At 45.0% G+C, this 142691-nt stretch overlaps 4 protein-coding genes, 2 long non-coding RNA genes and 1 pseudogene across 11 annotated transcripts in view; 3 read left to right on the forward strand and 4 right to left on the reverse strand.

Annotated features, from left to right (window-relative positions):
- The first annotated feature begins 20465 nt into the window (after positions 1-20465).
- On the forward strand, positions 20466-22729 carry LOC308579462 (disintegrin and metalloproteinase domain-containing protein 21 pseudogene; annotated as a pseudogene). Its single transcript has one exon. The product of its transcript is annotated as a disintegrin and metalloproteinase domain-containing protein 21 pseudogene (transcript).
- A 6108-nt stretch (positions 22730-28837) lies between these two features.
- Positions 28838-46232, reverse strand: LOC308579467 (coiled-coil domain-containing protein 27-like; the record flags this gene model as incomplete). Its single annotated transcript, XM_081213999.1, has 8 exons — positions 28838-29199; positions 29892-30287; positions 31668-31880; positions 32881-32958; positions 34617-34747; positions 39376-39571; positions 44783-45013; positions 46101-46232. The coding sequence occupies 7 exons, from the start codon at positions 46230-46232 to the stop codon at positions 29934-29936; spliced, it is 1335 nt and encodes a 444-aa protein (XP_081070125.1). The 3' UTR covers positions 28838-29199; positions 29892-29933.
- A 6675-nt stretch (positions 46233-52907) lies between these two features.
- LOC308579485 (uncharacterized protein) lies at positions 52908-102516 on the reverse strand. 2 transcript variants are annotated; one of them, XR_014004498.1, is made up of 7 exons: positions 102419-102516; positions 100706-101213; positions 100445-100526; positions 100078-100160; positions 98405-98531; positions 94796-96256; positions 52908-53282 (listed from the first exon to the last, which is right to left on the reverse strand). XR_014004498.1 is itself a non-coding variant. In XM_081214049.1 (6 exons), the coding sequence occupies exons 2-6, from the start codon at positions 101120-101122 to the stop codon at positions 95019-95021; spliced, it is 1947 nt and encodes a 648-aa protein (XP_081070175.1). In that variant the 5' UTR covers positions 101123-101213; positions 102419-102516; the 3' UTR covers positions 91944-95018. The 2 variants fall into 2 exon arrangements, 1 of the variants encoding a protein (XP_081070175.1); XM_081214049.1 differs by lacking the exon at positions 52908-53282 and having other exon boundaries at positions 91944-96256.
- On the forward strand, positions 83395-85583 carry LOC308579495. Its single transcript, XR_014004505.1, has 3 exons — positions 83395-83778; positions 84263-84379; positions 84961-85583. It is a non-coding gene; the product is annotated as an uncharacterized lncRNA (long non-coding RNA).
- A 4044-nt stretch (positions 102517-106560) lies between the features above and the next one.
- On the reverse strand, positions 106561-116681 carry LOC308579477 (uncharacterized protein). Of its 2 annotated transcripts, XM_081214024.1 has the most exons (6): positions 116073-116681; positions 114391-114883; positions 114113-114194; positions 113747-113829; positions 112681-112807; positions 106561-109335 (listed from the first exon to the last, which is right to left on the reverse strand). In XM_081214024.1, exons 2-6 carry the CDS (start codon positions 114790-114792, stop codon positions 107573-107575), a joined length of 2457 nt encoding a protein of 818 aa, XP_081070150.1. In that variant the 5' UTR covers positions 114793-114883; positions 116073-116681; the 3' UTR covers positions 106561-107572. The 2 variants fall into 2 exon arrangements, with proteins under 2 accessions (XP_081070150.1, XP_081070151.1); XM_081214025.1 differs by lacking the exons at positions 113747-113829; positions 114113-114194; positions 114391-114883 and having other exon boundaries at positions 116073-116664.
- On the reverse strand, positions 106561-129268 carry LOC308579494. Its single transcript, XR_014004504.1, has 2 exons — positions 129196-129268; positions 106561-106734 (listed from the first exon to the last, which is right to left on the reverse strand). It is a non-coding gene; the product is annotated as an uncharacterized lncRNA (long non-coding RNA).
- A 6373-nt stretch (positions 129269-135641) lies between these two features.
- Positions 135642-142691, forward strand: part of LOC308579481 (uncharacterized protein) — a 36530-nt gene continuing 29480 nt past the window's right edge. Inside the window, exons 1-6 of one of the 3 annotated variants that reach the window (XM_081214037.1) lie at positions 135642-136116; positions 137196-137703; positions 137900-137981; positions 138266-138348; positions 139540-139666; positions 142562-142691. The exon at positions 142562-142691 is cut by the window's right edge and continues 1302 nt beyond it. In XM_081214037.1, coding sequence (XP_081070163.1) covers positions 137287-137703; positions 137900-137981; positions 138266-138348; positions 139540-139666; positions 142562-142691 — 839 coding nt within the window. In that variant the 5' untranslated portion in view covers positions 135642-136116; positions 137196-137286. The remainder of the gene's footprint in view (positions 136117-137195; positions 137704-137899; positions 137982-138265; positions 138349-139539; positions 139667-142561) is intronic. The other 2 variants (XM_081214034.1, XM_081214036.1) reach the window with 2 other exon arrangements.

The following is a 142691-nucleotide window of genomic DNA, read 5'->3' on the forward strand; positions in this document are numbered from 1 at the left end:
TTGCGCAGCGGAAGCGTACTGGGCCCATAACCCTGTCGCGTATTCCATGCGGCGTTTTCAGCAAAGCACTAAGAGTTCCAGGTTTTTCAGTGCAGTCCTTTTTAATGTGAGTTATATACAGGCATTTACAAAAGAAACAGTCCATACAGAGTACTTACAAACGAATACTCTCCACCACAGCACCACCACACTACAGCCAATTACACTAATCACACTCCTGCTGAGTCACTCTGACCCAGCAGAGTATTGCATCATCCTGTTGAAGCCTGCAGACTTATCCAGTATCCTGCGAATCCCAACACTCCTCCTTAAGTCAAAGGCTTGAGACCCAATAATTCTCTTAAGTCTCGAAATTTAGGAGCATCCAAACATTTTGTATACAAATCTGCCACATTACATTTTGTGTTACAGTGCTGTACCTTTAACACATTTCTTTCCAAAGCATTTTTCACATTTCCGTATCTTATCGCAATATGTTTACTCTTGCTTTTAAAGTTCTGTTGGTTAGCAAGCTGTTGTGCAGCCATGTTGTCACTTAGCACAGTGATTGGCATTTCAGAAGGTATTCCAAGCTCTTTTATTAGGCAAGCAAACCACTCTATTTGTGATACACATTCGCTTATGGCTGAGTACTCTGCTTCACAAGTACTTGTGGCAACAAATGTTTGTTTCTGGGATTTCCACTGAACCAGGGCATTTCCAATATATATGGCATAGCCAGTGGTAGACTTTCAATTTTCTCTGTCCCTCCAGCTGGCATCAGCGTATGCATACACTTGCTGATCATATCCTGTATCCAGCACCAGTTTGTAATCTTTTGTGCCTTTCAGATACCTTAGGATTCTTTTAAGTGCTACCCAATCTCTCTGAGCCGGGTCTGCACTTCTTTGGCTTAACATGTGCACTGCCAATGTTATGTCGGGTCTTGTCCAACAACTTAAATATAACAGAGAACCCAACAGAGAATGAAACGCTGTTGCATTCTCACATTTTTGTCCTTCTGGTTCATGTTTGTACTGGGTAGTTATGGGAGTGTCAACCTCATTTGCCCTCTCCATTCCATATGTCTTCAGTAACTTTTCGGTTTTTTCCTTCTGACTCAGAGAGTAAACCCCCTCTTCATTTCTCTGAACCTCTACTCCTAAGTAATTTTGAATCTCTCCCAAATACTTCAGTTTGTATTTGTTACCTAGGCTGTTTATAAACCAAGACACTTGCTTTTGTGCAGTTGTTATTAGACAGATATCATCAACATACAAAAGTAAATAACAAACACTTCCTTGCACCATTGCTGAATATAAACAGGAATCAGCCAGGCTTTGTTTGAATCCCATCTTTTTCAAAGTTGTGTCTATGCATTCATGCCATAGACGTGCACTTTGGTGTAAACCATATAGTGCCCTTTGCAGTTTTAACACCATGCTGTCTTTTTCTAGCTCATAACCTGGTATTTGCTGTAAATATACCTCGGCGTCAATAGGAGCATTTAAATATGCTGAGGCAACATCAAAATGATTAACTTTTAACCCTCTCAGACTTGCCATTGCTAAAACTGATTTTACTGTTTCAGCCTTTGCTGTTGGGGCAAACACTTCATCATAATGTATCATTTTCCTCTGTGTAAAGCCCCGTGCAACCAACCTGGCTTTCCTCTGACAACTACCATCAGCCAGCTTTTTCACTTTAAAAACCCACTTACAGCTTATGGGCTTTTTACCTTCAGGCAATTCTGTAGGTACAAACACATTGTTGTTTAGCAGAGAGTTATACTCTGCCTGCATTGCCTTTAACCACGCCTCTTTCTCTAGAGTAGGTAACTCTTGCACTTCTTCAAAGTTTTCTGGCTCAGTTACACAAACCTGGTTTATGGTGGCTGGGAACCCATAACGGTCTGGAGGTTGACCTTTATTACTTCTTGCAGACCTCCTTGGTTCATTAATCTCACCCCCTGGGCTACCTTCAGGACTGCTTTTGGGGTGGATTGACTCTGGAGATTTACCTCCTCCTGTCCCTGTTGCACTTTCTTCTCTCCCCTGCTCCATGCTAGCAGCTAGTGCCCTTTTCCCACCTTTTCTTCGGTTTTTCACAGGTATGTCAACCCATGCCTTTGTCCCAAAGATTCTTAAATGTTGCAAACTGGGACTTTTGTTATAGAGAATTTTATAGGGTATGTCATCTAGTACCCTTGACCACAAGCGATTCCCAATATAATTCGCAGTCTTAATACTTTCAGCCCAGTACTTAATTGGAAGATTTGCATCTGCTAACAATGCTTTCATTTGTGTCTGCAAGACACCTCCCCTACGCTCTGCTACTCCGTTCTCCTGAGGCGTGGCCACATTGGTAAGCCTATGTTTAATCCCTTGGGAACACAACCAGTTTCTTAGGGAGCTTGCCATAAACTCCCCTCCCCTGTCTGATTGAATAGAGGACACCTTTTCACCAAGTTGCCTTTCTACCCTTCTTACCCAGAACTTCAAAGTTTGGGCAACGCCAGACTTTTGCTTTAATGGATAGACCCAGCCAAATCTAGAAAAATCATCCACTAGGATTAAACAATACTTGTTGTGGGAGACACTTGGTGGAAAAGGACCAGTTACATCAGCATGAATCAACTCCAGTGGTTTTTTGGTTTCTCTCTGGCTTGCTCTTGCTACTGGGCAAGCCCTGCTTTTAACCTCTTTGCAGATATTGCAGTCTAAGTAATTATCACAACTTTTAATGTTTTTCATCCCCCCACACAACTCCAGTGTTTTGTTTAGCACCTTATAGCTAGCATGAGCCAGACGCCTGTGCAGGAGATGAATACACATATCATGGGTCGGGACATTTTGCACATTCGCAACCTTAGATTCACACTGCAGTACATACATATTAGTTCTAAGGCTAGCATTTGCCAACACTGCCCCATTTTGCTTTATCTGGCACTGATCTCCCACAAAATTTACTTCAAAGCCTGCTTTTGCCAAATCAGGAATGCTCAGGAGATTGTTTTGCAAACTAGGCACACACAACACATTCCTGAATGTGTGTCCCAGCTGTGGGAACACAACCTCCCCCTCACAAACCACATTAGCTTTCTGGCCTGTAGCAAGACTTACATGTTTTTTGTTTGAAGCCCTAGCATCAGTTAATAGTCCTTTTCTTTTACAAAAGGTTTGAGAAGCTCCACTGTCCAGAACCCACTGCTCCTCACTTTCTGGACCATCTGCAGACACCCAAGCGGTAGATTCCCTCTGCTGCCACTTGTGCTTCCGCTGTTTTTGTTGTTTTCTCGGGCAGTCCCGCAGCAGATGTCCACTGGACTTGTAGCAAAAACACCTTTTTACTTTGTTGACCACCGGCTGGTCTGCAGCAGCTCCTCCTGGCTGTTTCTCCGGCTCCCGACACCTCTGCTCTTCCCGGCTGTTGTTCCCTCTGGGATGCTCCAACAGCTGGGCTGAGGTCATCTTTCGCTCTGCACGCCTGTCCTCCTCTGCATACAACGGTCCGGTCACGTATTCCAGAGTCAGCTTATCAGTCTCTACAGACTCGAGGGAGTTGACCAGCATATCATAGCTGTCATCAAGGGAACTCAGGACTATAAAGACTTTGTCCTCTTCCCCCACAGGCCTCCCTGTTAAGGCTAGCTCCTGGAAACAGCCTGTCAGGAATTTTAGGTGGTTTACCAGGGAGTCCCCCGGTTTCTTCCGACACCGGTACAGTCTCCTGGTCAGTGTTATCAGTGAGCCAGCTGTCTCTCGCACGTGGACAGCCTTGAGCGCATTCCACGCCTCACTTGCCGACACCTTATCAGCTACGTAGACTAGCTGGCTGTCGTCCACTCCAAGGATGATCGTAGCCAAAGCTTTCTCATCCTTTTCAAGCTGGGCCTCTGCTAGTGCCAGCTTTTCATCGTCATCCTCATCCTCCTCAGGGGGCTGCGGTGTAGTTTCCACCACCTTCCACAGGCCCTCACGCTTGAGGAAGTGTTGCATGCGGACCGACCAGGTGCTGTAGTTCGTGGCCGTCAGCTTCTCCAGCAACACGCCAGTTCTGGACTGCTCCATCCCTGCAGCTCACCTCCAGCACCCACGGCTAGATAACTGCCACCTGTACTCTTGCGCAGCGGAAGCGTACTGGGCCCATAACCCTGTCGCGTATTCCATGCGGCGTTTTCAGCAAAGCACTAAGAGTTCCAGGTTTTTCAGTGCAGTCCTTTTTAATGTGAGTTATATACAGGCATTTACAAAAGAAACAGTCCATACAGAGTACTTACAAACGAATACTCTCCACCACAGCACCACCACACTACAGCACAACCACCTCCCCCCCTGTTAAACAGGCTTTCCTTTTTAAAACAGGTGATAACCAATTACACTAATCACACTCCTGCTGAGTCACTCTGACCCAGCAGAGTATTGCATCATCCTGTTGAAGCCTGCAGACTTATCCAGTATCCTGTGAATCCCAACAGCCCTAGCTTGTTTAGCTTATATGTAAATCTGGCACTGGGCCAAGATGTCGCCCTCTCAGCGCATGGTACCAGCACAGCCTTTGAACTGGGCTGGTTTATGGCAGATTCTTATGGGGGAGAGGAGATCATTGTGGGTAGGTTTATGGCACACAGTGGTACCTCAGGTTAAGTACTTAATTCATTCTGGAGGGCCGTTCTTAACCTGCAACTGTTCTTAACCTGAAGCACCACTTTAGCTAATGGGGCCTCCCACTGCTGCCACGCCGCTGGAGCACAATTTCTGTTCTCATCCTGAAGCAAAGTTTTCACCTGAAGCACTATTATTGGGTTAGCAGAGTCTGTAACCTGAAGCGTCTGTAACCCGAGGTACCACTGTATATCCAGGCAGCTATACCAACTCAGAACAAACAATGCCATAACAAGAGCCCTGCAGGATCAGGCCCATGGCACATATAATCCTTCATCTTGTTCTCACAGTGGCTAACCGGATGCAGTGGCCAATCAGCATTTTAATGCGGATTTATCCTAATTTACATATTTTTGTATGCAACATGGGCTAATCTACACATTATTATTTTTCAAAGCACTTTCCCCTAATATAATGTACTTCGGGGTGTTTACCTGCAATCCTTACCCAGCTAGATGCAATTTTGTACACATCCCTGGGCTAGAGAACTGCATTGCAAAATTCGGAGATGTGTGAATTTCGAAGAATGGCCACGGTTCGATTCATGTATTGTTTAAAAACCTGAGAATTAGGGAGGTTAGCCTTGAAAAGTGAGCTGAATCAAATGACTCACCCATCACTGGCGGCATGCGGAAGCTCCTAGCTTTATTCCCCAGCTACCCCGGGTAGGGCTGGGAGAGATCCCAGCCCGAAAAATCCTGAAGAACTACTGCCAGTTTGTGTAGACATTATTGAAGTAAATGGACTAAGGGAGCCGGCGTACAGCTTCCAGGTGATGTGGCCAGCATGACTAAGCCACTTCTGGCGAACCAGAGCAGCGCACGGAAACGCCGTTTACCTTCCCGCCGGAGTGGTACCTATTTATCTACTTGCACTGGCATGCTTTCGAACTGCTAGGTTTGCAGGAGCAGGGACCGAGCAATGGGAGCTAACCCCGTCGTGGGGATTCGAACCACCGATCTTCTGATCGGCAAGTCCTAGGCTATGTGGTTTAACCCACAGCACCACCCGCATACCTCTGAGTCAGTAGAAGGCAGCTTTCTCTGTTGCTATGTATGCTTTCGCTTAACATCTAGGGTGGACATGAGCTTCTGAACGTCACCAAATCTTGTGAAAACAAATTCCATAAATTGGCTATTATGCATCGTGTGAAGAACTGCTTCTGTCTGCCTGCATATAACCAAGTGCCAATATATTTCCTGGCCTGTACAGGCAGTCACAGGAACTGCTGCGGATTGTACCTGCAACTGCACATTTCCAGGCGCAATGCTTGTTTGCACAAGTGTTTGCCCCAGGAAAACAGGCTGTGCTTTTCTGGAGAAAGAAAGAAAGAAAGAAGAAAAACCCAGATTGCATCAACCAGCCCTCGGTCTCTGCAGAAACAGCTCCCAAACCTCCAACAACAAGAAAAAACACTGTTTCTTTGAAGTTGGCCCTTTCTCCTTTCATCCCATCCCCTTCAGGGCAGGGGAAAAGAGAGAGAAAATTGAGCCTCTCCAGAAAAGAGACTGATTCTGCTTGAGCAATGAGCACAGCCACATCCCGTCAGATAACCACAGCCTTGGCAGCATGGTCGTGGCTGCGTTGTATCAAAAGCCTTCTCTCCCTCCTTGTGGCTGCTGAAGAATGACAGCCTCTGCTGCGTTGTTCAGAAATTAGAGTGGAGAAGATGTGTGGTCCTATTGCCGTTCACCACAAGCCTTGTCCCCTGAGGAAAGGCCCTGGGGTGGGGTGGGAAGAGCCTTGGCGCTCCCTGCGTTTGACCTCCTGCCCCAGTGATGTGTCACCTAGCGGCATGTTTGGGCTCAGCTCTGTGATACCTGATCCCGTTCCTAGAGCAATAATCCGCCAACGAATTTGGGATGTGGAACTGCAATGCCACCAGGTGAGCAAGATGACTAAACACCCAGGAGACTCTTGAGAGTCCCATGGACTGCAAGAAGACCAAACCGATCCATTCTGAAGGAAATCAGCCCTGAGTGCTCACTGGAAGGACAGATCGTGAAGCTGAGGCTCCAATGCTTTGGCCACCTCATGAGAAGAGAAGACTCCCTGGAAAAGACCCTGATGTTGGGAAAGATGGAGGGCACAGTGGAAGACAGGAGTGCCTGGCGTGCTCTGGTCCATGGGGTCATGAAGAGTCAGACACGACTAAACGACTAAACAACACATAAAAGATAGTGGGAGAGGATTTACCCCAGCAAATTATTTGTCAAAATTTTTTGTTGTTGTTGTTTAGTCGTTTAGTCGTGTCTGACTCTTCGTGACCCCATGGACCAGAGCACGCCAGGCACTCCTGTCTTCCACTGCCTCCCGCAGTTTGGTCAAACACAGTCCAACCATTTCGTCCTCTGTCGTCCCCTTCTCCTTGTGCCCTCCATCTTTCCCAACATCAGAGTCTTTTCCAGGGAGTCTTCCCTTCTCATGAGGTGGCCAAAGTACTGGAGCCTCAGCTTTAGGATCTGTCCTTCCAGTGAGCCCTCAGGGCTGAATTCCTTCAGAATGGATAGATTTGATCTTCTTGCAGTCCATGGGACTCTCAAGAGTCTCCTCCAGAACCATAATTCAAAAGCATCCATTCTTTGGCAATCAGCCTTCTTTAGGGTCCAGCTCTCACTTCCATATATCACTACTGGGAATACCATAGCTTTAACTAGACGGGCCTTTGTCGGCAAGGTGATGTCTAGGTTTGTCATTGCATTTGTCAAAATTACAAATACCTAAATACAGATGGTCATTTATCCTCGCTAGATTCAACATGCTGCCATCTGCAGGGCAGATTTGAGGGTAAACCATACGCAGAACGAATCTGCCCCTGTGGCTTGATGGAGGTAGAAACTGTGTCTCATGCCTTGTTGCGCTGCCGTTTCTACGGGGATATACGCTCGGTATTTATTACCCCTGCTATACAAAAATCCCCAAATGAGTCCGAACTTCAATGTCTAAAATGCCTGGTAGAGGACAAGGACCCTGAGATCACATTAAGGGTAGCCAAATTCTGTGTGATTGCCATAAAACTTAGGGAACAAGCTGTGCTGTCATAATGATTAAGACCTTAAATGGTAATTTTAGGTTTTATGTTAGTGACTAAGTTTTAATTTATATATTTTTTAACTGTTGCTATATCTGTATTGTCCCTGTTATACCTAACTGCAAATTCAAATGTATCCCTATCGTGTTTTATGACTTCCTTAATATTGTATGTGGGCTGGAGCTGGTCTGTGACTGAAATAATAAAATTCAAATTCTGATCCCGTTCTAAAGATCGTAAGGACGCAAGAATTGCCTCTCTGGATCAGACGGGAGGTGGTTGCAGGATTCCGCCGCCAGCAGAGAGCAAGATGCTTCCTGAAAGTAAGAAGGGCATGCTGGATCAGGCCGGCAGATGCTGCAATGGGAAACCCTGCAAGCAGGATTTGAACGCAGGAGCATCTCTCCCCTCTTGTGGTCTCCAGCAACTGGCTTTCACAAGCATTGCTTCCTCCATCTGTGGAGGCAGAGGATAGTCGTCATGGCTGGTAGATCACTCCATGGGAGCAAGCGCAACATTCCTTGATTTCCTAGAGTGGACATGCAAAGGGGATGTTTGGTCCAGCCAGTCGAGACTTCCTTGTTCCTCCCTGGGCTGGAGCATCCTTCCTTTTGCATGTGACTAGAGGTGGGTGTGACCTTACCTGTCCAGCTAACAACAACAAGAAGAAGAAGAAGAAGAAGAAGAAGAAGAAGAAGAAGAAGAGGAGGAGGAGTTTGGATTTGATATCCCGCCTCTCACTCCCTTTTAAGGAGTCTCAAAGCGGCTAACATTCTCCTTTCCCTTCCTCCCCCACAACAAACACTCTGTGAGGTTCGTGGGGCTGAGAGACTTCAGAGAAGTGTGACTGGCCCAAGGTCACCCAGCAGCTGCATGTGGAGGAGCGGAGACGCGAACCCGGTTCTCCAGATTACGAGACTACCGCTCTTAACCAGTACACCACACTGGCTCTCAAAAGGACAAGTCACACAGCCCTCATCCCTCTCTTTGACTTCCTCCGTCATTGGACCAGCATCTTTTTAGCTAGAGATGCTCTGTTGGCTTTCAGCCAAAAGAGGACAAAGGGACTGTCCACATATGAGATAGACTCACATGTATATATTTTGTAACTAAGTCTGCCTTCAGGGATCCAACAGTGAACTGACGATGTGAGTAAACTTCTTTTACATACTTTACACAAGATTGTGGTGTATTAATTCTTTTAAGAGGGATTTAAAGGGGACTTACCAGGAATCTAATATTGAGAGGCTTACACAAGCCTGCAACCAGCTATCCACTGTGCGTTTAAAAGGGGAATGTGAAACTCTGCTAAGTATAGGAACTTGCTAGCGCAAGTTAGGAAGGATATTAATAAGCAATATATCCTCTCCTGCCTCCCTGAACATTTCCACAGTTCCAAAGTTCAGGAGATTGTTGTTGCATTTATATATCACCTTTTCTTCCAAGGAGCTCAAGGCGGTGTAAATGGTGCTCCTCCTTCCCATTACACCCTCACAACAACCCTGCGAGGTAGGTTAAGAGTCTGCGACTGGCCCAAGGCCACCTGGTGAGCTTCAAGGTTGCCCAGGTCATAGTCCAGTGCTCTAACCATTACACCACGCTGCCTCCTGTGGCTGCACGCCCCACAGAGAGTCCGCAGCCACACTCCGAAGAAGAATCCAAAAATGCAGGCAACTGTATCAGCTATGGGGAATGCTTGGCCCTCCACATGTTACTGAACAACAGCTCCCAGCAGCCATGGCTAGAGATTTCACTTGAGGAGCCCACGATTATCAGCAAGCTCTGCTCTATAGGCTTGCCTGGGAGAGAGTCAAAGTTAAATTTCAGAGAGAGAGAGAGAGACAGAGAGAGAGAGAGAGAGAGAGAGAGAGAGAGAGAGAGAGAGAATATTTTAAGAGCATTTCTTGTGGTTCCTTTGGAATAACCACATAATAACTAGATGTATCCAAAGTTTCTTCACTAGCTGTAATTGTCTCAAGGACGGCGGACATTAGGGCCAAGCTACATTCTTTCTCAGAGCTCCCAGCCTAGTTTTCTTTTTGCAAAAGCAGCCTAATTTGGACGTGCAGAGGAGATGAGATGCTCTGCGTCCTCTGCTGCAGGTCCTGATCTCTCCCGCCTTGTCCCCGAACTCCCGGAGCTGCTATTAGCTGAGGATCAGAACATCTGGGGCAGGCCTAGGCAAATTCCAGTTCTCCAGATGTTTGGGACTACAATTCCCATCATCCCTAGCTAACAGGACCAGTGGTCAGGGGGAGATTATTTTTTCATCTGGTGCTGAGATGTCTTCAGAGCAATCCATTATAATCTATTGCTAACAGGGTGGTCCCACACACACACACACACACACACACACACACACACACACACGAACTTGTTAATCTGTCCGTACTTGGCTACCCTAACTTGGCAGACAGACAGAGAGAAGACCCGAAATGCAGGATAAAACTGTATCAGTACAGGTGAAATGCTTCTGGGAGATGATATATAATGAGATGAAAAAAATGTTGAAATATACATTCATAAAGAAACCAGAAGCATTTTTACTGGGCATTGTGGGGAGTGATATAAATATAAAGGAATGTAAGCTCTTTGTATATGCAATAACAGCAGCAAGAATATTACTGGCCCAAAAATGGAAGCAAGAAGAATTACCAACTATTGAAGAATGGAGGATGAAGTTAATGGACTATGCAGAACCAGATAAACTAACAGGAAGGATTCGAAACCGGCGGGACCATAAATTCACGGAAGACTGGAGTAAATTTACTGGCTACTTGAAAAGTATTTGTGAAGATCAGAGGACGTTTGCAGGTTTGCAAGAAGTTTTGTGAGGAGTATTATTGGAAGTATTGCAAAAATGGAGAAGGAGAAGGATGATTTGTTAAGAGATGTAAAAGCAATATATAGTTAAGAAACGCATAAGAAGTGGTTAAAACGGTGGATCATCAGAGGTGCTGAGGGAAGTCTCAAAAGATTGTATAAGTGATAAGTTTTGTGGTACATTTTATAATTTATATGTTAAAATCAATACATTTTTTTAAAAAAAAAAACCTGTATCAATACAGGACATAGCCTTTTACACTGAAATATGGGACAATCCTGTATTATACAGGACAGGTGGCAACCCTATGACTGTAGAGGCAGAGAACAGCCATTGGGGCTGGTAGCCTTGTCCTCCACAATTGGTTTACTCTGCTGTTGAAGCCACTCAAGTCGCTGTCCATCATTTCCCCCTGCCAAAGAGAGTTCTGTCGTTAAACTAGGCACTGCGTGAACTTTCTTTCACGTGCCCAGTGTGGAAATGTTGTGGAAAGTAGGAGAGGATATGTAGACTAAATATTATCTTTCCTTGGAAGCAAGTTGATGGATTTGTTAGAGTCATATAAGTGAACGATCTAGTCTGGCTTGTCTAGATTGGATTGTTCCTGGTAAATTTCCCCTTTAGTTCCCTCTTAAAAACAGTAATGACACAACAGTCTTCTTTAAGAGTAACGGTGCAGTTTACTTACACTCAGTTCACAGTCGTGTCCCAGAGACAGGCTTTATCTTGCGGTTACAGGTTGTTGTTGTTTAGTCGTTTAGTCGTGTCCGACTCTTCGTGACCCCATGGACCAGAGCACGCCAAGCACTCCTGTCTTCCACTGCCTCCCGCAGTTTAGTCAAACTCATGCTGGTAGCTTTGAGAACACTGTCCAACCATCTCGTCCTCTGTCGTCCCCTTCTCCTTGTGCCCTCCATCTTTCCCAACATCAGGGTCTTTTCCAGGCAGTCTTCTCTTCTCATGAGGTGGCCAAAGTATCGGAGCCTCAGCTTCAGGATCTGTCCTTCCAGTGAGCACTCAGGGCTGATTTCCTTCAGAATGGAGAGGTTTGATCTTCTTGCAGTCCATGGGACTCCCAAGAGTCTCCTCCAACACCATAATTCAAAAGCAAGGTACATTTGTAGATATGCGGAGTCTAAGCTAGGCCTCAGACTTTCTACCTTGCGGCTTCCATCCGCTGTAAGGATGAGTCATGTGCTGTTGGCTAAGAGCCAGCAGAAGAGTCCAAAAGGGCAAAAAGGAGGCAAAGAGGAAGATGGCTGTGTGACTGGCCCTTTTATAGGGTCTGCTAGGGTCCCACCCATCTACCTGGTCACACACAGGAGAAGGATGCTCCAGACCAGGTGTGACAGGAAGTCCTCCCTGTCCGGAGCAACATTCCCCTGTATGTCCACTCTAGGAAACAGGAAATGTTGTATTTGACTGCCACAGTGATGATACCTCCCACATCCTGAATCTTCCAACATCCGGCCTTGTGGAATGTCCACGAGTTCTTGCATTATGATGGGGAGAGGAGAACATTCTTTTCTCTATCCACCATGCTATTTATAGTTTTATTAGCTTTATTAAAGAGTCAGTGTGGTGTAGTGGTTAAGAACGGTAGATTCGTAATCTGGTGAACTGGGTTCGCTTCCCCGCTCCTCCACCTTCAGCTGCTGGGTCAACTTGGGCCAGTCACACTTCTCTGGAATCTCTCAGCTTCACTCACCTCACAGAGTGTTTGTTGTGGGGGAGAAAGGGAAAGGAGATTGTGAGCCGCTTTGAGACTCCTTAAGGGGAGTGAAGAGGGACACGGGTGGTACCGTGGGTTAAACCACAGAGCCTAGGACTTGCCGATCAGAAGGCCGGTGGTTCGAATCCCCACGACAGGGTGAGCTCCCATTGTTCGGTCCCAGCTTCTGCCAACTTAGCAGTTTGAAAGCACGTCGGAGTGCAAGTAGATAAATAGGTACTGCTCCAACGGGAAGGTAAACGGCGTTTCCGTGCACTGCTCTGGTTCGCCAGAAGTGGCTTAGTCATGCTGGCCATATGACCCGGAAGCTGTCTGCAGACAAATGCCGGCTCCCTTGGCCAATAAAGTGAGATGAGTGCCGCAACCCCAGAGTCGGTCACGACTGGACCTAATGGTCAGGGATCCCTTTACGTCTACCTTTAAGGGGAGTGAAAGGTGGGATATCAAGTCCAAACTCCTCCTCCTCCTCCTCCCCTTCTTCTTCTTCTTCTTCTTCTTCTTCTTCTTCTTCTTCTTCTTCTCCTTCTCTTACTTCTCATAATAAATTATGATGATGATGATGATGATTCCTATATATCTCCCACCAACAAAAGCCATTTGATGGGGCCGAAGCATAGCAGGTGCCCTACCCTATTGGGAATCCCACACGCGCCCGGCCCCCCGGCCCCAGCTTCCAAAATCCCAGCAGAGAAAGAAAGCATCTTCCTATTTGGGCAGTTTTAAAACAGCAGCAGCAACAGTGGAGAACTCAGGGGGGAGGAAACAAAACCATCTTTTTCTGCTGTCAGAGAGGGAGACCAGCTGACACCCTTCGGAAGAGAGTTTCAGAGCTCTGGGGCTACGACAAAAAAGGCCCTGCATCCCACGGCAACCAATCCATTTAAGAGTTGGAACCTGAAGTTGCCTGATCTGAAATTGTGTGTCAGGCGTGTAACCACAGCCCAGAGCAGCCATTATGAGTAAAAACAAAACAAAACCCACATGTGGAAACGGCCTCAGAAAAAGGGGTGGGGGGAACCACTGGTACCAATGTCGTCTTTTGTAAGACGTTGGTGACAACTGTGGCCCATCAATAAATGTGCCGTGGAATTAAACACAAGATGTCTTCAAGAGTCCTTCCAGAGCAGTCTAAGAGTTACCAGGGTAGTTCCAGTCGCCATTTTAGTCAATGCCTTCATTCTCTCTCCTGTTGATGTCAGTTGCCTCCGTCAAGCAAGACGAAGGTAATATGTTTCTTGAAGGAAGACCCGTGCCCTGAAAAGAACAGCAAATGTACATTCGGAAGCAAGGGACCACCAGCAATTGCTCCATCGTCCTGGCAAATTTGGTCCTCGCCCCTTTTCCTCTGCTTCCCTTAAGGCGAAATCACCCCAGATGGCTCTCTGAGCTTAACGGGAGAACATGATCCTGATGGCATCACAGAGCTTGTTCTCCTTCTATAATGAGGGGGCGCAACAGATGTCTCAGCTTTGTCCAACCCATTCAGGACTTGGGTTTCCATAGAAATGACAAGAGAGCACGTACTGGTGGGGGCACAAACCTTCTTCTTGCCATTTCTATGGAAACCGACCCATTCCAAGCGGGTCATTCTAGACATTTCGTTAGGTCTTGGCATGAAGGAGTTGCAAGGTTGACTGACGTTTGCCAAGCCCAGAATTTGGGAGCGGTTGAGGGCGGAGTGGGGGGGGGGTGTCATTTAGTCTGTTTACACCTGAACTCATCAGGTACTGACCACACACTTCCAAGCACCGTTGGAGTCTCATGCCAGTGTGGTGCAGTGGTTGGAGTCTTGGGCTAGGACCTGGGGGAAACCAGGGTTCGAATCCCCCCACTTGAGCCATGAAGCTCACTTGATGATCTGGGGGTGGGGGGTTCAGTCCCTGCCTCTCAGCCTAACCTACTTCACAGAGTTTATGTGGGGATTAAATGAGGAGGGGGAGAAGAATGGCAGGTGAAGTGGACGGGTTATCACAAAAAGGGCTAAAATGACCGGAAGAACCAGAAATCAGGAAGACCAAAATTTTAATTAGGGATGGGGAAAATTTCTAATTTAGCCTAAAAACCATTGTAAACAGCTAAAATCCACCTGGGCCTAGGGGGACGAGGCCCAGACTCACCAGCCCTAATGAAGAGGTTTAATATGCTGTAAACTGCTTTGAGATTTTTATTTAAATTGCAAAGCGGTATAGAAATAAATAAATAATCGTTAGTAGGGTTGGAATAACACTTGTAGTTTAATGGTGAATTTTGGACATAAAGGAGATGTAAAAGATTTGGATTATCATAAAAGATGCAGGAGGATATGATTAACAATAGGACCCACAAAGGGGAGGAGGGAAGTCCAGCAGAGAGATATGCGATTGTAAAACTTTAATCTGAAAAATCAAACAAATAAATTTATTTTTTAAATAAAACAAATAAATTTATTTTTTAATAAAAAAAATGAGGAGGGGGAGAACCATGTATGCCACCCTGAGCTCCTGGAAGAAAAAAGTGGGATATACAGTAAATGCAATACCTGTAAATTAATAATAATAATAATAATAATAATAATAATAATAATAATAATAATAATAGCGTCTCCCATTTCAACTGCACTGACCCCTTGGACCCACCCTCCCGCCTGCTTATTTTGCAGCATAGAAACTGTAGGGACCTTAGTTATGCTGCTTTTGAAAGAACCGTGAATATCGATCACATAAATAGGGGGGAAATTAGGAGAGGCTTGATGGGGAAAGGCGGCTCAGATGTGATTGACAACAATTATTTGGACAAGCCACAGGGAGAGAAGGAAGGGGAATAATGGAGCCTGGGCTAAGTAGAAGTCTCACTTTCCTCCGGGCACCAGCCACAGCGCTGCCTCCCTACTTCTGCGGGACAGGATCTCGCAAGCGTCTTCTTCTAACCGCCGCGCAACTTGCGCGACGGCGGACTCCTCTACCTTCCTTTCAGAGAGGCCAGCCAACGAAAGGGAAAATGCTGATCTTCCAAAGGGCAGAAAATGAGGCCAGCGTCGGCGTCCCTTGCTTTCGCCCGCCTCCCCCTCCGCTTGCAGCAGAAGCGCCTCGCTTACTAGAACGCGCCCCGCGGAGAGTTCCGCGCACAATGCGGAATCCGATTTTGAGCGGGCAGCTTCTGATTGGCTGGGGCGCGGGCGTTCCGCGGGGTGGCCGATCCTCACCAGATTACCCGATTTCTCATTGCGTTGAGGTTTGCGGACCGGGCTTGATCTGACCCACGGCTCAGCACCAGAAACTAGGATTTAACCCCTAATCCCAGAGAGCGCGCAGTGAATCTTGCCTAGTGTGAATCCTCAAGATTGAAAGCAGGACCGTGGAGCCCAACCTTGACAGTTTTGCCCTTCATGCATCTGCAATAAACCAGGATGCTCTGTGCCAAAGGATGCTCTGTCAATGACTACTAACCATGACTGATGGAGACTAATTTCTACTTCAAGCGTCAGAAACAGCAACACTTCTGAATACCACTTGTCCTCCCTGGAGAGGGATTGGACCTCGGACGTTCTGCTTGCAAGGCAGACACCCTGAGCTATGGCCCTTGTCCTCACACACTGCACAAGCACATTTACAATTACCTGGCTGGGTGTTTTTGCACATTTTTGGTTTTGTGAAAAACAAGGTGCATTAGTAGCTCTCTGTGTGCACGCTCTGTTGGTGTTTTATGGGTGCAATAGAATCGACAGATTAGAAAGCAATGACCCCCCCCCCCAAAAAGAGGAATGTCTGCTGGTATGAAAAGGAAAAGACAGAAGTTGGTCCCCATAAACAAATGCAAACATGTGCAGGTGTGGGCTGCAGTAAAAGGTAAAGGTAAAGGGACCCCTGACCATTGGGTCCAGTCATGGCTCACTCTGGGGTTGTGGTGCTCATCTCGCTTTACTGAAGAAGAAGAAGAAGAAGAAGAAGAAGAAGAAGAAGAAGAAGAAGAAGAGGAGGAGGAGTTTGGATTTGATATCCCGCCTTTCACTCCCTTTAAGGAGACTCAAAGCGGCTAACATTCTCCTTTCCCTTCCTCCCCCACAACAAACACTCTGTGAGGTGAGTGGGGCTGAGAGACTTCAGAGAAGTGTTACTGGCCCAAGGTCACCCAGCAGCTGCATGTGGAGGAGCGGAGACGCGAACCCAGTTCCGCAGATTACGAGACTACCGCTCTTAACCACTACACCACACTGGCTCTCCACTGGCCGAGGGAGCTGGCGTACATCTGGCCAGCATGACTAAGCCGCTTCTGGCAAACCAGAGCAGCGCACGGAAACGCCGTTTACCTTCCCGCCGGAGCGGTACCTATTTATCTACTTGCACTGGCATGCCTTAGAACTGCTAGGTTGGCAGGAGCAGGGACCGAGCAACGGGAGCTCACCCCGTCGAGGGGATTCAAACCGCCGACCTTCTGATCGGCAAGTCCTAGGCTCTGTGGTTTAACCCACAGTGCCACCCACGTCCCACAAAAGAGGAATGCCTCCTGGTATGAACAGGAAAAGACAGAAGTTGGTCCCCATACACAAATGCAAGCATGTGCAGGTTTGGTCTGCTGGACTCCCATCTAATTTCAAGGGATGGATGAATAGGCAAATGATGCACAAATGTGGGCAAGCCCTCAATCAACCTTCCCAAGTAGATGGGCTGGCTGAGGATGGAGGGAACTGCAGTGCAAAACACCATCTAAATAAAAAGAGCCAAGAGACTGAACTATAAACTGGAAAGTCCCCAGTTTGCCAGGCACCTTTGCTGCAAACTCACTAGGAGGCCTTAGTTGAGCCTCAGTCTTCCCATCTACAATATGGGGCTAATAATAATACCGGTCTGTCATACAGGGCCGTGTTAGGGGCTACACGATAATGTAGGCTAAATTGTTATAGGGGTACATGTCCCTTGGCTTTGTGGTCTAAACCACTGTGCTGCTTGGACTTGCCGATTGGAAGGTCGGCGGTTCGAAGCCCTGCGATGGGGTGAGCTCCTGTTGTTCAGTCCCAGCTCCTGCCCACCTAGCAGTTCGAAAGCACATCAAAGTGCAAGTAGATAAATAGGTACCACTCCAGCGGGAAGGTAAACGGCGTTTCCATGTGCTGCTCTGGCTTTGCCAGAAGCGGCTTAGTCATGCTGGCCACATGACCCAGAAAAACTGTTTGCGGATAAACGCCAGATCCCTTGGCCAGTAAAGCGAGATGAGCGCCGCAACCCCAGTGTCGTTTGCGACTGGACTTAACTTTCAGGGGTCCCTTTACCTTTATTAGGATGAGAGTCAGGGTCGTATGAAAGATTGTCTCCGATTTATTGCAATTTACATTTTATTTTGCAATTACAGCGTCCAAGATGAGCCTTCCCCCCTGCTATTCTGCATATACTTGCAGTGCACTGTCCATCTCCTTGGGGGTGTGTGCGCGCAAACAACAGTCCTTTGTGCCACAACTTCTATGGACTCCATTCTCCATTGTTTGCCGGCACTGGACAAAGCAGTCAATGGACTTGTCGGGAAAGGAAATGATGTGGTCAAGTGTCTCTTTATGTTTCTCACTTACAGAAAACATTTGCTTGGGCCACAGAAAAGGGATTCTCTTTGCTTTCCATCTCAAACAGTGCAGAACTGTCACGCTTTGCTGGGAACTGATGTGACTTCATTGCTTCAGCACTCCTCCCGGGATGCTTCTCAGCGAAACCACCACCACTGTGAATGAGCAGTGTGTGTGTGTGTGTGTGTGTGTGTGTGTGTGTGTGTGTGTGTGTGAAGCATCTGAATCCAAAAGAGCTGGGAGGGGGTTGCCTTGCCTTTTAATGCAAGCAGAGGAGACTGAACGCTGGGAGATTCAGGACAGACGAAAAGAAGCAAACCACTAAGCCCTATGGGAAAGACGGCTCTGATTCTATGGAATAATATAAATAAATGATAAAATCTGCCGGCACCTTCCTTTTGCTTCCCACCTCTGCTGCAGCCCTGCTGCAGCTCCAAGGCTTAAGGGGGCACCCGTGAATAACAATTGTCCCCCTTGCATCTCTCGAAGTCTCCCAAGAAAGCCAAGAAGCGATCGGAAGGCGCCAACTCCAACGTCTTTTCCATGTTTGAGCAGGCTCAGATCCAGGAGTTCAAGGAGGTACGTCAAGACAGCCCAAGAAGAAAGGCGGCGGCAGCGGCGGGGGGGGGGGGGGAATGGCCTTTTGGAGGAGAGTTGCACCCAAAATCTTCCTAAATCGTTCTGGTCTTGTTTGTTTTTTCAAAAAAATTATTGTTTCCAAATTTATATAACAATAAAAAAAAGAAAACATTACATTAAAAAGAAAACAGACAAACAAACATTTATCTTAACTGTTAGATATCCACTTTTGTACCATTGTTACATGACTTCCTCAAATCCCACTAGCTGAGTTTCCAGATTATTCATTGTCGCAGTTTTCCAACACTATTTTCCAATAATAATTACTTAGTCATTTAACATCTTTCTTCCTTTCCATATTGACTTCAATCCATAGTATTATGTAATTTAACATAGTTATCTCCTAGACCAATCAGTTACTCACAAGTAGTTCTACTTAGATTAACTTAACATATTTATTTAAATAGTCCTTAAATTTCTTTCATTCATTATGATACTCCTCCTCCTTCTGATCACGGATTCTTCCGGTTAGGTCAGCCAGCTCCAAAAATTCCATCATCTTCATCTGCCAGTCCTCCACTGTTGGTAAATCTTGTAGTTCCCAATTTTTAGCTAACAAAATTTTGTTAGCTTCCTAGATCATTCTGAGAAAGCAGTCCAGGCTGGCTGCGCACTGAGTCAAAGGGGCAGCTCCACATTCAAATCTCACTCTCCACAAACTCCCCTGAAGTGCCTTTGGCTTATCTCTCAGTCTCGGTTCCACACCTGTAATAAAAGCAGCACCTCTTTGCAGGCGTTCCTTTGCTAAACCAAATCAGCCGGCCGCAGGCAGCCTTGTGTCTTGAGGGCAGGCCAGGCCAATGCTTTTACTCATTTATTTTAAGCACAGAATTGCACGCCAAGTCCTGGGTGAGTCCACATTCTCAGAGACTAAAGGTTCTAGAAACCAATTAAAAGGGGCTTAAATGGGAAGCCCGGTCTCAGCCGTGGAACCTGTTCACAATACCAGAGCTTAAATGCTGGAATACAAGACTCCTGCCAATTTCAACGCATGGCAAAACACCAGCAGGTGGTGCATACTCTGAGCTAACTTTCTCTCCGTCCCCCCCCCCCTTTCTATTTTTGTTCGGTTCTGCAGAACAGATTTCTGGGTTTGCTCTGGGTGTGGGGAGGGGGAGGCATTGAAGTAAGGGGGACACACACCCAATCTGGTTCCCAATTTGCAGTGACCACATTCCCGCAGCATTTTGCAATTTTATTTTATTTTATTTTATTTACTTTATTTACTTTTATTTACTTTATTTATTTATTTATTTATTTATTTATTTATTTATTTACAGTGTGAATGTGGCCTAGGTTAGCCCTCTTGGCCAGGATTCCAGCAATAAGTGGGTCCTGATCCACATCGAGAATAGCAAACAGCTGCTCTCTGCCGTGTTCCGTGCTCTTCCAATGCCCACCTGCCTCAGCCGATGGAATGTCCACATTCAAAAAAGCATGAGTAACCGTTAGCCTGGTCATGGAATTTCCCACCACAGGAGAGGACATTTGAACCGGTATGGTGGTTCCTCCTCCCTCTTTATCGTCTCCTTTGTCATCTAGAAGTCTCTGGAAATACACTTTAGAAGATTAAATGAGAATTCCTGGGACTAGAGGAATATAATTAGTGGGGTATCTTCCTCTCTCTGCTGTCCACCCTTCCTCCTTTTGGTCCTTCTTATCACCCAGAAAGGTGACCACAACAGCTTCTGAGAAGAGAAACTTGTGGCGCCTAGGCCCTAAAGTTGTGGAGGCCTTTAGAGTCAAAGGTTTAAGGACGGCCCGTGTTTTGGTTACCCTAACTCCATTTGCATATGCCAGACAGCAGTGGGCGCGTCACCTTTTTAAACTCTCTCACAACCAAATGATGTTGATGACTGTCAAGAGAGAGATGGTGGCAGTGGCAGGAATTGCCTTGTGTTTTCTTGAGCACGCTGACAAGTCTAAAAAAGCCTCTTGAGAATTAATGATTGGTGGGGATGTTAAGTCAGAAAGCCCAGTCTATTCCTACAATCAAAAATTTCTCTCCTTGTACTTGAATTTCAATTTCTCTCCTCTCTACTCTAGGCTGTTTAAGGATCGTGAATAGTGGAAGCAAATCATGGCACGTGGCAGCGGTGGCCTCCACAAATGGTTGGTTCTGCAGTTGATGAATCCTGTTATTTTGCTGGGGTTCCTCCTTCCCACCAGCTCATTTCCTGCTCCTGAGTATACGTGGTATGAAGTGATCACCCCAAGGCAGTTGCTGCTTTTTGGAGGGAAAGCCAAGAAGGATGACCTTTCCTATATCCTCAATGTATCAGGAAAGGACTACGTCATTCACTTGAAGCCCAGGAAGGATGACTTCCTGGTCAAAAACCTCCCACTCTTCACATACAGTTCCCAGGGCAGACGGATCGAAAGTCATCCCTACATCCCTGTTGAATGCTACCACGAAGGGCATGTGGAGGGCGTAGCCAATTCGCTTGTGGTTCTTAAGACCTGCTCTGGTTTGACAGGATTCCTAAGTATCAGAGACAGAAATTATGGCATAGAGCCTTTCCACAATTCTTCAGCTTTTCAGCACCTTCTCTACCTGATCAACGAACCAAAGCCTTCTATGTGTGGAATGAGAGCTCCAGTTGCAAAGCGTCAGGCAGAAGAACTGAGGGCGGAAAGGGGGACCCGGCGTGACCCAAGGCACCCAAAATACATTGAGCTGTACATTGTTGTGGACGAGAAGCTGTTTCAGTTTGAAGGTGCCAATAAAACCAGGATGGCATACCTTATTTTGGACATAGTTAACTTAATGGGTGTGCACTTCCAGGTGCTGCACACAAGTATTGTCCTGATTGGACTGGAGATCTGGAACACAGGCAACCCTTTCGAGGTTACAAATAACGTTGGGTTGCTTCTGAATAATTTCAACAGCTGGAGAGTGAACGGTCTTGCGAAGTGGATGAAGCACGACACAGCCCTGTTGCTCACTCACCAGGAGTTCGAGCACACCCTCGGGAAGTCATACGGTAATGCCATCTGCAGGCCAAGCTATTCTGCAGGGGTTTTGAGCTACTTGCAGAAGAATCCAATTCTCTTTTCAAGGGCCATGTCCCATGAGTTGGGTCATCACATGGGGCTTGAACACGACGAATCCAACTGTGTTTGTGGAGGATACAAAACCTGTGTCATGCATTCGTACCAGGCAGAAACGAACGAGTTCAGCAACTGCAGCATTCACACTTATGCAGAACTTGTGCTGGTAGGGAACCTGGACTGCCTGGACAACAGGCCCCAAAAAATACCACCTATCAAGCATTGTGGCAATGGATTGTTGGATAAGGGAGAAGAATGTGACTGCGGCGGCACGCAGAGGTGCAGGCAGGATCTTTGCTGCAACGCTGACTGCACCTTGAAGCCAGGTGCACAGTGCTCTTCTGGGGCATGTTGTAAAAACTGTCACTTCCGTCCAAGCGGAGACCTTTGTCGAATTGAGATCAATGAGTGTGACCTTCCCGAGTACTGTAGTGGGACATCTGAGTGGTGCCCCAATGATGTGTACATGCAAGACGGGACGCCGTGTAGCAAACACGATTCCTATTGTTATGCCAAGCAGTGTTGGACTCACAACTACCTGTGCGCCAGGATCTTTGGCTATGGAGCCACAGCGGCTCCAGCATCCTGCTTTCAGTCTCGGAATACTGTGGGGGATAAGTATGGCAACTGTGGCAGGGAATGGACAGGAAGTACTTTTGTGAAATGCCAGCCTCAAGACGTAAAGTGCGGGAGAATTCAGTGTAGCAATGTCAGAGACGTACCTTCAATACCACACTATACCGTGACTCCCACTGAGTTGTCAGGCGCTGGTCCTGGCTGCTGGAGCGTGGCCTACCATGGCGGGACAGATTTTGTGGATCTCGGAATGGTGCCTGACGGCACTCCATGTGGCCCTGGGAAACTCTGCAAGAACCAGACGTGCATTTTCAGGAAGAAGGCAGTGTGTGATCCCAATAAACTGTGCAGTGACAGAGGTGTTTGCAACAACCGCAATAACTGCCACTGCAACAACGGCTGGGCCCCTCCAAACTGCACATTTTGGGGGTCCGGGGGAAGCATTGATGGTGGGTCTCCAAGGCAGAACTGGAACACAAAAGTCGTGAAACGAGCTTTTGAAACAGTGATCCCTCTAGGAGTCCTGGTTCTTGCCGCTATCACTTTCATTGTGCCAAGGCTGTGGAAGCTACCAGGATGGTTTAGGCAATTCACCAGCTCACAGGTTGAAGGGAATCTGCAAGGCAGCAGCCCAGATGTTGACAAAGTTGATTCCTGTCCCTCTTCCTAAGTAAAGGAAGGATTGAACTCTACAGATTCCAAAGAGTAATGCTTGTGGACATTTCAAGGCATCCTTGGACCTCCTGTTAAGACATTGACTGCCCTCCAAAGCATCTATAATAAAGCAGAGGTTGGTGGCAAGTGGACTCCAGTTCCCATCATCCCTGGCTGTTGACCATGCTGCGCCAGTGGCTGATGGGAACTGTAGTTCAGCCGTATGTCGGGGGCGGCGCACATGCTCCCTCATCCCAGAAATAAATTCCCCCTGTATATAGTCCTTATAATAGGAGCAATTGTAATACGGTCTTTGCTCTAATAAAATTTGCATTTTCCCCCAGTTGCAAAAGCCTTAAGAAGAATGCACTGAAAACAAGGTAATAATTTGCTGGCATTTTTATTACAGAGAATGCAGGGTAAGGAGATGTGAGGAAGTCCAGTTAGGTATACAAAAAAGTTATGAACAGTTGTGTTTTTTATTTTTTCTCTTTTCCTCTTTTTTCTTTTCTATATTGTTTGTTGGTATAATTGTATGCTTTCTCGTTTGTTATTTCTTTGGTGAAAGAATTTCGCGTGTTTGTTATGTGATTTTCTATTTTATGTTTGAAAATTGAATAAAATATTTAAAAAAAGAAGAAGAAGAATGCACTGAAATAGTTTAATGAAATCAAATGTTTCACTCCGTGCTGTGTAACCTAGCAGTAGTAAAACAGTTTGTCCTTGTTGGGTGACTAACTCAGAACTTCAAGGACCGTTAAGTGTCATTTCACTAGCATTTAGGAACAATTAACCATGGGTACAAACTTGGCTTTCCCTCCCTCACCCTTTTCATCCAGGGGGAAACAGCCAAGACCTAACATGAGAAGAGTCCTGCCAGTCAGGCCAATGAGCCATCAAGTCCAACCCCATCTTCTTACCGTGGCCAAAGAGAGGCATGTGGTCAACCCCCAAGCAGGAGCTGAGCACAAGATTCTTTTCTTGCAATTGGATGGCCAGGGCTGAGGGCAGTTTTGGGTCAAAGCGGCTGGAGGACACCACCTTGGCCAAAACGGAGCTTAGGCTGAGCAAATGATGGAAGAGAGGCACGCTTATATGGCTGCTCGAACTTGCCCAGGAGGGAGTCCCATTGCAGGGGTGGCACTTGCTTCCAAGTAAGTATGCAGAGATGTGCACAACTCGCAATGTATTCAAAGGGCCCCCTCGGTGTGTACAAGCGTACAGACACACACACACACACACTGGTGTGGTGTGTGTATGAGTCAGTGATAGCGCAGTAGTTAGAGAGCTGGACTAGGTCTGGGAGAGCTCACAGGGTGGCTCTTGGGCCAGTCACAGAATCTCTGCCTAACCTACCTCATAGGGTTGTTGCAAGGATAAAGTGGGGAGGAGTAGGAGGGAAGACAGCTGGAGCTCCTTGGGGGAAAGATGAGATACAAGAAGAAGAAGAAGAAGAAGAAGAAGAAGAAGAAGAAGAAGAAGAAGAGGAGTTTGGATTTGATATCCCACTTTATCACTACCTGAAGGAGTCTCAAAGCAGCTAACAATCTCCTTTCCCTTCCTCCCCCACAACAAACACTCTGTGAGGTGAGTGGGGCTGAGAGACTTCAGAGAAGTGTGACTGGCCCAAGGTCACCCAGCAGCTGCAGGTGGAGGAGCGGAGACACGAACGCGGTTCCCCAGATTACGAGTCTATCGCTCTTAACCACTACACCACACTAGCAATTGCCTCTTTCATTTTCACCAGAATTCTGACACCCAGAGGCTACATCCTGATAGTGGTTAATTTTCTCAATTCCCCCCCTCTCCACACCTACTTGAATTACGCTGAAGACCACAGATGGGGCCCTCTCTGTTTTGGAGCAAGGGCAGGGCAGAGATATAGAGTAATAATTGCATACCATCAAACACATTGTCCTCGTCAATGCCATGAGCTTTCTGGAGCCTCTTCCTCGCAAATGGATGTGGGTCTGCCACACCAATCACCTAACGAAGGGAGAAAGCTGTCAGCATCTCGCAAGCAGATAGCTGGACTATGGCGGTCCAATGCAGGCTATTTCAATACAGCTTAGTTCTCGAACGTTTTGGCTCCTGAACACCGCAAACCCGGAAGCGAGTGTTCCCGTTTGTGAACAATTTTTGGAAGCCGAATGTCCGACGGGGCTTCTGCAGCTTCAGATTGGCTGCAGGAGCTTCCTGCAGCCAATCAGAAGCCCCACTTTGGTTTCCAAACGTTCTGGAAGCCAAACAGATTCCGTTCGACTTCCGAGGTACGACTGTACCATGGAAAGCATAGTGGTCCATTTAGTTCAACATCCTCTGCTCACAGCAGCCAATCCGATGCCCACGGGAAGCCTGAGTGAAAGCAATACTCTCCGCACCTGTGAACAGGACTGGCTGATCTATTGATATACAGTGGTACCTTGGGTTAAGTACTTAATTCATTCCGGAGGTCCGTTCTTAAGCTGAAACTGTTCTTAACCTGAAGCACCACTTTAGCTAATGGGGCCTCCCGCTACCGCTGCCGCGCAATTTCTGTTCTCATCCTGAAGCAAAGTTCTTATCCTGAGGTACTATTTCTGGGTTAGCGGCGTCTGTAACCTGAAGCATATGTAACCTGAGGTACCACTGTATTGTCCCAAACCAGTTTAAAGTCCATATTGTGATAGCGGTTTCATAATTTTTGACCTGGCAAAATCATGAATTGCATGAATTACAAATCATTGGCGTGGGTGTGTGCACTATGCAAAAATCACAGTGAAGAAAAATGGGGCATTTGCTGGGGGGGGGGGGTTGAGTATCAATAATAATAATAATAATAATAATAATAATAATAATAATTTTTTATTTATACCCCGCCCTCCCCAGCCAAGGCCGGGCTCAGAGCGGCTTACAAGCAATAATAAAAACAAGATGAGTGATTACAACTTAAAAACAAAAATAAAATACAACATTAAAATAATGGAACATTAAAATATTAAAATGGAGCCTCATTGCAGGAGAAGGAAAAGAAAAAAGAAAAAGGGGGCGGAGGGAATCAAATTGGCTCCAATCCAAAGGCCAGGCGGAACAACTCTGTCTTACAGGCCCTGCGGAAAGAGATCAGATCCTGCAGGGCCCTGGTCTCATGAGACAGAGCGTTCCACCAAGTTGGGGCCAGTGCTGAAAAGGCCCTGGCTCTGGTTGAAGCCAATCTAACTTCCTTAGGGCCTGGGACCACTAGGGTGTTGTTATTTATGGACCTTGAGGCTCTCCGTGGGGCATACCAGGCGAGGCGGTCCCGTAGGTACGAGGGTCCTAGGCCGTGAAGGGCTTTAAAGGTCAAAAGCAGCACCTTAAATCTGACCCTGTACTCCACCGGGAGCCAGTGCAGCTTGAAAAGCACTGGATGAATATGCTCCCATGGCAGAGACGCTGTGAGGAGCCTCGCTGCAGCATTCTGTACCCGCTGGAGTTTCTGGGACAGCTTCAAGGGCAGCCCCGCGTAGAGCGAGTTACAGTAGTCAAGCCTGGAGATGACTGTTGCATGGATCACTGTGGCCAGGTCGGGGCGGGAAAGGTAAGGGAGTGTTTGGTTTGAAGTCCATTGCACCTGGAGCTATTTTGACATCAGTAGAAGGGTGTGTTCACAAGCCCCAGAAGATCCCTGAGCTGCTCTTACCTTCATGCGTGCAGGAAACTGCTGAGCAAAAGAGGAATAATTCCTTCCCCGACTTCCAGCTCCAATCACGAGAACAGTGACTTGGCGAGACATCTCGGTGTTGCTTTCCATCTGTGTCAAGGAAACAAAAACTTAGGACAAGCTTACGGCTGGGAAGTTCCTGCAAAGCTATGGCTTTATCTGGATTTGACTGCATCCCAGAATTTATTGCTGACAGCTTCAATGTACTTCCAGGGAATCATCATCATATTATTCATAGCCTGATGTATCTGAGGGGTGGTCTTAGGTTACACCCCTTCTGTGATGTATGTATGATTTTTCTGGGGGTGGTCTTGATCTACAGGGTGGCAATTTCAAAAGTCTTTATAAGGCCTTGCGCGCCATTTTTCTGGGTTCCTCCTCTCTCCTGCGGGTGAGAGGAGCACCCTGTTGCAACAGTTCAATAAAGATCAAGTTTACTAGCTGCTTTGCTTCTCAATATTCTCTGGTTGGCCTGTTATTCTCTCCTACCAATAGGGAACCTATGTAAGGACTCTATATGGGCTCTTGGATACCCCACAAGGGAAAAGGGCAATTTTTGTTTACAACAACCCAGAAGGGAATGCAGCCCTTGGGGTGAAAAGCCTCCGCACTCTTGAGTTTGTGTGTGTAGGAGAGACAGAATGAATGGATGGGCGCAGAAGAGAGAGGGGGTTGAATATCCACAAGGGAATATAGCCCTCAGCCCCAAAAATGTTGCTCCCCCTGTTCTAACGGGCACAAATTATCCCCAAATGAAGAGAGGCAACTAACACAAAAGCTGGACATTCCTGCACTAGCTGATTTGAAGTCTCCTGGTGATTTCATCAGGACGCTGAACACCTGAGATACACACTTTTGGGACCCACCCTCGATCATGCATTGCTTTTAACAGATTTTAATATTTTACCTTTGACATTGCAATAATGCAGTCCTGTGACCTTACGGGCAGGCAAGAAATGTTAGTTGTGCTTCCTGCATTGCAGGTGATTGGGTTAAGTGATCCTTCCAATTCTTTGATTCTATGAAATCTAAGAACCTTTTTTTTTTTTTTTTTACAAAGGCGGTCACAGAAGGGGTTCTAGGTTTCGTTTGTCCCCCGCCCTTCTCGTAAGGGTCTTACCATGGATCTTACTTAGGACCTGTGTGGTGATGAGGCAGAGCAGAGAAGCCAGGAGGCTCACTGGCATTTTCAGTTAAACCCCTCCTTTCTGGTTAGCTCGCATCTTGCCGGCTGCGGGCAGGATTAGCAGGACGGTGTTGGCGGCACGTCTGTGGGTCTGCAGGCAGGTATTGCTATGTCTCTGGGATCTGCAGGCAGGAAGCACCAGGCCCAGCGTCCAGGAACAGAGAAGGTCCGTTTCAGTTCAAATGATCTCGAAGGTTCTGCTTCCGGGATTCCAGGGGGCTTCCGATTGTGGGCCAGAGTTCCTCGTTCCGTCCTGCAGAGCGGCAGTTTTCAAGCAATGTTCGAGGAGATCCTGTGGGACAGGCTCCTGGTTCCGGTCTGCCTTAATGGAGGCAGCTCCCATGACAGCGGGAGATCGTTAGCGATCCTACTGACGCAGATCGAAACAACGCAAGGAAATCAGATCCTGCCATGCGTTGCAATAAATCCACCCTTTTTATGTGAAATTTTCATTTCACAGTTTAATGTTGTTGATATCTTGAACTCCAATTGCGGGTGTGTGTGTGTGTGTGTGCACCATAATCTTTTCAGGCCTCGGGGCCTCTTCATTTGGCCCTGGTCTATCGTCTATTCATATCAATTAGCCTATGAAAAGTATACGCAAATCTGTGCCCTCCCTTTCCTGGCAAATCCCTTTCCTCCTTTTGGGTGATGTGCAAGTGATCCCCTTAGCAGGGCACCTTGTTCACGTGGGGCAAAGGGGAGGCCCCAGGCAGGCTTGAGCTGATCGTGGACCCTAAAACAGGTGCAGGAAGACTTCCGGCTAACTGGATCTATTCCAGGGATGGGTAATCTCAGACCCAAGACACAGCGCCCCTCCTTCCCCAGGCCTCTCTGTATGGCCCTTGAGACTCTTTCTAGGCCATACCCAGGTCACACCAAATTTGTATCTGCCCCCAAATCCCAGGAGAAATTAAAACATCACTCATTTCCTAGGTCCCAGCTGTGCTAAACCTTTAAAGCAGTATTATATCATTTAAAACAATCACAGTTTCTCTCCCCAGGAATCCAAGGAAATGCAGTTTTTTAAAAAAGATATTTATTAAAATTTATTAATAATTTTATTATTTAATATAATTTATTTTCAAAACAACAAAGGAAATGTAGTTTGTTCAGAGGTGGGGACAGCCGTCTACATTAATGCTTGGATGCTGTGCGCCATTTTGATTCAAGGTGGCAGAACGAAACATCACTTTGGCGTGACTTTTCCCGTTTTCTGGGATAGGTTTGGCCACCTCTCGGGATACCATTGCCAACCTTGGGATGAAGGTTTCTAAGATGAGGCATGCATTGATGTTTGAACTCCAGGCGCCATTTGGAATTACCATAGCGTACTGAAACATTTTGGGTGTGACTTCACCCATTTTTTGGCTTGAGTTCATACCGCCTCCTGAGATATTGCCACCAAACTTTGCATGAGGGTTCCCAAGTGGGGTGGCAGTGGTTTTTGTTGATGTTTGGATCTGGGCACCAATTAAGAATCCGGAAGGCTGAAATGTGTGTTTCTTGTCACGGAATAGAGCAAATGTGCATTTATTTGTGCCTTACTGAACACAGATAATGACCTGGCCTCCTATTGATATTCCATCAATGTCAAGGGTGGGACCCAACGTTAGTCCTACTCAATAGCAGACTCACTGAAATTAATGGATATGACTAACAGATCCATTCGTTTCAGTGGGTCTGCTCCGATTAGGATTTAACTGGATACAACCCTATAAATATATCTCATCTGAACAGTTACTCCTGAGCAATTTTTACACTTGCGTCAGATTGATGCACAGTTAAAACTTACAGAATTTCTTGCCACAAGGTTATGCCATGAATGCAGACTGCTATATATTTTGGAAAGTTGCTTGTCTGTTCATTTAGCCACCTCTTAAGGTACTGTCACAAATTTGGCACGATGGTTCCTGAGATCAAGGAGCAAGTTTTCTTCCATGTCTGGATACAGCCAGACACCTTTGGAATCACAATGGAGGACTGAACCCTGCACTGATTTCAACCACTGATTTAAAAACTGCACTGATTTTTGTGTGTGTGTGTCTTAGAATTCCTGCACAACACGAGGTACGAGGCCCCTAGCAATAAAATTAAATAACGTGGTTTTGGAAGTAGTTGCTACTGCTGAGTCTTCAAGCTGTATTGTGACGATATGACATGACTGCTTCGGTGGTAATGCAAATTATGAGCAACTTCCACCACTAGTAGGAGCAGGTTTCTTGCAGATAAGAGGAAGCGGCAAGTGGGTCAGAGAGAAAAACGAAACATTACGTGCAATCATTTAATTTGAGTCAGGAAAAGGAATTATAAAAGATGACCAAGAATGGATCAAGCCCCAGTTAGGAAAGAATGTGAAGAGGAGAGACTTTAGCTTTCAAATCTCTATCTGCTGGAAGTCTTTTTCTTCGAGGTAGTGATTGGAGGGAGCGGTTCGGCGGCGCCCAGAGCTGGGACTTTCACCCCTTTCTGTTTCAGCAACTGGTAAAAGTCTAGACGCTCTGTTATTATTTTCTGGAAGACAGATCCACAGAGGAGCTTTCTGTTAGAAATGGAGGCAGCTATTCCATTCCCCCATCCCGCTTCTGCATTGCAGCCACAGTGACAATCTGACTTCCACATGGTTACTTTTACCTGTAAGGACTCTAAAACTTCATCGTCTGTGAGTTCGGCCTGGGGAAACTTGATGCCAGGGGTGCTGTAAGTTGCCTGGATGATTCTTCTCCGAAACCTTTCAAACTTTCAGTGAAAAGAAGGGCGGGGGAATGAAGTGGACAGTGCCTTAGTTCAAAAATTAGAGAATGTCATTCCTTAGAATCAAAGCTAATGCAGTGAGGCAGAGGTCTCTCCCAGGCAACCAGTCTACATTCGTCCTGATACACGTGCACAAAGATCCCGAGTAGGACCATTGCTTATTCTGATTTCTTTGGGAGAAGGTTGAACGACATTGCACCAAGCAGTCCTTATCGCTCACTTTCCAGTGGATATCCCTGTCACTTTCCTTACAGCAAAAGGTCTGGTTTCCCCCCGGAAGTGGGTTTATTGCACAAGAACACCAAATCCACCTGAGTTGCACAATCTGGATTTCCCAGCACGTGACTGAATCGCACCCCTGAAACAGGGACATTCTGGAAGCGGCCAGGATTCTCGGTTACTCATTTGCAAGAGCCATGTTTCATGCCATTTTCAAATTTTTGATTTGTTTCCATCTTTCAAAGAGCACTAGAAACTTCAATTCAGATTTTTATCCATTTAAAATAGCATGGCTTACCCCAAGGAACTCTGGGAAGCAGAAGAGGGGCAAATGGGGTACAGCCCCACAATAAGCAGCTCACACCCCCCACCCGCCTGCCTGCCTTCTTGCTTACATCCAGCCCTGTGGATGGCCCTGGCTGTCCAATTCCTTCTCCTTAGCCCTAGCGTTGCCCTTGTGTCGCAGAAAGGAGGATGCAGTCAAAACTAGATCTGGCTCTGCTTGCCACTGGCAGTGGCTGCAGCTGTCACTGGCTCTGGTGCCACGTCCTGCCTCCCCACCAGCTCCAATGGGCACCAACCACCAGACTCGGGGAGCTGCCGTTTTGCAGACCGACAGAATTCAGTTCTGTTCCTGAGGTACTAGGGAAAATACTTTGGGCCTGTGTGCAGACATAAACGTACATTCATAACATTACATGCGCATATGCATGTAAGCATGCAAGCATGCATTAAACAGAGAAGGTCATGGGTTCAATCCCTGGCAGGTTGCACTGGGCACAAAACTCCTGGAGAGCCTCTGCCAGTCAACATAAACCAGGGTTTCCCAAACTTGGGTCTCCAGCTGTTTTTGGACAACAGCTCCCATCATATCTAGCTAGCAGGACCAGTGGTCAGAGATGATGGGGACTGTAGTTCAAAAACAGCTGGAGATCCAAGTTTGGGAAGCTCTGGTGTAGACATAACTCAGCTAGATGGACCAACAGCCTTTGTTTTAACTGAGTTTAGTAGAATATTTTTGCACTGCTGTGGTGAAGGGTTGATAAGAAATGCAAATGGTAATAACGGTAATAACAAGGACATAATAGCAATAACAGGGGTGGTAGTAGTGGTTGAAGAAGCCCTGCGATCTGTGGAGAAGATTACCCTGGTACTGATGGTCACCAGAGTGACTCTGGTTTGCACCTCTGCCCGCTGCAAGATCTCCAGCTGCCTCTGCAGGTCGTTCTGCCGGCTCAGCTCGTTCCCAACATGGTGCTGATTCAGTAACAGCTCGGCCTGGAGCCGGTTGACGTTGCTCTGCAAGTCATCAATCATCTGGCTCTTGTCAGTTAGTTTAGATTCCACATCAGCGAGGTCCTGCGTGGCAGGAGAGGAGAAAGATAGAACTGGTAACTAAGAGTAAGGATGGAGGTTTTGATTTGGTCTGCTTTCTAATGGGAAACTACCTAATTTGCAGTTCCCGGACTAATAAACAAACCGAAACGCAGCTATCCTTTGAAAATCCACACTGCACCGAATTTTTCTCCAGCCAAACACTGTGTGCAACAATAATTGAAATGTGAGAGGAGAGTGCAAAATGGCTGCTGTGGGGGCACGGCATATCAGAAGATGGCTGCTGTCGTGGGACATCTTGGGCCAATCATTATCTCTCAGTCTAACCTACCTCAAAGGTAGGAAAAAAGTGGAGAGAGGGAGACACGTATACAGCACCTTGGGCTCCTGGGAGGACAAGTGGGATAGAAATGTAGTAATTCATAAAGCAAAAAACAAAACAGAATAATGGCTTGAATGTAAGAGAGGCTGAGGCTGTAGAAACAGGAATGGCGCACGAAAAGCTCAGTCTCTTTTGCAGGTGCCTTAGGAATTACAGGCAAGCACACTGGTGCCCATGGGCACCACATTGGAGACCCACAATTAGAACTTAGGAACCTGCTTTGTGGATTCAGTTTGCATTTAGTGGCAAAGCCACCTGATTTGCACTTTCTGCAACAAGAAATGAACTGAAGCACAGTCCAGCCACTGAAATTCACACTTCCCCAAATTTTCCAGTGCAGTTCCCCAGACAGGTAAGGTGTGGGGGGAAATACATACGCTAGGGTGCAGCGCACCTGCAAATGCATATATATGGGGAAATATAATTTTAAAATGCCTCAAATTAGAGGAAAATGCATGCAACAATGGACATATTAGGAGAAATTCAAACGGAAATGCTGAGGAAGTTCATGAGGACTCCCCGCCACCCCCGACACACACAAAAAATGCAAACTGATGTGGAAATGTGGAGAAGACCGGGAAAAATGAGAGAAACCCAAACTGAGATCTTCGCCCTCCCTACTGGCAGGGAGCAGCAACTCACCTGCCTGAGACTGTAATTCTCTCTCTCGATGGAGCCCATCATTTCTTCGTGCTTCCTCTCCTCTCTCAAGTTGCTAAACTAAAATAAAAAGGCAAGCATGAGAAAGGGCTCCCTTGAGTATGTTCACGGCTCGGCGGAAATCCCAGCTGGAAGGTACAGCCCGTAAGAAGACAGGAAGCAGCTTCCTGAGACTCAGCCAGAGCACAGCTGCCTTGATGACTGAAACTGCAGAATTCGCTCCCCCAGGAGGTAGCGATGGCTGCCAACCAATGATTTAGGGTTAGACCAATTCATGGAGAAGGCTGTCAATGGATCCTAGCCACAATGGCCATGCTCTGCCTCCGTAGTTGGGAGGCAGGAATGCTACTGGAACACCAGTTGCTGGAAACCACAGGAGGGAAGGAGTGCTCTTGTGGTTTTGGCCCCTGGGAGAACAGGATGCTGGACAAAATGGACCACCGGCCTGATGCAAGAGCAGGGCCCTTGGGACGTCCTTAGGTCTGCTCCCATCTGCCAGCAGCTCTGCAGGATCTCGGGCTGGGGACCTTTCCAGCACTGCCTGGAGATGCTGGGGATTGAACCCAGGAGAATTCTGCTTGCAAAGCGGATGCTCTACCACTAAGCCATGGCAACTTCCTCCAAGTGCCACGTGAACCTCCAGCCAGCCACAGACCTGCCATCTCACCATAAGGCCATGAAGATCTTAGCAGCAAACCTGCTAGAAACATGTAGAGGGAGCAATCCATTCTCTCAGCCCTCTCAGGGACCTAGGAAGTTCTCTTAGGCTGAGTCAGACTACTGGTCCAACTAGCTCAGGATTGGCTGCATGAATGCCAGTGGCTGTCCAGGGTTTCAGAGAGGAGGCTGTTCCAAATCCTTATCTGGAGATAGCGGGGATTGAACTGGATACCTTCTCTTTCTCCAGTTAATTTTTATCTATTTTTACAAATCCATAATGAATTAAACAACTTTAAAACAGTGGTACCTCGGGTTACAGATGCTTCAGGTTACAGACTCTGCTAACTCAGAAATAGTACCTCGGGTTAAGAACTTTGCTTCAGGATAAGAACAGAAATTGCGCAGCAGCAGTGGGAGGCCCCATGAGCTAAAGTGGTACCTCAGGTTAAGAACAGTTTCAGGTTAAGAACCGACCTCCAGAACGAATTAAGTTCATAACCCGAGGTATCACTGTACAACTTTTTAAAAAATAAATAAATAATGGCTTCCCAGATGTACCAATAATTAACCCTTATTGCTGCTTATATTTCATAATTATCTCTAATTCACAATTTCCCCCTTTTGTACTTGTCCATTCATTTGTCAATTCCTGCTTGTACATTAGTTAACATTTCCAATGTTATGAAGTGAGGATTGCTCATTCGTTTATCAATCCACATTAACCCATTAATTATTATTTCTGAAACAAAACCTTCATTTCCCTCCATCTGTGTATATAAAAAACTTAATCATTCCCACTCCGTACTTGTTTTCCATTCGATTCTTAATTTGTAACAAATTCACATCAAATTAATTTGAATTCCCTACATCTTTAAAAGTGTCCTGGAGTGGAGACCTTCCTTACAGAAAGCAGGTGCTCAACCACTGAGAAACGGCCCCCTCCTCACCATCTCATGCATTCAGCTATTTAAGAGCACGCCTTAAAAAATTTAAAGAATTCTCCGCCTTCCCCGCAATCCAAACCCAGCAGAACTGTGTAAACCCCCCAATCAACATACTTTTTTAGACATGGCTTCCAGCTGAGCTCCCCGCTCCCTCAGCTCCTTCTGCAATGATTCTCGTTCTGCGTGAGCTTTCCTGAGCTGGGATGCCTGAAAGGATAGCTGCCTTTGCACGGAAGATATCGCGCCTAGGGAGTCAAAAGAAAAGCCCGTGAATGTGATCGAGGCCACCCAGTATGGATCGCCAGAAACTCTCCACTAGCATGAACCCTCTGAATTAACAAGAGAAGGACCTGCAAACCAATGTTGCTGTTTTGTTTTTGCCTTCTTGCAGGCATGCTCTCGTCCAATGGACAACCAATCCCAATCCCAGGAAACTCCATTCCATTCCCTGTGCCCTGGTTTTCTTTTCTTTTTCCAATGGGCTACCATGCCCAATCCCAGGAAACTCCATTCCATTCCCCATTCCCTGGTTTCCTTTTCTTTTTCCAACCAACACTCAGCAATCCATGGTTGCTGGGCACGCTCAGCTCTCATTGGGCTCTTGAAGAGGTCACCCGCTTAGGATTCCAAAATGATTGTTTTGCACCCATCGGCTGGGTGAGGACTGCAGGGCCTGCTCCCTTCCAGGGCCTTTTCCAACTGGCCCAGGGGGCGTGGCCCAGGCCCTTTCTCCCAGCAATAAAGGGACTCCTGCTGCAGGGAAGCCTCGGACCATCAGCTGGGTGAGGACTGCAGGGCCTGCTCCCTTCCAGGGCCTTTTCCAACTGGCCCAGGGGGCGTGGCCCAGGCCCTTTCTCCCAGCTATAAAGGGACTCCTGCTGCAGGGAAGCCTCGGACCATCGGCTGGGTGAGGACTGCAGGGCCTGCTCCCTTCCAGGGCCTTTTCCAACTGGCCCAGGGGGCGTGGCCCAGGCCCTTTCTCCCAGCTATAAAGGGACTCCTGCTGCAGGGAAGCCTCGGACCATCGGCTGGGTGAGGACTGCAGGGCCTGCTCCCTTCCAGGGCCTTCTCCAACTGGCCCAGGGGGCGTGGCCCAGGCCCTTTCTCCCAGCTATAAAGGGACTCCTGCTGCAGGGAAGCCTCGGACCATCGGCTGGGTGAGGACTGCAGGGCCTGCTCCCTTCCAGGGCCTTCTCCAACTGGCCCAGGGGGCGTGGCCCAGGCCCTTATTTGGAACAAACTTTTGGGGAAGCTGGGAAGTGTTCTGCAATTGCTTCCCTGTTCCAATGTGTTTTAAAATGTCCTCAAGCAGTCGGTGGCAATTTAAATTTGTATTTCTTTTTTTCCTTTTTTCTCTTGTTGGGGGTGGGTGGGTGTTATGAATATTTGGTTGGGGATTAATTTTAGTATAATTGTTCTGTTTTTGTTTTCTGTTGTTTTATTGGTTCTGTATAGTTTGTGTTTTGTTTTTAAGGGGCGGGATCAGGGCTGCCTGGGAGTGAGGCCCCAGCCAACACGATGGCTGGGACAAGTTCCACAGGGGGGGAAGCACTGGGACATCCGATCTCAGTGATCATGGGCAGGAGGCGGAGTTACGCTAAGACCAGACCATGTCATTACCGAGGAGGCAGGTTTAGTCATTGTTTGAAGACTATCCCTGCCTCCAGGTCTGGCCTTGACCAGATGGATACTGGAATCAACAGGGGAAACCCACATAACCTGAAGGTGTTGCTGTGTAATGCCAGGTCAATGATGAATAAAACCACTGCCATCCACGACCTGATTGTGGATGGAGGATTTGACCTGGCTTGTGTGACAGAGACCTGGTTGAATGAGGCAGATGGGCCTGTCCTTGCTGCCGCTAGCCCACCAGGTTTCTCTTACGCACAGCAACCCAGGTCATGTGGGCGGGGAGGGGGGGTTGCAGTGATTTTTAGGAAGTCATTAGTTTGCATCAGGCGTCCTACTGGGAAGACCCAGTTTTCTGAGTGCATGTTCTGGAAGTTGGGCAATAGGGGCAGTACAGGACTCCTTTTGGTGTACCGACCTCCCCGCTGCACCAAGGATTCCCTGTCCGAGCTGCTTCAGGTCGTGGCGGATGTTCTCCTGGAGACACCTAGTTTGGTTGTCCTAGGGGATTTTAACATCCACGCCAACACGACCTTACAAGGGGCCGCTCGGGACTTCGTGGAAAGCATGGCCTCCATGGGGCTGTCCCTGAATAAGTTGGGCCCAACTCATAGTCATGGACATGCCTTAGACCTGGTATACACCTCTAGTGACGTAGGTGATCTGACACTAAGTAAAAGTGAAACCAAAAAAGTGCCATGGTCAGACCACTTCCTGGTGCAACTGGACTTCTCTGCGACCCTTCCCCTCTGCAGGGAGGTGGGACCAATTCGGATGGTCCGCCCCCGCCACTTAATGGATCCAAATGGTTTCCAGAGAGTGGTAGGGGATGCTTTATCCCATGTTGATGGCCTTTCAGCTGACTCCCTGGTGGCCCGCTGGAATGCGGAGTTAACCAGGGCTATCGACTGTCTGGCTCCGAAGCGCCCTCTCCGATTGCATGGAGCCCGGACAGCCCCGTGGTTTTCTTCGGAGCTGAGGGCGATGAAACAATCGCTGAGACGGCTAGAGCGTCGGTGGCAGAAAACTCACTCCGAATCTGACCGGACACAGGTTAGAGCTCAACGTCGAGCCTACCAAGTGGCGATAGCGACGGCGAAGAAGACTTTCTTCACCGCCTCTATTGCATCTGCAGAAAATAGTAGCAGGAGACTCTTTCAGGTGGTCCGCAATTTAACGGAACCACCTTTACCACCGGGGCCTTGTAAAGACCCCAAGATCTCCTGCAACGATTTTGCAAAGTTTTTTGCAGATAAAATCACTCATATTCGGAAGGAGCTAGACACCACCGTGGGAGCAGGGCCGGGGCGGGAGAGTGCTGGAGCTCTGTCTGGTCAAGTTGCATGGAATCAATTTCAATCCGTTACCCCCGAGGATGTGGACAGGCTGCTTGGACGCGTGAAACCAACCACCTGTCTCCTTGATCCTTGCCCATCCTGGCTAATAAAAGCAAGCCGGGAAGGGCTGGGCGATGGGCTCTGCGGGGTGGTGAATGCTTCCCTCTGTGAGGGAACATTCCCAGATCCGCTGAAAGAGGCGGTCATTAAACCGCTTCTTAAAAAACCATCTTTAGACCCGGCCAATATGGCCAATTATCGCCCAGTCTCAAATCTTCCATTCTTGGGCAAGGTGATTGAGCGTGTGGTTGCTGAACAACTCCAGGCACGCCTGGAGGATGCGGACCATTTGGATCCCTTCCAATCAGGGTTCAGGCCTCATCATGGGACTGAAACTGCCTTGGTCGCACTGGTTGATGATCTCCGGCGAGCTAGGGACAAAGGTGAGAGTTGTTTCCTAGTTCTGCTGGATCTCTCAGCGGCCTTTGATACAATCGACCATAACATCCTTCTGGACCGTCTAGAGGGGTTGGGAGCTGGGGGCACTGTTATACAGTGGTTTCGCTCCTTCCTCCTGGGCCGTGTCCAGAAAGTGGTGGTGGGGGATGAGTGTTCAGACCCTTGGGCCCTCACTTGTGGGGTGCCTCAGGGTTCCGTCCTCTCCCCCATGCTTTTTAACATCTATATGAAGCCGCTGGGAGAGATCATCAGGGGGTTTGGACTGGGTGTCCATCAATATGCAGATGATACCCAGCTCTACCTTTCTTTCAAATCAGAACCAGTGAAGGCGGTGAAGGTCCTGTGTGAGTGCCTGGAGGCGGTTGGAGGATGGATGGCGGCTAATGGATTGAAGTTGAATCCTGACAAGACAGAAGTACTGTTTTTGGGGGACAGGGGGCGGGCTGGTGTGGAGGACTCCCTGGTCCTGAATAGGGTAACTGTGCCCCTGAAGGACCAGGTGCGTAGCCTGGGAGTCATTTTGGACTCACAGCTGTCCATGGAGGCGCAGGTCAATTCTGTATCCGGGGCAGCTGTCTACCAACTCCACCTGGTACGCAGGCTGAGACCCTACCTGCCCGCGGACTGTCTGGCCAGAGTGTCGCATGCTCTAGTTATCTCCCGCTTGGACTACTGCAATGCGCTCTACGTGGGGCTACCTTTGAAGGTGACTCGGAAACTACAGCTAATCCAGAATGCGGCAGCTAGACTGGTGACTGGGGGCGGCCGCCGAGACCACATAACACCAGTCTTGAAAGACCTACATTGGCTCCCAGTACGTTTCCGAGCACAATTCAAAGTGCTGGTGTTGACCTTTAAAGCCCTAAACGGCTTCGGCCCAGTATACCTGAAGGAGCGTCTCCACCCCCATCGTTCTGCCCGGACACTGAGGTCCAGCGCCGAGGGCCTTCTGGCGGTTCCCTCATTACGAGAAGCGAAGCTACAGGGAACCAGGCAGAGGGCCTTTTCGGTGGTGGCGCCCGCCTTGTGGAATGCCCTCCCATTGGATGTCAAGGTGATGGACAACTACCTGACATTCAGAAGACATCTTAAGGCGGCCCTATTCAGGGACGCTTTTAATGTATGATATTTTAGTGTTTTTTGGTTTCTGTAGAAGCCGCCCAGAGTGGCTGGGGAAACCCAGCCAGATGGGCGGGGTACAAATTATTATTATTATTATTATTATTATTATTATTATTATTATTATTATTTCAACTAACCTCAGGGTTCCACTGAGCATGCTCACAACTCCCTCTTGTTTCTCAGTGGCCTCACCTTAGTTCCATTTCAATCAGTGCCTACAATGTGAGGTTGCCTCCAGAAGGGGTGACTCTTGGTTCCCCAAGGAAAATATTAGCCAACCCATTTCCATATATATATATATAACCATCTCAGCTTTCCAAAGTTACCTGTGGCCATGTCATAATCGAATTTCACTTTCTGCAGCTCGTCGTACAGCTTGTCGTTCATCCTCTGGAACTCGAGAAGCTTGCTAAAAAGGAGCTCCTCTTCCGATTCTTCCATATTCACTTCTTTGTAAGACCCACTTTCCACACGCATCTCTTCCTCGCCCTCCAAGCGTACCTTTTCCTGTATTTCAGAGTACTGTGCAGAGAGAGCGCAAAGAAAGACTGGGATGCCATAGTAAGGGCATGGGAGAAAGCCAATTTCGTTCGCGTTTTAACAGGAAACTACCCAATCCGTACTTCTCAAAGCAACACGTGAGCTGGAACACAATTAGCCTTTGAAATCTGCACTTCTCCAAATTTTGTACTGCAGCTCTCCAAGCAAGAAAAGCATGCAAAATATGCACACCCTAAGGAGAAGATTTGTATAGAAATGCATACCTTACTGAAAACAGCATTCAAAAATGCATTATAGTAGGGGAAACTGCATCTCCGCTCACAGGCAGAGGTACCTGGCCTCCCCCGAGGCAATTAAGCTGGATACTTGATGACCTCTCCGCTGCGTCTCCCGGCAGGCTAGGTCATAACTCCGGCGATTCTCCTTATCAATCAGACGTGGAGAACACACCCTCCGCTTCTGCTTTTCTCTCCCTCCCTGCATTCTCCCAGGGAGGGGAAATGAGAGACAGGAGTCCTTTCTACATGTTTTATTCCTGTCACTCAACAGTACATAGAAATGTGACTGCACCCTTCAGACTCCATTAGAAGAGTCACACTCCTCCCCTGTACTTTCAGCACAGGTCACATGACACTCTGAGCTAACACCCGGTGCTCAGTACAGAGAATAGGCTCCACCTTTTCTCCAGCAGTACAGTGAGAAACCACAACATCCTGTTTTGCATTCCAGCAATCTGGAGCTGGCTTTTGCCTTGGTGCTTTTTCCCAACATCCTCCCCCAAAAGCAACAATTGGCAAAACATGATCCAGAGAAGAGAACAAACAGTTGTTATACATATAACAGTCCCCTGTTGTTTCAGTTCCACCCTTGGAACTCCCCACCACTGGTTTCACCAGTGTACCTCTCTGGTTGTCTGGCTTCCAAGGAATGAGTGCTTCTGCATTACCTTGGCTTGCTACTCTCTGTTGTGTCTTTGTCTCTGACTTAGACACTGTTTTAACCTGCTTTGAGTTGTTAACAATAGCAACACATGCAACAGCTAAGTTAGCAAACTCTTTTGAGTACCTCTTTGGTGGTACACCCTTTGTGACTCTCTCAGACCTGCGTATGAGGTTCTGATCCTCTGTGCTCACTGGTTCAACCTCTGGACTCTGTTGAGAACCAGTAGCAATCAGTGGTTCTTCCTTCACCTGTGAAGGTCTATCCATTGTGTGAGATCTCCTCTCAATGACTGTTACAACTGAACTCTCTGAGCTATCAGTGTCATCGTCAGTACCACTGTAATCTGTGACATCAGAAAAATCATCATCATCATCATCTGAATTGCCACCTGTGGGAAATGTTTGTTCTACAACCCGCTCTTGCTTCGGAGCACTCTCTAGGAACTTTGTGAGAATCACTTGACCAGATTCAGACAAAATTACTCTGTAGAGACCCTTTTCATATCCCACAAAAATGCCTCTGGCATTCTTTACTCCACCTGGAGCTTCTGTTCTCACATGAGACCCGAAAACCTTAAAATAGGCAACAGAAGGTTTTCTATTGAACAACTTCTCAAAAGGAGAACATCCCAACTCTTTTGAGACCTTTCTCAGCCACACATGAAGATAGGACGCTAGCGATTCGGCCCAATATTCATGTGGCAAATGTGAACTCAGCAATTGCACATTCATCCCCTTTTGCAATTCTTTGTTCACCCTCACACAGACCCCCCTGTTCCACGCTTCTTGCGAGACTGCAACTTTGTGGTCTATTCCTTTTCCATCCAGGAACTTCTGAAACTTCTGTAACAGAAAAACTTGCTTGTCATCTGTGAAAAGACAATCAATGTTAGCATCATGCATACTTTTAACCTTGTCACAAAACTCCTGAAACTTTTCTAAAGTTTCTTGCGGTTTCTCCATCAAATAAACCCAAGAATAATTAGTGAAACAATCCACACACAATAGGTAATATTTTGCATTGCCCCTAGATGGTTCTAGAGGACCAATCACATCAGCATACACCCGCTGAAATGCTCTGTTGACCTTCGGCACCTTCCGGGCGCTCTTGGTCACACCTGCAAGAGAGATTACGTTAGAATCAGAAGAATTACATTTCATGTAATCACTTTGATCAAAAGTCAACAAATACAGTCCATCTTTCTCTTTGGCAGTAAGAAACAGTTCTCCATCTTTGTAGATCTTGCAGCTTTTAGCATCATAGGACAATTTCAGTCCTTTCTTTGCAATCTGCGAGACACTCAGCAGATTAAATTTCAGTTCTGGAACCAGGTAAACATCACTTATAGTCAAGTTCAGACTCTCAAGATACACAGTTCCAATTCCGGTCGCTTCCAACTCTTGACCGTTGGCCTGTTTCACAGTGAAGCTTTGCTTCTTCAACGTCGAAAATAGTCCTTGGTGCGGGCATAAACGCTTTGTACATCCCGTGTCGATTATGAACGCGTTCCCAACATCTGGCGTGGTTCCTTTCGCCATCATAGCCTTTGCAGGTTTCACCTGGTACTTGGTACAGCTTTTGCCTGACGCCTCAGGCTTTGTAGAGCTGCTCTTTGCTCCTTTTGACTGTCGCGGCTTCCTACAGTTTCGCTGTAGATGCCCAGTCTGTCCACAATTGTGGCATCGGACAGCACTCAATGCTACTCCATGCTCTCCAGTAGATTCAGCAGTGAGAAGATTCGAACTCTGTTCTACCCTCCCCCTGTCCTTCACTTCCAGTGCAGCAAGTCTGTCGTGTTCGTTCAGGACCACAGCACACACTCTTTCCGCGGTTAGCTGCGCGGCAGGTAGGGAACCAAGCTGACTGGCAACAACCTTGTAGGTGCGATTAAGGCTGTTTATCATCATGAAGCAAAACACTTCCTCCTGAAGACGGAAATTGCGTTCCACCATCTGTTGACGCAGAAACTTCATCTCTGTCAGGTGCGCTTGAACATCTCCATCAGGCGCAAGTCTCAGATTGGTTAACTTCTCAAAGTACAGCAACGCTGAAGAACCAGCATCTCTCTGATGCGTTGTACGCAGCGTGTCCCAAACCTCTTTCGCATTTTCTAAATGCTGGATATGCACCAACTGATCATCTGAGACACACAGAATTATAGCAGTCCTGGCCCTCACGTTCCGTGACTCCCAACCTCCGGTTGGTGCTGCAGGGATGGGGTTTTCAATTACATCAAAAAGCCTCTGATTCTGCAGCAGGGCCTTCATCTTTACAGACCAAGATGAATAATTGTCATTATTTAGGGGAGGTGGGCAAGGCAAAGCTCCCCCTTTCTTGGCATCCATCTTGAAGCTAAGCCTCTGGCTCACACTGCCAAACAAACTGTAAAATCCAACAGTTGTTTTTTCCTTTCTCTAGCAGGCAAAAACTGCAAGCTGTTTTCGCTCTTTGCACCTGGCAGCAAAACGCTGGCTGCTACGGAAAGTCCCTTTCCAAGAGCACGTAAAGCTTGTAGCCAAAACACTCCATGGCTTAGTTTCGCTTTCCCAGCCTCACAATGCAGCTGCGTAGCCAGTAACTTTCCACTCAAGAGTGCATTCAGGACTTCTTATCTTAAAACCACAGGAATTTGTGGAATGCAGGCTTCAGCTTCCAAGCTGCAGGCCTTTCCTTCCGGAGCTGTATTTTTCCAATGCAGCTCCCCCGTGAACCAGGGAATTAATCAACCTGCGTTCACACTTTTCACCCGAAATGCAGCATCATACCTTGATCTCCGTTGCTCGGAAAACACCTTCCTCTGGGTCTGTTCAGCCTCTGGCTTCTGTCAGACGCTTGCCTTCTCCCTTGGGGCAGAGGAGGACATTCCACCAGCCTCTCATGCAGATGTCCGATGAATCGCAACCATCCGAAGGCTGCCATATGCTAGTATCTCAGCTCACAGGCAGAGGTACCTGGCCTCCCCCGAGGCAATTAAGCTGGATACTTGATGACCTCTCCGCTGCGTCTCCCGGCAGGCTAGGTCATAACTCCGGCGATTCTCCTTATCAATCAGACGTGGAGAACACACCCTCCGCTTCTGCTTTTCTCTCCCTCCCTGCATTCTCCCAGGGAGGGGAAATGAGAGACAGGAGTCCTTTCTACATGTTTTATTCCTGTCACTCAACAGTACATAGAAATGTGACTGCACCCTTCAGACTCCATTAGAAGAGTCACACTCCTCCCCTGTACTTTCAGCACAGGTCACATGACACTCTGAGCTAACACCCGGTGCTCAGTACAGAGAATAGGCTCCACCTTTTCTCCAGCAGTACAGTGAGAAACCACAACATCCTGTTTTGCATTCCAGCAATCTGGAGCTGGCTTTTGCCTTGGTGCTTTTTCACAACATTCCCCCAAAAAGGGTATATTAGGAGAAATCTACACTAAAATACTGGTGAATTCTCATGAGAATTTAGGGGTTGTTGGGGTTTTTTTCCCTTCAAAAGTGCAAATTGCTGTAGAAATGTGCAGAACCAAATTTACAACTGGAAAATGAGGAAACTGGCCTCTGCTAGGTTCCTCTACTCAAACATTTCCCCTTCCTCCTCCATTTTCCCTGCCTGGATTAGACCTTTTACTCACCAACGAGGCAGAACTTTAGGGTACAGGTCCTGGGACCCCACAGAGTGAGCAGATGGGCCCCCGTTAAACGCAGCAGCAGGTCGGACCACATTTGGAAGTAAGCAAAGTGATGAGGATGACTTAGGCACATAAAACCTTTCTTAAACCAAGCCAGAAGCTTGCTCCACTTTGTTCAGCATTGTCTACATGGACTGGCAGCACCTCAAGAGGGTGACCTGGAGACACTGGGGATTGAACCTTCTAAAGGAGTAGGGTCCTTAAGACCAGAGTCTAAAACCACCTAACTTCACCACTGCTGACTCTGACCCTGAGAAGGAGGGTGCCAGCCAGGTCAGTTTGGACACTAGAGAATGAGGTCTTGCTGTGGCCTGGGGGAAAGGCAGGATAGCAAGGGAAAGGGACTCCCAAGGGCCAGGTAGGCAATCGTGGGGGCCACAACTGAACCACAGGTCAAAGGGTGCCCATCTCTAGCTTGGGGAGGGGGCAGGGTTCTGCCCAGCCCCATAGACATTCTGTACTTCTGCAAATCTTTGTGTGTTCCCCATACCTGCAGAAACTTTTCCTCTTTTGTGTGGACGGTGCTGTTTCGGCTCTATGGACACCAGAGCTTGGGAAACGAATTTGCTACAAGTGTAGACAAATTTCTCCCCGACTGGCCTTTGGGCTCACCTCTTTCTCCAGCTGCTCCAGTTCATTCTGATCCTTCAGCGGCGTCTTGCTAAGGCGAGCCATCTTGGAACCCACCTGTTTATCTGGCTGGGCCAGCTCCCATTTCAACCGCTCGAATTCCTGCCGAAATTCTTCCGGGATGCTCTTCTGCTTCATAAGGACCGGCAGAGAGACACCTCGCCTGCGCAGGTTTGGGTCACTCACTTGCACCGTAAGTTTTTCTTCCGGTTCCTTTTAAGGAGAGGGATAAAAGATTCAGAAGGCGATGAAGCTGGAAACTGAGGGCGCAGCCCTCCAGTAACTTGGGGAAATGCTGCTAGAACTTGCAAGGTTATCTCAGAACTGTTGTAGGAAATACTGGGCACAGAGGATGCAAAGCATAGGAAGCATAGGGACTCTGCCTGCCATTGACTCTGGCTGTGCCTGCCACTGGCTTTGGCGCCACCTACTGTTGGCCTCCAGGCCTACCAATCCCTATAGGCACCAGCCACCACTGAGGGCGAATCCACCAAGCATATCTCCAAGCATTTGCCATTAGCACAGAGGCTGTGCATTCACTTGCCCTGCTCTCCCTTTAGTTGGATTGCAAAGTAAGAGCCCCTGGCACATATAGAGGCTTACAGAATTGCACACAGACAGCCAATGTAGTGTCGTGTGGTTCGGGATCCTTCTTTTCATAGAACTGCAGAGTTGCAAGGGACCTCGTGAGTCATCTAGTCCAACCCTCCGCAATGCAGGAATCAGAGAATCATAGAATTGTAGGGTTGGAAGGGACCATGGGGATTATCCAGTCCAACACCCTGCAATGAGGTAGCTGCCAGTGGTCCCCCATGGCTCGTATCCACTAGGAGCCTCTCTGTCTTCAGTGCCTTGGATCCCATTTTTGTGGCGCTCCCTTCCGGTTGAGGTCAGGCAGGCCTGTTGAATGTCCAGTGCTTCCTGAATTTTTTCTTTTCCAAAGATTATCTCAGCAGGTTGTTCAAGTGAACGCTGATTTCATAGTTTTAACTCACATTTAGTCTTACTGTATAGCGGTTAAGCGACATGCAAATTGTTGAAATGAAAATTTAAAAAACAGTGGTTCATGTTCCAAACTAGGACCCGGGAGACCCGGGTTCAGATCCCCACTTGGGTGTGAAGCCTGCTAGTTAACCCTGAGCTAGCCTCAGCCTCTCAGCTTAACCTACCACGCAGGGCTGTTGTGAGAGTAAAATGTGGAGCAGGGGAGAACCACGTATACGCCAATCTCAGCTCCTTAGAGGAAAAGCAGGACAGAAAGGCAGTCAATGAATAAACAAAGAAGAAGGACTGGGCCAACCTTCTGGGCGGGTCTCTCCACTGGGGCGAGCTCACCCCCCTGCTGGGCCTGGTCAGGCAGCTTCTGCCTCACTTCCAGCTCCTCCCGGAGGACTGAGATCACGTCATCCTTGCGGACGAGTTCCGCTTCCATCTCTTGCAAAGTTGTATCCAGGGGTCCTCAAACCATGTCCCGTGGGCCGCCCGCTTAGTCAGTCCCCGTGACGTAAACGCCACTGGCGTGATGGCGGCTCTACTAATGAAAGCCAAGGGGTTTTGCCTGGGGACGGGGAAGTGTTGTCTTTTGGCTTGAAGAGAGGAGTTGAGGTTCCTTGCGTATACTTTAAAGGTGGGAGAAGGAAGTATAGTCCTATTTCTGTGAGTGGCACAGCGATCTTTCCACTCCTGTGGTTTACATGCTCTGAAAGTTGGGATCTGTTTTGATATTTAAATTTTAAAAGGGTGGAGTGGAACCGAATATTGACCATCTTTTTAGCCTGGGGAAGGGGTCAGCATCCTTTTTCAGCCGTGGGCCGGTCCACCGTCCCTCAGACCAAGGAGCGTCTCCACCCCCATCGTCCAGCCTGGACACTGAGGTCCAGCTCCGAGAGCCTTCTGGAGGTTCCCTCATTGCGAGAAGCGAGGTTACAGGGAACCAGGCAGAGGGCCTTCTCGGTAGTGGCGCCCACCCTGTGGAACACCCTCCCTTCAGATGTGAAGGAAATAAGCAGCTATCTTCTCTTTAAAAGACATCTGAAGGCAGCCCTGTTCAAGATTTTAATATTTAACGCTGTCCTGCTTTTAACACTTGACTGGGAGCGGCCCAGAGTGGCTGGGGAAACTCAGCCAGATGTGCAGGGTATAAATTATTATTATTATTATTATTATTATTATTATTATTATTATTATTATTATTATTATTATTATTATTATTATTAGAGCCAGGCTATGGGGGGGGGGGGGAATGAATGAATTCCTATGCCCCACAAATAACCCAGAGAGGCATTTTAAATAAAAGGACACATTCTACTCATGTAAAAACACACTGATTCCCGAATTGTCCGCAGGCCGGATTGAGAAGACGATTGGGCCGCATCCAGCCCCCAGGCCTTAGTTTGCCTACCCCTGGCCTGGGTAGCCATATTCTGATTAAAGTAGGCCAGGACTGGCCCCCAAGGCCTGGGGTGTCCCTCCTCCCCTGCAGTAGGGCTTGGAATCCAGGAGAAAACTCTTGGAATAGCCTTGCCAGGTGCTCTGGGAGGGACTCACCTGTCCCCATGTCCTTCTCTTTGCAGATGTGCTGCGGTTGCACATCCCTCCCCCAAAGGTGAGTATTGGAGAGAACCAGAGCAGGGACTCAGACCTGCCCTCCTTGCCCCCCACTCTGCCCTCTCGGATGTGGAGAAGCCCTCCCTTCGTGAGGAACTGACTTTTGTCTTTCAGCTGCTGGAGGAAGATCAGCTGTACCTGCCGGAGGTGATTCACAACTGCCAGGCAGCTCAGCTCAGGGGGCTCCGAACTCTGAAGTGCTCCAAGCAAGAGACAGCCAAAGCCATCCTGGTGAGTGATGGGTGGTGTGGGGGACCCCCATGGGGAAGTGGGGGAGGGAGGGGCTTTGAGGAAGGGGTTCTCTGTCTGCCAGAGAGGAGGACCCTACTGGCCTAGGTTCACGTATCCCGTTTGAAAGGGGAATCATCTGAGGGACTTCCTGTAAACATCTGGGTCAGGAATGCTGTTCCCGGAATTGACAAACACACAAGACGTAACCGGCTGTGAATTCACATAAACAATACTCTTCTATACATTCTTATCACAATATCAAAGGTTTATCTTGCACTTAAACAACACAAAAATTGCAATAATATAGACGGAAGTCCCCAGTAAATCAGTTCATTCGAAAGGCCAAATGTCTGCTAGTTTCTGTTCCACATACGTTCATAAAGTCCAAATTGGAGCCTATTACAGTTCCACAGTCTTGACAAGGATTTCCGGAATAATGCCTTGTTTCGCTCTCATGGGCTTCATCAGTTGTACATATTCTAAGTAATATAAATGAATATAATGTTGTAATTCAACATATTTTAACAAATTAACAAACCTGTGTATGGATAAAGTTTGTTTTACATTTTTTTTTTATAGGGGTCACTTAAAGAAGAAAACCTTGCAGCTGCAGATTGCTGTCACCTGTAACTAAAATCAATGCTGCGCCTGTCTATATACATTGTAAGACTTGTTGTTCATGGAAGAAACCACTATGCTATAAGTTCTATTATCTTGATACTTCATATATGGTATGTACTTTTATAGCACAATTGTTTTTATAATTTTAATTTGTTAAATGATCTAGTGGTCGATCCACAACTCTGGTCACTGCTCCCTGAGAAAAGCTCAAGAACTCTGGGCGAAGACAATGGGTAGATCACTGGCAGGATTTTTATTACTGGGAGTAGATCTCAGTCTCTTGGAAGTTCTGGCATTGTGGCTAGTTCAAGGTACAAGCACAACTTTAATTGCCATTCATCTTTTGTTGATATTAACTCATTTTCCAGTATTTTGCTATTAACATCCTAGGTGCTGTTGTCGTGTAAAGAAACACACTTTTATTTTCATTTGGTATGCTTATTGTTAGAATATCAATTAGGAAATCTTTGGTTTTCTTTTAAATAAATAGCATTTACTTTATTTTATTTTATTTTACCTTTGGGGACATGTCCACCACATGTGGAATAAGGTTCCCTCATTTTGTCTGCATCTCCAACATTTATTGCTGATATTTATTTATTTTGACTGATTTGGATGGGGTCAGGTACCATCTAAAAATCAGATGGCATAATTTTTCATAATTTCCCCCATTTTCCATCTTCATTGGATAGCCACAATTGTGTGCCCATTTCACCATCACCTCCTTCACCTCCTAGTCCTTAAAGTTCCAGTCCAGTAACAATCTGTGTGGTTTTGATAATATCTTTGTATTATTTAATAATATTATTAAAAAACAACAACAACCCGCTGTTGTTCTGTCAAGTCCATTTATTTTTTGTCTGGAAAAAATTGTTTAGCTGGTAATCTATCTTTTTTACTTTTGTTTTCCTTTTATATTTTTTCTTTTTTGTATTTTTAGCATATAATAACAGTCGTAATTATATGGAAATGTGATAATAATATTGAAATGAATAAAATGCTTAACTCGCCAATATTTTTATTGTTCGCGGCTTCCCAAGAAAACTCCAGGAGATTCTCCCCTTTTTGGCTTTTACCTCTTACCTTTATAACTGTGTCTTTACGTCCCAAAAGTCCTGCCCCACCCTCCCGCTTACAGGATATCTCTTCTACAGATGTCAACGCAGACCCAACGATGGAAAACCTGCAGCCCAATTCCTTGTGACCACAAGACTATTTATTACCTTCAGCAACAACAACAAATGACACCAGAGTGGCCACAGCTATCTCTTTCCAAAGGATATAGACTGACAGGGAGGGGGCTGACAAAGGGGGGGGGGGAGTTGAATTGCAAGCACATTCTCTCACCTTTTAAGCCTCAAGACTCTGGGCCCCAGGATTGAAAAGATATGTAAAAGATCACAATTGCCTCAAGATATGCAACTGAGATTTATGGTAATTAGTATGTTGGGTGTTGGGTGATATTATGTAGGAATGCTAACATGTGTCTGACAGTATGTTATTTCCACAAAGGGGGGACCCATTTTTTGTGTATAATAGCTTTTATGTTCAATATATAGTGTCTTATTGCCTACACCCCAATGGAGGATTCTCATGCATTTTAAGCTTTCTAATAGATCAGGCTATTGCACTGTCCAGTATTTAGATCAATTTATGACCACACATTTCCTTGTTCTGCCTGGCACTCTGCATTGTGCCAAGCTTCTCTATCCATTTTTAAATGGTTTGAAATTCACTTCACCAAGAAAAAGCTTCAGGGTACATTAAACATTAAAAAGGGGGGAATTGTTATAATAATTTTTAGGTCTCATTCATATATATATATATATATATATATATATATATATATATATATGCAGGTTTTGGTGTCTTCGGGTATCTTCCCGTGTAAGAGTTGGGGTGTCTAGGCGACGTTTCGACGAGGTCTCACTCGTCATCTCACATCGCCTAGACACCCCAACTCTTACACGGGAAGATACCCGAAGACACCAAAACCTGCATTCCTGTACCCGTGAAAATCTACGAAAGCATATATATATATATATATATATATATATATATATATATATATATGTTGTTGTTGTTTAGTCGTTTAGTCGTGTCCACCTCTTTGTGACCCCATTGTACCAAGCAAACACATATAGAAATATATAAACCACATGTACAAAACGCAGAGGAAAAGTCCTAAAGTCATGTTGACTCTTTCAGTCACCTCCAATATTTCTCTACAAGGTCGAAGGAAATGCAGAAACCACCCCATTGTCTCTGTCCTTGCAAATCCTGCCATAAGAGCACATTTAAGGTGTGAATAGGGTGAGCCTGTGACCTGGCTCAGGAATTAAGTACTATCATTACAAAAGAATGGCCAGGCTCCCCAGGTAATCCAGTCAAGTGACCTGGCACACAAGGTAAAAACAACACACTCTGATTTCTGTTGTAGACAGCCTTTTCTGTGATGTAGGAATGATGTATCGGGGGGGTGTCCTTGGGCTACACCCCTTCTATGATGTATGTATGATGTTTCTAGGGGAGGTCTTGGACTCCGGGGCGGACAATTTAAAATGTCTATACAGTGGTACCCCGCAAGACGAACGCCTCGCGAGACGAAAAACTCGCAAAACGAAAGGTTTTCTCATTTTCGAGTTGCCTCGCAAGACGAATTTCCCTATGGGCTTGCTTCGCAAAACAAAGCTTGCCCCGGGGACAGCGGGTCTTCTCTTTTGAAGCAAGGGGCTGCGGGGAGATCGCTTCTCCCGGTGCTCCGAAGCCGGGCGGGGGGGGAGGGAACACCTTCTGAAGGCAGGCGGGGGGCGAAAGTCTTTGCTCCCCCCTGCCTGCCTGTCCCGGAGGGCTTTTGAAGGCAGGCGGGGGGAGCAAAGACTTTCGCCCCCTGCCCGCCTTCAGAAGAGGTCCAGGACCTCTTCTGAAGGTTGGCGGGGGGCAAAAGTCTTTGTCCCCCCCTGCCTGCCTTCCCAGGGGCTTTTTAATCGCCCCGGACAGCGGAGAAGTCCTCCGCTGTCCCAGGGTTTTTTTAAATGCTGGGGGTGGGAAGAAAAGCCCTTGTCCCCCCCCCCCAGCCTTCAGAAGAGGTCCGGGGACAGAGTGTCCCCGGACCTGGTCTGAAGGCGGTTTCCCTAGGAACGCATTAATTGATTTTCAATGCATTCCTATGGGAAACCGTGCATCGCAAGACGAAAAAACTGCAAGACGAAGAGACTTGCGGAACGAATTAATTTCGTCTTGCGAGGCACCACTGTATAAGGGCTTGCATGCATGGCTCGGGGTCCTCCTCCTCTCTCCTGCGTGTGGGGGAGCACCCTCTTACAACAGTTAATAAAGATCAGGCTTACTAGCTGCTCTGCTTCTCAATATTCTCTGGTTGGTCTCTGCTATTTTCTTCTACCGATAGAGAACCTACAAAAGGACTCTGTATGGGCTCTTGGGTACCTCATAAGCAAAAAGGGCTTTTTTACTTCTATCACCTAAAATCATGTGTGGTGTGTTAGCAATTCACTCCTCCCATTGCTGGATATGTGGCTAGTATGTCACATGCCCCTGTTTACTTTCCTGGGCTTGGAAAGTGTAAGAACGGAAGTCAGTCTTATCTCTTCTGCTCTGCTGTGCTTTTGCACTGTTCTTTGTCTCCCTGTCTGTTGCTGAAGAAGAGAGAGGACGCCATTATGATCAGTTTGGTGTTGTCTGCAAATGTGATGAGCATCCCCTCAGTTCCTTCATCCATGTCATTTATCAAGACGTTGAACAACAACGGGCCCAGGACAGAACCCTGCAGCACTCCTCTGGTCACTTTTCCCCAGGATGAGGAGGAACCATGAAGGAGTCCTCTTTGGGTTCGGTCAGTCAAATCCACCTAACAGGTACCCCATTCAGCCCACATTTTACCAGCTTCCTCACATAAACATCACAGAGGACTTTGTCAAAAGTCTTACTGAAATTGAGATGCACTACCTCCAAAGCAGTTCCTTATTCAACAAAGTTTGTAACTCCATCCAAAAAAAGAAAAGAATAAAAATGGAGAGATTTCTCTAGCTTGATTTGTTTGTGAGAAAGCCATGCTTTCATCCTGCATGTTTCTTTTGTAAAATTTTCAGAAGAAGTGCAAATAAATTTTAAAAAGAATAAATGAGGATATTGACAAGCTGGAACATGTGCAAAGGAAGGAGATTTATGTATTTTTTTAATTGGGAAACCACTCGACCCAGTGGTGCCGACTCGAATAAAATATTGGTGGGGGGCCAGGTAAGGCCCGCCTTGCACTATCAATCACATGATGCATGCATGCCATTTGAATGGCAATGCCTATAATGGCAGCAATTTTTAAAAAAAGTAATACTTTGAGCCCGTAGTTCACTTTCCCAGCAGCTCCCCTTGCCCCGGAGACACTTCTAGCATTCCATCTCCTCTACCTGTGGCATTGTTCAGCAGTGGGGAAAGTGACCTCTTCACACCGGATGTCCATTTGGTATGGCCCTTTCCAGGTTTTTTCCTGCCTCTTGTGTTTGTCTTTCATTTGTTCTCCTATGTGTGTTCCCAGTAGAAGCCACAATTCTGTGGGTACTCTAGGTGGTGCAGAAAGCACCTAGAAGCTCCCTAGAGGTTGAAGTGCCGATCAAATTTCAGTTTTGCAATCTACAAATTCCAGTTAGCCAACTGAGGGTGTCACAGGACCAGCCTACTTTTCCTTTAAAGCAAACTTGGGTCTCCAGCTGTTTTTGGGCTACAACTCCCATCATCCCTAGCAAGCAGGACCAATGAGGAGGGATGATGGGAACTGTAGTCCGGGAGCTGTTGGGGACCCAGGTTTGGGAAACTTGCTTTAAAGCAACTTTTGTGTTTGTCCTGCAAAGATGGGACCTGTCCACGTTTGTATTTTCTTGTATTTTGTTCTTCTAATGACCTTTGTGCGTTTATTTTTTAATTTTTTAAGAGGGCAAATTGAAAGAGAAATTGTATGGCAAGTTGTGGAAGAATAAAAGGTTGCATTTAAAAAAAAACAACACAAAACCTGGGGGGTGGCCTCCTCAATTTCCCCCCCCCCCAAATTTTTTTTATTGATTTTCCAAATTTCTACGAAGAAATGACATTACACAACACAACACACAACAAAAGAGAACACATTAGAATACAAAAGAAAAACATAGAAACAATTATTAATTTCAAAACCCAATTTACCTTACATTGTTAACTGACTTCATCGAGTCCCCCCAACTGAATTTCATTGTATCACCTTGTAACAGTTCTCCAAAATCATATTTCTGATAAAATTATCTCCTATTTACTACCCTCATCTCTTTTATTAGTATTCTAAAACTTCATATTTTACAACACGTTCATATTTTAGTCCTAAGCCTATTTGTTACTTCCAAGTGACTTCTCATTACCATATATAACAATATTTAGCTAAATATTCTTTAAATTTCTTCCAACCTTCTTGTGTCTCCTCCTCTTTCTGGTCCCGCATTCTTCCAGGCAAAAAAGCAATTGCCTTAAGTGCTTCCTGTTGGGTCCTCTCCACATCAGGGACTCTCAGGGACTTTCCAATTCCGACAATTTTGTCTTGTGACCTGTAACTTCTGCCTTGACTTCTTGAATTTCTTTTTTCAAATATACAAATTCTTGTTTAAGCTCCTGTATGCTCTGTTGGGTTCCTCTTCCATCTGTTTTATTTCAGTCAACATTTGCATCACCAACTCTTCAAAAGTTAGTGCTTTAGAGCCTCTTCTGTCTTTAGGCTTGCTTTTCTCAGGCTTACCTACACCATTAGCCATAACTATTCCACAGTTTCAAGGTCCGCTCACCTAGACTCAGTCCACAGGTTTTTAGTACACAGACAGCAACAGGCAGCTTAGCAGCTCCCCCCTTTCAAAGTCTTATTCTTTTTACTCTTCTTGAAAACCATCCAAAATTGATTTGAACTCTTGTAACCAATTCCAGGAGTGTAAAAGATACACTGTACAATGTTTCAGTGAGTTCAGACAACTGCAGTTACTTTGTAATCCCCAAAGAGGAAAACAAAAGTTGAAAGTATCCTCTCCCTTTGTGACATAATAATGGAGTCTAGCCTTTCCTCACTGGGAGGTCCGCTTCCAGAAAGCAAGAGTCTATTCTCTGTCAAATCTATCTCATGCAGGGTCCCAATTCAGTAAAATTCTCCGCCCTCCCCCCTGCAGAAAGAGGGGCTTGGAAAATTTCCTTGAAAGTTTTTAGCAAGTTTTTTAAAGTTACGGCTTCGGTCAGCGGTAACTGCTTATCCCGCTCGCTCTCAGAGTTCTTACTAGCGCTTACTGGGGAGCAGGGGAGTTGCTAAGGGTACCCGCCGGAACACCAGGTTCTCAGAATGCTCAATCTGAGGTATTTTTCGGGGTTCCGCGACACTCTCACATTCACCCCAATCTTCAAAGCGCCGGGGCTCTTTCAGGCCAAAGAGCTCCCGTCCGCCATAAATCAGGCGGCCAACCGGAGGTTCTCCTCAAATATTTTAGTGGGGGGGGGCAAAGACCCCCAGGCCTTTAATAATTGGCACCTATTCCCTACAGCCACAGGTCTCAGGAATGTTACAACATAAAAACAAAACATAAATACACAAAAAAACCCACATATTAAAAGGGCAGTAGATGTCATTCAGCTAAAGGCCTGGTTATAAAGATGCGGATTTGCCAGGATCCAAAAGCTGTATAATGGTTTTTCTGACTTTTGTATGGATTCTTTTATGAGAAGTGAGACTGTATTTCTGGGACTTCCGGGGTGGCGCCATTGGCAATGGCGGACTCCCTCTGAATCGGAGGGACTAGCTCCGCGCGAAATGGGTCCTTTCTGCTACGGCAAAGCGGGGACCCCTTAAAAATCACAGGCGGATGAAGCCTGTGACCATGGGACTCGGCGGGCACCATTAGCGCCCCCCCAACCCGCAAAGGAACCCACTAACAGGCTCCGAAGCGAAGAGGGGGAAGTGGCGCGGTGCTGAGAGTCAACCGCTCTTTCCGTGGAGCGAAGCCGCATAGCTGTTGCCGGAGAGCACTACCTTCTTCTTGGGACAATTTGGATTCTAAAAATAACCACCGTGAGTACCTAAACTTGGAAAATTGGACTATAATTTAAGGAACTGGGAAAATAAAGGAATTGGACTCAAAAATTTATTACAATTTGGTACTGGTCTAAACAGGAAGTCAGCCTTCTGTTTCCTTGTAGATTGAACAAAGCAAAGACAAAGTAAACTAGAGCCTTGAAAATCACTATTAAAGGAGTGGATTTCATCATCTAAAATAGTACACCCCCCTTCGGCAGCAGGAGGAGAAGGGGGAGCTTTTTTTGGAGGGGACTGTTTTAACCTGCAGAAGTAAGTTTAAAACAAAGTAATTTTCCACCGTCCTGACCCAGGGAGCGGATTGTCAGGACTGACGTTAGAAGCTCATTGACCAGGACAGAAGCTGTTTGACAGATAGTTAAAAGAAGAGAAACATTGTGATTCCACTGCTTCCTTTTGCAGTTTAAAAATAACAACGATTGACAAAGTATCTAAAAGGAAAAAATTTGGGGTTGGATTTGCAACAGAAGTTTTCCCCCAGGGGAAGATGGTGAAACTGTAACTAACTCTAGGGATTTTCCAGCCGCTATAGTTCAACCCATGGGAATTGACTGGTGACCTTGGAGGACAATGCATTCAGAAATGTTGTTATGCGCTTTTTACAAAACAAATGCTCTATTGGAAGAATTACATGAGGGAATGAATTTGATGACTGACTTGGTTGGGAATCTTAAGCAGACAGTGGGAAATTTTGGACAGGCAGTAGAAAAAAGTATGGAGCTTACCCAGGAATCAAACCAGGAGTGTGTCTTGACAGAACAGATGAAAGAAGAGGATTCTGCTGAACTTTGGGAGTCAGAAATGGAGCCAGAGATGGAGGTTGCGGCCCTGCAGGAATATGAGTCTTTGGATTTGGCAACAGATTCTCGAAAAAATCAGACTCGGAAAGATGAAGTTTGGACTGGATTGGAAATGGGGGGTTGGATGGACCCCCCTGAGCAGGGATATATGGACTTTCGAAGTCTGGTAATGGGCCGTGAGAGGTTTGGAGATATGGGGTTCCAAAGTTTGGAGGGATTTTGAAATATGCTTTTAAGTACTACATGGAGCTCAGTCTGGACTGTGGAAAAGGGACTGATTGGTTGAAAAGGGGCAAAAGCACTATTAAATTGGAGATCACACGAGTGAAAAGAAAATATGAAGAAAAATTGTGGAAGGGACATGGAAGAGATTTAAGAGCCTTGGATATAAGATTACCAGGTTAATGTGCCAGTTTAATGGGATAAATGGACTGACAAACCCGGGACCAGGAGGAAGGGACGCTGGATGATGATTTTTTCTTTTTCATTTTGTTACCAGGACTGTTTTACATAAATGATGAATATTAGAAGGATGTTTGAAATGAAATTGCTTGGCTTTGGTATAAAAGTTTAAGGGATTAGGAAAGAATATAACGGTTAAGAGAAGTTACTAAAAATAAAATAAAAAAATTTTCTTCCAGTAGCACCTTAAAGACCAACTAAGTTAGTTCTTGGTATGAGCTTTCGTGTGCATGCTTCTTCAGATACACACGTGCATGCACACGAAAGCTCATACCAAGAACTAACTTAGTTGGTCTTTAAGGTGCTACTGGAAGAATTTTTTTTTATTTTGACTATGGCAGACCAACACGGCTACCTATCTATTACTAAAAATAAGATATAGGTTAAGGTTTTTTATAAGATAATGAGGAAAATAGAGTAAGGTAATGTAATGAAAGATTAGAATAAATAAAGTGGGGAAGGATTTGCTGAAATAACAAACTGAATTGGTATACAGGAAAGGGAGGGGTGAGGAAGTCCGGGAAATAAGCAAATGAAAGTTAAGTAAAGTAAGATGGAATTGTTTTTAACCATTTTTAATTTGTACTTTTCTCTTTTTCTTTTTTTTGTATTTTGTAATATTTTGAAATTTCAATAAATATCTATGGGGGGGGGAGAGAGACTGTATTTCTGATTGAAGTTCTTTCCACATTCCACACACTAATAGGGTTTCTCCCCTGTATGAATTCTTTGATGGAAAGTGAGAGAGGAGCTATCAGTGAAGCTCTTTCCATATTCCGCACACTGAAAGGGTTTCTCCCCTTTGCGAATTCTTTGATGGGAAGTGAGACTCTGGCTGCGACTGAAGCTCTTTCCACATTCCACACACTGTTAGGGTTTCTCCCCTTTGTGAATTCTCTTATGGTAAGTGAGATAGGAGCTCTTACTAAAGCTCTTTCCACATTCAAAGCACTGATATGGTTTCTCACCTGTATGGTTTTTTTTGATGGGAAGTGAGAGAGGAGCTCTGACTGAAGCTCTTTCCACATTCCATGCACTGATAGGGTTTCCCCCCCCCCCATATGAATTCTCTGATGGGAAGTGAGTTTGGAGCTATGAGTGAAGCCGCCTACACCACAGAATTTTGGCTGTTGGCACAGGACTTGTTCTGGAATGACTCCGCCCTTCAGGACCAGTATCTTGAGGGGCTTTCAGATGAGATACTGGACCAGCTGGCCATGATGGATTGCCACGCTGGACACCCTTATTCAACGGAGCCTGCAGATAGACGATCAGTTGGAGGACCGTCGCCAGGCTCAGGGCTTCCAGCACTCCCGGCTCCGGTCCTTCCCAGCAGTTCCACGGCCACAGCCAAGTCACTGGAGGAGCCAATGCAGCTTGGGGCAGCGCGGCCTTGCCTCTCTCCCTCAGAGAAGACTCGGCATCTGGCGGGGAACCTGTGTCTCTACTGTGGCGGGAGTGGACACTATGCCCAATCTTGTCCTGAGAAAACTCCAGCCACAGGAAAATGGCCAACCCCAATAGCCGATGGCCCAGGCTACCTGGGGTCCCAAACATCGCATGATGGGCCCTCACCGTTGGAATTACAACACCTCATAGTTCTGGTGTGTCTATATCCCCCTGGTGGGCCCTGGATTCTCACCCACGCTCTGGTAGATTCAGGGGCAACCTGCTCCTATATGGACTCTGCCTTCGCCGCCCATCATCAGGTGCCACTCCAGGACAAGTCACAACTGGTACATGTGGAGGCAATTGACGGACAGCTCCTGCGCTCAGGGGCCGTTACTCAGGAGACTCAGCCCTTGGTCCTGTGTCACCAGCAGCACCGGGAGGTGCGCACCTTGGACATTGCCACCATGCCCCGGTTTCCCCTGGTGCTCGGGATGGACTGGCTGGAGTCTCACAATCTTCAGATCGACTGGGTCAATCAGACTGTGCGCTTCCCAGACCCGTGTCCCCATGCTCGGTCTGAGATGCTAGTGGCTGCCCCCACGGGGGAAGCTGCGTCAACACTCCCCGCTGTTTACCTGGACTACCAAGAAGTGTTTGAGGAACAGGGGGCAGACCAGCTGCCGCCTCATTGGTTTTTGACTGCGGCATAGACCTCCAGCCCGGAGTGACCCTGCCTGTGAGCCGCCTGTACTGTCTTATGGAGCCAGAGCACTAAGCCTTGCAGGACTTCCGTCGCAAGAACCTGGAGTGCGGGTTCATTCGGCCCTCTACCACGCCCACCGCCGCTCCAGTACTCTTCATTAAGAAGTGTGGGGAGCTTCGTCCCTGCCATGATTACCGGGCCCTAGATAAGATTACCATCCCAGACTTGCCCCTTATTGCAGAGTTGCTGGAGCGGGTGCAAGGGGCGCAGATGTTCACCAAGCTGCACCTTCGGGGAGTCTACAATTTGATTAGGATCCGAGCCGGGGATGAGTGGAAGAGAAACATATTGATTCCATTGTTCCCCTTCGCATCTAAAAGGAACAAAATATTGACAAAATATCTGAAAAAGGAAACTTTGTTGTTAGATCTGCTTTTTTAAAAAAAGAAAGAGAGAGATGGATACAAATAGAAGCTTTTTCCCCTAGAGGGAGCTTGTGAAACTGTTATTAAATCCGAACTGGGGAGCTTTGCAGCTGCAATAGATTAAGATCATGGAATCAGACTCTGACCTTGAACAAGAATGTACTCGGAGGCTCTGGTGCTTGCCTTTTGCAAGACAAGTGCTTTATTGGAACAGTTACATAAGAAGATGGATTTGATGACTGTTGGGATCGGAAATTTTGGACAGGTAGTGGGTACCTATATAGAACCCACTCAGGAATTAATCCAGGAGTGTGCTCTGACAGATCAGATGAGGGAGGAGGTTGTTGCTGGACCTTGTGAGGCAGAGATGGAGGGAACTGTGGCCCAGCAGAAACATGAGTTGTTGGACTTGACAAATGAACCTGGAAAAAGTCAGATTTGGAGAGACAGAGTTTTGTTTGGCTTGGAGATGGGGGGTTGGATAGATCCCCCTATGCAGGGATGTTTTGACCTTTTAAGTCTGGCTTTGGGCCGGGAGGAGATCGGAGTTGTGAGGGCACTTAACTTTGAAGGGACCTTGAAATATGCTTTTAAATACCACATGGAGTTCAGTGTTGACTATGGAAAAGGGGCTGATCTGTCGAGAAGGGACAAAAATATTGTCAAGCTGGAGTCTCCCCGAGTGAAAGGAGCAGAAGACAAAGTAAAGTACAGGTATAAATATGAAGATCTGCGGAAGGGACATGGATGAGATCTAAGGGCCTCGGACATAAGGTTACCAGGTTGATGGACTAGATGGACGGGATAGAAAGGACTGACAAAACCCGAGACCAGGAGGAAGAGACGTTGGATGAAGATTGGAAGAAAGTTTTAAACAATTTATTTAGGAAAATCTTGTAAAAGTAAAGAGTATTAGAAAAATGTTGGAATGAAATTATTTGGCTTTAGCAGAAATGTTAAAAAGAATTATGTAAGAATATGTCATGGTTAAGAGAATTTGGTATAAACAAGATTTAAGTTTTATGTTTTAGGGCTTTTTATGGTAAGATAAGGTTAAAATAGATTAAGGTAATTTAATGACAGAATATTATGAAAGATGGAAAGGATTTGCTGAGATAATTAATAACTAGAATACAAAAAAGGGAGGTATGAGAAGGTCGATGAAATAAGGTAATGACAGTTAATGATTTGTGAATATTGGATCTGTTTTTAAATTTTTTGTTTATTTTTTATTTTTTATTTTGATGTATTATGTGTTTTGTTTTCTTTTTGACTTTGATTTTTTTATGCATTTGTATTGTTTAAATGTTACTTGTCTTTTCCTTCTTGTTTTCTTTGTTTCTTTCTAATCTTAAAATTTTTAATAAATATCATTTAAAAAAAATAGATGACATTCTGATTTACTCCCACGACCCAACTTGCCACGAGGGTCATGTCCGGTCCATGTTGCAGCGCTTGCGAGAGCAATGCCTGTATGCTAAGCTCAGCAAGTGAAAGTTCCACCAGGGGTCGGTGGACTTCCTCGGTCACCAACTCTCCCCCTGATGGGGTGCAGATGGATCCCGGGAAGGTGGCAGCAGTTCAGGAGTGGGCGGCACCCCAGAAGCACAAGGACCTACAGCGGTTCCTGGGGTTTGCCAACTATAACTGGACCTTCATTGTGGACTATGCTCACCGCGCCACCCCGCTGACCCGACTGCTGTGCCCCAAGACACCATTCTCCTGGGACAAGGAGGCAGAAGTGGCGTTTCAGGGGTTGAAAGCCTGTCTCCAGAGGGCGCCGCTTTTACAGCATCCTAATCCCTCTTGTCCCTTCGTGGTGGAGACCGACACCTCCAGTACGGCTCTTGGTGCCGTCTTGTCCCAGCAGCACGGTCCTGATGCACTGCTGTTACTCTGCGCCTACTATTCCTGCCAGCTTCTTCTGGCAGAGTGTAACTATACCGTGTGGGAGCGGGAACTACTGGCCATCAAGGTGGCCTTTGAGGTCTGGGGCAATCATCTTGAGGGGGCAAGACACCTGGTGGATGTGAGAACCGACCACCGGAACCTGGAGTACCTCCAGACTGGGTCGACCACTTGGCATTGGAGGAATTCGCTTACAACAACGCGGTGAACGCCTCCACCGAGCAGATCCTGTTTCAGGCCATGTACGGTTATCATCCGCATTTGTTCCCGGACGTGCTGCCAGCATCTGCAGTCCTGAGGGTGACAGATTGGCTCCAGGAGCTCCAGTCTCAGCACCAACTATTGACGGAGCAACTGCACCAGGCCAAGGATGCGTACAAGGCCCAGGCCGACCGCCGCCACCAAATGGGACCGGAACTCCACATCGGCGAGCCATGGGGCTATATAAATTTTAATTGGACTCCGTTGGAATTGGGCAAGTGTATCCAGGCTGCAATTAGCTTTTTGGTCCCATAGGAACAACTGAGCAACTTCCGTAGAGTGGAAGACCAGAGCCTATTATAATAAAAATCCCATAGAAAGGCCAAGGCAAAGACATCTCTCTCAAGAAATGTCCAAACCTGTGCCACTACAAGGTGACATGGTCAATATGAAAGCCCTACAGGGATTCACCAGGGATTGTTGCTGCTGTAATATGATGGAGGTGTGAAACCAGACGAGAGCTAGCTTTGACACCTGGGAACACACAAAAAAGGCAGAAACAAAACAAACTGCATGTTTCACTCATTATTTGACCTTCTCGCTAAGTGTAAAGCATAGACCACTATTGACCCACATAGACCCAGCTGGGGGATTTTTCCATTCTTGACTCTGGGGATTTTCCACGTTAAGAATTGACCGTGGGATCAACCTTGAATCATAGACAAAAGTGTGATCACTGATAGGACAACAAGATCGGGCAAGGCTAGAGTGCAGCAGCCCAGCGCAGTTTCCCAGCAACGTAGATCATCTGTTCCCGGCCCTCCTGACACAGGGGGAAGACTTTGCACAAGCTGGGTCAAAAGGAATGGCTTCAGAAGGGGATTTTACTTCTGTGTTAAATAAAATTTATGAAAAATTGGAAGGCCTAAGCAAACAAGTTACTGAACAATCAACTAAAATAGACCGGAATACTGCCAGCATTAATAATCTGGGACAGAAAGTGAATTCCAATACAGAATCTATTGAAAAAATGCTGGAAGAATCTGCGTCTAATCGAAAAATAGCTGAGGAAGCAAAAGAAAAAGCAGTGGCTGTAGAGGAAGAAATAAAACCGATTGGGGTTCACCAGTGACTTCTGTCTATGATTGAACTGAGGGAGAAACAGACCAATCTGAGGATCAGGGCAGTACCGGAACTTGAAAAAGATAACTTAAGTGACTACCTTACGCAGGAATTTGGAAAATTTTGGAATTTGGAGGTGGAGCAAGACTTTTAAGATAGTAAGTGCGTTCAGACTTGGAAGAGGAGGGAGAAAAAACAGGGTGAGAGACTGTTTGGTTACCCTTCAAACGAAAGAAGAGAGAGACAAAATACTGAGTGCGCACTTCCAGAAGAATTTGGAAATTAACGAATCGAGAGTGGAGATTTTTAAGGATATTCCGAAACATCTATTGGATCTTAGAACCAACTATGGAGATCTGGTGGCCGTACTGAGAAGAAACGGAATTGTTTTTAGGTGGGAATTCCCCCAGGGACTATCTTTTACCTTTAAAGGGAAAAAGTTCAAAATAAGATCAGTGGAAGACAAGGGAAGATTTTTGAGAGACCACGAAGAAGACCTGCAAAAAGAAGTTCTAGAAGAGTTAAGAGCCTTAAGATCAGGAGCATTAGACATAGTACCACCATTTTTGGGATTGGACAAACAAAAAAAGTGATACCACCGTCAGAAAAAGAAGAACTTTTGGGAGCAGTTGGAGGAGAATAGAATAACCACACCATGTCTCTGCAATTATTAAGTTGGAACATTCATGGATTTAATTCCCCGGAGAAGAGGAAGAAAATCTTTCATTTATTGAAAAAGGAACAATTGGACTTAATTTGTTTACAGAAAACACATGTGGTAAGGCTACACAGGAAAGTATTGATTAATAAAAGATTGGGCCAAGAGTTTATCTCATCAGACAAGGTTAAAAAGAGAGATGTTATTTATGCCAAAGAGAGCCTATCACCGAAATTTGTTTTTAAAGATGAACAAGGAAGATTTGTGGCCATTGAGATTCAATCACAAGGAGGAAAATTTTTGATTGTAGGAGTTTATGCACCAAATGAGGGGAAATCTGAATTCTTCAAGAAATTGCATGAGACATTGTTAGACTATATGGACTACAACATTATTATGATGGGAGATATGAATGGAGTGGTATCTACAAATATGGACAAGTCGCAGAGACAGGTTGTAACTAAAGATGGCAGACTACCAAAAACGTTTTTTGAATTGACTGACAATATGGACTTGATTGACATCTGGAGAACTAAGAACCCCCTTGGAAGAGAGGGAACATTCTTCTCTGAAGCCAAAATGACATGGACAAGAATTGACCAAATATGGATAACTAGAGGATTGGCACCTAAGACTCGAAAAGTGGAAATTTGCCCAAAAACTTCCTCCGAACATAATGCGGTGAAGATGGAGTTGAAACTAACACCAATCGGTTCCTTCAGATGGAGGATGAATGGCACCTTATTTAGAGAAAAAGAGGTTACTAAGAAGGCCCAAAAAATCTTGAGAGACTATTTTGAGATAAATTTGAATACTACAGTTAAAAAAAGAGTAATCTGGGATGCAAGCAAATCGGTCATGAGAGGGTTTCTGATTCAACAGAACGCAATAAAGAAGAGAAGTCAAAATGAGAAAAAAGATAAAATCCTGGAAAAAATAAAAGGAGAGAAGAAATTAAGAGCGAAACCAAAGTCGCAAGAGATTCTGAGAGAAATAAAGTTATATCAAGTACAATATATGAAAATGATAAATCAGGAAGTAGAATGGAAAATTAAGCAGATGAGACAAAAGACATTTGAATTGGCTAATAAATGCAGGAAACTGCTAGCTTGGCAGATGAAAAAAAGACAAAAACTAAACACTATCACAAATTTGGATGTGGAAGGAAAGAACATACAGAATCCACTGGAGATCAGAAAGTGCTTCCAGAGATATTTTAAACAACTATATACACAAGGGTCACAGAAAGAGACTGAATTAGAACAATTTTTAAGAATAAATGGATTACAAAAAATCTCTCAAGAAAATAAGATAATGTTGAACCACAAAATTACAGAACAGGAGGTTGAAGGTGCCATTCAGAATATGCAGTTGGGTAAATCTCCAGGGCCGGATGGTTTAACCTCCAAATACTATAGATCTTTGAACGATTGGTTAATTCAGCCACTAAAGGAGGTCTGTAATGAAATTTTGGAGGGGAAAAAGGCACCAGAGTCGTGGAAGGAAGCTTACACCACACTTATACCGAAAACTGAGTCTGAAAAGAACACAACTCAAGAACTACCGCCCCATATCCCTGCTTAATGTGGATTACAATTTTTTTGCTGATATTTTGGCTAACAGATTAAAAAAGGTATTAGTTGAAGAGATACATAAAGACCAAGCTGGCTTTCTCCCAGGTAGACATTTGTCTGACAATACGAGGAATATAATTAACATTTTGGAGAAGCTGCAAGTGAACATCAATACCAAAGCAGTTCTAATTTTTATAGATGCGGAAAAAGCCTTTGATAATATTTCTTGGAATTTTATGAAGAAAAATCTTCAGGGAATGGGGGTAGGCCAAGGGTTTGAAAATGGTATAAGTGCAATTTACTCAGAACAAAAGGCTAAGTTAATAGTTAACAATGTGATGACAGAGGAATTTAAGATAGAGAAAGGGACACGACAAGGCTGCCCGATTTCCCCATTGCTTTTTATTTCGGTCCTGGAGGTTTTGTTGAATATGATTAGAAGGGACCGTCTGATTAAAGGTATTCAGGTCGGAGCCAAACAATACAAACGGAAAGCTTTTGCAGATGAACTAGTTTTGACGTTACAGGAGCCAGAATCTAGTAAGAAAAGAGTATTAGAATTGATTCAAGAATTTGGTCATGTGGCAGGATTTAAGTTGAACAAGTCAAAAACTAAAGTGCTTGAGAAAAATTTTACACCAATTGAGAAAGAGAGGTTTCAGAAGGAGACAGGTTTAACATTAGTTAAGAAAGTAAAATATCTGGGGGTTAATATGACTGCTATGAATTTAAATTTATTTAAAGACAACTATGAGAAATGTTGGGCAGAAGTGAAAAAAGATTTGGAAATATGGTCAAATTTGAAGCTTTCCTTGTTGGGTCGAATTGCAGCTATAAAGATGAATGTATTGCCAAAAATGTTATTTTTGTTTCAGTCATTGCAAATCTTGGACAGGATGGACTGTTTCAAGAAGTGGCAGAAAGATATTTCTAGATTTGTCTGGCAGGGCAAGAAGCCCAGAATAAAATTTAAAATACTAACTGATGCAAAGGAAAGAGGTGGATTTGCCCTGCCAGACCTTAAACTTTACTTTTTTAAAAAAAATAAAAAAATATTCATTTTTCATTGCCAGACGATGACAGGGGAAAAACAAACAAACAAACAAACAAACAAACAACAACATAAAAAGAAAGAATGAGGTAACAGTCACACATCAAAAACAAACAAGACCATCAACCAAATCACAACCCCCAAACCAACCAACACACAAACATTACAAACAATTAACAATTGACTTCCCTCCATCTCGGTTTTGGGTTATATGTATATTAAATTCAATCTGCAGTTTTTCATTATAAAATATCTACGCGTCGCAAGAGTTATATTACACCTACTGTGATTTTTATATGTCTAGAATTTGTTTCTATATATGTTATAAATCTAGACCATTCATCAATAAACTTTCTCCCTTTTTGCTGTCTAATGTTCTGCGTCATTTTTGCCAACTCCATATACTCAAATAATTTGATTTGCCAATCCTTCACAGTCGGGATATTTGGGGTTTTCCAGTTTTGTGCTAATAAAATCCTGGCAGCTACAGTTGCATATTGAAATATTACATAGTCCTCCTTTTTAATCTCCTCTCCTATCATTCCTAAAAGGAAAGCTTCGGGCTTTTTGACAAAGGTGTACAGTGGTACCTCGCAAGACGAATGCCTCGCAAGACAAAAAACTCGCTAGACGAAAGGTTTTTCCGTTTTCGATTTGCCTCGCAAGACAAATTTCCCTATGGGCTTTTTTCGCAAGACGAAAACGTCTCGCGACTTTGTTTCCTTTGTCTAAAAACAAAGACATGTTTTGTTTATAAAGTTAATTTATTTTCCCTTCAATTTTTGAACTGCTCTTTACAGTATGTGTGACTTTAAAGAGCAGTTAATAAACTGTTGTTCTACCAAATTTGGCTTTGTTTGGACTTTTTTTGACCATAGGAACGCATTAATTGATTTTCAATGCATTCCTATGGGATTTCGTGATTCGCAAGACGAAAAATTCGCTAGATGACAAAACTTGCGGAACGAATAAATTTCGTCTTGCGGGGCACCACTGTATTTAAATATTTTCTTTAATTCATTATAAATGGAATCCCAAAATTTCTTAACTTCTTCACATTTCCACCACATGTGATAGAAGCTTCCCTCTTTAGATTTACATTTCCAACACCTACTGTCCCCGTTCTTGTACATTTTTTGTAGTTTCACGGGAGTAATGTACCAACGATACATCATCTTTTCCATATTTTCTCTAAGGGTTTACAGGCTGTAAATTTCATTCCTTTAGTCCACAACTTCGTCCATTTTTCAAAATCCAAATTATATCCAATATCTATGGCCCACTTTACCATAACTTCTTTGACCTCTTCATCCTTGGTGTCCCAATCTAACAGTTGAGTATACATTTTAGATAGCAGTTTAGTTTTACTTTCTATTATTTCTACCTGGAATTTAGATTTTTTCTCATTCATTCCAATCTTTCTGTCTTCCTTCCATAGTGCATTAATTTGGTGGTACTGCAACCAACCTGTCAGTCTACTCTTCAACTCTTCATAGGGTCTAATTTTCCATCCTCTTTCTGATCTTTCCAGTAAATCTTCATAGGTCAGTCTCTCACCTTCTATATTTATTTTTTTAACAGTTAATATATCGATAGGCGATAGCCACCAGGGGGTGTTTTTTTCCAGTAGTCTTTTGTTCTTTCCCCACACCTCTAAAAGTGCTCCTCTGATGATGTGGCTTGAGAAGCCTTTATGCACCTTTTCCTTATTCTGCCAAAGATAAGCATGCCATCCAAATCTTAAATCGAAGCCCTCTAGGTCTAACAGATCTGTGTTTTTTAAGGTGACCCATTCTTTGAGCCAACAAAGGCACGAGGCTTCATAATACAGTCTTAGATTTGGGACCGAGAAACCTCCTCTATCTTTTCTATCCGTTAATAATTTAAATCTAATTCTTGGTCTTTTACCTTGCCATATAAATTTGGATAAGATTTTTTGCCAATTTTTAAATATTTCACTTCCTCTAATCACTGGGACATTTTGGAATAAAAATAAGAGTTTCGGTAGTATGCACATCTTAATCGCAGCCATTCTGCCTGACCAGGAGAGTTTAATCCTGTTCCAAATGTCTAGTTCCTTTTGTATTTCCTTCCAGGTATTAGTGTAGTTATCAGCCATTAAGTTTATACTTTTCATCGTCAGCCATACTCCTAGATATTTTATTTTTTACTTCTTTAATTCCCGATTGATGTTCTAACTGTCTCCTTAGATCTTCTCCCATGTTCTTAACCATCATTTTAGTTTTGTTTCTATTTAACTTAAAGCCCGCCACTTTCAAAAATTCCTCTAGAATTGTCAGAACTTTGTCCATGCTCTGTATGGGATCCTCAACTGAAATTACCGGGTCGTCTGCGTATGCTTTCAGTTTAAATTCTTTTACCCCAATTCTGATTCCTCTTATCTCTGATGTATCTCTTATCTTGTTTGCAATTACTTCTAATATCATTATAAATAGGAGTGGTGACAAAGGGCAGCCTTGTCTCGTGCCCTTGGAAATTTCGAATGTGTCAGATAGGTTGTTATTAATAATCAGTTTAGCTCTTTGCTTTGAATAAATTGCTTTGATTCCTTCCAAAAAAGCACCTTCAATTCATGCAGTCTCCATACACTTTAATAAGAAACACTTTAATAAGAAAGATACGTTATCAAATGCTTTTTCTGCATTGATGAAAATTAATGCTGCCGGGATTTCATTCTTCTTTTCCAGATATTCGATGATGTTTATTATATGCCTAACATTGTCTTTTAGATATCTATTGGGAAGGAATCCAGCTTGATCCATGTTTATTGCCCTTTTTAAATAACTTTTAAATCTATTCGCCGTTATCTCAGCAAAAATTTTATAGTCGTTGTTAAGAAGTGATATCGGTCTGTAATTTTTTACATTTAATTTGTCTGAGTCCGCTTTAGGTATCAGTGTTATGTGAGCATCCTTCCAGGAGTCTGGGATCTTCCCTCCTTGTAGAATATTATTCATTACCTCACATAGTACTGGGGCTAAGTCTTCCTCGAGGACTTTGCAATATTTGGCCGATAGACCATCTGGGCCCGGTGCCTTCCCTAATTTCATTTTCTTTATTGCTTCCTGAACTTCCTCTACTGTTATGCAATTATTCAATTGTGTTTTCTCTTCCTCCGTTATAGTTGTTATTCTGCTATTTTCTAAATATTTTCCTATTTCTATTGTGTCTTCCTCTTCTTTCTGATAAAGTTTTTCAAAAAAAGCTAGAAAATTTTTCTTTATTTCATTTGGATCTTCTACAAACCTTTCTTCAACTTTTATCTTGTTAATCACACTTTGTTTTTTCCTTTTTCGTAGTTGCCAGGCCAGGAATTTCCCCGTTTTATTTGCTGATTCAAAGAGTTTTTGCCTCATTAATTTAATTCTCCATTCAACTTCTTGATTAATTAGCATTGAGTATTGTGATTGTAGAAATTTGGATGTTTGAATTATCTGCTCATCATTAGGGTTTATTAATTTTTTCTCACATTCTCTTAGTTTGATCAGAATTTCATCTTTCTTTTGTTCTCTTATCTTTTTTCTATAACTATTTTGTTGGATTAGAAAACCTCTTAGCACCGCCTTACTAGCGTCCCATACTATGTCGATATTTGTTTCTTTATTAAGGTTTAAGTCAAAAAAATCTTTTAAAGTTTTTTTTGCTTTCTCAATTACTTCCTCATTTCCAAATAGATATTCATTCATTCTCCATCTATACACGCTCTGGACTCCAGAATTAATTTCCAGGAAAATTGAGTTGTGATCAGAAAGAGTTCTGGGGTGTATGTCACATTTTTCAACTCTTGCTACTAATTCCCTTGATAACCAAATCTGATCTATTCTACCCCAACTCTGATGCGGCTCTGAAAAGTATGTAAATTGTTTTGTCAGTGGGTTTTTATGTCTCCAGATGTCTGTCAAATCTAAATTTTCTTCAATATTTTTGAATGTTTTTGGTAATTTTCCTTGGTTCAATTTTTTCTTTTTTGCACTTCTGTCTAACTCTGGTATTGGCACACCATTTAAATCACCTAATAGGATCAGTTTATGAGGCTCTAAATCCAATAAAATTTGTTCTAGTTTTTTAAAAAATTCTGCCTTATTCGTATTTGGGGCATAAACATTTACCACATTTAGTTTTTCTCCCTGATGATTGATCTGTATTCCCACAATTCTCTCTTCCTCAACTTTGCATATTAATTTGGGCTCCCCTTTTTCTTTTGCAAATATCACCACTCCTCTTTTTTTGTCTACATCTGAATTAATAAATTCCACCCCAACTTCTTATTTATCAGGATATGTTTGTGTTTTTTAGCCACATGTGTTTCCTGACAGCATATCACATCAACATTCTTTTTCGTCAGGACCTTGAAGATTTTATTCCTTTTAGATTTATCATTTAGACCGTTAACTTTCCAAGATAAGACTTTAAGAGTCATGACCATATATGTTTATTTTTTCTTCGTGTTGCACTTATGAGTCAACTTATGATCTAATTTTCCTGTTCTTTGTAGTTTCTCATTTTCTTCCTCTCCTTCTCCTCCCAAAGCTACCTCCTCTTCTTCTTCCACTTCCTCCTCTTCTTTCCCTCTCTCTCCCCTCTCCTTCCCCTCTCTTTCCTTCTCTTCCTTTCCCTTTCCTCTGTAAGTCTCTCTCCCTCTTCTGCCCTTTCTTCTATCCTCCCAAGTTCTTTCTCATATCTTCTCAGGAATTTATCAGCTTCTTGGGTGCTCATCAGTTTGAATCTCTTATCCTTGTAATAGAAGGTGACCCCCTCTGGGAATTCCCATCTATAAGATATGGCATTCCTTCTCAAGACACTTGCTATTTGTCTGTATCCATCCCTTTTGCGTAGAAGCCTGATTGGAATTTCTTTATAAATAACAATAGGTCTTCCTTCAATTATTAGTTTTTTTTATAGCTCAATTTTAGAATCATATTTTTCATCTCAATTGAATTGAAGACCACTAAACAGTCACCAGCCAGTTTTTTTGATTTTGCTTGCTGCATTTTCCCTCTAATTCTGAATGCCTTATCTATCCTATCGGCCACTTCCTCTTCTTCTACGTCTAACCATTTCGAGAGTTCTCTAATCATTTTTCCTCTCACATTTTCATTTGCCTCTTCGGGAACTCCTTTAAATTTTAAATTAAGCTGTTTCTGCCGCAATTCTACCATGGCTAGACTATCTGACAGTTGGTCTTGTCTATTGTTCCATTCTCTTATTTCCTCCTTTATTTTTTCTGTCTCTTTCTTTTGTTCCCTCAGTTCCTTTTGAGTTTTCCTATTTGTTTCTTCCATTGATTTTGACCTCATTGTCAAATCTTGAATTTTACTTGAGAGCTCTCCTACAGCCCCTTCTATTTTCTTATCTATCCTCTCCTGTACCTCTCCTAACTTATTTTCCATGTGTTCTTCCCTTTGTTTAAATTCCTCTTTTATCTTTAACCACAAGATATCTAAATCTTTGATTTCCTCCTGCCTGGATACTTTCCTTTCCCCAGGGGTCCCTGCTACCTTTTTCCCATTTTCCCCCAACATTTTAAGTTATTTTCTCAAAATTCTCGATTTTGTTCCCTACTCTCTCCCTTAAAGGGCGCACAGTCTTTCCCTCCTACTCCTTTTAGGTCCTGTACCTTTCAATGTAGTTCCCCAGTGTTTCAACCTTCCAATGCAGTCCCCCAGTATTTCAACCTGAGAAAGGGTCTTTGTCCCCAAGAATTGGGTCCAGACTTATCAATTCTAACTAGTAAACATCATATATCTATAAACTGTATCTAAATTTCTTCTATGGGTCCACAAAGTGGTTGCTGTCACTGGAATTTCCAAATATACATAAATGAAAGGAGAAAGAAGGAAAGAGAAACAGAGGACGGGGGGGGGGAGGGTAATGTTCTTAACTAGAGGACATGGTTATCAAATGCTCCTGTGGAAGAAGAAGTGTTAAGTAGTTCTGTACGATCCAAAACAGTTCTAAGCAGTTCTGGTGTTTTCTGCTACTTGCTAGCTCAATTCCACTAAATGCTTCCACAATGATTATGCCCCCAAGAGGTAAAGTCGTAATTTAGTTTATAAGAAAAATCAAATTATTTAAAAGTCATCCCAATTAAAGTTCCTTAGTTAAGTTCAAAGGCCTTGTATGGCTCCAAAGTCCATGCCCCTTTGCCAACTTCAAAAAACAACAACAAACAACAACAACAACAAAACCAACCACAACAGCAACAAAAAACACTTAGAAGAGGGAAATTATTAAGTTGTGGTAAGAAAGGTGAATTCAAAGTGTTAAAGCTTAAAGCAAAAGGCTAATGTAGTATTCACTCTTCTCCACTGGGGACAGAATCTAGAATCTTCTCTCTCCTTCCAGACTCAATCTACGTCAGGATATCCCTTGCAGAACCAGTCTCTATCATTTCAGCAATTATGAAGAGATCCTCCGAGGAACAAACTATAGCAAAATATATAGCAAACTATAGCAAAATAGCATGAACAAAGAGCGAGTATGATTTAAATCAGTGTTTCCCAACCGGTGTTCCGCGGCACACTAGTGTGCCGTGAGACACCGGCTGGTGTGCCGTGGGAGGGAGGCGGGCGAGAGGCGGCGGCGAGAGGCGGCGGCGGCGAGGATCCGCGTCGAGCCGGGGCGGCTCCGCGGTGGTCGTGCCGAGCGGCGGGGCAGCGCGCGCAAAAGGGAGGAGCGCGAGACAGCGGAGGAGGAGGAGGCCGGCATGTCCGGGCAGCAGCAGCAACAGCAGCAGCAGCAACTCCCGGCGACGGCTCCTCCTCCGCCCGCTATCGCAGCCGCCGCCGCCTCAGCTGCCGCCGCCGCCTCAGCTGCCCTCGCTCTGCTGCCTCCTCCCACCCCGGCAAGGGGGAGGGAAAAAACGTTCACTTTTGTGCGTCCCTCCCGGCGTGACGCTGCGCGCTGACGTCACGGGGCGGGGCTTTAATGGTGGTGTGCCGCGAGATTTTTTTCCGGTAAGCAGGTGTGCCGTTGCCCAAAAACGTTTGGGAAACACTGATTTAAATAGTCCCCATGTCCTTTAATCTACTCGGTTGCTCTATTCAGTTAGAGAGGGTTAAATGAGGTTTCCAAATACAAAGCAGCTGATACGTGAGGAGACGAAAGAATGGTCACTTCTTCGCTTAATATGCCGAGGTGGAAGTAGAGGAGTAATGCTGGTTTTAGTTTGAATGTTTCTTGGATATCTCCTTCCTTACTCCCTTGCCACTCCTCCACGTATCTTGTACCAGCCCCTTCTAAAAATACACTCTTGCAATCAACCGAAAAGAAAGGGGGTGAGGTTTTCATACAATCGTCCTTTTCAGTCCCCTTAAAGCCTTATCAAGTCTTTTTACAGCTCTTTTTACAGCCTTCTGGCTGCTAATCACCATAAATGACTGAGTGCAGTTACTCTTTAACTTTTAACTTTCTAGCCCCAGGGTATTCAAAGTCTCTACTCAGTTCTTTGTAGGTTACTTTGTACTTTGCATTTTAATCTGCCACAGCGAGAAAAGAAAAGCTGTGGGCTTTAATTGTTTTGTACTCACTCAAATAGGTGCTAAGTTACTTCCTTTCTCTTTCTTGCAACTTTGTTTCCTGCGCCATTTTCCCATCAACTGGGATGAAGTCCCTATTTTCAATCTTAAAGCATCCAAGAACCGCTTGGTCCAAACTTCCAGGTATTAAAGGATAAATCTTCCTCTTCACCAAGGGTTCTATTCTTATCTTTCTGGAGATCCATCACGCTTCTTAGGGGAAGCTGCAGGCATTGCAACACAGGGTCGGTGCTCTCCCGCTTGTGTTTGCAGTCTCGCCGTCCTCAAGCTCTTCCAAGAAAGAAACCCGAGAAAACCACGAAACCGCACCTCCGCTGCCGGGTTGCCTATCCCTCAAGGGTTCCCCCCCCTGAGATTTCTGGGGGTGCACTGTGCCTGGTGGCTCCCCCAAGCCCCTGTGCTGCAGGAAAACCCCTGACGAGGTTTTCCGTGCTTCCTCACTTTCCGCGGGTCAAACCGGAAGCCCAGACCTTAAACTTTACTATGAATCAGCAGCATTCTGCTGGTTGAAAGATTGGCTGCTTCTTGAGAACACAGACATTTTGGACTTAGAAGGTTTCAGCAATGTTTTTGGGTGGCATGCATATTTGTGGTACGACAAGGTTAAAGCACATAAAGCATTTAAAAACCATATTGTCAGGAAAGCATTGTTTAATGTCTGGATAAGATATAAAGACCTATTGGAAATTAAAACCCCAAGGTGGTTGTCACCAATGGAAGCAAAGGCTCAGAAAAAGCTCAATATGGAGGCCAATTGGCCGAAATATTGGGAAATTTTGGAACAAGATGGAGATAAATTGAAATTGCAGAGTTTTGAGAAATTAAAAGATAAAGTGCGAGACTGGCTACATTATTATCAAATAAGAGAGGCCTACAATTTGGATAAAAAAATTGGCTTCCAGGTGGAAAAACCAAAATTGGAAACAGAACTGTTAGATCCCAAAACTAAGATACTTTCAAGAATGTATAACTTGCTGTTAAAATGGAATACGCAGGATGAAACGGTTAAATCTGCTGTGATTAAATGGGCACAAGACGTTGGACATAACATTATGTTTGCTGACTGGGAACAGTTGGGGACCACCGGTATGAAATTTACGGCATGTAATGCCTTAAGAGAGAATATTATGAAAATGATATATAGGTGGTACATGACACCAGTCAAGCTTGCAAAAATATATCATTTGCCCGATAACAAATGTTGGAAATGTAAAGAAAATGAAGGTACATTCTTTCACCTTTGGTGGACGTGCCCAAAGATTAAGGCTTTCTGGGAGATGATATATAATGAAATGAAAAAGGTATTTAAATATACCTTCCTGAAGAAACCAGAGGCCTTTCTCCTGGGCATAGTCGGCCAATTGGTGACAAAGAAGTACAGAACTTTATGTACGCAACAACAGCAGCAAGAATACTTATTGCAAAGTACTGGAAGACACAAGATCTACCCACCCTGGAAGAATGGCAGATGAAGGTGAAGGACTACATGGAATTGGCGGAAATGACTGGCAGAATCCGAGACCTGGGAGAAGAGTTGGTGGAAGAAGATTGGAAGAAATTTAAAGACTATCTGCAGAAACACTGTAAAATTAATGAATGTTAAAATGATGTTGGATTGAAAATAAGTGGTATTAGCAACAAAGTTAATAAGACTATGCAAAAATGAATTGATAATGGATGAAAACAGAGTTATAAAATGTTAAGATATAGAGTTAAGGTAAATGAAAGAGGGTAAGGATTTGCTGACCTGATTATGTAAATGGGAATACAAAAAGGGGAGGTGTGAGGAGGTCAAAGAAACAAGCAAAGGAGTTTAAAGTTATGAAAAACGGATTTTTTAACTTTTTCTTATTTTTTCTTTGTCTTTTGTATGTTGTATTTTTTATTTTTATTTTTTTTCTTTTCATGTATTTTTTGTTTTTTATGTATTTTCCTTTTCCATGTGTTTTTGTATTCATGCTTTAAAACTTTAATAAATTTTTCTTTAAAAAAAAAAGAGAATGTTTCTCCCAAACTGCAAGTATGCCACAAGTAATGTAGTACAAAATGCAATGTGTTATTTTTTATGTGATATCCTATGTCCAGCTATGTGCACTGCTACACTTGCAAATAGCCTTAAGAGGCCTGACATGCAAGTCTCTTAAGATTTACACGAAGGCATATAAATGTACCAAGCAAACACATATATTTTATGGGGGGCAAAGACCCCTAGGAATTTAAGAGTGGCTGTATTCCCTACACCCACAAGTCTCAGAATGCTTAGAACATAAAAACACAACATAAAAACACAAAACATCACGTGTTAAAATAGCATTAGATGTCAATAAGAAAAAGGCCTGGTTAAAAAGGTGCGGATTTGCCTGGCTCCTAAAGCTGTATAATGACTTTTACGACCTTTGTATGGATTATTTGGTGGGAGGTGAGTTTAGAACTATCAGTGAAGCTTTTTCCACATTCCACACACTGATAGGGTTTCTCCCCTGTATGAATTCTTTGATGGGAAGTGAGACAGGAGCTCCGACTGAAGCGCTTTCCACATTCCACACACTGATAGGGTTTCTCCCCTGTATGAATTCTTCGATGGGAAGTGAGAGAGGAGCTCTGAATGAAGCTCTTTCCACATTCTACACACTGATAGGGCTTCTCCCCTGTATGAATTCTCTGATGCTGAGTGAGATTGGAGCTGTTCCTGAAGCTCTTTCCACATTCCACACACTGATAGGGTTTCTCCCCTGTATGAATCCTTTGATGGGAAGTGAGAGAGTAGCTATCAGTGAAGCTCTTTCCACATTCCACACACTGATAGGGTTTCTCTCCTGTATGAATTCTTCGATGGGAAGTGAGATGGAAGCTCTGACTGAAACTTGTTCCACATTCCACACACTGATAGGGTTTCTCTCCTGTATGAATTCTTTGATGGGAAGTGAGATTGGAGCTCCGACTGAAGCGCTTTCCACATTCCACACACTGATAGGGTTTCTCTCCTGTATGAATTCTTTGATGGGAAGTGAGAGAGGAGCTATCAGTGAAGCTCTTTCCACATTCCACACACTGATAGGGTTTCTCCCCTGTATGAATTCTTTGATGGGAAGTGAGATCGGAGCTCTGACTGAAGCTCTTTCCACATTCCATACACTGGTAGGGTTTCTCCCCTGTATGAATTCTTTGATGGGAAGTGAGAGTGGAGCTCTGAGTGAAGCTCTTTCCACATTCCACACACTGATAGGGTTTCTCCCCTGTATGAATTCTTTGATGTGAAGTGAGATTGTGGCTGTGACTGAAGCTCTTTCCGCATTCCTCACACTGATAGGGTTTCTCCCCTGCATGAATTCTTTGATGGGAAGTGAGAGAGGAGCTATGAGTGAAGCTCTTACCACATCCCATGCACTGATAGAGTTTCTTTTCAATGAGATTTTGTTGATGGGAAGTGGAATTGGAGCTCTGACTGCAGCTTTCTCCATACTCCAAATTTTTTTGTGGCTTCTCCTCTCTGGGGATTTTTTCGTGGTCACCTTTGTTCTCGATTTCCAATTCATCACAATCTGCATTGGGGACAAAAAGGGATTTGAGCCTCAGGAACAAATGGAGAAGAACTGAAGGGAGTTGCGTGTGTGTTCATTACCTGTGTTGTTTGTTTAATATGAGATTCGGATGAGTTGTTGAATGTTGCTTTGTTTATATAAAGCAGTGGTCAAAATTGTGAAAGACTTTTGGAAAAAAGTGTATTTCAGAGTTTTTATGGCTTATAACACCACTTCATTTGGAATACTGTCATAAAATTATATATCAATGGAAAGATAATTCGATCAAGAATGCAATCAAGAATGCAATCCAAGAAAGTTTGTTCAATTACCCGTATTCTATCAAACGTTATAGCCAAATAACCAGAAAAAGGAAGCACAACTTGCTTTGGTTGACTTTTGTCAGTGTGTTATGTGATTGCTATCAAGTTGGTTGGTTTTTTGTGTTCTTTCATTTAGTGAGGGTGTAAGACATAATAAAATTATAGAAATGGCACAAGGAGTTGAGTGGTCCCCAGAAAGTGATGTAAGATTGTACTATTAAGTGAGCAAGGCTACAGTTATGAAGAAATTAGAAGAGAGATTGGGGAAAACTTAACCAAAGTTGGCATTTCTATATTTTTGAAGAGGTATAAGGAGACTCAGTCACTACAAAAGTGACGATGGACGAGTGGAGAGACTGTGCCTACATGACAGAAGAAAATCATCTGGGTGTATACAAGATGACATGGTGCAATGTAATGGGAAGTTGAGTGCAAGGACTGGTCTAAATTAGAATTCTAAGAAAAAGCCATTGTTATCTCTCAAGCAAAGGTTGAAAAGATGAAACCCATGTTAACTGGACAGTGGAACAATGGGGCGGTGTTATTTGGAGCGATGAGACCCAAATCTCCTTGCTTGGTAGTGATGGCATGAAATACCCGAGGAGAAGAATCAGATAACATTTACATCCTACTTGCATTACACTGACCGTGAAACACCCAGACAGTGTGATGATCTGGGGTTGCACGGCAGCAAAAGGTGTGGGCAGAATTTGCGTCATTAATGGGAATATAAATGTGGAAAAATGCATAAACGAAATATATGAGCCCAAACTGAAGTGTTCCGCAGGTGATCATTTCCCAGATACCGAAGCATTTTTATATTTTCAACAGGATTCAGCTCTATGTCATGTTGCTGCTGTGTGCCAAAGGAGCATTATCATTCAAGATAATCCTATTCCACTGCTGGAATGGCCTGGGAATAGCCCACACTTTAACCCAATCAGAAATCTTTGGAGCCGACTAAAGAAACTTGTTAATAAGAGGCAACCCAGCAATAAAGCCCAATTAACATAGGCAATAATTCAGTCTTGGTTTCACATTATTACAGCTGCAGAACTAAAAACTTGGTTCACTTCATGGGAAGGCGTTGTAAGGCCGTAATTAAAGCTAAAGGTTACCAATGGTTACCAAAGGTTTCACGTTTTTTCTTTATGAGTGCTGTTCTAATAAATACTCCTTCATAAAAGTCATCGCATTACATTCTTCATTAAATTATCTTTCCATTGCTATATAATTTTATGGTATTACTCCACACAAAAGTAGTGTTATGAGCCATCAAACCTCAGAAATATACTTTTCACAAAAGGTTTCCACAATTTCGGCCACTAGGAGAAGTTGTTCATTTTAAAGTTAATGTTCTTTTATATGGAATCAGATTATTATTATTTATGTTTCATGTTTATATGTGTGTTGGAAGCTGCCCAGAGTGGCTGGGGCAACCCAGCCAGATGGGCAGGGTATAAATATAAATTATTATTATTACTACAGTGGTACCTTGATTTAAGTATAGTCCTGTTCCGGAAAGTTTGTAAACCGAGGTACCACTGTATCATCATCATCATCATCACCACTGCTACTTTTCCTGAGATTCAATAAGTCTAGCTCTTCTCTGGAATGAATTTTGTTTGGCCGAGTCATGGCATCCCCTCCATCTCCAATGTCAGTCGTCTCTTTGGTCAACCCAAGATTGACAGCAGCAAAAACAAAAGCAGAAAACCTGAAGCTACTTATCTTTCCTAAGAATTCTGAAGCTGACATTTAAGATGGCCTGGGCAGTTGAGACCAGCCCAATCGTGGTAGAAAAAGCAATAATTTGAGGAAGATTGTTCAAAGAAAAAACTGTAAGTTACTCTTTCTTGTGGGGGTGTTAGGTTCCCAGGTGTTATAGGGGTCATTATTGAGCTCTGTGAAAATATATGAGGTTGGTCCATAGAGGTATTTTTTGAATTTCCAGGCAGATATGACGATCCCACAGGGAGCCTTACCAAGAGAGGCCACGATCCCACAATTCTCCTCCATGACGTCCTTATGCAGAGCTCTCTGGTCAGGATCCAGCAACGCCCACTCCTCGTCCGTGAAACGAACAGCGACATCTTCAAAGCACACTGGACCCTAAAAGAAAAAGGGAAATGTCCTCCTGAGACAGCAGAAATATGATCTGCTACACAATGCTCTGTGGTTTCCTTCCTGTAAATTGCGGTGTTGTTTCAATAGGATTGCTTTGCTGCACATTTTATTTATGGATGCTTATTTTATTCTGCATTTTAATTATGGGTGTTCATCTTTGTGCAAATAGGTGGTACTCCACCTTGTGTTTTCCAAGTCATTCTGCCTAGGCTAGCATTCCAGTTTCCCCAATGGAAGGATCCACATTCTCTTCTCCTCGTGAGCTGTTCTGGGGAGTTCCCTCCCAATGTCCTAGAGCCAAATTCCAGGGGTCCATAGGGGCATGGAGAGGGGGAGGAATGGGAGGCAGGCCCCATATTGCAGCCAATGGGGCTGGTTAGGTGAATCCAGGCCACTATTTGTTCTCATTTGTCCACTGCTTAAAAAACAATTTTAGCATTCAGTGATCAATCTAGAAATAAAATAAGCCTATTTTGGATGGCCATCCTTCTTGGATGACCTAGCAGAGATTCCTGCATTGCAGGGGGTCTCCTGGCTCTGAGAGACAAGCAGGGAGGGTGGCTTCTGGCAAAAGGAGAGGGCGCCACCGGTGGCTCTTCCTTCTCCTGACTCACCTCTGCCTCCCGACCTTCCTCTCCCACTCGCCTCCTTCCTCTTCTGCCTCTGATTCTGCACTGCATTCTGCCACAGAGTCTCCCAGCTCACTAAGCCCTGTAAACCCTTCAGCTTCTGACACCTCCTCTTCCCAGGCTTCTCTCTCTTCTCCCTCTGACCGCTCATCCTTCTTCTACCTCCACTCCTTCGGCTCTGAGCCGTCTTCCCTTCCTGGTTCCCCAGCTGCTTCCTCCCACCATTCCTCTGTGCCCAACCAGTCCATGACATTGCTCCATCCCTTGGCCTCTGTCCCCACAAGGCAGCTTCCCCTGACCTGATCTGGTTCCACAGTTGCTGCTTCCCTTCTGCCCCCATGAAAAGACGGATCAGGAAGTCTTGCCAGCATCATTCTGTCACCTGCAAGAGAAAAAAGGTGATCAGGACGCCTGGAGTGCCTGCTTCTCTCACAGGTGAAACAGGGCATCTCTTACTACAGATGGGCCTTTGAGAAAGCCTTACCTGCTGAGAGTATTTGGACGTTTGTGCCCATTTTATATGTTTGTTGTGCAGAAATACATCTCCCCTCCTCTGGACCCTTCTTCCAACCATCTATCCCCAAAACAAGATGAAAAAACCCTCAGATGAGTTGGAAAACCAACAGAATGAGACCAATGGAGAAAAACCACCTTCCTCCTTACCCAGTGGCCTCTCTCTGGTGTCCAACGGAGGCCTCTCTGCCTCACAGGAATCCAGTTCCATTTCTGCAAAGAGATCCTTTCCCTGAAAAAAACCACAATGATTCAAACCAGAGAATGGTGAGAAATATTAGAAAGAGAATGACAAAGACTTGAAGGGCGTGAGATCTCATTCCATGGATGCTTTCCCAGAAAACGGATGGGCCATCAGCAGACCATTATGGCATGTTCTCTGTTTCTCTGTCCTGTTTGGAGCCCCTTGGGAGTATCCAGAGGAAAGTCTCTCTCACCTGCTTTCTCTCCTCTGCCTGACTCAGGAGGAAACCTTCGGCCAGGGCCACCGCCTGGGAACTGGTCTCCGCTCCGCATTCCCTCACCCAGCTCTCCATCTCCAGGGGAAGGACAGCCAGGAACTGCTCCAAGATCACCAGGTCCAGCATCTCAGCTTTCGTGTGCCTTTCTGGCTTCAGCCACTGATGGTCAAGGTGGCAGAGTCGTCTGCAAACCTCTCGGGGTCCTTTGGCCTCCTGGCAGCAGAACTGCCTCAACCTCTGGCTCTGCACCTCTGAGTGGAGGGTGTCCTCCTCACCCAGGATCTTCTGCACTGGGTTTTCCCAGAATCCCCCACTGCTCCCAGTTTGGCTGGCATGGCCTCTTCCTGCTTCAGGGCCAGCTGAGTCTCGCTCATCCATCTGTGCTCTCAGGAAGCCTCTGAGAGATCGGAAGGAACCCTTTGGTCTTCTGACGAGTTCTGCCCGTCTAAATGAGAAGCTCTAGCAAATCCTACAAAGCAAATACATTGTTCTGTTACAGAATTTGTAGGACAGGTGGGGATATGGTTCCCTGAGCAAGCATGGATGAGTCTTGCTGGGAACCAGGGCAGGATTGCACCGCACCCCAGACCGTGAGCTATCTTTTTGAAAAGAAAGAGGAGGAAGAGGAGAAGAAATAAGTCTCTCGCCTTCTAGCCACGCAAAATGTGGAGGCAACTGAAGGGATTTCTGGGAGATTAATCAACCTGGTTTCTGCAGCCTTCCAGTCAATACATGAAGTCAGAACCAACAGACAAGAGAATCATTTGTATCTTGTGAAAAATGGATGCTTGGCTCCAGCGGGGGTCCACACCCGGGGGTCCTCAGGAGTTCCTCCCCCACCCCCACTCTCCTGCTTCTGTCTCCTTTTCTTGCACTTGGACTCTCTGCCGCTCTCCAGAGAGACTCCTGGGGTGGGGTCCCTTTTTCTTTGCTCCGAGGGCCAGGTATGTATCTGATCAACCCCTGAGGGGTTACCCCCTTGATATTTAGGTGGGTAATTATTATTATTATTATTATTATTATTATTATTATTATTATTCTGTTAGATAGCTTAACACACACACAGCCATTCATGCCAAGGTCCCTGGAGGCTTGGTGAGTAACAGCGCCCATTTCCGGCTGCTTTGCCATCAACAATCCCTTTGGGACAGAGAGGATGTGGTCCTGGGATGCCATGCTCTGGGTGCGAGGGGATTGCTGCAGTGCCCTCCGTGGGGAGCTGCCCTTGGAGATGACTGGGGAAACTGGTCTGCAATGCAGCAGCCAGACTATGGACTGGGATCCCTCTCATTCTTCCTGGCCTTTCTCTCCCACCTTAACTTCCTTCCTGCACGTGGGGTTTTCTTTTGGGGGGGAGGGGCTAGTCCACCTCCTCGTCCAGGTTTGGAAAACCATTTGCACATGTTTCCTCTGTCGTGCAATGAGGCTGAGCGATGTCACACAGAGTTAAAGTCCCAGGGACTTCTTTGTTTTAAAAAGGGAGATTTTTTCTGAAAGGGGGGGGGGCGGAGGGCCAAGTGAGTTTGGGATCCTCTGATCTGCAGGAGGGAGAGCGTGGCAGACCTGGCCCCTCCCGGATCAGGCCCCCCAGGCATCCTCCCCTGCTGCAGCCCTGGGACCCCCCCCCCCGTCTCCCCACTGCACCCTCGGGGGAGAGAGAGAGGAGACTCACCAGATCCCAGGAGGGGACAGCGAGGCAGCCCTTGCAGGAGAGACCCCAAAGCAAGGAAAGGACTGGGAAGGGAGGGGCCTTGGCTCTGGAGGACCTGGCCCCTCTTGCTTCCTGGCCTCTCTAGGAAGGCAGCTCACTTCCCTTTAACCCTTGCCAAGCCGAGTCCCTCCAGCTCAGCCCTTTCTCGCTTGGCAGAACCTCAGATTCTTATTATTTTTTATGGATTAAGGGGGGCAGCTGCCCCCCTGGCTACGCCAATGCCCAGATATCCTTTTGGGGGTGAGGCTCTTGGCTGGACTCTGAGCATCTCCCTCCCTTGGGCGGAAGCCAGAGGAAGAGCTTGCAGGGAAAAGGGCTTTGCAGGAGGCAAGGAAGCTCCTCCTAGAATTCAGGAGTGGAGAGATAGGAGGGGATCCCAGGGTCATCTAGTCCAACCCCCAGCAATGCAGAAATCTCCGCTAAAGCATCCATGGCAGATGGCCGTGCGATCTCTGCTGAGAAACCTCCAAGGAAGGAGAGTCCACCACCTCCCAAGGGAGACCTTTCCCCTGCCCAACTGCTCTTAGGTGTCCCTCAAGGCAGCGGGTCCTGAGTTCTAGCCCTGCTGAAACAATCGCACTGGCTGCCAAGGAGGAACCCAGCAAAGTTCAAAATAAATAAATCCTATTCTCATCATAAATGAGTAATACTTTCTCATGCATGCTTTTTATGCTAATATACAAAAGTATGCCATTTCCCTTTCCAGAAATGATTAATTGCTAATTCAATGGACTGAAAATGGATTGTTGTTATTTTTATGTCTAGGGAAGCTTTTAATATTTGATGGACTATTGTATTTTAATATTTTGTTGGAAGTCGCCCGGAGTGGCAGGCGAAACCCAGCCAGATGAGAGGGGTATAAATATGTTGTTGTTGTTGTTGTTGTTAATTGATCAGGTGAGTGTTCTCCTTTCGAAAGAGGCAGGTGGAATCTCCACGGTGGCTAATAGCATAACATTGAAAGGTTAGTGAAGTATGGGGAGCCCTAGAGCATCTGCTTGGCATGCAGAATGTCCCAGTCAGTGTAGACCAGGGGTCCTCAAACCATGTCCCGTGGGCCAAATCCAGCCTTCCAGGGTCCTGAATCTGGCCTGCACGGCCATTTCAGAACCCGCCAAGTGTCCGAGGCTGAAAGCATCTCGCCGCCCACTCAGTCAGTCCTTGCGTCGCGCTGAGGTAAACGCCACTGGCGTGATGGCGGCTCTACCAATGAAAGCCCAGGGGTTTTGCCCGGGGACGGGGAAGTGTTGTCTTTTGGCTTGAAGAGTGAAGTTGAGGTTCCTTATGTGTACTTTAAAGGTGGGAGAAGGAAGTATAGTCCTATTTCTGTGAGTGGCACAGCGGTCTCTCCACTCCTGTGGTTTACATGCTCTGAAAGTTGGGATCTGTTTTGATATTTAAATTTCAAAAGGGTGGAGTGGAACCGGATATTGACCATTTCGTTAGTGTGGGGAGCCACATTCTGGTTGAAGGAGGCCAGGATTACCCGCCCCCCAAGGCCTGGTTTCTCCCTCCCCTGTAGTAGGACTTGGAATCCAGGAGGAAACTCTTGGAATAGCCTTGCCAGGTGCTCAGGGATGGACTCACCTGTCCCCACGTCCTTCTCTTTGCAGATGTGCAGCGGTTGCACATCTCTCCCCTAGAGGTGAGTATTGGAGAGAACCAGAGCAGGGACTCAGACCTGCCCTCCTTGCCCCCCACTCTGCACTCTCGGATGTGGAGAAGCCCTCCCTTCATGAGGAACTGACTTTTGTCTTTCAGCTGCTGGAGGAAGATCAGCTGTACCTGCCGGAGGTGATTCAGAACTGCCAGGCACCTCAGCTCAGGGGGCTCCCAACTCTGAAGTGCCTCAAGCATGAGATGGCCAAAGCCATCCTGGTGAGTGGTGGGAGGTGTGGGGGACCCCCATGGGGAAGTGGGGGAGGAAGGGGCTTTGAGGAAGCGGTTGTCCGTCTGACAGAGGAGGAGGACCATGTTGGTCTAGGTTCACATATCCTGTTTGAAAGGGGAATCATCTGAGGGACTTCCTGTAAACATCTGGGTCAGGAATGCTGTTCCCGGAATTGACAAACACACAAGACGTAACCGGCTGTGCATTCACATAAACAATACTCTTCTATACATTCTTATCACAATATCAAAGGTTTATCTTGCACATAAACAACACATAAAGTGCAATAATATAGACGGAAGTCCCCAGTAAATCAGTTCATTCGAAAGACCAAATGTCTGCTAGTTTCTGTTCCACATACGTTCATAAAGTCCAAATTGGAGCCTATTACAGTTCCACAGTGTTGACCAGGATTTCCGGAATAATGCCTTGTTTCGCTCTCATGGGCTTCATCAGTTGTACATATTCTAAGTAATATAAATGAATATAATGTCGTAATTCAACATATTTTAACAAATTAACAAACCTGTGTATGGATAAAGTTTGCTTTACATTTGTTTTTTTATAGGGGTCACTTAAAGAAGAAAACCTTACAGCTGCAGATTTCTGTCACCTGTAGCTTAAATCAATGCTGCGCCTGTCTATATACATTGTAAGACTTGTTGTTCACTGCAGAAACCACTGTGTTATAAGTTCCATTATCTGGATACTTCATATATGGTATGTACTTTTATAGCACAATTGTTTATATAATTTTAATTTGTTAAATGATCTACTGGTCGATCCACAACTCTGGTCACTGCTCCCTGAGAAAAGCTCAAGAACTCTGGGCGAAGACAATGGGTAGATCACTGGCAGGATTTTTATTACTGGGAGTAGATCTCAGTCTCTTGGAAGTTCTGGCATTGTGGCTAGTTCAAGGTACCAGCACAACTTTAATTGCCACTCATCTTTTGTTGATATTAACTCATTTTCCAGTATTTTGCTATTAACATCCTAGCTGCTGTTGTCGTGTAAAGAAACACTCTTTTATTTTCATTTGGTATGCTTATTGTTAGAATATCAAATAGGAAAGCTTTGGTTTTCTTTAAAATAAGTAGCATTTACTTTATTTTATTTTATTTTATTTTATTTTACCTTTGGGGACATGTCCACCACATGTGGAATAAGGTTCCCTCATTTTGTCTGCATCTCCAACATTTCATAGAATCATAGAATCATAGAATCATAGAGTTGGAAGAGACCACAAGGGCCATCGAGTCCAACCCCCTGCCAAGCAGGAAACACCATCAGAGCACTCCTGACATATGGTTGTCAAGCCTCTGCTTAAAGACCTCCAAAGTAGGAGACTCCACCACACTCCTTGGCAGCAAATTCCACTGTCAAACAGCTCTTACTGTCAGGAAGTTCTTCCTAATGTTTAGGTGTGTGGGAAAATGATTGCTTGTACATGAGAGCATGAGCAAAGTTCTTATTGTTGCAGGGTGATTTCATAGCTAGAAGCATCCTTGGAGCATGAACAGCGCGTGAACAGCTCGTGCTGTCCTATATGATTGGCTAACGTAGCATGGCCTGATGCTCGCATAGTCTAGTGCAAATGTCCTTATCTGCTGGCTTCTCCCAGTGGTTTCTCCCAGCGGTCCGCTTGCGTAACAAAAGGGAAGTACAATCACCTATTTCTCAATATACAGGAACAGCCATCTCTAGGTCTCTTCTGCCTTCTTTAGGTGCAGCCATGAATTACCGTGATTTGCATAAATTGGCAAACTGGACAGAAAATTTGTTCAATTCCACCATCTTGGCTTTAAAAATGATTAACAAAGAAATGTCAGAAATAAGAAATGTAGTTCTTCAACATCGTTATGCTTTAGATGTGATCCTTGCTTCTAAAGGTGGAATTTGTGCCTTAATTCATTCTCATTGCTGTATGTATATAACCGATCAATCGACCAATATCTCTGCTACTATTGATTATATGGAACAAATGATAGCTCATAATCCTTTGAATCCACCTGAAGGTTTTGATCCATGGGAGTGGTTGTCTTCTTGGTTGCCTAATGGATTATGGTTAAGAAAAATATTATTGATTGTAATTGCATGTATTGTTGGCTTCATTATGGTGTGTTGTTGCATTCAATGCATACCCTCTTTGATTTCCCTATGCACTGCATGGTGGTACCGACCACGGCCCACCACAGGGGTTACAAGAGGAATTTATGTTGCAAAGTGTAGACGCTTAGGCAATGAAGTGTACGATTTGGACTAATGGTCCCTCTTTTCCTCTAATAATATAAACAAGAAAAGGGGACATGTGGGAAAATGATTGCTTGTACATGAGAGCATGAGCAAAGTTCTTATTGTTGCAGGGTGATTTCATAGCTAGAAGCATCCTTGGAGCATGAACAGCACGTGAACAGCTCGTGCTGTCCTATATGATTGGCTAACGTAGCATGGCCTGATGCTCGCATAGTCTAGTGCGAATGTCCTTATCTGCTGGCTAGAACAAATTGCTTGGCTTGTATATTGTATCTTTCTGATTTCACACAATAAAAGCTGTGCTGCATTAGCCCTAGGAGCGGCCATATTTCGGAACCTATCATGGTGTGAGACTGATTTTTCTTTGGATGCCGAGCTGCAACTCGACATAGGTGGAATCTTCTTTCTTGTAGTTTGGATCCATTGCTCCGTGTCCGCTTCTCTGGAGCAGCAGAAAACAACCTTTCTCCCTCCTCTATGTGACATCCTTTTATATATTTGAACATGGCTATCATATCACCCCTTAACCTCCTCTTCTCCAGGCTAAACATGCCCAGCTCCCTTAACCGTTCCTCATAAGGCATCGTTTCCAGGCCTTTGACCATTTTGGTTGCCCTCCTCTGGACACGTTCCAGTTTGTCAGTGTCCTTCTTGAATTGTGGTGCCCAGAACTGGACACAGTACTCCAGGTGAGGTCTGACCAGAGCAGAATACAGTGGCACTATTACTTCCCTTGATCTAGATGCTATACTCCTATTGATGCAGCCCAGAATTGCATTGGCTTTTTTAGCTGCCGCGTCACACTGTTGGCTCATGTCAAGTTTGTGGTCAACCAAGACTCCTAGATCCTTTTCACATGTACTGCTCTCAAGCCAGGTGTCACCCATCTTGTATTTGTGCCTCTCATTTTTTTGCCCAAGTGCAATACTTTACATTTCTCCCTGTTAAAATTCATCTTGTTTGTTTTGGCCCAGTTCTCTAATCTGTCAAGGTCGTTTTGAAGTGTGATCCTGTCCTCTGGGGTGTTAGCCACCCCTCCCAGTTTGGTGTCATCTGCAAATTTGATCAGGATGCCCTTGAGTCCATCATCCAAGTCGTTGATAAAGATGTTGAATAAGACCGGGCCCAAGACAGAACCCTGTGGCACCCCACTAGTCACTCTTCTCCAGGATGAAGAGGAACCATTGATGAGCACTCTTTGGGTTCGGTCAGTCATTTATTGCTGATATTTATTTATTTTGACTGATTTGGATGGGGTCAGGTACCATCTAAAAATCAGATGGCATGTGGTGAATTTTAAGTCTTTTTTCATAATTTCCCCCATTTTTCATCTTCATTGGATAGCCACAATCGTGTGCCCATTTCACCATCACCTCCTAGTCCTTAAGGTTCCAGTCCAGTAACAATCTGTGTGGTTTTGATATCTTTGTATTATTTAATAATATTATTATATATATATTTTAAAAAAACGCTGTTGTTCTGTCAAGTCCATTTATTTTTTGTCTGGAAAAAATTGATTAGCTGGTAATCTATCTTTTTTACTTTTGTTTTCCTTTTATATTTTTTCTTTTTTGTATTTTTAGCATATAATAACAGTTGTAATTATATGGAAATGTGATAATAATATTGAAATGAATAAAATGCTTAACTCGCCAATATTTTTATTGTTTGCGGCTTCCCAAGAAAACTCAAGGAGATTCTCCCCTTTTTGGCTTTTACCTCTTACCTTTATAACTGTGTCTTTACATCCCAAAAGTCATAGAATCATAGAATCATAGAGTTGGAAGAGACCACAAGGGCCATCGAGTCCAACCCCCTGCCAAGCAGGAAACACCATCAGAGCACTCCTGACATATGGTTGTCAAGCCTCTGCTTAAAGACCTCCAAAGAAGGAGACGCCACCACACTCCTTGGCAGCAAATTCCACTGTCAAACAGCTCTTACTGTCAGGAAGTTCTTCCTAATGTTTAGGTGGAATCTTCTTTCTTGTAGTTTGGGTCCATTGCTCCGTGTCCGCTTCTCTGGAGCAGCAGAAAACAACCTTTCTCCCTCCTCTATGTGACATCCTTTTATATATTTGAACATGGCTATCATATCACCCCTTAACCTCCTCTTCTCCAGGCTAAACATGCCCGGCTCCCTTAGCTGCCCCACCCTCCCACTTACAGGATATCCTTTCTACAGATGTCAACGCAGACCCAACGATGGAAAACCCTCAGCCCAATTCCTCGTGACCACAAGACTATTTATTACCTGCAGCAACAACAACAAAAGACACCAGAGTGGCCACAGCTATCTCTTTCCAAAGGATATAGACTGACAGGGAGGGGGCTGACAAAGGGGGGAAAGTTGAATTGCAAGCACATTCTCTCACCTTTTAAGCCTCAAGACTCTGGGCCCCAGGATTGAAAAGATATGTAAAAGATCATGGTTGCCTCAAGATAGGCAACTGATATTTAATTAGTATGTGGTGTATTGTGTGATATTATGTAGGAATGCTAACATGTGTCTGACAATATGTTATTTCCACAAAGGGGGGGGGGGACCCAATTTTTGTGTATAATTGCTTTTATCTTCAATGTATAATGTCTTATTGCCTACACCCCAATGGAGGCTTCTTATGCATTTTAAGCTTTCTAATACATCAGGCTATTGCGTAGACCAGTATTTAGATTAGATCAATTTATGTGGTTAAAATGAATGTTCTGCCAAAAATGTGATTCCTCTTTCAATCAGTCCCAATAATTGTGAAAGATTAATGTTTCAAAAAATGGCAGAAAGAAATTTCCAAGTTTATCGGGGGTGGGGGTGGCAAAAGGCCAAGGATAAACCACAAGATACTTACAGGCATAAAAGACAGAGGTGGTTTTGCCCTCCCAGACCTTTCATTATATTATGAAGCTGAATGCCTGGTATGGATTAGGGACTGGGTGAAGTTGGAAAGGCAAGAAGCATTAGAATTGGAAGCACATGACAATAGATTTGGCTGGCACGCATATTTATGGCATGGGAAAGGGAAGGTACATAAAAGTTTTTATAACCATATAATTAGGAAATCACTAATGAGCATATGGGAGAGATACAGTGGTGCCCCAGGTTAAGTACTTAAATCGTTCCAGAGGTCCGTTCTTAACCTGAAACTGTTCTTAACCTGAAGCACCACTTCAGCTAATGGGGCCTCCTGCTGCTGCTGCGCCGCTAGGGCCTGATTTCTGTTCTTATCCTGAAGCAAAGTTCTTAACCTGAAGCACTATTTCTGGGTTAGCGGAGTGTGTAACCTGAAGCGTATGTAACCTGAAGCGTATGTAACCCGAGGTACCACTGTATAAAGATATGTTAGAACAGAAGACCCCTTAGTGGCTTTCAACACATGAAGTTTTACTGCTCAAAACGCTTGGAAAGAAAGGGAAGTGGCTTACATATGATGACTTTTTAAAGGATCAAGAAGGAAAATGGAAACGAAGAGATTACAAGGAAATAAAAGACCACTTTCAGAGTTAGTTACGCTATCGGCAACTACATGAAATATACAAAGAAGACAATAAGAAAGGATTTAGCTACACGACATCTAGATTTCAAAAGGAAGTCATAGAAGGGAAAGGGAAGTTGCTGAAAGGTGCATATAGTATTTGGCTAGAATGGGAAACAAAAGATGAAGAGGTGAAATCAGTCATGATTAAATGGGCACAAGATATAGGTCATAATATAATGTCTGAAGATTGGGGAAGATTGTGGAAAACTGATTTAAAATTTAAAGACTGCTCTTTGCTGAAGGAAAATTACATGAAAATGATGTATAGATGGTATATATCACCAGTGCAGATAGGAAGAATATATAAAACCGGGTCAAATATATGTTGGAAATGTAGGGAAAAACAAGGGACTTTTTACCATATGTGGTGGGATTGTAATAAAATAAAAAAAATCTGGGAAATGATATACAATGAGTTGAAGAAAATGTTCCAATTAACTTTTGTAAAAAAGCCTGAAGCATTATTGTTAGGGATTGTAGGGAAAAAAGGAGAAGAAATGCACCTTGGGCTTCTTGCCGTGCAGCAGAAAATAGGGCGTGTCCCCTACTACAGAACTGTAAGAACGGTTCAGAGTGAAGGACGCAGATTTCCACGCTTCCACCCAAAACTGCTGGGGCAACCCTGTGTCAAAGAGCATGGCTTTGGTTGCCTCCTGCAGCATTCTCTACCTGCATTCTGCAACTCCATTCTCCTGAGGAGAATTTGCTACAGTCAACCTGTGGCGTATGCCTTTTTGGCAGAAGAAGTTCTGCAACGCAGACCTGGTGAACTCTCCACCGCGATCTGTTTGAAAGCTCTTGACCTGCAGTGAGAACTGTAGTTCTACTGCCATTATCCAGTCTTTCACCAAAGCAGCGGCCTCTCACTTGTACTTTAGAGAGAAAATCCACCCATTTTTGGAATAATCATCCACCAGAGATAGCACAAATTTGGCCCCACCCAGACTGGCAACTGACATAGGGCCGCAAAGGTCTGCATGGACTAGCTCAAAAGGTTTTAGAATGTTTACAATCGGGGGGGGGATTGACTTCCTTTTTAGATCGCCCCCGCTCGTGCCAAATCCGAAAAAAATTTCTTTTTTTCTCCTTTTGTACCTGGTTTCCCAATTACTCACAGGTTGTTGTTCATAGTCCAAATTTAAAATGGAAGAAGCCAGCGCTCTCCGTTGAATGGCATGCGGCTGCGCTCGGCAGGGGAAGCGATAGACCCAAAGCACCACGCCACTCCCCGGCACCCGATCCGTAGCCTTTAAAAAGGCTCCTTCACGAGTCGGGAGGGCGCTAGCGGTGCCAGCCGGGTCCCCATGTCCACGGGCTCCGTGCCCATGGTTTTTGAGGGTCCCCGCGTCGCCGGCGCGGTAGGACCCAGCCCCTGCCGAGCAGACTCCCTCCGGAGCTCGGAGGGAGTCCGCCATTCGGCGATGGCGCCAACCCGGAAGTCCCACACGACTAACAATTTTTTTAAAAAATTAAGAGACATAAAAGAAAAGGAATGATTAGATATAGATAGAAAGAAAAACAAACATAAAAAGTTTAAAGTTTAAAATTAATTCCATCCTTCAATCTCCTTTATCTCATCACCTTAGTTCTTTGACCCCCTCACACCTCCCCTTTTGTATTCCCATTTAAAAAGTCCTTTCAGCAAATCCTTACCCTCTGTCATTTTTCATAACTCTGCGTCATCACCTATTGTAAATATATATTTCTAAGTATTAACAATCTATACTTGCATATACTTTAAAAAACATTTAACCAATACCACTTATTTTCCATCCAGCATCACTTTAACTTTCCTTAATTTTGCAGTGTTTCTCCAAATAATCTTTAAATTTCTTCCAATCTTCTTCCACCGACTCTTCTCCCTGGTCACGGATTCTGCCAGTCATTTCTGCCAGTTCCATATAGTCCATCACCTTTTGCCATTCTTCCAGAGTGGGTAGATCTTGTGTCTTCCAATACTTTGCGATGAGTATTCTTGCTGCTGTTGTTGCATACATAAAAAAAGTTCTGTCCTTCTTTAACACCAACTGGCCGACAATGCCCAGGAGAAAGGCCTCTGGTTTCTTCAGGAAGGTATATTTAAATACCTTTTTCAATTCATTATATATCATTTCCCAGAAGGCTTTAATCTTTGGGCACGTCCACCAATGGTGAAAGAATGTACCTTCAGTTTCTTTACATTTCCAGCATTTATTATCGGGCAAATGGTAGATTTTTGCAAGCTTGACTGGTGTAATGTACCACCTGTATACCATTTTCATAATATTCTCTCTTAAGGCATTACATGCCGTAAATTTAATACCTGTGGTCCATAACTATTCCCAGTCAGCAAACATAATATTATGTCCAATGTCCTGTGCCCATTTAATCATAGCAGATTTAACAGTCTCGTCTTGAGTATTCCATTTTAACAGCAAGTTATACATTCTTGAAAGTATCTTAGTTTTGGGATCTAACAGTTCTGTTTCCAACTTTGATTTTTCCACCTGGAAGCCAATTTTTTTATCCAAATTGTAAACCTCTCTTATTTGATAATAATGAAGCCAATCTCGCACTCTGTCTTTTAATTTCTCAAAACTCTGCAATTTCAATTTGTCTCCTTCTTGCTCCAAAATCTCCCAATATTTTGGCCACCTGGCCTCCATATTGAGTTTTTTTTTGAGCTTTTGCCTCCATCGGTGACGACCACCTCGGGGTTTTATTTTCAAGTAAGTCTTTATATCGTGTCCAGACATTAAACAGTGCTTTCCTGACAATATGATTTTTAAATGCCTTATGAGCTTTAACCTTGTCGTACCACAAGTATGCATGCCATCCAAAAACATTATTAAAACCTTCTAGGTCCAAAATGTCTGTGTTCTCAAGAAGCAGCCAGTCCTTTAACCAGCAGAAAGCTGCTGATTCATAATAGAGTTTAAGGTCTGGCAGGGCAAATCCCCCTCTTTCTTTAGCATCAGTTAATATTTTAAACTTTATTCTGGGTTTCTTGCCCTGCCAGACGAATTTAGAAATGTCACTCTGCCACCTCTTGAAACACTCCATCTTGTCTATTATCTGTAACGATTGAAACAGAAATAACATTCTTGGCAATACATTCATCTTAATAACTGCAATTCGACCCAACAAGGAAAGCTTCAAATTTGACCATATTTCTAGATCCCTTTTAACGTCTGACCAACACTTTTCATAATTGTCCTTAAATAAGTTCCCATTTTTAGCTGTCATATTGATCCCCAGGTATTTCACCTTCTTGACCACTGTTAAACCTGTCTCATTCTGAAACCTCTCACTTTCGTTCATTGTTAAGTTTCTCTCAAGCACTTTAGTTTTTAGCTTATTCAACTTAAATCCTGCCACCTGACCAAACTCTTGGATCAGTTCTAATACTCTTTTGGTACTAGATTCTGGCTCCTGTAATGTCAAAACTAGATCATCTGCAAAAGCTTTCAGTTTGTATTGTTTAGCTCCGACCATTATACCTTTAATCAGATGGTCCCTCCTAATCATGTTTAACAGAACCTCCAGGACGGAGATAAAAAGCAAAGGGGAAATTGGGCAGCCTTGTCGTGTCCCTTTCTCTATCTTAAATTCCTCTGTTGCCACATTGTTAACTATTAATTTAGCCTTTTGCTCTGAATAAATTGCACTTATACCATTTTCGAACCCTTGACCAACCCCCATACCTGAAGGTTTTTCTTCATAAAACTCCAAGAAATATTATCAAAGGCTTTCTCGGCATCCACAAAAATTAAAACTGCTTTTGTGTTGATTTCCTCTTGCAACTTCTCCAATATGTTAATTATATTCCTCGTGTTGTCAGACAAATGTCTGCCTGGGAGAAAGCCAGCTTGATCCTTGTGTATCACTTCCTTTAAGACTTTTTTTAACCTCTTGGCCAAAATGTCAGCAAAAATTTTGTAATCCACATTTAAGAGAGATATGGGTTGGTAGTTCTTAAGTTGTGTCTTTTCAGACTCAATTTTTGGTATAAGTGTAATGAATGCTTCTTTCCACGACTCTGGCGCTTTTCCCCCCTCCAAAATTTCATTACAAACCTCCTTTAGTGGTTGAATTAACCAATCCTTCAAAGTTCTATAGTATTTTGAGGTTAAACCGTCCGGCCCTGGAGATTTCCCCAACTGCATATTCTGAATTGCGTCTTCTACCTCCTGTTCTGTGACTCTGTAGTTCAACATTGTCTTGTTTTCTTGTGAGATTTTTTGAAGTCCATTTGTTCTCAAGAACTGGTCTATATCAAACTCTTTCTGTGGCCCTTGTGTATATAATTGTTTAAAGTACCTCTGGAAGCATTTTCTAATTTCCGCTGGATTCTGGATATTTTTTCTCTCCACTTCCAAATTGGTAATGGTATTAAGTTTTTGTCTTTTCTTCATCTGCTAAGCTAGCAGTTTCCCACATTTGTTTGCCGATTCAAAAGTCTTTTCTGTCTTGCCCACAAAGATGGGACCTGTCCAAGTTTGTATTTGCTTATATTTTGTTTTCCTCATGACCTTTCTGCATTTTTTATTTTTTAAGAGGGCAAATTGAAAGAGAAATTGTATGGCAGGTAGTGGAAGAATAAAAGGGTACGTTTGGGGGGAAACAAAACTAAAACCTGGGGGTGGCCTCCTCAAATATTTTTGGGGGGGCCCAAGAGCCCCAGGCCTTTAAGAGTTGGCAGCTATTCCCTACACCCACAGGTCCCAGGATGGTTACAACATTTAAAAAACAAAATAAAAACACAAAACACCACATTTTAAAAGGGCATTGTCAATCAGCCAAAGGCCTGGTTTAAAAAGTGTGGATTTGCCTGGCTCCTAAATCTGTATAATGGTTTTTCAAACCTTTGTATGAATTCTTTGATGGGAAGTGAAATGGGAGCTCTGACTGAAGCTCTTTCCACATTCCACACACTGATAGGGTTTCTCCCCTGTATGAATTCTTTGATGGAAAGTGAGAGAGGAACACTGACTGAAGCTCTTTCCACATTCAAAGCACTGATATGGTTTCTCTCCTGTATGAATTCTTTGATGGGGAGTGAGAGAGGAGCTCCGACGGAAGCTCTTTCCACATTCCACACACTGATACGGTTTCTCTCCTGTATGGATTCTTTGATGGGAAGTGAGAGAGAAGCTCTGACTGAAGCTCTTTCCACATTCAAAGCATTGATAGGGTTTCTCCCCTGTATGAATTCTTTGATGGGAATTGAGATTGGCCCTCTGACTGAAGCTCTTTCCACATTCCACACACTGATATGGTTTCTCCCTTGTGTGAATTCTTTGATGGAAACTGAGAGAGGAGCTCTGACTGAAGCTCTTTCCACATTCCATGCACTGAAAGAGTTTCTCCCCTGTATGAATTCTTTGATGGGAAGTGAGAGAGGAGCTCCGACTGAAGCTCTTTCCACATTCCACACACTGATAGGGTTTCTCTCCTGTATGAACTCTTTGATGGGAAGCGAGACAGGAGCTATGAGTGAAGCTCTTTCCACATTCCACACACTGATAGCGTTTCTCCCCTGTATGAATTCTTTCATGGGAAGTGAGAGAGGAGCTGTCAGTGAAGCTCTTTCCACATTCCACACACTGGTAGGGTTTTTCCCCTTTATGAATTCTTTGATGGGAAGTGAGAGAGGAGCTATGAGTGAAGCTCTTTCCACATTCCACACACTGATAGGGTTTCTCCCCCGTATGAATTCTTTGATGGGAAGTGAGAGAGGAGCTCCGATTGAAGCTCTTTCCACATTCCACACACTTATATGGTTTCTCTCCTGTATGAATTCTCTGATGGGAAGTGAGATTGGATTTATTATTGAAGCTCTTTCCGCATACTACGCACTGATAGGGTTTCTCCCCTGTATGAGTTCTTTGATGGGAAGTGAGAGAGGAGCTCTGACTGAAGCTTTTTCCACATTCTATGCCCTGATATAGTTTCTTTCCCATGAGATTTTGTTGATGGGGAGTGGAACAGGAGTTCTGACTACAGCTTTCTCCACACTCCAAATTTTTACGTGGCTTCTCCTCTCTGGGGATTTTGTCGTGGTCACCTTTGTTCTCAATTTCCAATTCATCACAATCTGCAATGGAAACAAAAGGGATTAGAGCCTCAGGAACAAATGGAGAAGAACTGAAGGGAGTTGGGTGTGTGTTCATTACCTGTGTTGTTTGTCATTAACCAACATATTAATTATGAGATTCTGATGTGTTGTTGAATGTTGGTTTGTTTGATATACAGTAGTGGTCAAAATTATGGAAGAATTATGGAAAAATGGGTATTTCAGAGGTTTGATGGCTCAAACACTACTTCTTTGGGAGTAATATCATAAAATTATATATCAATGGGAAGATAATTTAATCAAGAATGCAAATCAACATCGTTCATTTAATTATCTGTATTCTATCAAATGTTATAGCCAAATAACCAGAAAAAGGAAGCACAATTTGCTTAATTTGTAAAACATAATAAAATTATAGAAATGGCACAAAACGCTGATTGGTCACCCAGAAAGAGATATAAAAATGTACTATTAAGTGAGTTATGAAGAAATTAGATGAAAGATTGGGAAAAACAACCAAAGATGGCCTTTCTATACTTTTGAAGAGGTATAAGGAAACTCAATCACTACAAAATCAGACTGGTAAAGGCAGGAAAAGGTGCACAAAGGCAGATAACGATCGAAGAATGGAGAGACTGTCTCTACATGACAGAAGAATATCATCTGGCTGTATACTAGATGACATGGCGCAATGTACTGTGAAGTTGAGTGCAAGGACTGGTCTAAGGAAAAAGCCATTGTTATCTCTCAAGCAAAGATTGAAAATATTAAACCCTTGTTAACTGGACAGCGGAACAATGGGACAGTGTTATTTGGAGCATTGAGACCCAAATCCCCTTGCTTGGTAGTGACGGCATGAAATACGCAAGGAGAAAAATCAGAGAAGATTTACATCCTACTTGCATTACACCGACCGTAAAACACCCAGATAGGTGTGATGATCTGGGGTTGGATGGCAGCAAAAGGTGTGGGCAGAATTTGCGTCATTTGGGGAATATAAATGCCCCAAAATACATAAATGAAATACTTTAGCCCAAACTGAAGCATTCCGCAGGTGATCCTTACCCAGATACTGAAGCATTTATATTTGTTTGTTTGTTTGTTTGTTTTCTATTTCAACAGGATTGAGTTCCATGTCATTTTGCTGCTTTGTGCAAAAGGTGCTTTCAAGATACAGTGGTACCCCGCAGGACGAATGCCTCGGAAGTCGAAAAACTCGCTAGACGAAGGAGTTTTTCGTTTTCTTAGCCGCTTCACAAGATGCATTTCCCTATGGGCTTGATTCGCAAAACGAACCTTGCCCCGCAAGCTCCGGGGATAGCGGGGAAGTGCAGCGCGTCTTCCCCGCTGTCCCCGGACCTCTTTTGAAGCAAGGGGCGACGGGGAGAAGATCGCTTCTCCCCGTTGCCAGCCCCGCAATCTGCGGGGACAGAGGGGAAGGCGCGCTCCCCGCTGCCCCTTCCCTTCCTTTAAAACAGGTCCGGGGACAGAGATTGCGGGGCAGGCAACGGGGAGAAGATTATTAGATTATTAGAGGGATTAGATTATTATTATTTATGTTTCATGATTATATATGTGTTGGAAGCCGCTCAGAGTGGCTGGGGCAACCCAGCCAAATGGGCAGGATAGGGGAAAAAATTACTATTATTACCACAGTGGTACCTCGATATAAGAACAGTCCTGTTCCGGAAAGGATTAAGTTTGTAAACTGAGGTACCACTGTATTACTATTACTATCATCATCCTCATCCTCATCACTGCTACTACTACCTGAGATTCCATAAGCCCAGTTCTTCTCTGGGATGAATTTTGTTTGGCCCAGTCATGGCATCCCCTCCATCTCCAATGTCAGTTGTCTCTTTGGTCAACCCAAGACTGACAGGAGCAAAAACAAAACCAGAAAACCTAAAGCTACTTATCTTTCCTAACAATTCTGAAGCTGACATTTAATATGGCCTGGGGAGTTCAGACCAGCCCAATCCTGGTAGAAAAAGGAATAATTTGAGGAAGATTGTTCAAAGGAAAAACTGTAATTTACTCTTTATTGTGGGGGTGTTAGGTTCCCAGGTGTTATAGGGGGTGCTGTTGAGCTCTGTAAAAATAGATGACGTTGGTCCCATAATTTTTTGAATTTCCAGGCAGATATGACGATCCCACAGGGAGCCTTACCAAGAGAGGCCACGATTCCACGATTCTCCTCCATGACGTCCTTATGCAGAGCTCTCTGGTCAGGATCCAGCAACGCCCACTCCTCGTCCGTGAAACGAACAGCGACATCTTCAAAGCACACTGGACCCTAAAAGAAAAAAAGAAATGTCCTCCTCTGAGACAGCAGAAATTTGATCTGCTACACAATGCTCTGTTGTTTCATTCCTGTTAATTGCAGTGTTGTTTCAATAGGGTTGCTTTGCTGCACATTTTAAATATGGATGCTTACTTTATTCTGGATTTTAATTCTGGGTATTCGTCTTTGTGCAAATGCGTGGTTCTCCACATTGTGTTTTCCAAGTCATAAGATGGAAAGATCCACTTTCTCCTTTCCTCATGAGCTGTTCTCGGGAGTTCCCTCCCAATGCCCTAGAGCCAAATTCAAGGGGTTCATGGGGGCATGGAGGGGGGAGCAATGGGGGGCAGGCCCCATTTTGTAGTGGATGGGGCTGGTTAGGTGAATCCAGGCCACTATTTGTTCACATTTGTCCACCCCTTAGAAACCAATTTTAGCATTCATTGATCAATCTTGTATAAGGTTACCAATTTTTTTTCAATGAATCCGGGGACACTAAGTATAAATAAATAAATAAATATTACTACATGTGTGGGACGTTGATGATGCAGCGATGGGGGTGGCAGAGGGGCGGCCAACACCTTGACCTCAACCGCGTTTCCCCTTCCTCCAAGGCTTCTATCTCCTCTCTCCATGAGCCTGGGTAGCCCATGAGTTGTTGGTTCATCGGTGGTGGTGATGGGGAAGCGCTGTGCGGTGGGTCAGGCATGGAAGGCGAAGAAGGAAGGCCAAGAGCAGCCGCAAGGCTCGGGCAGCGTGATGCCTCCCTTCTCATCAGAGCAGCCCCAATTCCATTCCTACTTGCATGCTAGCAGGAGGGAGCGTAAATCCCTTAGCTGCAAAGCGAGGCTTTACACTGCCTTTCGGAGCAGCCTCATCCCAACTGCTGCTTGCGTGCGTGCAAGCAGTAGGGGGCAGGGATCTCTCAGGCAGCTCTGGGCTGCTGAGTCTGCCACTGCTGCATTTCCCGGGGACATTAGGTGAAATCTGGGGACATTCCAGGGATGGTATTTGTCCGCAGAATTATTGACAAATCTGAGAACTGTCCCTGGGAAAAGGGGGCGTCTGGTAACCGAAGTCAAGAAATAAAATAAGACTGTTTTGAATGGCCATCTGACTCTCGCATGATCTAGCAGAGATTCCTGCAATGTACAGGGTCTCCTGGCTCTGAGAGACAAGCAGGGAGGGTGGCTTCTGGCAAAAGGAGAGGGATCCACCGGTGGCTCTTCCTTATCCTGACTCACCTCTGCCTCCCGACCTTCCTCTCCCACTCGCCTCCTTCCTCTTCTGCCTCTGATTCTGCACTGCATTCTGCCACAGAGTCTCCCAGCTCACTAAGCCCTGTAACCCCTTCAGCTTCTGACACCTCCTCTTCCCAGTCTTCTCCCTCTTCTCCCTCTGACCGCTCATCCTTCTTCTACCTCCACTCCTTCGGCTCTGAGCCGTCTTCCCTTCCTGGTTCCCCAGCTGCTTCCTCCCACCATTCCTCTGTCCCCAACCAGTGCATGACATTGCTCCATCCCTCGGCCTCTGTCGCCACAAGGCAGCTTCCCCTGACCTTATCTGGTTCCACAGCCGCTGCTTCCCTTCTGCCCCCATGAAAAGACGGATCAGGAAGTCTTGCTGGCATCATTCTGTCACCTGCAAGAGAAAAACGGTGATCAGGACGCCTGGAGTGCCTGCGTCTCTCACAGGTGAAACAGGGCATCTCTTACTACAGATGGGCCTTTGAGAAAGACTTACCTACTGAGAGCAGTTGGACGTTTGTGCCCATTTCATATGTTTGTGGTGCAGAAATAAATCTCCCCTCCTCTGGACCCTTGTTCCCAACTGTCTCCCCACAAAACAAGATGATAACAACTCACAGATGAGTTGGAAAACCAACAGAATGAGACCAAATGGGGGAAAACCACCTTCCTCCTTACCCAGTGGCCTCTCTCTGGTGTCCAACGGAGGCCTCTCTGCCTCACAGGAATCCAGGTCCATTTCTGCAAAGAGATCCTTTCCCTGAAAAAGAAACAAGGATTCAAAACAGAATGGTGAGAAATATTAGAAAGAGAATGGCAAAATGTTGAAGGGTGTGAGGTCTCATTCCATAGATGCTTTCCTAGAAAATGGATGTGTCATCAGCAGATCATTATGGGATGTTCTCTGTCCTGTTTGGAGCCCCTTGGGAGTATCCAGACGAAAGTCTCTCTCACCTGCTTTCTCTCCTCTGCCTGACTCAGGAGGAAACCTTCGGCCAGGGCCACCGCCTGGGAACTGGTCTCTGCCCCGCATTCCCTCACCCAGCTCTCCATCTCCAGGGGAAGGACAGCCAGGAACTGCTCCAAGATCACCAGGTCCAGCATCTCAGCTTTCGTGTGCCTTTCTGGCTTCAGCCACTGATGGTCAAGGTGGTAGAGTCGGCTGCAAACCTCTCGGGGTCCTTTGGCCTCCTGGCAGCAGAACTGCCTCAACTGCTGGCTCTGCACCTCTGAGCGGAGGGTGTCCTCCTCACCCAGGATCTTCTGCACTGGGTTTTCCCAAAATCCCCCACTGCTCCCAGTTTGGCTGGCATGGCCTCTTCCTGTTCCAGGGCCAGCTGAGTTTCGCGCATCCATCTGTGCTCTCAGGAAGCCTCTGAGAGATCGGAAGGAACCCTTTGGTCTTCTGACAAGTTCTGTCCGTCTTAATGAGAAGCTCTAGCAAATCCTACAAAGCAAATACATTGTTCTGTTAGAGAATTTGCAGGACAGGGGGGGAAATGGTTCCCTGAGCAAGCATGGATGAGTCTTGCTGGGAACCAGGGCTGGACTGCACCGCATCCTAGACCATGAGCTATATTTTTGAAAAGAAAGAGGAGGAAGAGGAGAAGAAATAAATCTCTAGCCTTCTAGCCACGCAAAATGTGGAGGCAACTGAAGGGATTTCTGGGAGATTAATCAACCAGGTTTCTGCAGCCTTCCTGTCAATGCATGAAGTCAGAACCAACTGACAAGGGAGTCATTTGTATTTTGTGAAAAACGGATGCTTGGCTCTAGTGGGGGTCCTCACCCGGGGGTCCTCAGGAGTTGCTCCCCCCCACTCCCCTGTTTCTGTCTCCTTTTCTTGCACTTGGACTCTCTGCTGCTCTCCAGACAGACTCCTGGGGTGGGGTCCCTTTTTCTTTGCTCTGAGGGCCAGGTATGTATCTGATCAACCCCCTGAGGGCCAAGTGAGCAGGCCAAAGACATCTACCTTGATAATTAGCCGGGTAATTTATTATTATTATTATTATTATTATTATTATTATTATTATTATTCTGTTAGATAGCTTAACACACACACAGCGATTGATGCCAAGGCCCTTGGAGGCTCAGTGAGCAGCAGCGCCCATTTCCGGCTGCTTTGCCAGTAACAATCCCTTTGGGACAGAGAGGATGTGGTCCTGGGATGCCATGCTCTGGGTGCGAGGGGATTGCTGCAGTGGCCTCCGTGGGGAGCTTTCCTAGGAGACGACTGGGAAACTGGTTTGCAATGCAGCAGCCAGACTAGGGGCTGGGATAGCTCTCTTTGTTCCTGGCCTTTCTCTCCCACCTTTCCTTCCTTCCTCCACGTGGGGTTTTCTTTGGGGGGGGGGCTAGTCCACCTCCTCCTCCAAACCATTTGCACATGTTTCCTCTGTCGTGCAATGAGGCTGAGCGATGTCACACAGAGTTAAAGTCCCAGGGACTCCTTTCTTTAAAGAAGGGAGATCTTTTCAGAAAGTGGGGGGCGGAGGGCCAAATGAGTTTGGGATCCTCTGATCTCCAGGCAGGAGAGCGTGGCAGACCTGGCCCCTCCCGGATCAGGCCCCCCAGGCATCCTCCCCTGCTGCAGCCCTGGGACCCCCACCGTCTCCCCACTGCACCCTCTGGGGGGAGAGAGAGGAGACTCACCAGATCCCGGGAGGGGACAGCGAGGCAGCCCTTGCAGGAGAGACCCCAAAGCAAGGAAAGGACTGGGGAGGGAGGGGCCTTGGCTCTGGAGGACCTGGCCCCCTCTTGCTTCCTGGCCTCTCTAGGAAGGCAGCTCACTTCCCTTTAACCCTTGCCAAGACAAGTCCCTCCAGCTCAGCCCTCTCTCGCTTGGCAGAACCTCAGATTCTTCTTATTTTTTATGGATTAAGAGGGGCAGCTGCCCCCCTGGCTACGCCAATGCCCAGATATCCTTTGGGGGGTGAGGCTCTTGGCTGGACTCTGAGCATCTCCCTCCCTTGGGCGGAAGCCAGAGGAAGAGCTTGCAGGGAAAAGGGCTTTGCAGGAGGCAAGGAAGCTCCTCCTAGAATTCAGGAGAGGAGAGATAGGAGGGGATCCCAGGGTCATCTAGTCCAACCCCCAGCATTGCAAGAATCTCAGCTAAAGCATCCATGGCAGATGGCCGTCCGATCTCTGCTTAGAAACCTCCAAGGAAGAAGAGTCCACCACCTCCCAAGGGAGACCTTTCCCCTGCCCAACTGCTCTTAGATGTCCCTCAAGGCAGCGGGTCCTGAGTTCTAGCCCTGCTGAAACAATCGCACTGGCTGCCAAGGAGGAACCAAGCGAGGTTCAAAAGAAATAAATCCTATTCTCATCATAAATGAGTAATACTTTCCTATGCATGCTTTTTATGCTAATATACAAAAGTATGCCATTTCCCTTTCTAGAAATGCTTAATTGCCAATTCAATGAACTGAAAATGGATGGTTGTTATGTTTGGGGAAGCTTTTAATATTTGATGGACTATTGTATTTTAATATTTTGTTGTAAGCCACCCAGAGTGGTTTGGGAACCCAGCCAGATGGGCGGGGTAACATTATTATTATTATTATTATTATTATTATTATTATTATTATTATTATTGAAATTGCCCAGTTGAGTGTTCTCCTTTTGAAAGAGGCAGGTGGAATCTCCATGGGTGCTAATAGCATAACGTTGAAAGTGCAGGGAAATATGGGGAGCCCTAGAGCATCTGCTTGGCATGCAGAATGTCCCAGGGTCAACCCCTGACATCTCCTACAAGGGCTGGTGCTGGGAAGTTTTTGCCTCTGCACATGAGTCTGAGAATGTTCTGATCAGTTCCCATTGAGTTCATGAAACAGTATACCCTGACCTGTTCTTAATGCATTGCTGACCACATCTACGGAACGTGATTGTTGTATTCTTTCATGTTATGTTCTTTCAAGTCATGCAATATCAATCATTAGTAACCATGTGTTCCCTTTCCCAACCTTCATGATTAATGCCCTTACATTGTATTCCTGTTAACCAATCAGCAACAAGCGCACCTGTGGCAATGTTTGTAATATTCAATAAAAGAGAGTTCTCGGGGCTTGCTCCAGGAGACGCCTCTCACATGACACCTGCTACTCGTCTGTCGTAATTTCATTCCAACAGGCTGGACGAAATCCCTTCCTGAAACTCTGGGGAGCAGCTGCCAGTCAGTGTAGGCCAGGGGTCCTTAAAATATGTCCCGTGGGCCGAATCCAGCCTGTCAGGGTCATGAATCTGGCCTGCACAGCCATTTCAGAACCCGCCAAGTGTCCGAGGCTGAAAGCATCTTGCCGCCTGCTCAGTCAGTCCCCGTGAGGTAAATGCCAGAGGCGTGGTGGCAGCTCTACCAATGGAAGGCCAGCGGGTTTTGCCCGGGGACGGCGAAGTGTTGTCTTTTGGCTTGAAGAGCGAAGTTGAGGTTCCTTACGTATATTTTAAAGGTGGGAGAAGGAAGTATAGTTCTATTTCTGTGAGTGGCACAGCGGTTTTTCTACTCTTGTGATTTACATGCTCTGAAAGTTGGGATCTGTTTTGATATTTAAATTTCAAAAGGGTGGAGTGGAACCGGATATTGACCATTTCGTTAGTGTGGGGAGCCACATTCTGGTTGAAGGAGGCCAGGATTTGCTCCCAAGGCCTGGGGTGTCCCTCCTCCCCTGCAGTAGGACTTGGAATCCAGGAGGAAACTCTTGGAATAGCCTTGCCAGGTGCTCAGGGACGGACTCACCTGTCCCCATGTCCTTCTCTTTGCAGATGTGCTGCAAACTGTGTTAAAATGTGACATCAAGCCATAGCTGTCAACTTACAGATTTGAAAATAAGGGACCAGCAGCCTTGAAAATAAGGGACCAGCAGCCAGAATAAGGAATTTTAGTCAACCAGCTGAAATATGAAGTTAAAAGGGACCAGATAATTTTGGAGAGCAGCCCCAGTTTTTAGCCCTTTGTTTCCAGAGGTTGCTGCTCAAGACACCAGCCGATGAAACACTGCAATTAAATAACTACAAGCAGCAACCACCTTTCGCGCAAAACAAAGTCCAAGCTACTCATCCTCTGCAGTTGATAACAGACCTAACTGAAAAGAACGGCTTCCTCTTCTGGTGACACCTAAGAATTCTAGAAGACATTCACCCTTTCCATAGCATTATGGATGCACGATTCCCACAGACAAGTTTCTTGGCAAGACAAGGGCCTTTCCTGGCCATAGAGTGTCCTCCTCGGCATCCCCAACGAAGGAGCTGGGTTGCAAGAGCTGCAGCTAATGAGGGGGCTGTCCTCCCCCCTCCCATCTCACCTGGCTGCTAGGTAGGAAAGCAAGACCCAGAGAGAGTTGTGGGAAACCCTGAAACCAGCTTGCTCTGTGCCGGATCCAAAGCTGCGACTAATAGAGAAGCAAGATGGGTGTTGATGCTGTGAGCCCCTCCGTCCTTCACTCCGGTTGTGTATGTGAGTAAATAAAACTAGATATCATAAAGACGCCACAGTCTCCGCTGCCTTTCGTTCCAAGGAAACCGAAGGTGGGAAAGCGCCTGGGACCCCTGGAATCTCACTGCTCAGAGACTGGGGTAGTTTGCAAATACAAACACACACACAATAATTTGTGCCTGTGTTCCTAATAGTTAACTAAGTGTGAAGAGCATGTCATGTGCTTTAGCAACAGCCCTCCTGGAAATAAGGAAATGCAACCCCCATTGCTGGTTGACTCAAAAAAGCAACAAGGGAATCTGCTCTGGTGTCCCATGAGGTCTGTGGGGCCCTTAAGTAAGAGGAGCCACTTTTAATAACTGAATTAAAGAAATTTTAACATAATCAAACATTCAAATTACATTTTACAATTTCAATTAACACCCCCCGCCCCGCCATGCGAATTCCCCCAACTTCCCTTCCTGGTTTATAACACCTCTGTTTCTTTTGCTTATAGATTTGTATTCCTTATATATTAAAATGAAGGTTATAACATTTGTCTCTTCTTCTCATTTTTACCTCATAATTGTATTTTCTGTTTGTATTTGTCCATTGTAAGTGTATCACTCAAATCCTGCCAGTGAGTTCATTTCTATGCATTGTTTCTGTATGTACATCTTAAAAGGTTCACAATCTTTTTTAAAGTCATTATTGTCCTTCTCTTTAAGTCTCTCAGTTAGCTTCACCATTTCAGCCTATTCCATCAACTTTTCTTGCCAGTGTTCTTTCGCTGGTATTTCGTCGCTTTCCCATCTTTGAGCTAGTAAAATTCTGTTGTCACATACATGAAGGGAATTTCCTTATCTTTTGGTAAATTCTTCCCTAAAGTACCTAATAAAAATGCTTCTGATCTTTTAACAAAGGTTATCTTAAAACATTTTTTTCATTTCATTATAGATTATCTCCCAATAGGTGGAGCCAGGTGGGCCCAGGTCCAGGTGAGGGGGGGTTGCCATGGTGACAAGGACCACAGACTTGCAGGCGGCCATTTTGGGTTAGTAGTGAGGCGAGTGGAGGAGAGAGCAGTTGGTGGCAGTTGACGGAGGACAAGGCGAGGCAAACAGTGGATTCTTATTTTCTCAGTTTCTTATTTCGCTTCTTATTTCATTTATTACTTATTTTTTTATTTTTTTATTTATTTCATTTGTTGTCCTCTGTGTGTTGCCAGTAGAAGCCACAATTCTGTGGGTACTCTAGGTGGCGCAGAAAGCACCTAGAAGCTCCCTAGAGGTTGAAGTGCCGATCAAATTTCTGTTTTGCGCTCTATTAATTCCAATTAGCAGTACTGGGGGTGGTTCACATTCAGGGGCAGTGCTTTTGTCCAGCAGAGGGTGTCACACAGCCAGCCTACTTTCCCTTTAAAGCAAACTTGGGTCTCCAGCTGGTTTTGGACTACGGCTCCCATCATCCCTAGCTAGCAGGACCAATAGGGAGGGATGATGGGAGCTGTAGTCCGAGAGCTACTGGGGACCCAAGTTTGGGAAAGCCTCTTTTAAAGAAACTTTTGCGTTTTGCCCGGAAAGATGGGACCTGTCCACGTTTGTATTTTCTTGTATTTTGTTTTCTTCGTGACCTTTGTGAGTTTATTTTTTTATTTTTTAAGAGGGCAAATTGAAAGAGAAATTGTATGGCAAGTTGCAGAAGAATAAAAGGTTGCGTTTGGAAAAAAACCAAAATAACCTGGGAGGAGGCCTTGTGGCGACCACATAGGGTCCCCAGACATTTGACAGTCTATTGATCCCTGTGCCACCACTGTGATCGCTTCCCCGCTGCCACCAACCCATTTCTCTTGGGTACACACTGAGTCCAGACAGTTGTTAACATTAAACCAAATAAACAAGTTTATCTTATAAGTATTAACAAGTTTATGGTTTCAGATAATTAACCTTAGTTTCTTTACTGGCCTATACCTTCCTAATACCTTCTAACTGATTATCCCAGCTGTTTAACTGACTCCTCTTCACAGATTCTCTCCCTCTCTCATATCAGACTAGCCCAACCCACAGACTTATCCTCCTCTCCCTTCTCTAACTCCAGACTCACTTCCTAACAACTCTAAGTCCTCCCCTTGGGTTCCTATTGGTTAATCATTTTACACTTAGTTAACCCTTTCCTTATGACCCAGTATGATGTCACACGCCTAGGAGGGCAAACCCCACAGGCCTCCTTAAATATTTTATGGGGGGAAGACGCCTAGGTCTTTAAGCATTGGTGCCTATTCCTACACCTACAGGTCTCAGGATGGTTACAACATACAAACACAAAACACCACATGTTAAAAAGGCATTAGATGTTAATCAGTCAAAGACCAGGTAATAAAGGTGCGGATTTCTTGGCTCCTAAAGCTGTATAATGGTTTTCCCGACCTTTGTATGGATTCTTTTATGGGAAGTGAGTTGGTCCTTCTTCCTGAAGCTCTTTCCACATTCCACACACTGATAGGGTTTCTCCCCTGTATGAACACTTTGATGGGAAGTGAGATGGGAGCTCTTCCTGAAGCTCTTTCCACATTCCACACACTGATAGGGTTTCTCCCCTGTATGAATTCTTTGATGGCAAGTGAGATTGTTGCTGTGACTGAAGCTCTTTCCACATTCCATGCACTGATAGCGTTTCTCCCCTGTATGAATTATTTGATGGGAAGTGAGATTGGAGCTCTTCCTGAAGCTCTTTCCACATTCCACACATTCATAGGGTTTCTCCCCTGTATGAACTGTGTGATGGGAACTGAGACTCTGGCTGTGACTAAAGCTCTTTCCACATTCCATGCACTGATAGCGTTTCTCCCCTGTATGAATTATTTGATGGGAAGTGAGATGGGATCTCTTCCTGAAACTCTTTCCACATTCCACACACTGATAGGGTTTCTCCCCTGTATGCATTATTTGATGGCAAGTGAGTTGGTTCTTCTTCCTGAAGCTCTTTCCACATTCCATGCACTGATAGCGTTTCTCCCCTGTATGAATTCTTTGATGGCAAGTGAGTTGGTCCTTCTTCCTGAAGCTCTTTCCACATTCCACACACTGATAGGGTTTCTCCCCTGTATGGATTCTTTGATGGGAAGTGAGAGAGGAGCTATCAGTGAAGCTCTTTCCACATTCCACACACTGATAGGGTTTCTCCCCTGTATGAATTCTTTGATGGCAAGTGAGATGGGAGCTCTTCCTGAAGCTCTTTCCACATTCCATGCACTGATAGTGTTTCTCCCCTGTATGAATTATTTGATGGGAAGTGAGATTGGAGCTCTTCCTGAAGCTCTTTCCACATTCCACACATTCATAGGGTTTCTCCCCTGTATGAAGTCTGTGATGGGAAGTGAGACTGTGGCTGTGACTGAAGCTCTTTCCACATTCCACACACTGATAGGGTTTCTCCCCTGTATGAATTCTTTGATGGCAAGTGAGATGGGAGCTCTTCCTGAAGCTCTTTCCACATTCCATACACTGATAGGGTTTCTCCCCTGTATGCATTATTTGATGGAAAGTGAGATGGGAGCTCTGACTGAAGCTCTTTCCACATTCCATACACTGATAGGGTTTCTCCCCTGTATGCATTATTTGATGAGAAGTGAGACTATGGCTGTGATTGAAGCTTTTTCCACATTCTACACACTGATAGGGTTTCTCCCCTGTATGAATTCGCTTATGGGAAGTGAGGCTGGAGCTGTGACTGAAGCTCTTTCCACATTCCACACACTGATAGGGTTTCTCCCCTGTATGAATTCGCTTATGGGAAGTGAGACTGAAGCTGTGACTGAAGCTCTTTCCACATTCCACACACTGATAGGGTTTCTCCCCGGTATGAATTCTTTGATGAAATGTGAGAATGTCCTTCCTCCTGAAGCTCTTTCCACATTCCATACACTGATAGGGTTTCTCCCCTGTATGAATTCTTTGATGGGAAGTAAGACTGTCCTTCTTACTGAAGCTCTTTCCACATTCCACACACTGATATGGTTTCTTTCCAATGAGATTTTGTTGATGGGAAGTGGAATGGGAGCTCTGACTGCAGCTTTCTCCACACTCTAAATTTTTACGTGGCTTCTCCTCTCTGGGGATTTTATCTTGGTCACCTTTGTTCTCGATTTCCGATTCATCAGAATCTGCAATGGAGACAAAAAGCGGTTAGACACTCATGAACAAATGGAGAAGAACTGAAGGGAGCTGAGGGGGGGTGTTCATTACCTGTGTTGCTTGTTATTAACCAACATATTTATTATGAGATTCTGATGTGTTGTTGAATGTTGCTTTGTTTGATATACAGTAGTGGTCAAAATTGCGGAAGCCTTTTGGAGAAAAGTGTATGTCAGAGGTTTGATGGCTCAAAACTCTGCTTCTTTTGGAGTAATATTATAAAATTATATATCAATGGAAAGATAATTTAATCAAAAATGCAATTCAACAAAGTTTGTTTAATTATCCATATTCTATGAAACATTATAGCCAAATAACCAGAAAAAGGAAGCACAACTTGCTTAGGTTGACTTTTGTCAGTGTGTTATGTGATTGCTAACAAGATGGTTGGTTTTCTGTCTTCTTTCATTTAGTGAGGTTGAAAAACATAATAAAATTATAGAAATGGCACAAAGAGTTGACTGGTCACCCAGAAAGCGATGTAAAATTGTACTATTACCTGAATAGGGCTACAGTTATGAAGAAATTAGAAGATTGGGGAAAACTTAACCAAAGCTGGCATTTCTATATTTTGGAAGAGGTATAAGGAGACTCAAAATCAGACCAGTAAAGGCAGGAAAAGGTGCACAAAGGCAAGTGACGGTCGAAGAATGGAGAGACTTTCCCTACATGACAGAAGAATATTATCTAGGTGTATACAAGATGACATGGCACAATGTAATGTGAAGTTGAGTGCAATGACTGGTCTAAATGTTAGAGTTCTAACGAAAAAGCCATTGCTATCTCTCAAGCAAAGCTTGAAAAGATAGAAGGAGGAGGAGGAGGAGGAGGAGAGTATGGATTTGATATCCCACCTTTCACTCCCTTTAAGGAGTCTCAAAGCGGCTAACATTCTCCTTTCCCTTCCTCCCCCACAACAAACACTCTGTGAGGTGAGTGGGGCTGAGAGACTTCAGAGAAGTGTGACTGGCCCAAGGTCACTCAGCAGCTGCATGTGGAGGAGTGGAGACGCGAACCCGGTTCACCAGATTACGAGTCTACGGCTCTTAACCACTACACCACGCCATGACTAAACCCTTGTTAACTGGACAGTGGAACAATGAGCATTACACCGACTGTGAAACACCCAGATAGTGTGATGATCTGGGGTTGTATGGCAGCAAAAGGCGTGGGCAAAATTTGTGTCATTAATGGGAATGTAAATGCCCCAGAATACATAAATGAAATAGTTTAGCCCAAACTGAAGTGTTCCGCAGGTGATCTTTCAGAGATACTGAAGCATATCTATTTATTTATTTTTCTATTTCAACAAGATTCAGCTCCATGTCATTGTTGCTGCTGTGTGCAAACGGTGCTTTCAAGATAATCCTATTCCACTGCCGTAAGGGCCTGGGAATAGCCCAAACATTAACCCAATCAGAAATCTATGGAGCCGACTAAAGAAAATTCTTTGTTAGAAGCAATCCAGCAATAAAGCCCAATTAACAGAGGCAATAACTCAGTCTTGGTTTCACATTCTTACAGGTGCAGAACTAAAAATTTGGTTCACTTCATGGGAAGGCGTTGTGAGGCCGTAATTAAAGCTAAAGGTTACCAATGGTTACCAAAGGTTTCACATTTTTTCTTTATGACTGCTGTTCCAATAAATACTCCTTCATAAAAGTCATTACATTGCATTCTTCATTAAATTATCTTTCCATTGATATATAATTTTATGGTATTAGTCCACACAAAAGTGGTGTTATGAGCCATCAAACCTCAGAAATACACTTTTCACAAAAGGTTTCCACAATTTTGGCCACCAGTATAAGTTGTTCATTTTAAGTTAATGTTCTTTTTATATGGCATCAGAATATTATTATTCATGTTTCATGTTTATATATGTATTGGAAGCTGCCCAGAGTGGCTGGGGCAATCCAGTCAGATGGGCAGGGTAGAAATAAAAATGTCAGCTTTGTTCCGGAGCTGACAGAGGCTGGAATGTATGAAAGCAGGCAAAGAGAGATAAGGACACTGGAATGTGAGCCGGAATGTGAGAGGGAGGAGGGGAAGCCGAGTGGCAGAGCTTCAGAGAACAGAGAGCAGGCAGCAGATAGCAAAGATCCACAAAATACCAATCTTAGCTCAGAAGGGGAGAGGCCAGGAATAGCTAGCCCAAAAACTCGAAGGCGCGGAAAGGTCAGTGAGAGGAGGGGGAAAGAGCGGAAGCGAAAGGGTTTTTCCCCCTCTTGGAAGAAGAGGAAGAGGCGGAGTTTAGACTTGGCAACTGCAAACTTGGAAGTCAGACATGGAGTGAAGGAGCTCCGGAGTGATTTATGTGTTTGAGCAATAAACCCGAGATAATTACTGCCGGTGTCTCGCTTCTGTAGGAAAGCCAAGCCATTACAAAAAATTATTATTATTACTACAGTGGTACCTGTTCTGGAAAAAAATAAGTTTGTAAACGGAGGTACCACTTTATCATCCTCATCCTCATCACTGCTACTGCTACCTGAGATTCCATAAGCCTAGCTCTTCTCTGGGATGGATTTTGTTTGGCCCAGTCATGGCATCCCCTCCATCTCCAATGTCAGTCCTTGTTATGGCTTGGTCTCTCCCACAAACGTGAGACGACTCTGGCTGTTAATAATTTCAGATTTATTGCTAAAACAACAAACTTGGACGGAGCTCCTCTACTCTTCGTCCTCCCCACAAGATGGAGTTGCCCAGACTGAGCTCCTCCCCCTTCCCCAGCACGGAAGCCCCCACCTTCTCTTCCAATATCTTTAGAGCATCTCGACCACTTTTCAGATCCTACGAGATTTGGCAGAGAATGCTTCCTGCATTCCAGTGTCTGACTCACTCCTGTAGCTCTCACACAGCTGTCTGTCACTCTGTCTCTCTTTTTCTTCTCCCCTTTGTTCAGAGCTCAGATGACAGTTGATCTCCCCCTCCTCTCTGCCTTCCGCTGCTACCTCTCCTCTCCCTAGGCCTGCTTCTTCTCTGGCTGGCAGCACCTGAGCTTCGCTGCCAGTCGGCTCTTTGGTCAACCCAAGACTAAAAGGAGCAAAAACAAAAACCTGAAGCTACTTATCTTTCCTAACAATTCTGAAGCTGACATTGAAGATGGCCTGGGAAGTTCAGACCAGCCCAATCCTGGTAGAAAAAGGAATAATTTCAGGAAGGTTGTTCAAAGGAAAAACTGGGGGTGGGGGTGTTAGGTTCCCAGGTGTTATGGGGACGCTGTTGAGCTTTGTAAAAATAGATGAGGTTGGTCCCATAGAGGTATTTTTTGAATTTCCAGGCAGATATGACGATACTAGAGGGAGCCTTACCAAGGGAGGCCAGGATCCCACAATTCTCCTCCATGACATCCTTATGCAGAGCTCTCTGGTCAGGATCCAGCAATGCCCACTCCTCGTCCGTGAAACGAACAGCAACATCTTCAAAGCAAACTGGACCCTAAATAAAAAAGGGATATGTCCCCCTCTGAGACAGCAGAAATATGATCTGCTACACAATTCTCTGTTGTTTCCTTCCTGTACATTGCGATGTTGTTTCAATAGGATTGCTTTGCTGCACATTTTAAATATGGATGCTTATTTTAAGTTTTAATAATGGGTATTTGTCTTTCAGCAATAGGTGGTACTCCACATTCTGTTTTTCAAGTCACTCTGCCTACGCAAGCATTCCAGTTTCCCCAATGGAAGGATTGACTTTTCCCTCTCCTCCTGAGCTGTTCTGGGGAGTTCCCTCCCAATGCCCTAGAGCCAAATTCAAGGGATTCATGGGGGCATGGAGAGGGGGAGAAATGGGGGGCAGGTCCCATTTTGCAGCCGATGGGGCTGGTTAGGTGAATCCAGGCCACTATTCGTTCTGATTTGTTCACTACGTAGAAACCGATTTTAGCATTCAATGATCAATCTAGAAATATAATAAGCCTGTTTTGGATGGCCATCTGTCTTGGATGATCTAGCAGAGATTTCTGCATTGCAGGGGGTCTCCTGGCTCTGAGAGACAAGCAGGGAGGGTGGCTTCTGGCAAAAGGAGAGGGAGCCACATGTGGCTCCTCCTCCTCCTCACTCACCTCTGCCTCCCAACCTTCCTCTCCCACGTGCCTCCTTCCTCTTCTGCCTCTGATTCTGCACTGCATTCTGCCACAGAGTTTTCCAGCTCACTAAGTCCTGATAGCCTTTCAGCTTCTGACACCTCCTCTCCCCAGCCTTCTCCCTTTCCCCCCTCTAACCACCCATCCTTCTTCTACCTCCACTTCTTGGGCTCTGAGCCATCTTCCCTTCCTGGTTCCCCGGCTGCTTCCTCCCACCATTCCTCTGTCCCCAACCAGTACATGACTTTGCTCCATCCCTCAGCCTCTGTCCCCACAAGGCAGCTTCCCCTGACCTGATCTGGTTCCACAGTTGCTGCTTCCCTTCTGTCCCCATGAAAAGACAGATCAGGAGGTCTTGCCGGCATCATTCTGTCACCTGCAAGAGACAAAAGGTAAACAGGACACCAGGAGTGTCTGCTTCTCTCACAGGTGAAACAGGGCATCTCTAACTACACATGGGCCTTTGAGAAAGCCTTACCTGCCGAGAGCATTTGGACGTTTGTGCCCATTTCATATGTTTGTTGTGCAGAAATACATCTCCCCTCCTCTGGACCCTTGTTCCCAACTGTCTCCCCCCAAAACAAGATGAAAAGAACCCTCTGATGAGTTGGAAAACCAACAGAATGAGACCAAATGGAGAAAACCACCTTCCTTCTTACACAGTGGCCTCTCTCTGGTGTCCAACGGAGGCCTCTCTGCCTCACAGGAATCCAGGTCCATTTCTGCAAAGAGATCCTTTGCCTGAAAAAGAAACACGGATTAAAAACACAGAAAGGTGAGAAATATTAGAAAGAGAATGGCAAAAAGTTGAAGGGTGTGAGGTCTCATTCCATAGATGCTTTCCTAGAAAATGGATGGGTCATCAGCAGATCATTATGGGATGTTCTCTGTCCTGTTTGGAGCCCCTTGAGAGTATCCAGAGGAAAGTCTCTCTCACCTGCTTTCTCTCCTCTGCCTGACTCAGGAGGAAACCTTCGGCCAGGGCCACCGCCTGGGAACTGGTCTCCGCTCTGCATTCCCTCACCCAGCTCTCCATCTCCAGGGGAAGGACAGCCAGGAACTGCTCCAAAATCACCAGGTCCAGCATCTCAGCTTTCGTGTGCCTTTCTGGCTTCAGCCACTGATGGTCAAGGTGGTAGAGTCGTCTGCAAGCCTCTCGGGGGCCTTTGGCCTCCTGGCAGCAGAACTGCCTCAACTGCTGGCTCTGCACCTCTGAGCATAGAGTGTCCTCCTCACCCAGGATCTTCTGCACTGGGTTTTCCCAGAATCCCCCACTCCTCCCAGTTTGACTGGCATGGCCTCTTCCTGCTTCGGGGAGAGCTGAGTCTCGCTCATCCATTTGTGCGCTCAGGAAGCCTCTGAAAGATCAGAAGGAACCCTTTGGTCTTCTGCCAATTTCTGCCCTTCTAAATGAGAAGCTGTAGCAAATCCTACGAAGCAAATACATCGTTCTGTTACAGAATTTGTGTGTGGGGAGGGGGAATGGTTCCCTGAGCAAGCATGGATGAGTCTTGCTGGGAACCAGGGCTGGACTGCACCGCATCCCAGACCATGAGCTATCTTTTTGAAAAGAAAGAGGAGGAAGAGGAGGAGAAATAAATCTCTAGCCTTCTAGCCACGCAAAATGTGGAGGCAACTGAAGGGATTTCTGGGAGATTAATCAACCTGGTTTCTGCAGCCTTCCAGTCAATGCATGAAGTCAGAACCGACTGAGAAGGGAGTCATTTGTATTTTGTGAAAACGGATGCTTGGCTCTAGTGGGGGTCCTCACCCGGGGGTCCTCAGGAGTTGCTCCCCCCCCCCACTCTCCTGCTTCTGTCTCCTTTTCTTGTACTTGGACTCTCTGCCACTCTCCTGGGGTGGGGTCCCCTTTGCTCTGAGGGCCAGGTATGTATCTGACCAACCCCCTGAGAGCCAAGTGGGCAAAGCCAAAGACATCTCCTTTGAAATTTAGGTGGGTAATTTTTTATTTTAATATTATTATTCCTATTCCTATTATTATTCTGTTAGATAGCTTAACACGCACACAGCCATTGATGCCAAGGTCCCTTGAGGCTCGGTGAATAGCAGTGCCCATTTCCGGCTGCTTTGCCAGCAACAATCCCTTTGGGACAGAGAGGATGTGGTCCTGGGATGCCCTGCTCTGGGTGCGAGGGGATTGCTGCAGTGGCCTCCCTGGGGAGCTGCCCTGGGAGACGACTGGGAAACTGGTCTGCAATGCAGCAGCCAGACTATGGGCTGGGATCCCTCTCTTTGTTCCTGGCCTTTCTCTCCCACCTTTCCTTCCTTCCTCCACGTGGGGTTTTCTTTGGGGGGGGGGGCTAGTCCACCTCCTCCTCCAAACCATTTGCACATGTTTCCTCTGTCGTGCAATGAGGCTGAGCGATGTCACACAGAGTTAAAGTCCCAGGGACTCCTTTGTTTAAAGAAGGGAGATCTTTTCTGAAGGGGGGGCGGAGGGCCAAGTGAGTTTGGGATCCTCTGATCTCCAGGAAGGAGAGCGTGGCAGACCTGGCCCCTCCCGGATCAGGCCCCCCAGGCATCCTCCCCTGCTGCAGCCCTGGGACCCCCCCCCCGTCTCCCCACTGCACCCTCTGGGGGGAGAGAGAGGAGACTCACCAGATCCCAAGAGGGACAGCGAGGCAGCCCTTGCAGGAGAGACCCCAAAGCAGGAAAGGACTGGGGAGGGAGGGGCCTTGGCTCTGGAGGACCTGGCCCCCTATTGCTTCCTGGCCTCTCTAGGAAGGCAGCTCACTTCCCTTTAACCCTTGCCAAGCCGAGTCCCTCCAGCTCAGCCCTCTCTCGCTTGGCAGAACCTCAGATTCTTATTATTTTTTATGCATTTAGGGGGGCATCTGCCAATGCCCAGATATCCTTTTGGGGGTGAGGCTCTTGGCTGGACTCTGAGCATCTCCCTCCCTTGGGTGGAAGCCAGAGGAAGAGCTTGCAGGGAAAAGGGCTTTGCAGGAGGCAAGGAAGCTCCTCCTAGAATTCAGGAGTGGAGAGATAGGAGGGGATCCCAGGGTCATCTAGTCCAACCCCCAGCAATGCAGGAATCTCAGCTAAAGCATCCATGGCAGATGGCCGTCCGATCTCTGCTTAGAAACCTCCAAGGAAGGAGAGTCCACCACCTCCCAAGGGACACCTTTCCCTGCCCAACTGCTCTTAGATGTCCCTCAAGGCAGCGGGTCCTGAGTTCTAGCCCTGCTGAAACAATCGCACTGGCTGCCAAGGAGGAACCCAGCGAGGTTCAAAAGAAATAAATCCTAGTCTCATCATAAATGAATAATACTTTATTATGCATGCTTTTTATACTAATATACAAAAGTATGCCATTCCCTTTTCCAGAAATGCTTAATTGCTAATTCAAAGGACTGAAAATGGATGGTTGTTGTTATTATGTTTAGAGAAGCTTTTAATATTTGATGGAGTATTGTATTTTAATATTTTGTTGGAAGTCGCCCAGAGTGGTTTGGGATCCCAGCCAGATGGGCGGGGTATAAATATTATTATTATTATTATTATTATTATTATTATTATTATTATTATTATTATTATTATTAATATTGATCAGGTGAGTGTTCTCCTTTCGAAATAGCGTTTTCGAAATCGCTAATAGCGTAAGGTTGCTAATAGCGTTTCGTTAGCGGGGGGGGGGAGCCACATTCTGGTAGAAGGAGGCCAGGATTTGCCCCCAAGGCCTGGGATGTCCCTCCTCCCCTGCAGTAGGACTTGGAATCCAGGAGAAAACTCTTGGAATAGCCTTGCCAGGTGTTCAGGGATGGACTCACCTGTCCCCATGTCCTTCTCTTTGCAGATGTGCTGCAAACTGTGTTGGAATGTGAAATCAAGCTTTATTTACAGTGGAAAATAACAAAGAAACATGGCGTGAGCTGTCTTCCACAACCATCTCCTCCTCGGTCAGAGTAAAAGAGAACAAAGGATGAAAGCGATTTACAGACTGACTTCCATTCTTACACAGACAGTACAGAAGGTGTAAACATGGATATCATGTTACACTAGCAATGGGAGAATGAAATACTGACAGTTTGGCCCCCAATTTGGTCCACAACCAAAGTTAGCAACCCTCATGGTCCAGGAGTGCCAGGGACTCCGTGGTGAGGGCAGTGGGGGCCACTTTGGCCCAGACTGGCCCCTGACTCTGAGGCATCTTTCCTCCCGCAGGACCTCTGATGTTACGCCCTCTGTGACAATGGGGAAGAGCGGAAACTAGTGGCCAACAGCATCCCTTCTCTGCTGGCCTTTGCCCGAAGGTTCCCCCATCTCAGAGCAAGTAGCTCTCCCTCATGGATTCAGTCCTTTCATCACTTCCATCTCCCCAAGAGGCTCCCAAGGCTACTCATCCTCTGCAGTTGAGAACAGACCTGACTGAAAAGAACGGCTTCCTCTTCTGGTGACACCAGAGAATTCTAGAAGACATTCACCCTTTCCATAACATTATGGATGCACGATTCCCACAGACAAGTTTCTTGGCAAGACAAGGGCCTTCGCTGGCCATAGAGTGTCCTCCTCAGCATTCCCAACGAAGGAGCTGGGTTGCAAGAGCTGCAGCTAATGGGGGGGCTGTCCTCCCCCTCCCATCTCACCTGGCTGCTAGGTAGGAAAGCAAGACCCAGAGAGAGTTGTGGGAAACCCCGAAACCAGCTTGCTCTGTGCCGGATCCAAAGCTGCGACTAATAGAGAAGCAAGATGGGTGTTGATGCTGTGAGCCCCTCCGTCCTACACTCCGGTTGTGTATGTGAGTAAATAAAACTAGATATCATAATGACAACACAGTCTCCGCTGACTTTCGTTCCAAGGAAACCGAAGATGGGGAAACGCCTGGGACCCCTGGAATCTCACTGCTCAGATTGGGGTAGTTTGCAAATACAAACACACACACAATAATTTGTGCCTGTGTTCCTAATAGATAACTAAGTGTGAAGAGCATGCAGTGGCGTAGCGTGGGTTGTCAGCACCCGGGGCAAGGCAAGTAATTTGCGCCCCCTAACCCGTGGATTTTAGCACTCGAGTCTCTTCCACTAGATTAGCGCCCCCCCCTCAGATGTTGCGCCCGCTGAGGCCGGCCCCCGATGCACCCCCCACGCTACGCCACTGAGAGCATGTCATGTGCTTCAGCAACAGCCCTCCTGTAAAATAGGAAATGCACCCCCCATTGCTGGTCGACTCAAAAAAGCAATAAGGGAATCTGCACTGGTGTCCCATGAGGTCTGTGGGGCCCTTAAGTAAGAGGAGCCACTTTTAATAACTGAATTAAAGAAATTTTAACATAATCAAACATTTAAATTATATATATTAGAATGAAGGTTATAACATTTGTCTCTTCCTTCTCATTTTTACCTCATAACTGCATTTTCTGTTTGTATTTGTCCATTACTCAAATCCTGCCAGTGAGTTCATTTCTATGCATTGTTTCTGTATATACATCTTAAAAGGTTCACAATCTTTTTAAAAGTCATTATTGTCCTTCTCTTTAAGTCTCTCAGTTAGCTTCACCATTTCAGCCTATTCCATCAACTTTTCTTGCCAGTGTTCTTTCGCTGGTATTTCGTCGCTTTCCCATCTTTGAGCTAGTAAAATTCTGGCTGCTGTTGTCACATACATGAATGGATTTCTCTTATCTTTTTAGTAAATCATGCCCTAAAATACCTACTAAAAACCCTTCTGGTCTTTTAACAAAGATTATCTTAAACATTTTTTTCATTTCATTATAGATCATCTCCCAATAGGTGGAGCCAGGTGGGCCCAGGTCCAGGTGAGGGGGGGTTGCCATGGTGACAAGGACCACAGACTTGCAGGCGGCCATTTTGGGTTAGCAGTGAGGCGAGTGGAGGAGAGAGCAGTTGGTGGCAGTTGACGGAGGACAAGGCGACGCAATCAGTGGATTCTTATTTTCTCAGTTTCTTATTTCATTTATTACTTGTTTTTCTCTTCTTGAAGATGTGCCACAGGCTTTCTTCATCCAGCAATGGTGAGTATTGGAGGAAACAAGAGTAGGGAGAGAATAGCTGTCAACATTTCCCTTTTTTAATGGAAATTCCCTTATTCCGAATAGGATTCCTCGCAAGAAAAGGGAAAAGTTGACAGCTATGAGGGAGAGGATCCCTCAGACCTGGTCCCCCCTGCCAGGACTCTCAGTTGAGAGGAACTGACAGCCTGACTTTTGCTGGAGCCAGAACAAGATTTCTTACTCCAGGTGATGCAGAGCTGCCAGGCAGCTGCCCTAAGAAGACTCCATGCCCTTCAGGTGTCCAAGCATCGGACAGCGGAGTCCGTTCTGGGGCCGCCGGAGAGGAGGACCCTGCTGGCTTATGTTCAGGTATCCTGTCTGAAAGGGGAATCAACTTAGGGACTTCCTGTGAAATTCTGCGTCAGGGATGCTGTTCCTAGAATGGAGGTACGTGCAACAGGTCAGTCGCGATCTACTGGTGGATCCACCACTCTGGTCACTGCTCCCTGAGAAAAGCTCAACAACTCTGGGCAAAGACAATGGGGAGATTACTGGCAGGTTTTTTATTACTGGGAGTTAGTAACGTCTCTTGGAAGTTGGACGTCCCTGCTATAGTGCTTAGGTATATACACACAAAACAAAACCTGATAAAATTCATAAAAATCCATTAAAAAAACAACTACTGAAATTTACCTGTGGAAAGAATCTTGCATGTTATTTTTGTACCTTGGCAACCTTTGGGGCAACCAACCATTTTACACAAACACACAAAAGGGGTACTTCTCACTGCAGTTCCCTTAATGGCTCCCAATTTTACAAAAAGAAATTTGAATCAAGTTTCATGTGCAGAGCATAGCTTTGTCACCTCTTGGTTTAAACCTACTTTTTCTTTTCTTTTCTTCTTTTTTTAAACTAATGTAGCCACTGTACATGTACAGGGTTCATGATTCAGCAATCTATTATACCATTTGAAGTGTTGCATCACCTGACTAAATTACCATTTGAATAAAGCCATGATTGGCTTGTCCTACCAAGGACTCAAGGAAGGCGAAGGGGCAGATTTAAGATTTAAGAGACCAAATTCCCAAGGGCATAAAACCTTTTCAGTTAGTTTAAAATCCACTTTCCCAGTCTGATGTCCTAAGACATTTCTGATATGTATGCTTTCCTGTTTCTTTTTGCTTAACAAGCAGGCTTATAGATCTGAAACTTTAATAGATCAGAACTTCAACATTCAGACAACCCAACAACTCAACTTTCCCACCAAAAGCCAGTAATAAAAGTTTGGTCAAGGCACATTCCACCTAATTATGAATTTGTATGTGCTTTAAACTTTGGCTGGACTTTAGCCTATTTGAAGTCTGATTTGAATAACAGACAAAGTGATGAAAATCCCCAGATAATCACTCAAATGCTTGATATCACCAGCTCTGCTCCAAAACATCACCGCTTTCACCTCCCACTTCTTAACACTCTATTCCAAACTCTGAAAACCAATCCTTCCATCTTTTTCTACCAAAGAACAAAGCTTGGCTGAATTTCAGCCCATCACCCCACCCCACCCCACCCCACCCCACCCCACCCCACCCCACCATAACTTAAAATTCACTCTCCAGTGCTTGCAGACATATCCCTTCTCCTTCGGTGATGCCCAGAATTGAACACATTGTGACGACTTTAAAGATTTGCCACCCCATGTCATTTCTGTAACACCTGCAATCATGTGTGTTGTGTTAGCAATTCACTCCTCCCGTTGCTGGATAAGTGGCTAGTATGTCACATGTCTCTCTTTACTTTCTTTTAAAAAGAATAAATGAATATTTATTAAATTTTATAACAAATAAAAATACAGATCTCAATCATCATGTTATTTATCATTGTTTTCCCTCCCTTCCTCTGGACTTCCCTCAACTTCCCCTCTGCTGAGTTATTTAGCTTTATTTGTTGTATCTTGCTTTTCTTATATAAAAGCAATTTCCCAAATCATTTCTCTAAAGCATCTGTTACTGAAATAAAGTTGTGAACGTTTATTCAAACCCTGCCAGTGAATCCAGTCCATTTTGTTGTTTCTGCAAATAGACTGTAAATGGTTCCCAGACTCTTTTGAAGTCCTTTTTGTCCTTCTCTCATAGTTTATCTGTTAGCTTAGCCAACTCTGCATAGTTCATCAGTTTTTCTTGCCATTATTCCTTTGATGGTATGTCTTCTGTCTTCCAATATTGTGCAATCAAGATTCTGGCCGCTGTTGTAGCATACATAAATAATATCCATTTTTCTTTTGGCAGCGCTTGGTTTGGGATACCTAATAAAAAGGGTGTTTAAGAAAGTTCATTTTCAACATGAACCTGTTTACTTTCCTAAGCTTGGAAAGTGTAAGAACGGAAGTCAGTCATCTCTTCTGCTCTGCTGTGCTTTGCACTGTTCTTTGTCTCCCTGTCTGTTGCTGAAGAAGAGAGAGGACGCCATTATGATCTGTTTGGTGTCCTGTGCAAATGTGATGAGCATCCCCTCATTTCCTTCATCCATGTCATTTATCAAGACCTGGCAGCACCCCTCTTGTCACTTTTCCCCAGGATGAGGAGGACCCATGAAGGAGTCTTCTTTGGGTTCGGTCAGTCAAATCCACCTAACAGTTACCTCATTCAGCCCACATTTTACCACCTTCCTCACATAAATATCACAGAGGACTTTGTCAAAAGCCTTACTGAAATCGAGATGCACTACTTCCAAAGCAGTTCCCTGATCAACAAAGTTTGTAACTCCATCCAAAAAAAGAAAAGAAAAGGAGAGATTTCTTTGGCTTCACTTGTTTTTGAGAAAGCCATGCTTTCATCCTGTATGTTTATATTGTAAAATCTTGACTTCCGGAGGCGGCGTGAAACAGCAATGGCGGTCCTCTTCGCGCTGTGAAGAGGAGCTCCGCAGAAAAGGGCCGTCCGCTGCGGCAAAGCGGAGACCCATCAAGAAAAACCACAGGCAGAGTGAGCCTGTGGCCGTGGGACTCGGCGGGCACCAGAAGCCCCCCCAGAAATGAAGAAGGAACCCCGTTAGGGGCTCCGGAACGTGGAAGGGGGAGCGGTGCTGTGAGTTCATTGCTCTTTCTGCGGAAGCGAAGCCGCGCGGCTGCTGCTGATGAGCGCTGACCTTTCTTCTTGGAACATCAGACTCTAAACTACAAACCCGTGAGTAGGGAATTTAAAATTTTCGGGACTAAAGTGATTAAATTCGGCTGAAAACGGGAGACGCAACCAGGAAGTCCGTCTCCCGATAGTGCTTAAGAGATCAAAGCAAAGATTTTGACAAGCGGGAAGCGCTTTAAAAAGGACTGTAAAAAGTTTGGATTATCGTGTAATAACTGAACTTGTTTCTAAGAAAGTAAAAGAGACAATTCTGTTTTATTTTTATTGGATTTTGATCGGACTTTCCCTCTCCCTTGTGGACTTATAAATGATTAAGAAACCCAAAGCCTCGGACTGCCAGGCTAAAAAAGAACTGTCAAATTGCTGAAACTGTATTCAACATTGAAAGTGCTACATGCGAGCGTTACAGTTTGGATACAAACAGGGAAACTGTTTCTTGCACCTCTTTTGAGATTTTGCTTTAACTTGGGGAAAAGCTCTACATGCCAAAAGGAAGTTGAAGGTTCCTTTCTAATCTGTTTTTGACTGCGGGGATTTTAATGGCGGAAAAATCCTTTTATTTCTTCTGAAGTACAGTTGTACTCCCCCTAGAGGACTTTGGATTTATAATTGTCTGGGAACTGCACTTTGTTTTGATTCTTTGCTGCCTTGTTGTTTACACTCTGGAACTGCCTTTCCCATGGGACTGCATATAGTCTGACCTTGGCACGTAGACAGGATTGGTATGAGTGGCACAGGGAAAGCTAGATTGGCTAAAATGAAAGCTAAACAACTGGTATAAACAACTTTGACTTCTCAGTCACGCAGATCATCTGTCCCAGCTGTTTTAGGGATACAAGAAGGGGAAGTTGAGCAGATACCACCAGAGGATATGGCTGCAGGAGGATCTGAAACAGCCTTAAATCAAATTTTGGAACAACTGGCAATTTTAAACAAAAAGGCGGATGAGCATTCGTCTAAAATTGACCAAGCTACAGCCTCTATTAGCAAATTGACTGATCAAGTTGCTCAACATACACAAGCAATTGGGAATCTACAGGAAGCAACTGCAGAAAACCGTAAATTGGCTGAGGAAGCCAATCAAAAAGCAGTGGAAGCCAATCTGAAGGCCAAGGCAATAAAGGTGGAGGTAAAGCCGTTGCATAAACAGATTAGTGAACAGCAGGCTTACCTGTCTATGATTGAACTGAGAAATAGGGAAAATAATCTTAGATTGAGAGCTATCCCAGAACTTGAACAGGGAGACTTGATTGGCTTTTTGACATCAGAATTTTCAAAGTTCTGGGGTATAGAAGAAGATAAGGACTTTAAAATTGTAAGTGCTTTTAGATTAGGAAGAGTGGTGAGGAAGGACAGATCCAGAGACTGTTTGATCATTTTAAGATCCAAGCTAGAGAGAGATAAAATATTAGGCCTTCATTTTGAAAAATCACTTGATATCCAAGGCAACAGAGCAGAAATTTACAGAGACATTCCGAAACAACTTTTGGACCTTAGAGCTACATACACAGAACTAGCAAGACTACTGAGAGGCAACTCAATTCCTTATAGGTGGGAGTTTCCTCAAGGATTATCCTTCAACTTCAAAGGAAAGAAAGTTAAAATTAGAACAGCAGAAGATCAACAAAAGTTTTTGAACGACCACGAAGAGGACCTTCAGAAGGGAGCAGTAGGATCTTGGCCACCACCTCCGCCTGTACCTGTACCGACACCTGTACCCTCGGGACCAGAGGATCAAAAGAAAGAGACGCCACCACAGGACTAACAGATTGATCCAGGATGTCTCTGCAGCTTCTTAGTTGGAACATTAATGGCGGGAATTCCCCGGAAAAAAGAAGAAGAATCTTTCATATATTGAAAAAAGAACAATTGGACATTATTTGCTTGCAGGAAACACATGTGACTAGGCTCCACAGGAAAGTGTTAATTAATAAAAGATTAGGCCAAGAATTTATCTCATCAGACAGAGTCAAGAAAAGAGGAGTGGTGATCTATGCAAAGGAGAGCCTGTCACCAAAATTTTTATTTAAAGATGAGCAAGGAAGAATTTTGGCAATTGAAATACAGACGCAAGGAGAAAATTTTTTAATATTAGGAATCTATGCACCGAATGAGGGGAAATCAGAATATTATAGGAAGCTGCACGAGACAATGCTGGATTATCTAGAATATACCAACATCATTATGATGGGAGATATGAATGGGGTGGTCTCTACAAATATGGATAAGTCACAAAATCAAAACTTAACAAAAGACGGCAGACTACCTAAAACCTTCTTCGAACTAACTGACAATATGGACTTGATTGATATAAGGAGGACAAAGAACCCCCTGGGAAGAGAAGGGACATTCTTTTCTGAAGCCCATCTGTCATGGAGAAGAATCGACCAAATATGGATAACTAGAGGGCTGGCACCTAAGACTAGAAAAGTGGAAATCTGCCCAAAAACCTGCTCCGACCATAACGCTATGAAAGTGGAAATGAGACTTACTCCAATCGGCTCCTTCAGATGGAAAATGAATGACACCCTATTAGGAGATTGTCAAGAAGGCCCAAAAAACTTTAAAAGATTATTTTGAAATAAATTTGAACACCACAGTGGAAAAAACAACAATCTGGGACGCAAGTAAAGCAGTCATGAGAGGGTTTTTGATACAACAGAACACGATAAAGAAAAGACTTTGGAATGAAAAAAAGGATAAGATCTTAGAGAAGATAAGAGATGGTGAGAAAAAACTGAGATCAAAACCAAAATCACAGGAGGTTCTGAGAGAAATTAAATTTTATCAAGCACAATATGCTAAACTGATAAATCAAGAAGTCGAGTGGAAAATTAAACAGATGAAACAAAGATAATTTGAATCAGTGAATAAGTGTGGGAAACTGCTAGCATGGCAGTTGAAAAAGAGACAAAAATTGAATACGGTTACTAACCTAGAGATTGAAGGGAGAAATATCCAGAAACCCGAGGAAATTAGAAAGTGTTTCCAGAGATACTTCAAAAAACTTTATACGCAAGGGCCGCAGGAAGAGACTGAGATAGACCAATTTCTAAAAAGTAATGGACTACCAAAACTATCCCAGGAAAAGAGAACAATCCTGAATTATAAAATAACACAACAAGAAATTGAGGGTGCCATTCAGAATATGCAACTAGGCAAATCTCCAGGACCAGATGGACTTACCTCCAAGTATTATAAGATATTGAAAGAATTTTTTATACAACCATTATTGGAGGTCTGTAATCAGATTATGGAGGGGAAGAAGGCGCCGGAATCGTGGAAAGAAGCCTTCATCACATTGATACCCAAATTGGAATCTGAAAAGACTCAACTTAAGAATTACCGTCCCATCTCACTCCTAAATGTGGATTGCAAAATTTTTGCAGATATTTTGGCAAGTAGACTTAAAAAAGTGCTAAATGAAGTAATTCATAAAGACCAGGCAGGCTTTCTCCCAGGTAGACATTTGTTTGATAACACTAGGAATATTATTGACATTTTGGAACTTTTGCAAACTAATATCAATACAAAAGCAGTGTTAATTTTCCTTGATGCGGAGAAGGCCTTTGACAACATCTCTTGGAAGTTTATGAAGAAAAATTTGGAAGGGATGGGAGTGGGACGGGGGTTTGAAAATGGAATAGAGGCAATTTACTCAGAGCAAAAAGCTAAATTGATAGTTAACAATGTGGTGACAAAAGAGTTTAAAATTGAAAAAGGAACACGACAAGGGTGCCCCCTATCCCCTCTGTTATTTATTTCAGTCCTGGAGGTGCTTTTGAACATGATTAGGGAGGACCGGTTGGTGCAAGGAATACACGTCGGAGTGAAACAATATAAACTGAAAGCCTTTGCAGATGACTTGGTTTTAACATTACAGGAGCCAGAATCTAGTACGAAAAGAGTTTTAGAATTGATTTATGAGTTTGGTCGGGTGGCGGGATTTAAGCTGAATAAGCAAAAAACTAAGGTTTTTGAAAAAAAATTGACACCTTTAGAAGCAGAAGGGTTTCAGAAAGAGACAGAGTTAAATGTGGTTTAAAAAGTGAAATACCTAGGGGTTAATTTGTCTGCTAAAAATTTGAACTTATTTAAAGACAATTATGAAAAATGTTGGTTAGAAATCAAAAAGGATCTAGAAACTTGGTCAAGATTGAAACTTTCCTTGTTGGGTCGAATTGCAGCTATACAAATGAATGTATTGCCAAAGATGTTGTTTTTGTTTCAAACCCTACAGATTGTGGACAGAGTGGAATGTTTTGGAAAGTGGCAGAAAGATATTTCTAAGTTTGTCTGGCAGGGCAAAAAGCCCAGAATAAAATTTAAAATTTTAACTGATGCAAAGGAAAGAGGGGGGTTTGCCCTGCTGGACTTAAGGTTATATTATGAAGCTGCAGCTTTCTGCTGGATGAAGGATTGGTTACTCTTGGAGAACACTGATGTCCTAGATCTGGAAGGGTTCAATAATGCTTTTGGATGGCATGCATATTTGTGGTACGACAAGGTAAAGGTTCACAAAATGTTCAAAAACCATATTGTCAGAAAAGCAATATTTATTGTCTGGACAAAATATAAAGACTTATTAGAAAACAAGACCCCGAGATCACCAATGGAGGCTAAGGCCCGAAAAAGACTCAATATGGAGGCCGGTTGGCCGAAATATTGGGAAATAATAGAAAAAATTGGAGACAATTGGAGGTTGCAGAGTTTAGAAAAATTAAAGAATAAGGTGCGAGATTGGTTACATTACGCTCAAATTCAAGAGGTTTTTAAACTGGATAAAAAAATAGGATTCCAGGTGGAAAAATCGAAACTAGAGACAGAATTGCTTGAACCAAAGACTAGGGTACTCTCGAGAATGTATAACTTGCTGCTTAAATGGAACACTCAGGATGAGACAGTCAAATCAGCCATGATAAAATGGGCTCAGGATATTGGGTATAACATCATGTTTGAGGACTGGGAAAGGTTATGGACCACCGGAATGAAATTCACGGCATGTAATGCCCTGAAGGAAAATATTATGAAAATGATATATAGGTGGTACATGACCCCAGTCAAGCTGGCAAAAATATATCACCTGTCTGATAATAAATGTTGGAAATGTAAGGAGGCTGAAGGGACATTCTTTCACCTCTGGTGGACTTGTCCAAGAGTGAAGGCCTTCTGGGAAATGATCTATAACGAGTTAAAAAAGGTATTTAAATATACCTTTGTTAAGAAACCAGAGGCCTTCCTCTTGGGCATTGTCGGCCAGAAAGTGTTAAAGAAGGACAGAATCTTCTTTATGTATGCGACTACAGCAGCAAGAATACTCATCGCAAAATACTGGAAGACACAAGATTTGCCCACACTGGAAGAGTGGCAGACGCAATTGATGAACTATATGGAACTGGATGAAATGACTGGCAGAATCCGAGATTTGGGTGAAGAAACAGTGGAAGAGGACTGGAAAAAATTTAAGGACTATTTACAAAAACAATATAAGTTGTATGAATGTTAAGAATTTACACGATCCGGAAACTTTAGCTCCAGCAATTAGATTTTGTGAAACAGGAAACTAAGCTATAAGTAAGAAAAGGTCGAAATTTAAAGTAATACTATATTTAATTTAAGGTATAAGTAATTGATAAAAAGTACTTTAAATCCAGAAGTACAACATTTGAAAAGTACAAACTAAGGTACGAAACAAGGTAATAATTTGCTGATATTTTTATTATAAAGAATGCAGGGTAAGGGAGATGTGAGGAAGTCCAGTTAGTTATATAAAAAATGTTTTGAATGGTTGGGTTTTTTTCTTCTTCTTTTCTTTCTTTTCTTTCTTTTTTATACTTCTTTTTCTTCTGTGTATATTTCTAACCTTGTATTTGAAAATTTAATAAAATATTCTATAAAAAATATATATATTGTAAAATCTTCAGATGAAGGGCAAATAAATTTTAAAAATAATAAATGAGGATATTGACATGTGCCAAGGAAGGCAATTTATGTCTTTATTTAATTTGGAAACCACCCGACCCAGTGCTGCCGACTTGAATAAAATACAATCAATCACATGATGCATGCATGCCATTTGAATGGCAATGCCTATAATGGCAACAACTTTTTAAAAAAGTAATATTTTGAGCCCATAGTTCAGTTTCCCAGCAGCTCCCCTTGCCCCGGAGACACTTCTAGCATTCCATCTCCTCTACCCGTGGCATTGTGCAGCAGTGGGGAAAGTGACCTCTTCACACCGGATGTCCATTTGGTATGGCCCTTTCGAGGTTTTTTCCTGCCCCTTGTGTTTGTCTTTCATTTGTTCTCCTTTGTGTGGTGCCAGTAGACGCCACAATTCTGTGGGTTCTCTAGGTGGTGCAGAAAGCACCTAGAAGCTCCCAAGAGGTTGAAGTGCCGATCAAACTTCAGTTTTGCGCTCTATTAATTCCAATTAGCCAGCAGAGGGTGTCACAGGGCCAGCCTACTTTCCCTTTAAAGCAAACTTGGGTCTCCAGCTGTTTTTGGACTGCAACTCCCATCATCCCTAGCTAGCAGGACCAATGGAGAGGGATGATGGAAACTGTAGTCCGGGAGCTGATGGGGACCTAAGCTTGGGAAACCCAGCTTCAAAGCAACTTTTCCGTTTTACCAGCAAAGATGGGACCTGTCCACATTTGTATTTTCTTGTATTTTGTTTTCCTCATGACTTTTGTGCGTTTATTTATTTTTTATTTTTTAAGAGGACAAATTGAGAGAGAATCTTTATTTATTGCATTAGCCGTGTGGCCATAGCATAATATACATTGAGATAACAACATAAAATAGGGGTGGGGAGGTAAAGGTAGATATCGTCCTGGGCGATTACTTAAACAAACAAACAAACAAAAAAACTGTTGAGGCTGGAGGAGGACCGTTAAAGGGTCCTTCAGCTCCTCAGATATGTCCTAGTTCGATTGTCCTTGTACAATAAGGCTACTTGGGACTTCGTTCGGTTGTGCGGCGTATCGACTGCAGCTGTGGTGTTAAAGAAGACGGTGCCGCTTTCCTCTTCATCACACTAAGCAGGAAGTTTGCTGTCATCTCGGTAATCCAACAATCAGAATCCTGCAGAAAGAGGGACACTATCCAAGGCTGGATTGGGAGATGAAGCTTATTCACTAGGGGGGTTAAAAACCGAGATCTTTCATCTGTCCAGATGGGACAGAAGAGCATTACATGGTCCATAGTCTCCAGGGCCGTGTCATTACAAGAGCATGTTCTATTTGCAATGGGAACTCTGGAATAACGACCCGACAGAACTGCTGTAGGAAAACAGTTGAGACGGGCACAGGTAAAGGCCCTACGCTTAGCCTCCGAAGAAATTGTGAAGCAGTATAGAGGGATGCCTTCTTTGCCTCAGTCTTCTCCGATAAGGAAAACAATGCCCGACCTGAAGAATTTGGAGCAAATGATTCAGCAAAGGAAACACAGCCCAGAATAACTAAGGAGATAGTACAAGAATACTTGGCCAGTTTAGATGTATTCAAGTCTCCAGGGCCAGATGAACTGCATCCAAGAGTATTAAAAGAACTGGCAGATGTGATCTCAGAACCACTGGCAGTCATCTTTGAGAATTCCTGGAGAACAGGCGAAGTCCCGGCAGACTGGAGGAGGGCAAATGTTGTCCCTATTTTCAAAAAGGGGAAAAGAGAGGACCCAAATAATTACCGCCCAGTCAGTCTGACATCAATACCAGGGAAGATTCTGGAGCAGATCATTAAGCAAACAGTCTGTGCGCACCTAGAAAGGAATGCTGTGATCACCAATAGTCAGCATGGATTTCTGAAAAATAAGTCATGTCAGACTAACCTGATCTCGTTTTTTGACAGAATTACAAGCCTGGTAGATGAAGGGAACGCAGTGGATGTAGCCTACCTTGATTTCAGCAAGGCATTTGACAAGGTGCCCCATGATATTCTTGTAAAGAAACTGGTAAAATGTGGTCTTGACTATGCTACGACTCAGTGGATTTGTAACTGGCTGACTGACCGAACCCAAAGAGTGCTCATCAATGGTTCCTCTTCATCCTGGAGAAGAGTGACTAGTGGGGTGCCACAGGGTTCTGTCTTGGGCCCGGTCTTATTCAACATCTTTATCAACGACTTGGATGATGGACTCAAGGGCATCCTGATCAAATTTGCAGATGACACCAAACTGGGAGGGGTGGCTAACACCCCAGAGGACAGGATCACACTTCAAAACGACCTTGACAGATTAGAGAACTGGGCCAAAACAAACAAGATGAATTTTAACAGGGAGAAATGTAAAGTATTGCACTTGGGCAAAAAAAATGAGAGGCACAAATACAAGATGGGTGACACCTGGCTTGAGAGCAGTACATGTGAAAAGGATCTAGGAGTCTTGGTTGACCACAAACTTGACATGAGCCAACAGTGTGACGCGGCAGCTAAAAAAGCCAATGCAATTCTGGGCTGCATCAATAGGAGTATAGCATCTAGATCAAGGGAAGTAATAGTGCCACTGTATTCTGCTCTGGTCAGACCTCACCTGGAGTACTGTGTCCAGTTCTGGGCACCACAATTCAAGAAGGACACTGACAAACTGGAACGTGTCCAGAGGAGGGCAACCAAAATGGTCAAAGGCCTGGAAACGATGCCTTATGAGGAACGGTTAAGGGAGCTGGGCATGTTTAGCCTGGAGAAGAGGAGGTTAAGGGGTGATATGATAGCCATGTTCAAATATATAAAAGGATGTCACATAGAGGAGGGAGAAAGGTTGTTTTCTGCTGCTCCAGAGAAGCGGACACGGAGCAATGGATCCAAACTACAAGAAAGAAGATTCCACCTAAACATTAGGAAGAACTTCCTGACAGTAAGAGCTGTTCGGCAGTGGAATTTGCTGCCAAGGAGTGTGGTGGAGTCTCCTTCTTTGGAGGTCTTTAAGCAGAGGCTTGACAACCATATGTCAGGAGTGCTCTGATGGTGTTTCCTGCTTGGCAGGGGGTTGGACTCGATGGCCCTTGTGGTCTCTTCCAACTCTATGATTCTATTCTATTCTATGGATCCCTTCAGGGGGTGGAATAGCTAGGGCTAGGCCTGAACACGGTCCTCTTGCATAGGAAGCTGTGTTAGAAAAATCAAGTTGCTGTAGTTTCTTTTTAATTAGAGGTAGGGCCGCCGGGCTGTTACACTCTAAGTTAAGGACAGTTTTACAGTTCAAATTGAGAAGAGAGCGGAATTTGAGGTTAATTGTAGTTTTCCAAGGAGAATTATGAATATCTCTTAGGATCAGATTGGAAAAACCACCTCTAATTCGAGCATCCGATGTTAGTAGGTGGAAGCTGTAGGAAATGGCTCGGCTCCATGCTCGTTTAACAATTGAGGACTGGGCGAACTCGAGTCGTAGGGCTGCACCTGAGACACATCTCGGGACGCCAGAAAGAGATCTCAGAAACATATGAAGTGGGCGATCCAAGTTACCTGATATTGCTGTAGTCCATACTTCGCATCCATATATTAATTTTGGGACAACTTTGGCATTAAATATTTGAATTGCTGCTGGAAGGTGTTTGCCACCCTTCTGGTGGTAAAATCGGACAATGGCGTTAGAGGTCGTGGTTGCAGCAAGAAAAGCAGATTGTAGATGGGTGGTCCAGGGGAGATTATAAGTGAATATTACGCCTAGATATTTAAAGGCTTTTACCTTTTCTAAGTAGCCACCTGTGATCTTAAGCGGCTCCAATTTGAGTTTGCGGGAACGAGTGAAGTGGAGGACTTTCGATTTTTTATAATTAATATTAAGAGCTTCCGCCTTACAATAGGCGATAAATGCGTTAACTGCGTTTGCTAGATCCGCAGCTGTTCTGGATAAGATGACAGCATCATCAGCATAGAAAAGGGAAGCAACGGGGTGACCTGCTAAGTGAGGAGGGTACTTCGATGCTAGCTTCAAAGTGGAAATTGCATCGTGAAGATAGAGATTAAACAATAAAGGGGCCAAGAGACAACCTTGTCAGATGCCCTTGGCCGTTGGAAATGGAGTAGTGAGGGAGCCGTTTGGACCACTTCGGACGCGAGCTGTGGTGTTTGAATAAAGGGAAATAATTAGGGAGAGGAGGTGCGAATCAATTCCCAGATGGGCAAGTTTGGACCATAATCTCTGCCTAGGAATGGAATCAAAGGCGGCCTCCAGGTCCATGAAAGCGGCAAATAGGTGGCCTTGCCTAGGAGCAGTGTATTTACTGGCAAGGTGATAGAGAGTTAGACAGTGGTCCATGGTTGACGCTGACTTTCGGAAACCGATCTGTTCTAGCGGTAGAATGTTCCTCTCCTGGACCCATGAGAGAAGTTCCTCCAGTAAAACAGCAGCAAATATTTTCCCCGGGATGTATAATAAACTGATGGGGCGATAGTTCCTTGGGATATTTGGCTGACCGCCTTTGAAGATCGGAACTATTATAGCTTCTCTCCAGGAGTCGGGGATGTCTAGGGCAGAGGAGATAGCGGTGAATACAGGAGTCAGGTGTTCGCTCCACCAAAGAGGATCAGTCAGGAAAAGGTCCAACGGTACCATGTCTGGGCCGGGGGCTTTATTTCTTCGCATTGACATTATGATGTTATAAATGCGAGTTGAGGTAAAGTTTATTGAGGAAGTGGAACTAAGAAAACAGAAACCGAGGTCCGACGGGGACTGAAGGAGATCTGTAAGATGATTTGGAGAAGCGAAACTGGTTAAATAATAGGCAATCCATTCATCAGGGGAAATCTTTGTAGCTGGATTGAATGGTGCCGAAGGTCTAACTAAGCGCCAGAAGGAGCGGGAGTCATGCCTCTCTACAGCCGAACGAAGAGTGGACCAAGCTTTAAAGATGTGCTGCTGCTTCTTGCAATGGATCATATTTCTGTATGTCCTTTTAATCTCTATGAGCTTTGCATGGATTTGGGGGTCGTTGGAAAATTTGATGATTCTGAGCATTTTCCTAATTCGCCTTCTTAGAGCTTTACATTCCTTGTCAAACCAAGGCGATTCAGAGAAAAGGCATTGGTGAGTAGGCGAGGTGGTGGTTATGTAAGTTGCTGAGAAAGCATCAAGTAATTTCCGGTATTGATCAGCAGGCAGGATTGGATCAGAGAGAGCTGCAGACATATCAATTGATTTTTGTATGTCCAGGGCAAGAGAGGAGCTGAGGCTTGTCCATTTCTTTGTTTTGTATACAGGGTGGCTTTGTACCATGGTTCTATAGTTTGAGGGGACTGAAAGTGGCTCTGTTAGGTTTAACAATAGAGTCAATGGAAGGTGGTCACCACCAAAATATTCAGCCACTTCCATTTTTGTAGAAATTGAGAATAGCTCCGGCGTCAATAAAATGTAGTCGACAACACTACTTCCCCGGGAAGTGATACACGTTAATTGCTGCGAGGACAGGGGAGTAATGTTACCATTCGCGATGCAAAGATCGTTTTCCATGGCCAATTGGGCCATCAGTCTCCCCGACGCGTTTGTTATAGGATCAAGAGAGCATCTGTTTCCCCAAGGGGGCTGCAGGGGGTTGTCCAGGAGTGCTGCGGGGGATACTATATCATCGTCATTGGGACCTATTCTTGCATTAAAGTCGCCTAAGAGGATTTGAGGAAGTCCTGGGTTAGTTGTTTGAAGATCATGGAGCCAAGACGAAAGTTCAGACCACCTTTCATTGCGGTCGAAATCGTTAATTGCTGGGGGCAGATATACTGTAGTTATCAACCATGTGCTTTTGGTCTTTGGGAGATGGATCTTTATAGTGAGAAAGTAAGGGGAAGATTTAATTTCCTCGCAAGTAGTGAGAGATAGGCTGGTTGAAATAAGACAGGCGAGGCCAACTTGGGGGCGACCCCTGTTGGTTAGTTTACGAGCACAGGAGCTAAAGGAGCAATAATTTGGGAGAGCGATACTTTGTTGGGACCAGGTCTCTTGGAGGCACACAATGTCGAAAGAAGAGATGAAATTCATTGCTTCAGGATCCATTTGCTTTGTCGCCCCGCCGTTAACATTCCAGGAGACAATTTTAAGGTTCTGGGATGGGTTGGGTGCGTCTTTCAAGGAAAGAGCTGCTTTTGCTTGATTTGTGAGTGAGGATTGAGTCTGTTCATATCTAATGATGTCGGATTTCCGCGGAGATAGGGAGCCGGCTGGTGTTTGTCTTTGGTCTGATCTTTGTCAGTTATTTCCCAAGGTGCTTTTAGGGATTACTTTTTTATGAGCCGGCCCATTACTCTCTGTACATGGCAAACTAGCCAAGTGTTCTATAGTTTCGGCTGTTAACTGGTGAATACTGACATTAGTAGTCACCGGGCCTTTGAAGTGTGTTATCTCTTTCTGTAGGTATTTTTCCGGTACCTGATTGTGGCCTAGTTCTGCCTCGTCTAGGTACCTCAGCTTGTCCCAAGAGCCTGGTGAGTTCACCTTTGGTATGGTTCTCCTTATTGGAGGTGGTGTAGTGTTCTCTTCAGCGTGCTGGGCTTCCTTAATTGGGGGTAGGCTGATCTCAGCCATCGTCTGAAGGTAGCATGGCCGACACGCCGCTGGGTTTTGTTCTTGTGTAAAGTTCAAATTATAGGAAGTCTGGTCCTTTTTGTGGGCGTCCACATTGATTTCCTTATTTATATCTCTCCCAGCCAGCTTAGCTCTCAGCGCATCCAATCTTTCTAATATTTCAGTTTGTATTGGAGATGGAAAATGGCAAAATTTCCTAATTAGGGTATTTTCTTCCACGGAGAAAAGATCCTCATCTTCATTCTCTTGGAGTTGCAGGTCTTGCAGGTGGACATCTTTCCTTTTTAGTTTTTGAAGCTCTCGATTCTGGAGACCAGGCCGGGTTTTGGGAGGTTGTTTCTCCTTACTAGGGTTTGCGTGCTTGGCTTCCAGGAGGGGATTCAGTGGTGCCTTGTTTTCAAAAAAATCTGAGAATTTTTATCTGGGCCTTTAAGAATATATATCTTGATCTGTAGATAAACGTGGCCAGGTTCTGGTCTCTGAATGTGATCATTGCTCTCATTGAACAACCATCATGATGCAAGTAATCTACAGAAATAATGTCATATGATCGGACGGCCATCTGCCATGGATGCTTTAGCTGAGATTCCTGCATTGCTGGGGGTTGGACTAGATGACCCTGGGATCCCCTCCTATCTCTCCACTCCTGAATTCTAGGAGGAGCTTCCTTGCCTCCTGCAAAGCCCTTTTCCCTGCAAGCTCTTCCTCTGGCTTCCGCCCAAGGGAGGGAGATGCTCAGAGTCCAGCCAAGAGCCTCACCCCCAAAAGGATATCTGGGCATGGGCGTAGCCAAGGGGGCAGCTGCCCCCCTTAATCCATAAAAAATAATAAGAATCTGAGGTTCTGCCAAGCGAGAGAGGGCTGAGCTGGAGGGACTCGGCTTGGCAAGGGTTAAAGGGAAGTGAGCTGCCTTCCTAGAGAGGAAAAGAAGCAAGAGGGGGCCAGGTCCTCCAGAGCCAAGGCCCCTCCCTCCCCAGTCCTTTCCTTGCTTTGGGGTCTCTCCTGCAAGGGCTGCCTCGCTGTCCCCTCCTGGGATCTGGTGAGTCCCCTCTCTCTCCCCCTAGAGGGTGCAGTGGGGAGACGGGGGGGGGGGTCCCAGGGCTGCAGCAGGGGAGGGTGCCTGGGGGGCCTGATCCGGGAGGGGCCAGGTCTGCCACGCTCTCCTTCCTGGAGATCAGAGGATCCCAAACTCACTTGGCCCTCCGCCCCCCCCCTTCAGAAAAAATCTGCCCCAAGAGCAACGGAGAGGAAGGAAGGAAGGAAAGGTGGGAGAGAAAGGCCAGGAACAAAGAGAGGGATCCCAGCCCCTAGTCTGGCTGCTGCATTGCAGACCAGTTTCCCAGTCGTCTCCCAGGGCAGCTCCCCACGGAGGCCACTGCAGCAATCCCCTCGCACCCAGAGCATGGCATCCCAGGACCACATCCTCTCTGTCCCAAAGGGATTGTTGCTGGCAAAGCAGCCGGAAATGGGCGCTGCTACTCACTGAGCCTCCAAGGGCCTTGGCATCAATCGCTGTGTGTGTGTTAAGCTATCTAACAGAATAATAATAGGAATAGGAATAATAATATTAAAATAAAAAATTACCCACCTAAATTTCAAAGGAGATGTCTTTGGCCTGCTCACTTGGCCCTCAGGGTGTTGATCAGATACATACCTGGCCCTCAGAGCAAAGAAAAAGGGACCCCACCCCAGGAGTCTGTCTGGAGAGCGGCAGAGAGGAAGACAGTACAAGAAAAGGAGACAGAAGCAGGAGAGTGGGGGGGGGGGGAGCAACTCCTGAGGACCCCCACTAGAGCCAAGCATCCATTTTTCACAAGATACAAATGATTCTCTTGTCAGTTGGTTCTGACTTCATTTATTGACAGGAAGGCTGCAGAAACCAGGTTGATTAATCTCCCAGAAATCCCTTCAGTTGCCTCCACATTTTGCGTGGCTAGAAGGCTAGAGACGTATTTCTCCTCCTCTTCCTCCTCTTTCTTTTCAAAAAGATACCTCATGGTCTGGGTTGCGGTGCAATCCTGCCCTGATTCCCAGCAAGACTCATCCATGCTTGCTCAGGGAACCATTTCCCCTCCTGTCCTACAAATTCTGTAACAGAACAATGTATTTGCTTTGTAGGATTTGCTAGAGCTTCTCATTAAGACGGGCAGAACTTGTCAGAAGACCAAAGGGTTCCTTCCGATCTCTCAGAGGCTTCCTGAGAGCACACATGGAGGAGCAAGATTCAGCCGGCTCTGAAGCAGGAAGACGCCATGCCAGCCAAACTGGGAGCAGTGGGGGATTCTGGAAAAACCCAGTGCAGAAGATCCTGGGTGAGGAGGACACCCTCCGCTCAGAGGTGCAGAGCCAGCAGTTGAGGCAGTTCTGCTGCCAGGAGGCCAAAGGACTCCGAAAGGTTTGCAGTCGATTCTGCCACCTTGACCATCAGTGGCTGAAGCCGGAAAGGCACACGAAAGCTGAGATGCTGGACCTGGTGATCTTGGAGCAGTTCCTGGCTGTCCTTCCCCCGGAGATGGAGAGCTGGGTGAGGGAATGCGGAGCGGAGACCAGTTCCCAGGCGGTGGCCCTGGCCGAAGGTTTCCTCCTGAGTCAGGCAGAGGAGAGAAAGCAGGTGAGAGAGACTTTCGTCTGGATACTCCCAAGGGGCTCCAAACAGGACAGAGAACATCCCATAATGGTCTGCTGATGTCCGATTTGTTTTCTTGGAAAGCATCTATGGAATGATGCTTCAAGTCTTTGCCATTCTCTGTCTAATATTTCTCACCATTCTCTGTCTAATATTTCTCACCATTCTCTGTTTTGAATCCTTGTTTCTTTTTCAGGGAAAGGATCTCTTTGCAGAAATGGACCTGGATTCCTGTGAGGCAGAGAGGCCTCCGTTGGACACCAGAGAGAGGCCACTGGGTAAGGAGGAAGGTGGTTTTCCCCCATTTGGTCTCATTCTGTTGGTTTTCCAACTCATCTGGGGGTTCTTTTCATCTTGTTTTGCGGGGAGACAGATGGGAAGAAGGTTCCAGAGGAGGGGAGATGCATTTCTGCTCAACTAACATATGAAATGGGCACAAACGTCCAAATGCTCTCAGTAGGTAAGGCTTTCTCAAAGGCCCATCTGTAGTAAGAGATGCCCTGTTTCACCTGTGAGAGAAGCAGGCACTCCAGGCGTCCTGATCACCGTTTTTCTCTTGCAGGTGGCAGAAGGACGCCGGCAAGACTTCCTGATCCGTCTTTTCATGGGGGCAGAAGGGAAGCAGCGGCTGTGGAACCAGATCAGGTCAGGGGAAGCTGCCTTGTGGGGACAGAGGCCGAGGGATGGAGCAATATCATGCACTGGTTGGGGACAGAGGAATGGTGGGAGGAGGCAGCCGGGGAACCAGGAAGGGAAGACGGCTCAGAGCCGAAGGAGTGGAGGTAGAAGAAGGATGAGCGGTCAGAGGGGGAAGAGGGAGAATACTGAGAAGAGGAGGTGTCAGAAGCTGAAGGGTTTACAGGACTTAGTGAGCTGGGAGACTCTGTGGCAGAATGCAGTGCAGAATCAGAGGCAGAAGAGGAAGGAGGCGAGTGGGAGAGGAAGGTCGGGAGGCAGAGGTGAGTCAGGATAAGGAAGAGCCACCGGTGGCTCCCTCTCCTTTTGCCAGAAGCCCCCCTCCCTGCTTGTCTCTCAGAGCCAGGAGACCCTGTTCATTGCAGGAATCTCTGCTAGATCATGCTAGAGACAGATGGCCATTCAAAATAGGAATGGAATTGGCGTTGCTCTGATGAGAAGGGAGGCATCGCGCTGCCCGAGCCTTGCCGCTGCTCTTTGCCCTCCTTCTTCGCCTTCCATGCCTGACCCACCGCGCAGCGCTTCCCCATCACCACCACCGAAGAACCAACAACTCAGGGGCTACCCAGGATCATGGAGAGAGGAGATAGAAGCCTTGGAGGAAGGGGAAACGTGGCGGTTGAGGTCAAGGTGTTGGCCGCCCCTCTGCCACCTCCATCGCTGCATCATCAACGCCCCACACATGTAGTAATATTTATTTATTTATTTATTTATACTTAGTGTCCCCGGATTCATTGAAAAAAATGTGAACAAATAGTGGCCTGGATTCACCTAACCAGCCCCATCCACTACAAAATGGGGCCTGCCCCCCATTGCTCCCCCCTCCATGCCCCCATGAACCCCTTGAATTTGGCTGTAGGGCATTGGGAGGGAACTCCCGAGAACAGCTCAGGAGGAGAGGAGAAAGTGGACCTTTCCATCTTATGACTTGGAAAACACAATGTGGAGAACCACGTATTTGCACAAAGACGAATACCCAGAATTAAAATGCAGAATAAAGTAAGCATCCATATTTAAAATGTGCAGCAAAGCAACCCTATTGAAACAACACTGCAATTAACAGGAATGAAACAACAGAGCATTGTGTAGCAGATCAAATTTCTGCTGTCTCAGAGGAGGACATTTCCCTTTTTCTTTTAGGGTCTAGTGTGCTTTGAAGATGTCGCTGTTCGTTTCACGGACGAGGAGTGGGCGTTGCTGGATCCTGAGCAGAGAGCTCTGCATAAGGATGTCATGGAGGAGAATCGTGGAATCGTGGCCTCTCTTGGTAAGGCTCCCTGTGGGATCGTCATATCAGCCTGGAACTTCAAAAAATACCTCTCTGGGACCAACGTCATCTATTTTCACAGAGCTCAACAGCGCCCCCTATAACACCTGGGAACCTAACACCCCCACAATAAACAGTAAATTACAGTTTTTCCTTTGAACAATCTTTCACAAATTATTTCTTTTTCTACCAGGATTGGGCTGGTCTGAACTCCCCAGGCCATATTAAATGTCAGTTTCAGAATTGTTAGGAAAGATAAGTAGCTTCAGGTTTTCTGGTTTTGTTTTTGCTCCTGTCAGTCTTGGGTTGACCAAAGAGATGACTGACATTGGAGATGGAGGGGATGCCATGACTGGGCCAAACAAAATTCATCCCAGAGAAGAACTGGGCTTATGGAATCTCAGGTAGTAGTAGCAGTGATGAGGATGATGATGATGATAGTAATAGTAATACAGTGGTACCTCGGTTTACAAACTTAATCTTTTCCGGAACAGGACTGTTCTTATATCGAGGTACCACTGTGGTAATAATAGTATTTCCCCCCCCCCCTATCCTGCCCATCTAGCTGGGTTGCCCCAGCCACTCTGAGCGGCTTCCAACACATATAAAATCATGAAACATAAATAATAACAATCTGATCCCATATAAAAAGAACATTAACTTTAAAATTAACAACTTATACTAGTGGCCAAAATTGTGGAAATCGTTTGTGAAAAGTGTATTTCTGAGCTTTGATGTCTCATAACACCACTTTTGTGTGGAGTAATACCATAAAATTAAAGAGCTATGGAAATATAATTTAATGAAAAATGTAATGCAATGACTTTTATGAAGGAGTATTTATTAGAACAGCATTCATAAAGAAAATACGTGAAACCTTTGGTAACCATTGGTAACCTTTAGCGGCCTTACAACGCCTTAGCATTAAGTTTTTAGCTCTGCAGCTGTAAGAATGTGAAACCAAGACTGAATTATTGCCTCTGTTAATTTGGCTTTATTGCTGGGTTGCCTTTGATTAACAAGTTTCTTTCGTCAGCTCCATAGATTTCCAATTGGGTTAATGTTTGAGCTATTCCCAGGCCATTCCGGCAGTGAAATGGGATTACAGTGGTGCCTCGCAAGACGAAATTAATTCGTTCTGCAAGTTTTTTCTTCTTGCGAGTTTTTCGCCTTGCGAAGCACGGTTTCCCATAGGAATGCATTGAAAATCAATCAATGTGTTCCTATGGAGACCGTCCGGGGACAGAGGGGAAGCACCGCGCGCCTTCCCCTCTGTCCCCGGACCTGTTTAAAGCAAGGGGCGGCGGAGAGAAGATTGCTTCTCCCCGTTGCCTGCCCCGCAATCTCTGTCCCCTGACCTGTTTTAAAGCAAGGGAAGGGGCAGCAGGGAGAATTGCTTCTCCCCGTTGCCGCCCCTTGGTTCAAAAGGGGTCCGGGGAGAGAGGGGAAGGTGCGCGCGCCTTCCCCTCTGTCCCCGGAGATTGTGGGGCTGGCAACGGTGAGAAGCGATCTTCTCCCCGTCGCCCCTTGCTTCAAAAGAGGTCCGGGGACAGCGGGGAATACGCGCTGCGCTTCCCCGCTATCCCCGGAGCTTGCGGGGCAAGCTTCGTTTTGCAAAGCAAGCCCATAGGGAAATGCGTCTTGCGAAACGGCTAAGAAAACGAAAAACTCCTTCGTCTAGCGAGTTTTTCGTCTTCCGAGGCGTTCATCCTGCGGGGTACCACTGTATCTTGAAAGCACCTTTTGCACAAAGTAGCAAAATGACATGGAACTCAATCCTGTTGAAATAGAAAACAAACAAACAAACAAACAAACAAACAAACAAACAAATATAAATGCTTCAGTATCTGGGTAAGGATCACCCGCGGAATGCTTCAGTTTGGGCTAAAGTATTTCATTTATGTATTTTGGGGCATTTATATTCCCCAAATGATGCAAATTCTGCCCACACCTTTTGCTGCCATCCAACCCCAGATCATCACACCTATCTGGGTGTTTTACGGTCGGTGTAATGCAAGTAGGATGTAAATCTTCTCTGATTTTTCTCCTTGCGTATTTCATGCCGTCACTACCAAGCAAGGAGATTTGGGTCTCAATGCTCCAAATAACACTGTCCCATTGTTCCGCTGTCCAGTTAACAAGGGTTTAACATTTTCAATCTTTGTTTGAGAGATAACAATGGCTTTTTCCTTAGACCAGTCCTTGCACTCAACTTCACACTACATTGCGCCATGTCATCTAGTATACAGCCAGATGATATTCTTCTGTCATGTAGGGACAGTCTCTCCATTCTTCGATCGTTATTTGCCTTTGTGCACCTTTTCCTGCCTTTACCAGTCTGATTTTGTAGTGATTGAGTTTCCTTATACCTCTTCCAAATTATAGAAAGGCCATCTTTGGTTGTTTTCCCCAATCTTTCATCTAATTTCTTCATAACTCACTTAATAGTACAATTTTACATCTCTTTCTGGGTGACCAATCAGCGTTTTGTGCCATTTCTATAATTTTATTATGTTTTACAAATTAAGCAAATTGTGCTTCCTTTTTCTGGTTATTTGGCTATAACATTTGATAGAATACAGATAATTAAATGAACGTTGTTGATTTGCGTTCTTGATTAAATTATCTTCCCATTGATATATAATTTTATGATATTACTCCCAAAGAAGTAGTCTTTGAGCCATCAAACTTCTGAAATACCCCTTTTCCCATAATTCTTCCATAATTTTGACCACTACTGTATATCAAACAAACCAACATTCAACAACACATCAGAATCTCATAATTAATATGTTGGTTAATGACAAACAACACAGGTAATGAACACCCCCCCAACTCCCTTCAGTTCTTCTCCATTTGTTCCTGAGGCTCTAATCCCTTTTGTTTCCATTGCAGATTGTGATGAATTGGAAATTGAGAACAAAGGTGACCACGACAAAATCCCCAGAGAGGAGAAGCCACGTAAAAATTTGGAGTGTGGAGAAAGCTGTTGTCAGAACTCCTGTTCCACTCCCCATCAACAAAA

This window comes from Podarcis bocagei, assembly GCF_964188305.1.
Source record: "Podarcis bocagei genome assembly, contig: HAP1_SCAFFOLD_44, whole genome shotgun sequence".
Lineage (NCBI taxonomy): Eukaryota > Metazoa > Chordata > Lepidosauria > Squamata > Lacertidae > Podarcis > Podarcis bocagei.

What these genes read in the sequence shown, in the direction of transcription:
- LOC308579485 (XM_081214049.1), bottom strand. Translation starts at nt 101,122, where the DNA reads ATGGATGCGCGAAACTCAGCTGGCCCTGGAACAGGAAGAGGCCATGCC. An exon ending in AGCAGGTGAGAGAGACTTTC is followed by an intron (nt 100,527 to 100,705) that starts GTCTGGATACTC and finishes TTTCTTTTTCAG; the next exon opens with GGAAAGGATCTCTTTGCAGA. An exon ending in TGGAATCGTGGCCTCTCTTG is followed by an intron (nt 96,257 to 98,404) that starts GTAAGGCTCCCT and finishes TTTCCATTGCAG; the next exon opens with ATTGTGATGAATTGGAAATT.
- LOC308579477 (XM_081214024.1), bottom strand. Translation starts at nt 114,792, where the DNA reads ATGGATGAGCGAGACTCAGCTCTCCCCGAAGCAGGAAGAGGCCATGCC. An exon ending in CAACTGTGGAACCAGATCAG is followed by an intron (nt 112,808 to 113,746) that starts GTCAGGGGAAGC and finishes TTTTTTATTTAG; the next exon opens with GGTCCAGTTTGCTTTGAAGA. An exon ending in TGGGATCCTGGCCTCCCTTG is followed by an intron (nt 109,336 to 112,680) that starts GTAAGGCTCCCT and finishes TCTCCATTGCAG; the next exon opens with ATTCTGATGAATCGGAAATC.